The 105,559-nt window shown below is 40.3% G+C and overlaps 2 protein-coding genes across 6 annotated transcripts; both read right to left on the bottom strand.

Moving 5' to 3' along the window:
* Positions 1 to 9,424: 9,424 nt before the first annotated feature.
* fermt2 (FERM domain containing kindlin 2) lies at positions 9,425 to 58,858 on the bottom strand. Of its 4 annotated transcripts, XM_058090356.2 has the most exons (17): positions 58,511 to 58,858; positions 57,404 to 57,561; positions 39,702 to 39,935; positions 29,674 to 29,802; positions 26,636 to 26,668; positions 24,518 to 24,743; positions 24,337 to 24,439; positions 23,685 to 23,792; positions 19,697 to 19,831; positions 19,323 to 19,372; positions 17,985 to 18,109; positions 17,812 to 17,918; positions 17,524 to 17,742; positions 14,482 to 14,502; positions 12,634 to 12,758; positions 12,418 to 12,559; positions 9,425 to 10,491 (listed from the first exon to the last, which is right to left on the bottom strand). In XM_058090356.2, the coding sequence occupies exons 2-17, from the start codon at positions 57,558 to 57,560 to the stop codon at positions 10,318 to 10,320; spliced, it is 2,088 nt and encodes a 695-aa protein (XP_057946339.1). In that variant the 5' UTR covers position 57,561; positions 58,511 to 58,858; the 3' UTR covers positions 9,425 to 10,317. The 4 variants fall into 4 exon arrangements, with proteins under 4 accessions (XP_057946339.1, XP_057946341.1, XP_057946343.1 ...); XM_058090358.2 differs by lacking the exon at positions 14,482 to 14,502; XM_058090360.2 differs by lacking the exon at positions 26,636 to 26,668.
* Positions 58,859 to 64,350: 5,492 nt separating this feature from the next.
* ddhd1a (DDHD domain containing 1a) lies at positions 64,351 to 85,149 on the bottom strand. 2 transcript variants are annotated; one of them, XM_058090959.2, is made up of 14 exons: positions 84,024 to 85,149; positions 80,103 to 80,279; positions 78,154 to 78,255; positions 74,773 to 74,901; positions 74,548 to 74,695; positions 70,424 to 70,533; positions 70,219 to 70,325; positions 69,884 to 70,146; positions 69,108 to 69,183; positions 68,846 to 68,995; positions 67,846 to 67,910; positions 67,593 to 67,765; positions 66,232 to 66,429; positions 64,351 to 66,142 (listed from the first exon to the last, which is right to left on the bottom strand). In XM_058090959.2, the coding sequence occupies exons 1-14, from the start codon at positions 84,772 to 84,774 to the stop codon at positions 65,949 to 65,951; spliced, it is 2,643 nt and encodes an 880-aa protein (XP_057946942.2). In that variant the 5' UTR covers positions 84,775 to 85,149; the 3' UTR covers positions 64,351 to 65,948. The 2 variants fall into 2 exon arrangements, with proteins under 2 accessions (XP_057946942.2, XP_057946943.2); XM_058090960.2 differs by lacking the exon at positions 78,154 to 78,255.
* Between the last annotated feature and the right edge of the window lie 20,410 nt (positions 85,150 to 105,559).

The raw sequence follows: 105,559 nt of genomic DNA, 5'->3' as shown, positions 1-105,559 counted from the left end.
TTGTAGAATCTGGTCAAGAACATTACTTATTCAGCTTTGAAAAATATCCCGTGTGACTGACAATTAATACAATTCATTGAATCTATTTTTAAAAGAATAGATGGACTACCATCATTAAGTGAATAGTGCAACGAACAACCCTCAAGGTGGCTGTAAAAATGAAAGCTTAGGGTGCTTTGGACACCATGATGCTACCTGAAAAGGTTTCTCAACTCATAACAGCCACATTTATGAGAAAATACAGCTCTCAGAAGGCTCATAAACTCAGGCCAGAAAATAATTGGACTCCCACAGGCCCCTCCCTTTTTGATCGTTTCAGCTGCCACAGAGCTAGCGGCATGATGAAGGATGTCACCAGCGCCCGTTGTCCTTTTACCGCTGCCTTCTTGTCTTTGCTGCTGCTATTGTAGGCTGTATTTTCTTGTTGCGTATCTGTGTGGGTTAGGCCGTTCATGTTAAATGTCCTGCATGTGATATTGGGCTTACAAGACAATGTGTGGCGGTCATAAAGCCACACCGCTCCCGGAGCCTATAATGGTGCCAAACATAATATTTTATGATTTAATTACGCAGTCACTAACCTTCAATAACTTTGACACAGAAGGTTTCCCACCCAATACTCGGTTGAACAGGAACCAGCTCATTTGCCAAGGTCGCCATGAAAGGGGTCGTTACGCTTCTTCGAATCCCTGAACAATTGCCAGCATCTCCCAACTAAGAGTATGGGAGATGTCTGTGTTTATTCCCACTGCTTGCTTTGGTCAACACTATTGCTATAGCGCTGTGTGAGTGGCTACAACTGTGTGTGTCTTTGTGTCTGTCCTGCTGGCTGTATTTGGCCGCTCATCGAAGCCCTTTGCAAAATAATGAAATCATTTCTTGTTAGTTTTGGCGTCCCTTGTTAGCTTTTGGATAGACACCACTGCCTCTGCTGAGGTTGTTGATCACATGCTTTATAAAGAAACAACACTTCTGTTTTGGGTAACAAAGTGCTAGCATGCTACAGAACAGGATTGCCCTAGCCAAATGAGTTTTACCTGGATCTGTGTTAGTACCACAGGGATTTGGTCATTGTCAGTACATAGTTCAGTTCGGTTGCGAATACTTCATATTTTCACAGACCATTTGAAATTCAACTGAAGATTGGTTTCTCTGTTAGTGCGGTATGTTTGCTCAGATATGGGGTTTCGGCTGAGTGGTGGTCTCGGAACCGTCGCTGTGCTAGGTGTGCCTTAGAGGTGACATAATTGCAGGAAGTACAAATGGCGAAAACGCTGACTTGTCGAGCACATTTTGGGTTTTGCATTTGTGTGGTTAGCATGTCGTCAAACATGACCAACAGTGAAATTTGTACAAGATCTCCAATGAAGTGCATCTATTTAAAGGCAATTAAAAGGTGCTTGAATTTTTGGAGCAAAGCATCTGAATAACTACTTTGTCCGACTGAATCCCACCTACCAAATTGTCTGGTTCAGATGACAGGGATGGCAATCCTGTCAAAACACACTCCTAAGTTTAGCTTTAATCAGTGACAAATGGTAATGGTAATGGTAATGGTTTCATGTCATTTGAACATGCATCAGATTACAATTGAGTGCATCACATAATCAGTTCACAGTTCTACATGTCCAAAAGGAGTAGGAAGAAGCAAAGCTTATTAAATCCTACCCCTCCATCTGGTACTTTTACAATCAGTAACTGTTACATTTGTTCACTTCCTGCTTTCCATAATACAGTTTAAGTTTTTTTTTTTTTTTTAATAATGTACCTCGTACCAAAGTACGAGGTGATATGAGCATCCAATGCCATAATGTGTACCATAGTAAGTGTCAATATAGTGATATATATATCACATCATGACTGGTTCAAGACTCTTCATCCTTGTATTTAGCAAACATCAACTGCTTGTATTGTTTCTTGAATTGGCTCATCGTTGTGCATTGTTTGAGGTCCTTACTCAATCCATTCCATAGTTTGATTCCACATACTGAAATGCTATGGCTAGCATAACGTAGTCCTAGCATAGAAGTGTTTCAAATGTACTTCTTCCCTGAGATCATATTTCTCCTCTCTTGTAGAGAAGTATTGGATGACATTTTTCAGTAATTGGTTATTTTTAGCCTTATGCATTATTTTAGCTGTTTGAAGATGAACTATATCAGCATTTGTGATTTTAGAAATAAGGAGTTAGTATGTTATCTGTAGGCGGCATTATGAATTATCCTTACTGACCTTTTTTGCAGTACATTTAGCGAGTGAAGATTGCTTTTATAGTTATTAGCCCATATTTCCATGTCACATTCTCATTCATTTGTGTCATTCTAGTCAGCTCTCCTCAAATGTTACAATCTACTCGAGTAACCAGCAATCAGTAACTGTTACATTTGTTCACTTCCTGCTTTCCATAATACAGTTTAAGTTTTTTTTTTTTAAATAATGCACCTTGTACCGAAGTAGGAGGTGATATGAGCATCCAATGACATAATGGGTACCATAGTAAGTGTCAATATAGTGATATATATAGCACATCATGACTGGTTCAAGACTCTTCATCCTTGTATTTAGCAAACATCAACTGCTTGTATTGTTTCTTGAATTGGCTCATCGTTGTGCATTGTTTGAGGTCCTTTCTCAATCCATTCCATAGTTTGATTCCACATACTGAAATGCTACAGCTTTACTTTCCAATTGTTAATGAATCCATGTGGGGCAAACACACGCAGCTGGCAAGACTTAATAATCAAGTATGAATAATCCCTGTTTCCATTCCTTGAAGCTTCCATGGACTCAAGTTACAATTTGTCTGGCTAGCTTTTGAATCCACACTACAGCAAGCTGCTCAGCCATCTGCTTCAGCATGTGGAAACAGTTCCCTGGAAAAAAAAAAAAAACCTCCTCAGGGACCAGGATGTTATGCTTACTTCGAGAAGATCTACTTTGATTTAAACAAGCTTGGTAAACGTGGATGCGGCGGGGAGTGTTTTTTATTGCTGCGAGGTCCACGGGGAAAGAGACAGCAACAAGAAGGTTGTGGAAACAGCGGAAAGGCAGAAGTGAAACCTCCTACATGAGTAAACCTGCTATGTGTATAATGAGTCACTTTTTCCTAGCGGGGTGAACCGGCACGGGCTGAAGGGCTGCACACGTAGGGGGGGTTAAGAGGCCACTGGCTGTTTCCTGACAGTGACTTTGGGAATTCAGGCAGCTGGGTCTCAGGAGGGAAAACGCTGACTGGTGATTTACGCTGATGAAAGAGGTGCTATGCTCCGCCGAGTCCAGGTTCGTACGGACGCCGCCAGGCTCAATAAGAGGCCGCGGAGTGATTGGCCGACAGCAGACATTTTTGTTGCTCATTTCAGGTTGGGCTGTGATGCAGGAACTGAAACAGGGATGGGGTTTTTATGACGTAACGGGCGAGTAGCCAAAGACACCTCGTGGTCACCGACACATGATTCTATGGCGGAGACCACCTGTTGTCTCCGAAATTACTTTCAACCTTAAAAATGATGATTGATGCAAATGCATAAAAAAATGCATAAGACGCTCTCCAAGGTGTAGTGGTTAGCGTTCTGGACTTTGGAGTAGACGCCTCGGGTTCCAGTCTACACTAGTAATCACTAGTAGCATCATCGGTATTCGTCAGGAAGGGCATCCGGAATATATAGGGATCAGGAGGCGGGTCAAAAATATCGCCTGTGGCGACTAGCTGAAAGAAACAAACAAGATAGGAAATCAATGAGGCAATAAGCTTGCAGTTTAATATCATTCTAAGGGTAAATGATTTACCCTTAGATGCACAAGTGACTGGACCCTACACTCTTCCATAAGTGACCCATACTAGAATCAATGCGGTTTTATGCCAATTTTGCCATTTTGGTTAGGAATAATCACTTGGATGATTCATTCATTTATTCATTTTCTACCGCTTTTTCCTCATGAAAAAGGTGCTGGAGTGGGGGGTGCTGGAGCCTATCCCAGCTGTCTTCGGGCGAGAGGCGGGGTACACCCCGGACTGGTCGCCAGCCAATCACAGGGCACATATAGACAAACAACCATTCACACTCACATTCATACCTATGGACAATTTGGAGTCGCCAATTTTTTGAATTTTTGGTTTTTGGAATGTGGGAGGAAACCGGAGTACCCGGAGAAAACCCACGCATGTACGGGGAGAACATGCAAACTCCACACAGAGATGGCAGAGGGTGGAATTGAACCCTGGTCTCCTAGCTGTGAGGTCTGCGCGCTAACCACTAGACCGCCGTGCAACCAAGAAATGTTATTCATTCATTCATTTTCTACCGCTTATCCTCACAAGGGTCCCGGGGGTGCTGGAGCCTATCCCAGCTGTCTTCAGGTCTCCTAGCTGTGAGGTCTGCGTGCTAACCACTAGACCACCGTGCCGCCCGGTTAATTAATTAATTTAGTTAATTTATTCCTGATAGCCAAAGTTGATAAGAATCAAAGGTTCCTATTGTATTCCATAGAAAATGCATGCGGGTCATTTTTGACCCACTTGAGACCCACTTTTGACCAAAAAAAATTTTGTTTTTGGGGTAGTAACATAAAAACAAAAAAATCTTAAAATGTATAAAAGGTAAGCTAAAAATATGAATAGCATGATATCAAAAACATGTATTTGAGGAACACCTGGAATATGAAATTAAAAAAAAAAATCATTACAAAGATGTTTCAAGAAAACAAACTGACCGGGTCATTTTTAACCTTAACTTATGCATCTAAGGGTTCTGAAAAGAGCTGTAGACTTCTGAATGATAGTGATGGATTTTCAACTAAAATAGTTGAAAACACCAAGGCCGATGCGCATACGAAATACAGTCAGAGGTCGGCAAATCAAGCACCAACTACAAACTACATATTTTTTGCTAAAATAGATCATAAAATAAAAAAACTTTGTGTTTACTGTTCACGGGTTGCTACGTGTTTTTACACTGAAAAGTCAGCATAAGTACTAAGTAGGATACTGACTATGAATGAAAACTGCCAGACCCCAACACTAAGAGCACCTTGGTTGTTATGGTGATTGGGACACATCGCTCATGTCGGTGAACACGGGTCCGTACGGGGGGGGGGGCGGAATTTAGGACATTTTCATTTTTTTTGACATAGTCAGAAAATGATAGTAGTAAGTAAATTGAAGAGCGAGAGTAGCATGTCATGAAATCCAATATGTGTCCATAATATCAGTATATTGTATAATGTATTGTGACAATGGACACAGACCCATATTAAGCCAAGCTTAATTGGACAATTGGACGTAGCTTAGCTTCTCATAATAGCTTCTCAGTTGTTTTCAAATTGGACTTCAGGAACCACTTAGTGGATGATATGTTGCATATCTGCAGAATAATATCCTTCGGTAAACTTCTCCAAAGATAATCAGGAAGTTTGTTGACACAACATGTTTGTGTGATGAAGGACCCACTGAAGAACTTCTGGGGTTGAGAGGTTAATTGCCCGACTTTCCTATCACTTGGCAGTCCCAAAGGAGGCTGCTATCAGAGGCCTACCTGGCACTCTGTAGTCTCCCTTGGCTCCGTCTCTGTTTTTCCTCCTCCCTAAATCCTGGAAAACATAAACACCCTCTCAGCCTGTGGAGATCCACATGGACCTTCGGGAAGTGCGAGGTCCTTGTGGTGAGCCGGGTAAAGAAGACTGTGTGTACCAGCAGCGACTACTGCTGTTGTTGTTGTTGTTGTCCACCAGATAGCGCCCATCGTCACGATCAGTCAGTTTATAAACGGGGATCAATCGGAATGTCTACTATTGCTGATTATCATCAGCAGGAAATATTCCAATATGAACTGATATCTCGGTTTTATGCCAATATTGGTTATAATGGGGAAATGCAAAATACTAACAAAACCAACCAGTTTTACTCCACCTTCCAGATTCCCAGATACAGAGCAGAGATTCTGTTGCTAAATGAATAATACCGATACAGTACTTCCTGTTCCTGTTGGTTCCTGTCAAGGACCAAGATCTGCTCAGGCCCCTTCCATGTTTTTGACCTTTGAATGGTCCAGTGGGTGTAGCTTTTATATGCTAATTTTGGAACAGTAATAATCGTCTCCACTCCTAATTTGACATGACAACAAGAGTACAATCCGTTCCGTTTCATTTTAAATTCACGTCAAACGTTACATTAAGAAAAATATCATGGCAGACGTTGAAAAAGATGATCCATGTGTTTCTCTTGGGTCAGTGCTTGTCTAAAGGTCTCTGTATTTTCTTAAAAGGGATCATCCATTACCCGTGTGACCTTTCATTCTCCCCTGGAACACAAAAAAAGTCTTTTGCTCCTTTCTGCGCTGATGTCCTTTTGGAGTTTTGATCTGTGGCTTTTTTTTCTTGGCGGGTCAGAAGGAAAATATTTCCTAATGGATGCTAAGAAAGTGACTTGAAAAGAGATTAAAAGCAGATATCATCCGTCCATCACATGCTTTCCATCAATCACCGCTAACATTGTAACGACTCTGAATTTTGTCTAGGTAAAAATAACTTTCATATTTAATAGTAAACATCCAATCCAATTTAGGATGCTCTGTCATTTTACTTTTTTTTCATAATAGAAGATGATTTGAAGTTGCAATAACAGGATAGTTTCTACCACCTCATCTTTAAGCTCCCAAAAGTCACAAACATGGCACATTTATGCACAGAAAATGAATTAGCGAAAAACAAATCCGCCTCAAAGTCATAAGAAAGGTACATTTTTTGTTATCTCTTTGGTATCTCTTTACACGTACCGCATGTGACATTCCACATACATGGTGGACAAAAAAAAAACTTCTGCCATCATTTGATTTTTCAGGAAATTTTGTTAGTTAAACCAAAGCTAAATTTTTGTTGGCCAATTTTTCGGCAGGAAGTTTTTTCCTCAAGTGAGATATCAGAAAATCAGTTCAGATTGCCTCAATTATCAATTATTATTATACAATGGCACCTGGTTGTCTGCAAGCCGTCCATGCCATCATGTTCTTATGACTAAAAATGGTCCGTTGGGCAGACATCGACATAAAATGCGACACCCTAAAGCAGGGGTCTCAAACTCAATTTACTTGGGGGCCACTGGAGCTAGGGTCTGGGTAAGACTGGGCTGCATCAGGTTTTTCAAAAAAAAAAAAAAAAACGCATTTATTAAAAACAAAAAAATGAATAAACTTTGCTTTGGTTTCGATTTTCTACAAGAAAAGCTCTGATAAAACATTCCACTGTTCTCAAATATCTTACTTTTTATTTTTCTGCACAAAATAAGATGAAAAATAAATAAAAAAATCAAGAATAAAGAAAATCAATAAATCAGTAATAAATAAATATACAGCAAATAATAAAAACTTGAGAAATCACATATAGTTGGTGGGTAGACAAATGATTTTTTTCAGATTAAAATGAACAAAGCATTATTAGAGCCCTGTAGACATGACAAAACACGACTATAGTCACATTTATACTCTTTTTATTTACAACATATTGCGCAACTGCAGGGTCTTGAGACACATGCTAACTCGCAAACTAGAGAGCTAGCGACCTAAACGGTAGCCTTCAAGTTATTTCCTTTAAACTTAAATAGCCAAAAACTTACCACTTCCACACTTTAACATGAACATTAATCAAACGTAATAATTTTTTCTGGGTACATGATACCATACAGCATCCATATCAAACTTGCGCGGGCCGCACTAACATTAAACTTTCATAACAAGGCGGGGGCCTCAAACTAGTGTCCTGCGGGCCACATTTGGCCCGCGGGCCGCGTGTTTGAAACCCCTGGCCTAAAGGGTCATTTCCATGAAGAATGGGTTTGTTTATGTTGACGCGTGTTTTTAATAACTTCATCATTATCGCTAAGCGGTGTGAAACAGCAAAAGCAACATAAGGACTGCCAATAGTTACACTGCAATAAAACGTCCTGTTCAGTGCAGAGGAAGCTTCTAAATAAAAATATGGTTCTATTAACACATGGCTCTATTCTACACATTTTTAGTTTCTATTGTGGTTAAAATGAAATTACCACAGTTGTGTTACATGAAACGTTTTTAAATTCCCCCCACCCCTTCAACTTTATCTCATACCCAAATAGGAAGTACAAATAATTCCTATTTCAGTGAAAATAATCTGCAGGTATAGTAGTCATGGTGACCGGATCACTTTCATAGACCTGACATTAAAGTGTGTAGAATGGTGGAGGAACCAAGAGTCTTTGACCAAAAAAAAACCTGCAAAAAGACAAGAGTGTCTCTTTGTCCGCGCAGGGAGGTGTTTAATTGGTGTTGGGACACCAGTTACAGGGAATCAGAAGAGAGGAGGGACAGCCTTTACTGCAGGGGTCTCAAACACGCGGCCCGCGGGCCAAATGTGGCCCGCAGGACACTAGTTTGAGGCCCCCGCCTTGATATGAAAGTTTAATGTTAGTGCGGCCTGCGCAAGTTTGATATGGATGCTGTATGGTATCATGTACCCAGAAAAAATTATTACGTTTGATTAATGTTCATGTTAAAGGTTAAATAACTGTTAATAGTTATCCTCCCTATCCATGTGGAAGTGGTAAGTTTTTGGCTATTTAAGTTTAAAGGAAATAACTTGATGATTACCGTTTAGTTCGCTAGCTCTCTAGTTTGCGAGTTAGCATGTGTCTCAAGACCCTGCAGTTGCGCAATATGTTGTAAACAAAAAGAGTATAAATGTGACTATAGTCGTGTTTTGTCATGTCTACAGGGCTCTAATAATGCTTTGTTCATTTTAATCTGAAAAAAATAATTTGTCTACCCACCAACTATATGTGGTTTCTTAAGTTTTTATTATTTGCCGTTTTATTATTATTATATTTATTTATTACTGGTTGATTTTCTTTATTCTTGATTTATTTATTTATTTTTCATCTTATTTTGTGCAGAAAAATAAAAATTAAGATATTTGAGAACAGTGGAATGTTTTATCAGAGCTTTTAATGTAGAAAATCGGAACCAAAGCACTGAAAAAGTTTGTATATTTTTCAGTTTTTAATAAATGTTTTTTTTAGCTCCAGTGGCCCCTAAGTAAATTGAGTTTGAGACCCCTGCTTTAGTGGAAGGGCGGTGAAGTCGACACGCTACAGCGCATTGCCCTCTGGTGGACAAACGTAGGTAGTGCAGACAATTAAAAAAAATGACAATGTCCAAAAATTTAAATACAAATTACTTTTATTTTTTTAAAATAAATGCATTTTTTTACAGTCCAAAACAAAAACGAACAACAGGACATGCACTGTCAACCCTGACACAAGGAGCAGGCAAATAAAAACAAAAAATACAGAGGGGAAAAATGTAAAAAATAAAAAATAAAGTTTTTTTTTTTTTTTTACATTTCTGTCTCGGTTTTGTTTTTGCTGATCTGGACTTCGGAGTCTTCATGTTTGTGAGTGTCTCCATATCTAAATAATAATAACAATAATAATAATAATAATAATAAAACACTTCAGATGTGACAAGCTGACAAAAAGGTGACATTTGTTAAAAAGGCAAATAAATGGCAGGAGAAAGGCAAAAGTTTGAAGCCGATATCGTATATATATCTAACACTCTCCATCTATCTTCAACATGATGATTTCCCCTTCAATTCTGATAGGATGACCCAAAAAAAAAAAAGTATTTACCTGCTACACAAAAAAGGCAGAGAAAGACTGTACAATTCTATAAAACCTGTGTTTTTACATTAGTTACAAAAAATAATACTTCATTTCCTGCTCCTTCATACTGTGGGAAAAAGCTTGCATAATTCATTCTCTCGTGGCCTTTTGCTGGTGTGTAATAATAATAATAATAACAACAATAATAATAATACTATGTGGTGTGAGAGGCAGGTTGGCAACAAACTAAGAGATAATATGAGATTATTTACTTTTTAACCAATGATGGCGTGCATGCAAAGAGGTGCAAATTCAAAATGTCCTCTGAAATACGCTTTAACGTCAAATAAAAGCATAAAAAAAGTAGTAAGCCTTCATCCTGCTTTGTCAGATATTCGAAAGCTGAACGTACCCGGAATTGCCGAAGGCCGCTGAGGTCATGTGATGGAAGTTTGTCCTCCCGATAAAACATCAGAAGAAGAAGCCGGCTCATCATCAAGGCTACACAGTCCAAGTGCTTAGAAGATGGCTAAAATGGAGCACGGGAGGGTTTAGTGTTTAGTGACCTCGTGAGCCAACTAAATGGGGCAAAAGCTGCGAGTGGACTTTAAAATGAAAACACAGAGTAGACCTATTACAAAAAAAAAAAAAAGGCCACGCCCACCACCGCCGCCGCCGCCGCCACTCGATCACACCCAGCCGCTGGTCAGCTTATAGAACATCTCCTCGTCTAGAGTCTCGTTCTGGTCCTTGGCCCTCGTGGAGAGGAAGATGTAGCCTCCGATGAACTCGTGCACCACTTTGCAGTCCACCTCGGCACAGATGAACGACAAGCTGGGCTCGTCCGCAAACTCCACCGTCACCTAAAGACGTACAAACCAGCATTGGGGGCTTTAAAGGAGCGGCTCATGTTGGGAACTTTCATCACTGTGATACAACTCTGTAATACTGACTCGGGGGATTATTTTATTATTATTTTGTTATTTTTCTAAGGACCAGCAGGAGCGCTTTTCCACTTTATGTTACTGTGAGAAAAATACGAAAACCACACCCGCATTCACTTCTCCATATCAGAAGACATTTTATCCAAGAGGAAACTGAGGGGAAAATAGTTGCAACAAAGTCACAGCAACCAGGTAAGCTTATGCTAGCCCAAGGGATCAGTCAGAAGGAGCCATGCCGCTTTCCCGGATTTACTTCCAAGGAGAGATTGTATCCAAGAGGTGACTGAGGGCCGCAAGAAAATAGATGCAACAAAGGCACGGCAGCAAAGTAAGCTCTCGTGTGGGATCATCGGAAGGCTAATAAGGGTCTCCGGTATTTACTTCTAAGGAGACATTTTATCTGAGAGGAGACTACGGGCTGCAAGAAAAAGGTAAGCTTATGTTAGCATGTGGTATAAGTCAGAAGGCTACATGCTAACAGAAGTGAACGCGGGTCTCCGGTATTTACTTCTAAGGAGACATTTTATCTAAGAGACTACGGGCTGCAACAAAAACGTAAGCTTATGTTAGCATGCGGTATAAGTCAGAAGGCTACATGCCAACAGAGGTGAACGTGGGTCTCCTGTATTTACTTCTAAGGAGACATTTTATCTGAGAAGAGACTACAGGCTGCAACCAAAAGGTAAGCTTATGTTAGCATGTAGTATAAGTCAGAAGGCTACATGCCAACAGAGGTGAACGCGGGTCTCCTGTATTTACTTCTAAGGAGACATTTTATGTGAGAGGAGACTACGGGCTGCAACAAAAAGGAAGGCTTATGTTAGCATGTGGTATAAGTCAGAAGGCTACACGCCAACAGCGGCTAATAAGGGCCTCCAGTATTTACTTCTAAGGAGACATTTTATCCGAGAAGAGACTACGGGCTGCAACTAAAAGGTAAGCTTATGTTGGCACGTGGTATAAGTCAGAAGACTACATGTCAACAGAGGTGAACGCGGGTCTCCGGTATTTACTTCGAAGGAGACATTTTATCTGAGAAGAGACTACGGGCTGCAACAAAAAGGTAAGCTTATGTTAGCATGTGGTATAAGTCAGAAGGCTACATGCCAACAGAAGTATACGCGGGTCTCCTGTATTTACTTCTAAGGAGACATTTTATCTGAGAGGAGACTACGGGCTGCAACAAAAAGGTAAGCTTATGTTAGCATGTGGTATAAGTCAGAAGGTTACACGCCAACAGCGGCTAATAAGGGTCTCCGGTATTTACTTCTAAGAAGACATTTTATCTGAGAGGAGACTACGGGCTGCAACAAAAAGGTAAGCTTATGTTAGCATGTGGTATAGGTCAGAAGGCTACATGCCAACAGAGGTATACGCGGGTCTCCGGTATTTACTTCTAAGGATACATTTTTATCCAGGAGGACACTGCGGGCAGCGAGATGACAGTGTGGCACTGCAACATGCTAAGTTCATGTTAGCATGTGCCTTTGTTCTCACCATTTCTTGCCGCATATGTCACCAGTGAGCAAGCAGAACTCAATTGCTTTAGCAATCTGGAACCCAGACTGACAAGGTACTAGAACTAGTATCTCATAGTACCTGGTTTTGGTCCCAATCGACCATTTTCTCCTTGGTATTATAGGTTGAATTCCAAAAGGACGCTACAGTATTTTACCCCACAGTCTTGGCTGCTTGGCTCCATTTTCATGCTGCCCTCAGTCTCCTCTTGTTTGAAATAATAGTAAATAGAGGAGTCCTTTGTCGTTAGCATGTGTGGTTATGGAGCTTCTTCATGGTTGTTTTGAAGAGACAATGGGTACAAGCAATGGTTCACTCCGGTCCTACCATCTTGATCTCCCAGTTGACGTTCCACTGCTTCATGTTGCTGAAGCGCCAGGTCTTGATGGCGTCTCCGGTGCTGGCGTCCATGCGGATGAGACGGTTGTAGGTGATGCCGATCAGCTCCTCACGCTTCCCACCCTGGAACCTGAAGATGTGAAAGTTAGCATTGTGGGACATCGTCATGAAAAAGGCAAGGTAGCGGACAGCGAGTCCTCGTACTTGGCCAGGAAGTGAGTGATTCCAAACTCGGGCAAGGACTGCCACGCCTGGATGAAGCGCATCTTGGCCTCAATGAGACTCATCTGGGCCACGTTCTGGTGGGCTTCAAGGATCCGGGCTGATATCTGAAACCAACACACAAAGTGGCAGCCTTGAAGTGCTTTATTTTTGACACCATTTCCACCACCAAGATGACGAGCTGTCACAAGACGGATATGACGGTGGAGACCTTCATGGACCAAAGAACTCCAACTCCAACCCATGCTATAGGGCGTGCATACAACATCTTCATACAACTCAATCATGAGGCAGCCATGGATCCTTCCAGACTGAAGATACTGTTTCTTTGTTATTTCTTCCAACTTTCCGTTCCTCAGCGGTCAGCTAAAAGCCAAATCCATATGGAAGAAGACATCGTGGCACAATTAAGTGGATGACCTCATGCGTGAAAGATGTGGTTTAAAATGGGTGATGGATTCTAGCTAGTCAGCACACTACAAAGCTAACATGTTACATGCGTTAAAATAAATACAGTAGAACCTCCACAGTGACGACCGCTAATTTTCAAGTTTTCGCCATTGGAAGCCAATCATTTAGTAAAAACTTTAATTTAACTGTACAAGTACGATTTTTATATTCCTAGCAAAAACAATGACTAAATAAAACTAAAGTAAAATTACTCGTCATTTACCATGTGAGGTAGCTGAGCACATTCATTCATTCATTCATTTTCTACCGCTTTTCCTCACGAGGGTCGCGGGGATGCTGGAGCCTATCCCAGCTGTCTTTGGGCGAGAGGCTGGGTACACCCTGGACTGGTCGCCAGCCAATCACAGGGCACATATAGACAAACAACCATTCACACTCACATTCATACCTATGGACAATTTGGAGTCACCAATTAACCTAGCATGTTTTTGGAATGTGGGAGGAAACCGGAGTACCCACGCATGCACAGGGAGAACATGCAAACTCCACACAGAGATACCCGAGGGTGGAATTGAACCCTGGTCTCCTAGCTGTGAGGTCTGCGCGCTAACCACTAAACCGCCGTGCCGCCACAAGTTTTACATTCCTAGCAAAAACAATGACTAAATAAAACTAAAGTAAAATTACTCATCATTTACCATGTGAGGTAGCTGAGCACATTCATTCATTCATTTTCTACCGCTTTTCCTCACGAGGGTCGCGGGGATGCTGGAGCCTATCCCAGCTGTCTTTGGGCGAGAGGCGGGGTACACCCTGGACTGGTGGCCAGCCAATCACAGGGCACATATAGACAAACAACCATTCACACTCACATTCATACCTATGGACAATTTGGAGTGGCTAATTAACCTAGCATGTTTTTGGAATGTGGGAGGAAACCGGAGTACCCGGAGAAAACCCACGCATGCACAGGGAGAACATGCAAACTCCACACAGAGATGGCCGAGGGTGGAATTGAACCCTGGTCTCCTAGCTGTGAGGTCTGAGCACTAACCACTAGACCGCCGTGTAGCTGAGCACATGCTTTTTAAAATCATTCTATGATATTTCATTGTTGTATTACACAGCCACATCCTGTTCTATGGTTATCATCACATGTTAAAATCCTTTCGATTTAGCAGTTTGACTTTGAACTACAAACTGGCGCCCATCTACGGAGGTTCCACTGCCAAGTTAGAATGACCGTTCCCGACTAATTCACCGCTACATTTTACGTAAGATCCCCATGACCACATGTTAGCGACCAAAACTACCAACAGTGAAACTATCTACTGTTTAAAAAAAAAAACAAAAGTAGGAACCTGCATGGTCAGTTTATCAAACATGCACCCGGTGGACACACACTGGTGTAAAACTTACCAAATCCCTGATAAAGCCTTGCTGGAAACGGGGACACAGAGGGGAAAAAGGGGAAGAGGATAACAAATAGGTTGGATACAGGAAATAAAACGGATATCAAGAAGGGATGTAGTAGAAAGAGTGTGGTGTGACTTCATGTATGATGAATGGGCTTTACGGATATTTATTGACCAAAATTAACTCTTTCAATCACAGTCGTTTTCGACTTTTTTACAGATTTGTCTGTTATTTAGTCAGCAGCAGTAGAACTTAGGTACATTTCAGGAAAATATCAAACTACAGTGACTATATGCGTTACATTAACGCCCAGTTTGGACTTTTAGGAAAAATAATCAGACTGCACTTCCGGAATAACAAACAAAAAACAGACTGTGTACATATATTTATACTGTTATTCTGTATTTTTCATTCTTTTTTAATAGATGTGTCTGCACCTACTACACCAAAACAAATTCCTAGTATGTGTTTGATCATACCTGGCAATAAACCTTTTCTGATTTCTGACAGTAACTCTTTCTGCCTCCCGTGCAATAAACACATTGCACATAACACATAAACACATAAAAAATGTATAAATACGTCTTTGGTAATGAATGAGTTAAAGAAACACACACAGTCAATTACAGAATATTTACAGAATGATTGTTTTTTTATAGCGTTTATGTTTTCTTTCTTGTTCTCACCAATAATAACAATGCACGCCGCCCATGTAATTCCTTATATATCCACAAGAGGGCGACATATACCCAGCAGCGAGCAGGCACACCGCATTGTGACCACAGACAAGCAATTGTTCTAAACTACACGCCCAGGAAGTTTGTTGTTGTGCTTTTTATGATTAGCATTTGGTTTCTCTTTGGTAAAATGTGCACTCTATGACCCTGAGAATTCCTACCAGTGTGTCCACTGGGAATCTCTCTTTGGTAACAGGAAGTCTTTTGGGGGAGAGGGAGAGAGACGGGGGTCAATGCTGACATTGCTTTTCCCAGAGTCGTTTTCCCGCGCAGCATTCCTAGCCCGTTTCCTGCACACGACTTGAGCGACTGCATAACGAGTATAGCACTTTTTGTCATGATATTTTACACACGTACATACAGTGTACAGTATATTTGACTTTCCAACTTTCTCGCTGTTCCTCACCGCAATATGTAGTCAGCTGTTATAAGACACTGAGTCATTGTGTGAGTCATGGTACATCCGCCTAAACCCCCTCTACCACGCTCCACTTTTATACTAATACTTAAATGAAACCAGATTCAGCACTACGAGGATGCAACCCCCCCTTTGCAAACTAACACAGCGACGTGTACTCAGCTGTTCCAATACACACATACACACACACACACACACACACAGAGCTGATGCTTGCATACAAATCTACCGCCAATGTAATTTCCTGTTTTTTTCATTCATATTTACAAAAAAAGATTTTCTTTGCAGTAGCATAGATATTAATAAATCATCACTGCGCCATGGTAAAATATGTGCCTTTTCTGTGCCTAAAAAATAAAAAAAATTAAAATAAAAATAAAAAAAAGGCAGATTTCAGCATTTTTTACATATTTTGGGCCTAAGTACTGTACAGAAATGGGAATTAGGAAGGAACTCTCTAGATCAGGGGTCTCAAACACGCGGCCCACGGCCCACAGGACACTAGTTTGAGGCCCCCGCCTTGATATGAAAGTTTAATGTTAGTGCGGCCCGCGCAAGTTTGATATGGATGCTGTATGGTATCATGTACCCAGAAAAAATTATTACGTTTGATTCATGTTCATGTTAAAGGTTAAATAACTGTTAATAGTTATCCTCCCTATCTGTGTGGAAGTGGTAAGTTTTTGGCTTTTTTAAGTTTAAAGGAAATAACTTGGAGGCTACCGTTTAGGTCGCTAGCTCTCTAGTTTGCGAGTTAGCATGTGTCTCAAGACCCTGCAGTTGCGCAATATGTTGTAAATAAAAAGAGTATAAATGTGACTATAGTCGTGTTTTGTCATGTCTACAGGGCTCTAATAATGCTTTGTTCATTTTAATCTGAAAAAATAATTTGTCTACCCACCAACTATATGTGGTTTCTTAAGTTTTTATTATTTGCCCTTTTATTATTATTATATTTATTTATTACTGATTGATTTTATTTATTGTTGATTTGTATATTTATTAATCATCTTATTTTGTGCAGAAAAATAAGAATTAAGATATTTGAGAACAGTGGAATGTTTTATCAGAGCTTTTCTTGTAGAAAATCGGAACCAAAGCACTGAAAAAGCTTGTATATTTTTCTGTTTTTAATAAATGTGGCCCAGTCTCACCCAGACCCTAGCTCCAGTGGCCCCCAAGTAAATAGAGTTTGAGACCCCTGCTCTAGATGCTAATATCTACGGTCTTATTACTCCGTCTCTAACATGTTAATTATATTGGTGAAGAAAAAAAAGAGAAATAAAAACCTTATTTAGAAGATCAGAAACAGGTTTTCTATGCTCAAACTTAAATATTGGGTTCATAAATAAGGAATCCTTTGCGGAAATTCATGAAAAAACATCGACCACAATAAATGCAGCTGTCATGTTAAAACACATGAACTCCTGTAATATATGCTATGTACATTAAAGACCACATTTTATGATCTATGTTTGGTTTTGATTTTGATTTACCCACATCCCTGTGGGTGTATTGTATTAAAAAAAAAATTAATTAAAAAAACCACTGGCTTTGATGAAACACATCCATCTGGTTAGCAACTTTGCAAGACTACTTAGCAGTATAAAAAAGTGGCCAAGTACATTGAAGAAGAACTCGTTGCTCCTAGTGTTTTCTAAAAATCTGGCCTGCAGGACATTGTGGATGATGGGTGATGTGCAGTAAAGAAGAGTGAAAAGACAACGCTGATGCCAGGAGGCGTCCATCTGGGAAGCATCAGGCACTGATCTGTGCTACGCCCCCGGCTGGAGTCAAACAAGTAAACAAGAAGCTCTCACAGAAGAGCCGCGAGGCAGACAGCACCCTTCTTGTGTCGCTAAGAGAGCACACGCTAGTCACTGCTGGTACCTGCTTGTTCTTGTACTTCTTCAAATAGCGTGGGGACACCAGGCACTCCGGGTTGATGTCCGTGGTGATGGGCTCGATGAACTGAGGGTCGGGATTCATGTGCTGCATTTTCAGGAAGGAGAGGATGTTCTGCACCTCCAGGTTGTAAGAACTGTCCGCCATGGTCTTCCCCTTGGAGGCCAAGCGACACGCGGCCATCCAGTGGGCGTACTGCTTCTCCTGGAAGTGAAAGACCAGGTTTCCAACCCAAATCCACTAGCTAAATCTTTCTCCGCCATGACGCCTTACCGTGTCGCACCGCAACCAGATCTCATTCATGCCGTCGGCCACGGGGATTAGCAGCTTGATGTTGAATTTCTGACCCGATATGTTCACATCCGGGGTCACCTCGCAGCCTACAGGGGGAGGTCAAACGTTACACAGAGGATCCATGCAGCGTTCGTGTACAATAAATCGCCTACCTCTGAGATTCATCTGGTGAGCGGGTGTGCCGTGCGCCTCCTCTTTACTCTTGTAGCAGGATATGGTGATGTCTTTAAATGTGCACCAATACTGCTTATAGCCCTTCAGGGTTAGCTTCTTGGGCCTGGAAACACATCATGTACGTATATGACACACACTGGATAGGGTTTCATTCTTAGCCTGGATTTATGCTACTGGTCCCTATTCGTCTTCAGTATCTATTTATTCAGATTAGGTGTGTTAACAGAATTATTATTCTGTTTATATTGCTGACACACACACACTCAAACAATGCACAACGATGAGCCAATTCAAGAAACAATACAAGCAGTTGATGTTTGCTAAATACAAGGATGAAGAGTCTTGAACCAGTCATGATGTGCTGTATATATCACTATATTGACACTTACTATGGTACCCATTATGGCATTGGATGCTCATATCACCTCGTACCAAAGTACGAGGTGATATGGGCATTTAAAAAAAATATTTTTTTAATTAAAAACACATTAAGAAAAACCTTAAACTGTATTATTGAAAGCAGGAAGTGAACAAATGTAACAGTTACTGATTGTAAAAGTACCAGATGGAGGGGTAGGATTTAATATGCTTTGCTTCTTCCTACTCCTTTTGGACATGTGGAACTGTGAACTGATTATGTGATGCACTCAATTGTAATCTGATGCATGTTCAAATGACATGAAACCATTATCATTACCATTACCATTTGTCACTGATGAAAGCTAAACTTAGGAGTGTGTTTTGACAGGATTGCCATCCCTGTCATCTGAACCAGACAATTTGGTAGGTGGGATTCAGTCGGACAAAGTAGTTATTCAGATGCTTTGCTCCAAAAATTCAAGCAAAACAAAACTGAGAGACATTACTGTCTTTTCTTACTGGTCAGATGTAGGCTACCTTTTAATTGCCTGATGCACTTCATTGGACATATTGTACCATTACATTGGCTGGTCCAATTGTTCTCCCAGAGAGATGATGATTCTGATGCAAGTACATCCCATTCAAGGCCACATGTGAGCATCCAATGGGGTTAACTGTACTCATATAGTATATATCCAGCCTTAACGATCCTGCGTATCGGTTAGTAATGGCATACCGACAAAAGAGGAAATGCCTTTTCATATCAACCCCAACAATCTTACGAGACTCCTTCATTTTAACGGTCCCGACTTCAAAGTCAAACCCAACGCCTTTGGCAAACAAGCCGGAGCAGGCCACTGTTGTTTTGTCAAGTCATTTCAGGCTATTTCCTGCTTCCTTCACTCACTCACACACACTTGGTAAATGTTTGGTGAATGAACACATGGTGGACTCACTTGAAGACTTTGACGTAGTCCGCTAGCTCGGGAATAGACGTGATGTCACCCTGCGAGGAAGGAAAAGGAAAATCCCACCGTTGTGGTTAGAGCCAAAGCCTAGTAAATCCCAACAACTAAAAAGTGAAACACAGTGAAACAATGACCTCATGATCGGACCCCATGATCCACCACAGAATGGTTTCAGCTGGGAGAATGTGATTTACAGTGGAACCCCCACAGAGGAACACAAAGTCTTATGTGACAATGGTTGGCTTTTATACTATAATTGATAAAGTGAAACAACGTCGATATCAACTAGTCTATCGCTTAGTGTTAACACTTGGTTGATGGTTCATTCCACTTTGTTGGTTCCATTGTTGGTGTGCTCCTACCAGCGTGTTGGACGTCTTCCCTCCCTCCAACGTGATCTCCAGGTCCGATAGGGCGGCGTCTACCTCGTCAACCTCCTTCTCGCTGTTGTTCATGTGGTTGTCGGATGACATGATGGACAGCTTGTTGATGTGGTACTAAGGGAAGAGGAGGAGGACAACCTTAATGCAAGTAAGCTTTTTACTGGGAAGGAGTAAGAAAAGATACAAAGATTGTGTTATAAGTCAAGCGAGAGGGCAATAATTGTGGTTTGCATTAAAAACATGAGTCATAACAACACGCTGACAAAGGGGATTCCTAATGCCTGCTTCTTAAAACATCAGCATGTACAAATTCTGACCCATTTGACACAAAGAGTCGTAGTGGCATACTGCATGGTTTTGCATATGTTTTACTGATTTTTTTTCAGTCTATTCAGGCTTTTGAGTTTATTCCAGACAGAGGGACATAACTCCAGCTAGGGAGTTCATCTAGACCAGGGGTCTCAAACACGCAGCCCGCGGGCCAAATGTGGCCCGCAGGACACTAGTTTGAGGCCCCCGCCTTGATATGAAAGTTTAATGTTAGTGCAGCCCGCGCAAGTTTGATATGGATGCTGTATGGTATCATGTACCCAGAAAAAATTATTACGTTTGATTAATGTTCATGTTAAAGGTTAAATAACTGGTAATAGTTATCCTCGCTATCCGTGTGGAAGTGGTAAGTGTTTGGCTATTTAAGTTTAAAGGAAATAACTTGAAGGCTACCGTTTAGGTCACCAGCTCTCTAGTTTGCGAGTTAGCATGTGTCTCAAGACCCTGCAGTTGCGCAATATGTTGTAAATAAAAAGAGTATAAATGTGACTATAGTCTTGTTTTGTCATGTCTACAGGGCTCTAATAATGCTTTAATTTTAATCTGAAAAACATAATTTGTCTACCCACCAACTACGTATATGTGGTTTCTTAAGTTTTTATTATATGCCGTTTTATTATTATTATTATTATATTTATTTATTACTGATTTTCTTTATTTTTGATTTGTTTATTTATTTTTCATCTTATTTTGTGCAGAAAAATAAAAATTAAGATATTTGAGAACAGTGCAATGTTTTATCAGAGCTTTTATTGTAGAAAATCGGAACCAAAGCACTGAAAAAGTTTGTATATTTTTCTGTTTTTAATAAATGCGTTTTTTGGGGTTTTTTTTTTTGGAAAACCTGATGCGGCCCATCCTTGCCCAGACCCTAGCTCCACTGGCCCCCAGGTAAATTGAGTTTGAGACCCCTGATCTAGACTTTGTTTTTGGAGAGTGTTGTCTTGCTGTTGTCTTCATGAGTCAACACCCTAGTGTTGGGATTGAAATAATTTTCTGACACCTGATCATGTCAGTGTGCCGCCCAGGTGATGACATGCCAACAGTAGCAGGTGACAAAGTGAATGTGGATGATCTGGGCTCTTTATTTAGACTCTTGTATCCACTCAGCCTTCAGTCAGACTCATGAAACCTTAGCCAATAGCATGAGCTCATGATGCCCCCACCCATACCCCCATGAAAAAATAGTATCTGCTTAAGCGCTAACAGAAAGCAAAGCAGTCTAAACACACTCAACTTGGATTCTCTCGGTGGTGCGGAGTAACGGGAAACCGGTTAATTATAACAGCTTAGCTAAAGCGTAGAAACACCTCGACGCCTGAGCGGGCAGATCATGTCTGTCCCGCTGAGGGTGTGTGTGGTCCGGGGCCAAAGCACAGCATCCCGTGGCCCTAAGATGCTCTATAATTAACCCTTGGGGCGAGGACAGGGTGGCGTCCTCAGGTCCCGGCACCCGCAGTTTACGAGGGCCCGAAATAGTGAGGGCACCACCCCAGTACGAAGAAGGGGCAATCTGTATGTCATTCCCACTATACCTCATAATAATGAATTAATTGATTGACTGATTGATTGATTTGTAAATGCAGTGCTGTACTTGATGGCATGATTTTAACCATGGGAAGCTTCATTGAGCATCATCCTATTCAATACAACACAGCACTGAAAGTTCAGAACATAAATCACACCTAAATGCGGGATCATCGCGTCCTTGTTAGGGATCGACCGATATGGTTTTTTTGGGGTCAATGCCGATACCAATTTTTTCCCCATCACCCTTTGCTTGGGTTGATATTTGTGGCCGATACTGCTTTTGATCCCTCAATTCACATGAAAAAATTACCATGATAAATATTACAGGTCTCATGTTTAAACAAATATTTATTGAAATGTAAACACTGAACGGAATGGCATTATCAGCATTAAAAGGAATAAATATTCAACCATGTGCAAAACATTTCTGTCGTAGTTTAAATGTATCTAGCATCGATGTGATGACTGCTCCTCCACAACATGACGCGCACCCCCCCCCCCCCCCCCACCTCGCCTCCACACACAAAAACACATCACACTGACACAATTTAGTACGATATATAAAACATTAAACATTAAAGTTCGTGTTGTGCACGATAAAGACCTCTCATAAGCAGACACTATATGTGTGTGCGTGCTCGGAGAGAGCGCACACACAACACGACACGCATGTAAAGTTGCATAGTTGTTCATTCTTGTTCTGCTCAACTAGTGAGAGTGCTTTTATTTGTCTGTTGCGTTGGTATGTGATGTTTTTGGGCTTTCTTGTTGTCGTCACACCATGACTTAAACTGTTATGCCTAGCGATCACCCAGTGAAATGTGATGGGCTTAGTAAAGTGTTAAAAGCAAGCTAACTCTATTACTTGTGAAATCGCGCCCTTGTTGTGATTCAACAGTGGGGGCGGGGTACCGCGACTACGTGTGTTGCGGGGTCCTCTGCCGCCTGATGCCTGACTTTAAATCATGCAGTGGAAAAATACATCGGCGAACCCACGCACATATCGGCTGATACGATACAAGAGGAAAAAACGCAAATATCGATCGGTCAATCCTTAGTCCTCGTAAACGTGCATCACCATGGAGAATTCCGAACACGTAGTCATTAGCAATCTGTGGCTGTCCAAATTTATAAGTGACGGGCCACCACAAGTGAATGTATGGGAAACAGTGGTAAGTGGTAAGTTTTTGGCTATTTAAGTTTAAGGAAATAACTTGAAGGCTACCGTTTAGGTCGCTAGCTCTCTAGTTTGCGAGTTAGCATGTGTCTCAAGACCCTGCAGTTGCGCAATATGTTGTAAATAAAAAAGTATAAATGTGACTATAGTCGTGTTTTGTCATGTCTACAGGGCTCTAATAATGCTTTAATTTTAATCTGAAAAAAATAATTTGTCTACCCACCAACTATATGTGGTTTCTTAAGTTTTTTTTATTTGCCGTTTTATTATTATTGTTATTATATTTATTTATTATTGATTGATTTTCTTTATTCTTGATTTGTTTATTTATTTTTCATCTTATTTTGTGCAGAAAAATAAAAATTAAGATATTTGTGGAATGTTTTATCAGAGCGTGTGTTGCGGGGTCCTCTGCCTGTCCTTACGTGTGTTGCGGGGTCCTCTGCCGCCTGATGCCTGACTTTAAATCAAGCTGTGGAAAAATACATCAACGAACCCACTCGCGTATCGGCCGATGCCGATACAAGGGGAAAAAAAAAAAAAATATCGGCTCGATATATCGGCTGGCCGATGTATCGGTCGATCCTTAGTCCTCGTAAACATGCATCACCATGGAGAATTCCGAACACGTAGCATTAGCAATCTGTGGCTGTCCAAATTTATAAGTGACTGGCCACCACAAGTGAATGTATGGGAAACGCTGGTGTCAATTAGCCTGTTAAGTAACGTCAACAACCACGACAGTGTGTGATTCTTCCACAACGTGCAGCAGCCAAGCAGCAATACACATGCCGCGTTAAAACTGGCGACTCTCAATTTAGGAGTGTGCGGTCCGGAGGCCGATGTACGCAATCCCCCGATGGAAGACTTATGTCTCAACATTTTTAAATGCTGAAGAAGACACCGTCACATTCAGAGGCAAATCTTTACCTGCAAGGCAGCAAACATCATCATTTCCTCCTCCGTACACTCAATCTCCTCCAGCAAGATGGCCCACTTGGCTTGTTCGTAGAGCTGGTTCACCCGGATGGCATCATACTGGAATGGATTGAGAACAGTATGACCAAGGGGGAAACCGGCAGGGCAAAAACACCATTATACAGTACAACCAATTCAAATGAATGCCCTGGAAGTATTTTTAGAAAAAATGCCTCTAAAGTTGCACATAAGGCATTGATGAGTCATTCTAAGTGTGTGTTTTGCTTTTTCTTTGAATTTTTGGGTAGCCTCAAAAGATTCCTATTTAAAGTCACTATGAATGTCATCACTTATTATTGAACTCAAGCTTGATGCTTTTGTTTTGTTTAAACTGTGGTTAACTTTTTACATTTGTAGGACTTGTTTAAAACATTGCCTGTACAGTTGGCTTTATATGGGACACATTTATTCTAAATCTAAACAAATCTCAGAGGTTCCACTGTACTAAAAAATACTGTACACAGGTGATATACACTGCTTTCTTATAGATATCCTATCAATATTGGCAAAAAAATCTATAGCAAAATTTTTATCGATAATATTGGGCTGATATGATCGGACATCCCCAATACTACATAGTGTCAAAAACGCCTGTGATAATTACCTTTGGATTGAGGTCAAAGAAACTGTGGTATTTAAACCTTAGCAGCAACACCTCATTCTCCTTCACATCCTGCTCCATCAGAGACCTGGAGGAGTCCAACCACCTGCACACATGGAGAACATATTCCTTTCAAACCAACAGACTTACAGTCACCATAACACTAAGCTGTACGAACTCTCACCCTTGGTTGATCTTGGCTTTGTCCAGCAAGGACTGTGGCTTGTAGAGTTTGACCAGGATGTCCGGTGAGGAGATGGGCTGGCTGACGGCGAGGATGCCGGGATTGCCCTCCGAAAGCGGGCTGTCCCCAAACCAGGCGGACGTGGGCGACAGCGGGCTGCCGTCCCTGGAGTCGTACGTGGGCGTCATTGTCTTGCTGTACAATCCCGGGCTGGAATAGATGCTTCCTGTAGGCGCAAAGTCATCAGTTAGGCCAGGAAGAGCGGCTTAAGGACGAAGCTATTTGAAGCATCCAGGTGATCACACTTAATAGCAGCATGTGATGAACCAGCCCACACATTGCAGATGAGTGACCTCCTGGAGGAGCTGATGTGGACCAGCATGCAAGCAGATGATGCACAAGATAATCAGGGATACCCGTTTACTCAAGTTCAAACCTACAGGAATGCACTGCACACAGGAAATGTCAAATATTTGCAATCCCCTCCATCCCGTTCTCCTTTTGTGGGCCCAAGGTCAAAAAAGCGACAACAGTTAAATCCCATCTCAAACCAGGAAGTGGACTTGGTTTGTGAGGGCGCAACAACAGGGGTCATGAGAACAGGGGGTGCAAGATCCATCCTTCTTTCTGGGAGGAAAGGAGGTGTTATTCATGTGCTCCTTGCCGGATTTTCTCTAATGCTGGGTTCAGCGGGTCAGGAAGAGACCTCCCAGTCTCCCATGAGGGGTCTCTTGAGGAATCCAAAATATCTCAACAGAGTAGCGTACAAGCTGGCAACACAACTCCTCCATCCTGTTTACAGACTTGCTGATATGAGGGAAAAGTCACAGAGAATGCTAACATGCAGCAAACTCCCACACATCCGTGGACGGCTTCTAGACCACCAAGACCGGATATAAACTTCTACAATACTTATAGCAGAGGTCTCAAACCTGCCTTTGTGGACCCTAACATTAACGTTTAGTGTACATGTGCCCTGCACACCCTGAGGAGATGATGAGAGGCACTTTAGCTTGCGTAACAGAAGCGACCCTTTAATTGGGCAAGCAATAGCTTCCAGACTCCCAGCATGCTTTGCAGCACACGTTGCATGTTAAATTGTATGAAGGTTAGAGTGTTATTTCTTATATGACACCGTAGTCAGACGATTTTTCAAAATGTGATTCTGGACTGAATACTTCTAAAAAGTCATCTAAAAATAGTGAGAAAATAGTGAGAGCTACTATAGGGGTGTCCAAAGTGCAGCCTGGGTCCCATTTGCAGCCCATGGCTGTTTTTTTTATTGACCTGCAGTTTTTAATATATCTAAAACGGTGAAAAGGGAAAAAACTCAAAGTCAAAATATTAACAGAAAAAAGTGTAAAAAGTAGAAAAAGTCATGATTACAAGAAGAATACCAAGAAGGAAGTTGAAATAGTTGGATAATTCAATTTTGTTTTTTTTTTTTAAACAAAACAGGTGTAATTTAATGAGAATAAAATGAGGGAAAATAGTCATTCTAATGAGGATAAACTTGTATATTATGAGGGAAAATAATGTAATTTTAGTAGTACAGAGTTGAAATAAGAAAATAAGAAAAAAAAATAAGAAATAAGAAAAATGTTATTTTACAAAAACCTGTAAAACAGAACAAAAACTTTTGTTTTTAGAATATTAGGGTGGGGTGAAAAGATATACTATAGGAATATTATTATATCAACACAAATTTACATTATAGGAAAGCAGAAATATTTGGAAAATGGGGGAAAAGAACGAATTTTTTTTTTTTTTAAACCTACATCACAAAGCTGAGGTGCGTTTTTTTTCTTGAAATATACAATATATGTTGCTTTAAAAAATATCAAATTGGCCCTTGCTTCCTTTCATTTTTCAGTGTGGCCTTCTCTGGAAAAAAAGTTTGGACACCCCTGAGCGACCATTACTATTACTGTAATCTTTTATCATGTGAGTTGTATTTGCCTTGGTATAGCCAGACGATACGCAGCTGGCCTTCCCTCAAATGGTTACGGATGTCAGGTGACCTCAACAAACCAGCAGTGGGGGTGGGGGAGGGGGGGCAATGGTGAAGAAGCATTGCAGAAGAAGACAAAAAAAAAAGAATAGTAGGGGAAAGCTTACCTTTGACAGGTCCGATGTGTATGATCTCAGAGGCTAGGGTGAAAAGAGAAAGGAAGGGAAAAGAGAAGGAAAGTAGAGGGATGGGAACAGACAATCAATGGGATTATTGGGGAGACTTTTTTTAAAGGATGGAAGGAGGTGAAAGGAAAACAAGTATGAGAAGATCTTCGTCATTTTAAGGTGTTGGCATGGGAAGTCCACCCACTGAAGAGTCAAAACAGGCGAGGTGTCGGACAACTTGACCCAGCCATGCCGTTTAAAGTGACAGTCCCAAGTGTCTGACAAAATATATGAGCACAGCAATGCATTCTCAGGCTGCTTTTTTTAATGTTCTTGGCGCTTGTGTATGTGAGGTTTTCTAAAAATGAGACAGAGATAGAGGGTGAGGTTTTGGGTAACCTCCTTGTGGAAACAATTGGTCATATACTTATTATATGATCTCAGCCTAGCCACATACCAGCCACATTATTTGTGTCACTATCTGTATTGTGCATAATATGTATGTATGTCTGTCTGTATGTACCACCATATTAAATCTTTTCAAGCATAAAGTTCTTTGGAATGAATTTTATTGGGAAACCCTATACAAGAGCTGTCATTGATTCCACCAGCGTAAATGCTACAGTATATTTTTAACAGTACAATGGTAATGGTAATGGTTTTATTTCATTTGAACATGCACCAGATTACAATTGAGTGCATCCCATAATCAGTTCACAGTTCCACATGTCCAAAAGGAGTAGGAAGAAGCAAAGCTTATTAAATCCTACCCCTCCATCTGGTACTTTTACAATCACTAACTGTTACATTTGTTCACTTCCTGCTTTCCATAATACAGTTTAAGGTTTTTTTGTTTTTTTTATAATGTACCTTTTACCAAAGTACGAGGTGATATGAGCATCCAATGACATAATGGGTACCATAGTAAGTGTCAATATAGTGATATATATAGCACATCATGACTGGTTCAAGACTCTTCATCCTTGTATTTAGCAAACATCAACTGCTTGTATTGTTTCTTGAATTGGCTCATCGTTGTGCATTGTTTGAGGTCCTTACTCAATCCATTCCATAGTTTGATTCCACATACTGAAATGCTATGGCTAGCATAACGTAGCCCTAGCATAGAAGTGTTTCAAATGTAGTTCTCTTGTAGAGAAGTATTGGATGACATTTTTTGGTAATTGGTTTGGTAATTTGGTAACTGACCTTTTTTGCAGTACATTTAGCGAGTGACGATTGATAGTTATTACCCCGTATTTCCATATTTCATATGTAAGATATGGTAGAACCAGTGTGTGTTTGGATAGTCGAAATATAACAAAATCATGTCTGAATATAACAAACTAAATATTCAATAAGACGACAAAATGAACCCATTTAACTACTGCAAATGTTCTGATTAATTCAATACAGAGTTGATGATGCTGTTAATGCTAGCTGAGCAGTTACCGCTATTACAACATTGGTTCTGTTGGCGCTCTGTTATGCAATATACTAAAAATGAGCCATGTGGTCAAAAAGAGCTTTGTTTTGCTTTCCACTACTATAAAAAAAAGTCAATTAAACTGTTTAATAACGCATACACCCCATACATGGCATTAAAAGCTGTGGCTATAGGCAACCTCTTGATGTAGTTTTTTTTATTTTTTTTATTAAGGCCCAAGATGGCAGTACCTGCATTTGAAGTGTCATGAGTAGTATTAGTCTACCTATACGTGCGCTATTCATCTGTTGATGTGAAACTCACTGTAAATGCTAGCTCAGCAGTTTGCTCCTTCCCGCTATAACAACACTGGTTCTGTTGCTGCTGTGTTGTGAGATATACCTGTATAAAATGTACAATGTGGTCAAAAAGAGCTACGCTTTCCTTTACACTTTCTGATGCACTCAGTTTTATTGGAGTTAAAAAAAAAAACTTAATTATTTATTAGAAATGACTGTTAGAATCAAATAATAATAGTTGTAATAAAAAAACTAACGTATCCCTGTTGTCTTTGCGGTTTAGGTAAATAAACGTCTCTGTTGTAATTACAGCATATTATATTCCAGTAGTTTGGTGTCTAAAGACGACTAAAATGATGTGAGCTATGTGACGTTGATTAATTTCAACGCGACATGGTGATGGAAACAGGAGGTCAGAACAATCAGAGAGTGATTCTAGCAACTCTAGCAACAGCTAAAAAGGAAATGCCCATCCCTGTGATATACAGTATGCCCTACATTAGAGTAAGAAGGGAATAGTTGGAGTTGGCTGGTGTTGTGATTGCATCGCTTCCTCTCCTCGGGGAGGCCTTGTGATTCTAATCAGGAGATCCAAGCAAAAAAGGCCAGGCCCCTTGCACACATGGGACGGAATAACGCCTAGCAATTTGGCCATGCAGTACACTCTCCAGCTATAGCATGTGATCTGATAGGGGATTCTGCACATTCTTGCTGTAAGCGGTCCTTGGCACCATTAAAGAGTGTGAGGGAAAAAATAACATGTCTATATATCCATCACAGAAAGGCACCCGACCGTTTGGGTGTTGGTGCCGTTAAATCGTGTTTTTTGGAGGTGATTGCACATGAAATACATGATCTTTTGCTATGTTGATGGAGGGAAAGTTTGCCATCCCGCTGTTGTTGTGCATGCTAACTGTGAAAGCAATGCAGCCTGTTGTCTTCTGCTCCTCCCTGCCCACTTGGTCGTAACTCAGCACTCGCTGGCTGAAGGAAAGGAAGAGGTGGGGGTTGCGCGGCCTGGTTAAAATGGCAGCGTGACCAACTATGTGTGGAATCCCAACCATCCTTCATGCTCCCTGCCAAGGAATTGAGAGCCAGGTCTGCAGAGGCCACACAGGGCTTCAGGCTAACAACCAGAATTGTGGTTCTCTGGTTGCAAGGTGTATCTTAGCGGTTTTCGAAGACAAGTTCAAAATTTGACACATAGAATGAACACTGGGAACCATCACAAGCTCCGCTGTGAGCAAATTGTATTAGTTTTTTGATTAAAATGCACCAATATTTCCCTTAACCAGTTTTTCATGGTGCCTTACCTGATCCAGGGGTTAGCAATGGACCCTCTAGCTCCAGATCGGCTTCTTCTGCCTCCTCTAACTTTTTTTTCTTCTTTTTAGGATCACGTGGCTTGCGGAGTAGAGATAACTCCTCTGGGTGGCGGATATCTGGAACGAGAAAGGGAGTCACAAATGTCATTGGTTGTCAATACTTGAAATGGACGTCATTTCAGGACCATAAAGCGCACTGATAGGTAAGCAATACCCATTAAATTTAAAAAGGCCTTACAAGAAAGATTTTAACTTTGAATTACATAAATGCTTTTTCCTACAGACCGTCAAAGAGTGCAGGGAACACAGCTAGTTAAACAGTAGCCTGTTAGAAAAGTCATTCACCACCATCTTCATCCTCCTCCTGAAAACTACAACCACTCAAGTTGTCATCTTCAGCACCGCAATTGTTTGTATTTGTATTGTTTGTATTTTTTATATTCTGCATAACCCACACACACACCCTATAAAACCGCAGAACTTTTCAAGCTCACTGAAAATCAGCATCTGAAATTAACTCAACTTTGGGAGGCAAAGGGGCGACTACTAATAAAATGTCTTAAAGGTTGGCATGTCTATGAGTGTCTTTATTCATGCTTGAACTATTCTGGTGCCAGCAACTCGGACAGTGGTTTGTACAAATGTACAAATATGATCAGGAATGGTAATACCCAATACCCCAGTACCCAATGGTAGAACCCAAGTAGGGTTATGACACAAAATTATTAAGAACCACTCGACAATAACGATGTACCGATGGCCCGGGGCAAGTTAAAACAAAGTTGGGGCAAGTAAATCCAATCAGTGATATTCCCGTCGGGCAAGTGCACTTTGGCATGCCATACTGCCAAGAGTTTTTTTTTTAAAGCGGTTCTTGTTGGGTGTTGGTAAAATTCCGGCGTAATTCCGGTGGTAATTTGCAAACCAATCCTTGCAAATCTTGAAATGGACCAATCAGAATCGTTTACTTAGACCGCGGTCTGCAGTCCACAGTCCGCGTTTTACCCACACCCGTTCTTGTTCGCGATTAAACAATCAGCGAAAAAAAAATCAGTGAATCTATCATGGCGTCCCTGCCAACATGGTCTAATTCTTCAACAACTTGTGAAGGAAAACAACAAAAAGTGATGAACCAGTGCCTCCTAAACAAGTATTTTATTAGCGGCAGCAAATCAAATGATGGCACAGGTGAGTGGATCACATTGCTGTGACAATTTGAAGTGGTCACAATGAAACACCAGCGATTAGATCCAATACCAAGTGCTGATTTTGCACAAGCTACAAAATCTAGCGCTTCCATTTCTCTGTGGATTTTTCTCACCTTTGCTTCACAAATTATTGTTTGACCATTGAGCATTTTTTTCTGGATTAAAAACACTTTACTAGTACACAAATGTGTCTATTCAATAATGTTTCATTGTGGTGCACAACTTATAAAAGGCAAAGTGCCTGGAAGTCTCTTGACAATCCAGATTTCCATGCAACGTCATGATGTATGTAGGAAAACAACCACAAGAAATGATAATCATTTCATCTTTATTTGAGATTCTCATGTGATGCCACAAAAATTAGATATCATTATGGCAGTCATTTCATTTTACATGGGGCAAGTTCGGGCAAGTAGTTCTCACCTTAAGGATTCCCCATGGGCAAGTCATTTTTGTTTTTAATGTAGAGCCCTGTATAGACTATTTTCTAACAAAATAAGCACAATGCTTCAGAAGAATATCACACAAAATGTTTGGAATTATTAATTATGTTGAAGAAGTAACCAACTTTCTAGTGAAACTAGGTGCTGAAAAGAAAGCTTATCTCGATTAGGAATGGAATAGTAAATGTTACAAAAGTTGGGCATTACCAAGGCCCTGGACTTTGTTTCTGTTTTGTAGGAATCTGTGCAAAGTCTACTGTGTTACATTAAATATGGACTCACTTTTGGTAACATTAGCACGTGTCTTCAAAACATTCAGCTGGGAATCATATTAAAATTGTAGAGTAGAAATGTAAGAAAAGAATGTTAATGTACATACAATAGTGACAATGAGCGTAAATAAGGTAAGAAATGCAGACAGCTGTGCACATGAGCAGTGGAAAAAAAAAACCTAAATCCCCTTTCTCGGGCAATCCACAAATCTTGCTTCAAGTTGTAATCCTCAACTGAGACAGGCCAGACACAACCTCAACCCCCCCTCCAGTCCTCTAACACACACACACACACACACACACACACACACACACACACACACACACACACACACACACAAGTGCTATTAGGTTGCTGCTGAACAGTAGAACTTTAAACATATCATAACTGTGTGTGTGTGTGTGTATTTGAAGAAGAGTCATGTTCACAATGTGATATAATGACTAAAACAGAGTAGCTTCTTTTTTTCCACTCTGCAGCAGCGATGGTGATAGTGAGGGTGAAGGTGGGGGGGTCTTTGGATGTGTTAGGACCAGAGTCCATGTGGCAAATTGGGAAGCACATCTGGATGCTCACATGGATTTAATTCTACTTGAATTAAGACCCAAACTGACATTTGAGAATCACGCAAATGACTTTGTTCCCTTCATTTACTATTATGATAATGTGATTGAAGAAGTTGCTTAAGGAAGCATGAGCAGAGAGAGAACATCTTAGTTAGTAGGAAGGCTTGTTTGCTTTGTGTAACTAAAGCAAAAGCATTCCAGGAGTATTAAAATCTACCAGATGGGAGCTCGCTCACTCTCACTCTCACTCTCGCTCCCTCCTTCCATTCTGGCTTCGCTGTAGCGTTAAAGCACAATCCCTGTGCCCTTATACAGCCATGTCAGTTGCAGGCGTGCTGCCGAGCTTCTGTCCCACCGAGCTAGGGGTCCAAAACACACACACACACACATTTGCACAGACTATGTGCGTGTAAGCCACGTGGCATTTATGAATTTACTATTAAGGAATAATTGTCATACACTCTTATTTTCCTTTATCGCAAATCAGAGGGTCCTGAAGTTGTTTTTGTGGAAAAACATAACTCATGACAAAATAGCATATTGCCACATTGTGTCTTTGGGAACATTGACATCAAGAATGAGTTTCAGTGAAGGCAAAAGTAATCTTTAAATGTTTATTTATCCCTTTTAATCATAATTTATAGACATTTAAAACTATAAAAACGTGTTTGTTGACATTTTTGAGAGTGGAGGGCTGAAGGCATCGTCTATGGTTGACTTCCACTTCCGGTTTGGCATTTCGGTAGCAAGCTAGCTTCTTTAGTAGCTAATGCATTTTTCTGATAGAAATGAATTTAGAACAGTGGAGGACTCGTGCAGTGTATTGGTAGCATGACAAGTGTTGTTTTGTATGCAAATGTACGGAAACTTTGGTGTCAATTTTCTGTATTAATTGAAAAACACCCTAACCGGGGCAGACCCTAACCGAGGTTCCACTGTGATAGTCATGTCATGATATTGGGTAGGAAAAATCTATCTACAGGTACAGTTTGTCAAATCCTACTTTGAGTCGTTCTTACGTCTAGGTGTGCACAAACTACAGTTAATTATAAATTTTAAAAATAGATCATAATGTTATCGGTTATATTAGTTGTCGATCTTGAGAAGCAAGAAGTGATCCGTATCAGTGTTGTATAAATATCCTACAGAATCGGGCATCCAGAGTTTTTAGTTTTTAAAGGGGACCTATTAAGCTCATTTTTCAGCCCTTTGTATTGACTTGTAGACTATAGGGCAGCTACACACGACAACCAGCACAGAAAGTGTTCTACTTCTTCCAGAATCTGCAAATATTCAGCTGAATTTCTTTGGATTTTGTGCTTCCTGCAAAACCGATGTGTTTTAATTTCACTCATGGCCTGCCTCCAGGCACGCCCACTCTGCTGTCATTGGTTACACTGCCAAGTGCATAGAAACACATCCGGTTTGTGCCGCTAACTGTTGCTGATAATAAACGGCGATTTTGTCCACTGCCAAGTGCATATAAAGACTTCCGGTTTCTGCACCCAACTTTATAGGAGTTGATAAACAGCGATTTATCTTTTAAAAATATCCGGTTTTAACATACAGCCATATGCATTGGATCCCGAATCCAATCCGGAAGGGGAGACTGCACAGTCCGAAGTTTCTCAAAAAAAGAGGTTACTTCAAGACGTCTCTCAATGGTAGGTAGCGTTAGCATTTTAGCGGTTTTCCCCAACATGGAATGTGTTTTGCGGGACAACCATCCATTTTCCATTTTCCTCCGCTTATCCATGTCCGGGTCGCGAAGGCAGCAGTCCTAGTAGGGAAGCCCAGACTTCCCGCTCCCCGGCCACCTCCTCCAGCTCCACCAGGAGGACACTAAGGCTGGTATCTGGGGCGGTTAAAACGGTCCTCAGTGGCAAAGCTCCGGGGGTAAACGAGTTCCGCCCAGAATTCCTCAAGGCTCTGGATGTTGAGGGACTGTCTTGGCTGGCACGTCTCTTCAACATTGCGTGGAAGTCAGAAACAGTACCTTTGGATTGACAGACTGGGGTGGTGGTCCCCCTTTTCAAGAAGGGTGACCGGAGGGTGTGTTTTAACGATAGCGGGACAACCAGTGTGTAAAAAACTGGGTTAGTGCTATTATTATTATACAAGCGCTTTGTTACTTACTACTTAGACTTCCGAGTCTTCCACACAACCAAGTCATGTTGGAAAGGCGTAAGGCTTCAGCAAGTTTATCAGCTAGTCCAGATGCATAGCGGCCCATGTTCACAAAACAGTCAAGTGTGAAATGCAGTTAACCGATTAAAACCCATTTCTTTAGCTGGTAGGGGATCAGGACCTCCAACCACTACTGCCTGGTGGTGGCGTTTTTGGAAATTTTAAACAAATGTGGTGCTAGCATTGTTAGCAAGTAAACAGCAGAGCAGAGCTTGGGGGAGGGCAGAGAGTTTATATATATACGGAAGTCTGCCCTTCTATGATGTCGCAAAGGAACGGTTTTACCACCAGCGTTTTGAACCATCCCAAACTTCTTTTAGGGCTCAGTGCCAAATGCACAAACCTCATTATCTGAAACTTTGACATTGTTTAATACGAGAATACATTTATAAGTATTTATAGGGAAAACGGGTCCTCTTTAACATCAATAGGGGTTACCTCCTTTTTCTGACAACAAGTTTTCATTCACATCTTCACTAACACTGTTGAAACGATGCCTTTAGAAAGGCCATGGTGCATTTTGTGTTCAGAATAATAAAAATCAGCAGTCCACCTAAGGGGAAAAGTCACATATTCTATCGATGTCTGACAATAAATTGTATAATCTAGGAAAACTCAGACTGACAAACAAAATACCAACAAAACCACAATATACCTGGCACAGGATCGATACAGATCATAACAGGCACATTCATTGCTGTCAAACTTGGTCAAGAATTTGAATTATATGCTCAGAATCTTTCACGATCTGGTGAGAAAAAGTTTGCCACATACTTGGAGCCTGAGTGTAGCTTACAAAAAAAAATGTGGTCCATTAGCAGAAGTGACACCTGAATAAGACTCAACCATCCATCCAGGAGTCTTGCGGGAGTAAGCAGAGCTGAGGGCTTGACTGAGAGCCAACAAAGCAGTGCTGGAAGATGATGTGCTCCTTGGAAGACATGGTTCAATGCAGCACACAACAATGGCGTAGACTGTCACATTCTGAATTCACAAAGAAATAGCAGACAGACAGACCCTAAACGGACTAAAAAGAGGGGTGAGTTCTTCTGATGATATTTTCCTTATGTGCCTCACAGGTACTCACATCTGTTTTGTGGAGGATGGGTCAAAAGCCACAAGAAACAAGAGAGTTATAAAATAAAAGTCCTATCATCCTGATAGAAATCCTCCAAAACATAAGGGTATCACCACGTTGACAAGTGGCGATAAAAAAAATCCCTCCAAGGAAAAAACCTCAAACATCCACAGAATGTCCTTAAAATGTTATTGAAAGAAGTATTGAAACCCCCGCATCAAGAAAGAAGTGAAAAGGATGAGCAAAAAGGCTGATAATGCTTGTTAAAACTGCACTCGAGAAAGAAAAAGCACATTGTTATGACAACAGTAGTCTGCCAAGACATCACTTGGCAGACCGTAAATGTGCTAAACCACCGAAGCAATGAAACACTTGATTGCAATATTCTTTACCTAACATCCAAAGCAAACATTGTATGATTCTAGTTACAATGTCTGGAGAAATACATTATGCATCAAAAGTTGTACCAAAACACTTGCAATGGAGTCAACAGCTATCACCGCCTACTAGTTAACACACTAGTGGTTATACTGCTGATATCATGGTAATGGTTCATTTCATTTGAACATGCATCAGATTACAATTGAGTGCATCCCATAATCAGTTCACAGTTCCACATGTCCAAAAGGAGTAGGAAGAAGCAAAGCTTATTAAATCCTACCCCTCCATCTGGTACTTTTACAATCAGTAACTGTTACATTTGTTCACTTCCTGCTTTCCATAATACAGGTTTTTTAATAAAGGTTTTTACAATTTATTATTATTATTATTTTTTAAATGCACCTCATACCAAAGTACGAGGTGATATGACCATACAATGCCATAATGTGTACCATAGTAAGTGGTAGTGATATATATAGCACATCATGACTGGTTCAAGACTCTTCATCCTTGTATTTAGCAAACATCAACTGCTTGTATTGTTTCTTGAATTGGCTCATCGTTGTGCATTGTTTGAGGTCCTTACTCAATCCATTCCATAGTTTGATTCCACATACTCAAATGCTATGGCTAGCATACCGTAGTCCTAGCATAGAAGTGTTTCAAATGTAGTTCTCTTGTAGAGAAGTATTGGATGACATTTTTGGTAATTGGTTGTTTTTAGCCTTATGCATTATTTTAGCTGTTTGAAGATGAACTATATCAGCAAGTTGAAGTATTTGTGATTTTAGAAATAAGGAGTTAGTATGTTCTCTGTAGGCGGCATTATGAATTATCCTTACTGACCTTTTTTGCAGTACATTTAGCGAGTGACGATTGCTTTTATAGTTATTAGCCCATATTTCCACACAATAAGTAAGATACGGTAGAACCAGAGAGCAATAAAAAGTGTGGAGTGATTTCTGATTGAGAACAAATTTTGCTTTGTTCGATACTGAAATATTTTTGGCCACCTTATGTTGTATATTTGTAATATGAGGTTTCCAGCTCATATTTTCATCTATTGTGATCCCCAGAAATTTATTTTCGTTCACCCTCGTTCAACATTAACTCTAAACATGTGCTTGAGCATTCTATTTACAAAATGATTAATGTTACATGTCTACAATAAATGTAGTTGCTGTTTAGTGTTCTCATGAGTAGTACAAGAGTCTACTCATGACAGCCTCTTCCTTTAAGAAAGCTACAGTGCTTTCGACCATCTCCCAGGGTGTGTTAGCGGCACTTAGACTAAACTCTGATGTCAAGTACGGGGCCACAACACAACGGTGCTGCAGGCTCCAAATGCACAAGTTTGGGACCCCTGCATTAGCGGTACATTCCTTCGACTTGTCAGACCTCTTTGACACAGTGATTGTGCAAAACACAGCGCCGACAGTTGGGCAACGTTGACACCATGGAGTATGATGCACAATTTCTTATGTAGTCCTTCACATTTCCAAAGAAATGCGACCTGTTAATATGAACACGAAGCGTCTGGAGTGTGAGGCGCATACGCATTTCCGTGCGTTTACAGGAGTAGTTGCTGCAGTGTGTGCGCTAATGACGATACCATTGATTTTGCCAGGTTTTAAACATCCAAGGCCAGGTCCCAGCATTACAAAGTACCCTTAAACATACATGACATCCTGCCTCTGATTCTACCTCAGAATACATTAAATAGGAGCACCTTCTTCCATTTCAAAAGCAACGCAGACTAAAGGCAGCTTTTATAGGCAATGCAAAAGAGGCTTTTAGCCTTCACACAGCGAAGTTGTTGCATGAGGTGTTTAAGTAGAGCAACCTGACTCTTGTTGACTCTTAAGTGTTGGAGTGGGGGGGAGGAAAAGTCTCCTTTTGTGGCACTTTTGGGCTCCCAGGTCTAGTCATGTGTTAGTCACTTGTGAAGACTACATTTCGTGTGGTCGCTTACTCGCAGGAAGAGGTAAACAACCTCCTGCTGGCAAAGGGTTAAGTATTGAGCCGGGGGGTGGGGGGGGGGCGTTGTGGAGTGACTGAAGTCAGTCCAGGACGTCTAGAGAGGAGAAGCTGACGTCTGAATGACTCTTAATGGACAAATGGGTGAGGACACAATTGTAATTAGTGACGGATCTGTGGTTTATGTGGAGAGCTGTATTGTTGAAAGTCATGTTAAACCAAACATTACGGTTATAGTATGGAGAATTTAAATTCCAAAGATGGCTTCATCTGGTGATAATGTCTTGCTACTCATGGGCCACTTCCTAATGCAGCATGGAATGTAAAGCTACCAAATGTAAAAAGGTCAAACCAGGGGTGGAACTGAGCAATTTCACACATTAAAGCATAGCGAGTAACAGGCTGTGATGAACATGGGAGCTCTTCTAAAACTGGGAGTGTTTCTTCCATATTCCTACTCTCATGAATGGAAGTCCTGTTAAAAGACGTTGGCTGGTGATAACAATAATGTAGCTATAATATAAAAAAAAGCTGGAAGTGACGTTAGGTTTGGTTTATATTGTAGAAAAGGAGTTTGGTGCCAACTGAAAAAAAAAAAAAGGCACACTCACCCCTGAATTTGGCACTGAACCAATAACACACAGCCAAATCTCACAACAACTTGGTATGCAACAAGTCTGCCAAAAGAAATTTGTCTGAAATTTCCAAGCTAAAATAGAGGTATTCCTGAAACAAGTAGACACATTCCCAATCGGGGCGGCCCCAGCTAAAGCTACAGGCTTGTTTCTCCGTCCTTGCCAGTGCCTTCCGTAAAACAACCCCTCTGGATAGACGCAAAAATGTCTCTTTTCATGCCATCAGAAAATAATATGCTCCAGTCCTGCCAATTTGCCAAATTGACTGCTACCTGGAGAGGTCAGTAAAAATAGAAAGGCTGCCACATGATCCTGCCTGGTGAACCTGGCCCAATGACATGGACACAACAGGTGTGTCGTGACCCTGAATGATGGACAGATTTATAAGGGGGAAAAGCCCACTGGAGACAGTGACTTGAGGCCAAAGAAAAGTGGGCGTTAGCAGGTTAAGGGTATGTGAACTTTGACTCAGAGGCGTCAGAAGGGATAGCAGTGCTCAGGATGACGGATATCAATAGAATCTGTGCCCATGACCCTTGGAAGTGCTGCTGATTTTGATCATTCCGAACACAAAATGCAGCCATGGCCTTTCTAATGCAATTGCTCCTCCCACCAGTTACTAATGCAAACTCTGCGTAGATTAAATAATCAGAACAACTCCCGAGTAAACCGCAAATTCAAAGCCCATGCTATGCTTTCTGATGCACAAACGTGCAACATAGATGTCATATAATTAATGCAATCCTTCCTCCCAATAGTAGCCACTATTACCTAACATAAATAACCACAAAAAACCCACAATAAACTACAAATTCAAGTCAAACAGTATGATTGGCCATGCACCAGGACAAGCATGTAACATAGATGTTGTATGATGTCATATTAGCAATAATAATAATAATAATAATAATAATAATAATAATACACCTCCCTGCACAATAGTGAGTAAACTGAAAATAAACCACAAATCAGGAAGCATTGCCATGCAGGTCAGTCCACCTTGATAGAAGGTCTCCACTCTATGGTGTGTTTTTTGTATGATTTCTACTCGCTTGTTTTAAATCGGAGCCAAACTGATAATTTGTGTTGACTAAACATGAGAGCAAGACGAGATGGAGCCCCGGTTCCAAGGACGTGACTCCTGAGAAAACAGTGCACTACCAGTTGGAGGCGCCGAGTAAGGATGTTGGGTAAACATCACGGATTGCCAAGAAATTAAAAAAAGGAGAAGGATCTAAGAAGAGGGATTCTACCATGATTCCACTTACTGAACGTCTTGCAGATGTCGGAGACGGCCTTGAAGACGCGGTCGGAGAAGTTGACCTTGACCTTCATGTGCTTCATGTTAGGCAGCTGGAGGCGCAGGAGCTTGTGCTGCGGTGTGAAGAGGAGGCGGGCGTCGGCTTGGATGCCGTACTTGTCCAGTGTCCAGTGGGTTTTCAGCAGCCATGTCTTCTTCTTCTCCCACCACAGAGCATGGTCCGACCAGTCCTTCTTTACATCTGGAGATAAGAACATGATATTAGAATGCAAACATAGCAATCACAGCAGGAGTAATTCCTTTAAAGTAAGGTTGGGTGATATTTTTTTATATATCTGTGTACCGGTATATATTCTTCCAATAATAAGAAAATGACTTATAAACGTAAACAAGCCGAGTGGATGACTGTGCGCCACGGCGGCTATATAAGATTCTCATCGTGAGAAGGAACGTTTCTGTGGATGTAATCCTGGCACAAAATTATTATAAACACAAAATAATCCCCTCCTGACCTAAACAGGTTGAAATAGTGATAAACGGCGGCAAAAGTTGGCTGAATCTCCTCTTACAGAGCGTGAATAGAAGCTAGCAGGGGTTAGCTTGGTTTGCAAACATGTTTGGTTGTGCAATTGGTCCTTTAATACAGTGGCAGATGACGACGTGCAGGTTGTGAGTAAAAATAATATGAGAAGCAAATTTATTTCTGAACCCACCCCTTTTTAGGATAAGTACATGTTCTCCACGCACACAGAACACACTTTCGCAAAATAAGAACGCTGTTTGCCCCGTGTATGTGTACACAAAACAAGAGTGACTCCAAGAAACAATACAAGCAGTTGATGTTTGCTAAATACAAGGATGAAGAGTCTTGAACCAGTCATGATGTGCTATATATATCACTATATTGACACTTACTATGGTACCCATTATGTCATTGGATGGTCATATCACCTCCTACTTCGGTACGAGGTGCATTATTAAAAAAAAAAACTAACAAAAAAAAACCTTAAACGGTATTATTGCTCTCTGGTTCTACCATATCTTACTTATTGTCTGGAAATATGGGCTAATAACTATAAAAGCAATCTTCACTCACTAAATGTACTGCAAAAAAGGTCAGTAAGGATAATTCATAATGCCGCCTACACAGAACATATTTACTCCTTATTTCTAAAATCACAAATACTTAAACTTGCTGATATAGTTAATTTTCAAACAGCTAAAATAATGCATAAGGCTAAAAACAACCGAAAAATGTCATGCAATACTTCGACAAGATAGGAGAAATATGATCTCAGGGAAGAAGTACATTTGAAACACTTCTATGCTAGGACTACGTTATGCTAGCTAAATACAAGGATGAAGAGTCTTGAACCAGTCATGATATGCTATATATGTATATCACTATATTGACACTTACTATGGTACCCATTACGAGGTGCATTATTAAAAATAAAATAAAAAAAACCCTAAACTGTATGATGGAAAGCAGGAAGTGAACAAATGTAACAGTTACTGATTGTAAAAGTACCAGATGGAGGGTGCACTCAATTGTAATCTGATGCATGTTCAAATGAAATAAAACCATTACCATTACAAGACTCAGCCAAATAAACATTTTATATGATTTTATATTGTTATACTGTGATACATCCCAAAAATATGGTGATATATGCAAAGGTCTACAGTCCACAGACATCAGGGTGCAAAATGTCAACCAAATGTGTGTCCCCCCAGGGCAGAAGATCACATGTGGGGGTCTTCTGAAGAATATTTGTAAAGTCAAAGTGTCAGGGAGGAGAACAGTGGGTATGTGTCAGCTTGTGCGACACAGAGGGGCTATCGGGTTCATACCTGCCTCTTTGTTGCAAAGTCACACTCTGATCCCTGGAAAGCAGAGACAAGCCACCCAAAACCCCACATTGCTTCCAGGCTGTAATGACAGCATAGCGCTGTTCTCATTGTATGAGTACCTCTGGGATTTGGAGGCAACTCAAAGCAGCTGTTTGGCCAATCACCTCACTCTGGTTTCGATACCAGCAGCACGATGCGCTAAAGTTCTGTTTCAGATGTCAACCAAGGCTTTGAGTTTTAATGTACTTTGCTTCTAGTTGTGATGCCATTACTCCAGCTTTTTTTTTTTTGTTTAATGGCAGAGTGGTGTCTCATTTCCTCCACCCACGTCTTCTTTTAGACACTGTCCAGCCGATCCCTGCAGGTTTTTCTCCTCGCTCACTGAGTCACTGCTCAGACTCAGACATCAGTTTATTAAATCATCCTTTAATCAGTTTGTGTGCGATACTGTAGCTGCACCAGCAAGTGTGCTTTAAGGGCTCTTGAAGGTAAAATGTGTTGCAACGGCAGAAGGAATCAAAAGCAAAACAAACTTACAACAGGAAGACTTACTGTATTAGTGAGTGAAACAGAAGTAACAAATGAAAAACTTAACAGTAATTATATGGGCAATCAAGCAGACTACTTCATACCTACTAAAAGTTTTGCGCAATTTTTGGTCCGCAAGAGAGTTGACCGTCTTCAGAGGGGAAACAAACTCATTCAACAGGAATATATGTCTGAAAGCACCCTTCAATGTTTTCTTGCATCTCATAACGGTCCCACTTATTGCAATATCATCCAGGAAGCACCCAAAGACCCTGACGTATTTAAATGCAGTGTTCCATGGAGCTCAAGCCCAATGAGAATCAGACAGATGAGTTCATTGTCATTCAAGGCTGAACACATCGGATGAAATGTGGCACTGCATCTACGTGACTGCAGGAAAAGAACAAATGGGAAACCTCACTGCACAGCACTGCATGTTGTTTTCCACGGTAAATAGCAACGACTGACTCACTGCTCGTTCTGAAAGGAAAATATGACAGAGTCCTCTTGGAAGTGACTCAATGGCGATCTCTTTGGTGCCATGGTAACCTAAATCCTTACAAAAAAGGGGGCATCCATATGAACTGTTGACACCCTCCTTGAGATCCCATCTAAAGGATGAATGAAAAGGGATTAGAGCTTGGTGAACCGACAGATTGTTCTGCTCAGGATCAGGAAACAAGACCGCTGTGATGCCAGGCCGAGGAAGAGATTACACCGGTGATTAGGACTGGCAAGAAAGTTCAACAAGAGTGTGGCCACCAACCTTTCAATGTGGATGTCATTGCGGGGGCCCCCTTGCGCCTGTGTCAACTGCATTGATGGGGATCTTGGCGCGGGGGGAGGGGGGGCTTATTTGTGAAGCTGTTGGTTCCACACAGTTTACGGCGCAAACACTTGGTAGCAGAGTGAAAACATTCCAAAGCTTTCTTTTAAGGGGCCTTGTGTGCATTACTCTAGCGGCATGGGGTCTAACTGTCATCGCCACTTCCTGATTCCTCAGCTGTGCACATCTCCAGCTTGCGAGGTAGCATCGGAGAAACAGCTTTTGTAGCACGACTATAACTGGTGGTCAGAAGGAAAACATTTTTTTTTTTTCTTGAACAACTATGTGATTTCTGGCATCTGAGCATGCACTCAGTCCTTACCACAGACCAAATTCTATAGAAATGTTCTCATAGTAAGTATAGTAAGTCTACGTAAACCACAATGCTGACTGTGGAGACATGGCTGCACATCTCACTTATCCTTTATGTCAGGGGTCTCAAACCAACTGGAGCTAGGGTCTGGGCGAGACTTGGCCGCATCAGGTTTTCCAAAAAAAAAAAAAAAACGCATTTATTAAAAACAGAAAAATGAATAAACTTTGCTTTGGTTTCGATTTTCTACAATAAAAGCTCTGATAAAACATTCCACTGTTCTCAAATATCTAAATTTTTATTTTTCTGCACAAAATAAGATGAAAAATAAATAAACAAATCAAGAATAAAGAAAATCAATCAGTAATAAATTAATATAATAATAATAAAACGGCAAATAATAAAAACTTAAGAAACCACATATAGTTGGTGGGTAGACAAATTATTTTTTTCAGATTAAAATGAACAAAGCATTATTAGAGCCCTGTAGACATGACAAAACACGACTATAGTCACATTTATACTTTTTTTTATTTACAACATATTGCGCAACTGCAGGGTCTTGAGACACATGCTAACTCGCAAACTAGAGAGCTAGCGACCTAAACGGTAGCCTTCAAGTTATTTCCTTTAAACTTAAATAGCCAAAAACTTACCACTTCCACATGGATAGGGAGGATAACTATTAACAGTTATTTAACCTTTAACATGAACATTAATCAAACGTAATAATTTTTTCTGGGTACATGATACCATACAGCATCCATATCAAACTTGCGCAGGCCGCACTAACATTAACTAGTGTCCTGCGGGCCACATTTGGCCTGCGGGCCGCATGCTTGAGACCCCTGCTTTATGTGCTCACTTCTGACTGGTCCCCTAACCCCCCAAAAAGCTAACTGGACAAAACCTTCTTACCTCCTACGTTCCCATCAAGCCTTACTGGACAGGCTCTTTCGACAACGAGTAGGTAACTTAATCCACACAAAATGGGAGGGAGAGCGGGCATATCCCGGCTAAAAATACAGCCTGCCAAGCCTGACGTAATGCGGCAGCCTAAGTAATTGGGTGCATTAAATGTGGGCCCGCAATCCCATCGTGATGAGAGAGTGTGTGTGTGTGTGTACAAGGAGGACCTAGTACAAGACGAGAGAAGGGGAAGCAGAATGGCAAGGCGTTGCTTTATGACCTCTGCAGGACGTGAAAGATGATACAAAGATTGAATGCGCAAGCACTTGCTAAAGAGCTTGGTGTTCTTATTCATCCATTAACTACATTAGGTGTGTGTTTGTGTGGGTGTGCACACGCTTTAACAAGCTAAATTAATCCATAAATTCTGGTAAAGCGATTTATTTTTATTCAACACCATCACCATTGTTGCTGCTCTCAACCAGGATTGCTTCTTCTGCTTTGTACAGCGACCTCACTCAGATGCACCGATTATTAAAACGATATGGATTGATTTAGGTGTCCCATTACCAGCCCCTTTGGTTCCGCTTTGCATTCTATCCAAGTCAGAGTGTCTATGGCGTTTACGTTGAAAGATGCTGATGTTTGTGGAAGCTTGGGGGAGGGGACAAGAGGATGGACTGCTGGAAGGGGCACAGGCAATGAAGAATATATTGGAAAGGACAAAGAGAAAAAGAGAAATGAGGACGACCGGACAGAAGGGGATCAATAAGAGGAGTCATTAGGAAAATGAATGCTTTTTCTTTGGCTTTTTCCACCCCCAACACTCATTCCAAACAAAGCAGCCTCTGTAATATTTGACCATAGCCATACAGGCAGAGTGTTCGATGCAGCCACTGCACAGATGTACCTAATGTTGTGGCCTGTCGATCGACTACTGTTACCGCTGTCCGTGTACCTCCAACAACAAAATTATTATATTGTAAGTATTACACCTGTTTTATGATGACTTCATGGAAGAAGACAAAAATACATTTCAAGGAAAATAGTGCCAGTCCAGTGTGCACCCCACCTCTTGCCCAGCTGGGATAGGCTCCAGCATACCCTCACGACCCTAGTGAGGATAAGCGGCAGAAAAAATGGATGGACGGGTGGCTGGGAAATAGCACTTATGCTTATGCAAGCCTGCATACAAGCCTACGTACATTATGAAACAATTTTACCGAAAACATTAAATACAAACCGCAGGCGAGCTGAAGAAAACCTAATAAAATGGTGGCAGTGTGAGCAACCCAACACAAGCCGTTTTTAAATTTTGCAATTGCACAATTGCATCATGTGAGGCAGTCACTGTGTGTGGCTGGCCAATCACAATGCATGAAAAGTGAATACATAATGAGCATTTTCTTTAAACATGAATACAGATAATGATGAAATGTACTCGTTCCAAACTCGTATCCGGCATCCAGCTCGTCACTAGTAATTGGTTCCAGACTCCAGCGCAATAAGTGAATTTCCCCAAAGTAGGATTCAACATAAAATGGAATATGTTATGGCATGGAAAACCTGTTTACAATGTTCAACACGGTTTATCATTATTCGAGCCTTCTAGACATGAAATAAGACCCATATAGTCACCTTTACATTTGTATGTAATGATAAGATCTTGTGGCCTCCAATCATTATGACATTTTTTGTTTTTGCCTCTGTCTATCATAGCAGTGGGTTCGATTTTCAGCCAGGGTTGCATCAGGAAGGGCATCCGGTCAAAAGTATTAATGTGATGACAATGTGGTGACCCCTGACAGGGGAAAGCCGAAAGTGAAACAAACTCAGTGTAATCGCTATTTCATTGACAGTCACCTGAGTCCCGAAGCAAAACACAGGCCTCGTGACATCGACAGATAAGACTAGACAAAAGTTTCCAGCAACTTAGTGCTTGCACACACAAACAAACACGCACAATATAATATTTACATTCTTTTTTTTTTTTTTTAAAGATCCAGTGGCTTTGGAGGGTGGCGAAGCATAAGAGCCAAGTTCAAACTTTCAGCATTTTGAGCTGATAAAACCTTGACAATGGGTGTGGTTTCTATGGTGACTTTAGCTTGACGCGACAGGGGTAGTTGTGCGAGACTGGAGGCTTGTTTTCATACACAACACAGACACTCATATCTGCAGGTTTGTCGGCTTAATTGAGGCATAGAGTTCGTAACAAGGAACCAGCATAACACGGCAGTGTTGGGCCACATTGAAAACCTAATGTCAACAGCCTTTAGGTCTCCACTGCAAGATAGAATCAACACCAGATCATCAACATGGATACAGCAGCTCAGGTGAAGACAGTATCTGTGTTTCACAAATGCAAACACACAACAGGATAAGCGTGGCTGATGGAAGTGATACAAAAGCTGGGCTGAAAGCAGTGAAACTGGTTGTGAGTTATATTTTTTATTCCAGAACCAATACCATTAAAGCCAAAGTGATCTCCGTTCATGGCCTGCACCATGTATAACTAACTATAGGGTGCCAGAAAATGCTGCTTCCATAGGCAATAGAACCAGAAATGATAAAAGCAAGTTAATTAGGCTTGTGATGTGTGTCAGTAAGATCTCAGAAGGTCATGGTTAGAGTAGAAAGTGCCTAGGGACATTATGTTAATTAGCCATTGATTATATTGTTACTAGTGGCTCCCCATGGACGTAAGTCAGTCAGTCTAAAGTGACTACACGCATACCCCTTTTCTACTGCAGTAAACTGGTGCAGATTTAGTTCAGAACTGGAGCTGACCCAATGTTGGTCGTCAACAGGCTCTACACCAGATTCACTTTCAATTGTCCAGGGGAGGCGTGTCATTACATCACAGAGGTTAGGAAATGACATAAGGAAAAGCAGCGTGGGTCATGCAATTTAAATAATGTTTATTTTGTCAAACGTCTGGATGAAAAGCAATGACATTATTCATCTTTCGTCAGATTTTGACAAATAAAAGAAATACTTACAGCTATATTTATGTTATAGGATGAATGCTATGTCAGACTACAGTGTTTGTTCTTGAATGTTACCATAAAGTAGTGACTTCAGTGATTTCTATAGTTGGATTTTTTGTAGTTTGTATACAGTACAATCACACTTGGCTCTCATATTTACCAAAAATGGGTAAAAGAAGTTGAATCGGAGGTAACAGGTGGGTATTTACTTGGGGTAACACCTCCCTCACTTCATTATGCGATTCAATGGTTTAGGACTCAGCCCAGCAAGCTTTTGGAGCCTGATTTGAACCAAAAACTACGGCACCGGCTCAGCACCCCTGTGGAAACATAACAATGCAAAACCAAAGCGCTGAAAACCTATTCTGAACCAGCTCCAAAGCAGTCACAGTGGAAAAGGTGTAACACAATCCAGTAACAGTTGAATACAAGGCCTGTGCCTAAAACATTTGATTCCAAGCTCTCAGTGCTCGACAATAAGTGCCTCCAAATGAAAACTTTACAGCGAGTGCAACCATGACAGCGTCGATGCATTAGCCGCCAGATGGCTATTACAGTAAACTTTAGAGACGGATTGTTTGTGTCCATTTGTGTCATCATCCAAACAGGGCAAAGCAGTGGTAGTGCTTCCATCCACCCCGACACAGCTTTATACAATTAAGGACCCTGTGGAATTGATAACATTACCAAGAAACCCCGTGGACTCAGATCAATGGAGGAGAGATGCAATATTAATCTCTGCTATCCATCAGTGCATCCTGCCAGATGGTCCCCCAGGGGGGTTGCGACTGGGACATCCCACTGATGGTTCATAAGATGCATGTCCCTGCTTACAGACATACAGACGTCCCTCACTCTATCCTGGTTTTTCAAAAAAGAATTAATAAAGGATTGCTGTTTTGTTTTGACCATTATTGGCCTATTAGTAAAAAATAAATATTGAAACACAAGTCATATGTAGCTGCACAGTGACCTAGTGGTTAGCATGTTGACCACATAGTCAGGAGATTGGAATTGAATAATAGGAGCGTAAAAGTGATTATAGGGGTGTTATTTCATGTCTACAGGGCTCAAATAATGGTAAAAAAATGTATTTAGAAAGACAGGTTTTCTATGCTACAGCTATGAAAATATCCAGTTTATTAATACTGAATCCTACTGTGTGGAAATTCAATTATCGTTGTCGGGTCTGGAACCAATTAACCTCAATAAACATGGGACAACTATACTAGTGTAGTTTACCTCATTCTTGAAATCCAGAATTTGTTTAGGGGGAAAATTGTAACTGTATGCCTTGTGGTTTTGTTTAAACAAACAAATCCTTTTCATATAGGAAGTGGAAAAATATGGAAATCAATTAATTTTCAGTAATAGACATGGGGAAGAAGAAGGATTAAATATAATCTCTAAACTCTGCTTCTTCCTGCTCCTTTTCAGACATGTTAAATTGGGCCATGGTGACCATGGTGTTTTTTCATGTACCTTGTTACACATGTGTGAAAAAAATAAACATGCCATCCCTCATTTATCATGGTTAATTGGTTCGAGCCCCAACCACAAAAGGCGAATGTCCATTGCTTAAATGGACATTGTGCATCGTGTAAGTGGTGGTATAGTATGAGGAAGTCTAAATGGTGTGAAAAGCAGGTAACCAAAGATAAAGATAATCGAGGTATTCAAATTATCCGAATAATCAATAAACGGTAGCAATCAACCGAGCTAACGAGTTAGACATTTTATTTATTCCAAACTTAAGAATAGGCAAGAATAACGATGTTCAGACTGCAATGTGGTGAGGGATGACCGTAATTAGAGCATTAGTAGTTTCAATTTGTATTCACTGCAGGGAGTCATCGTGAAACGATATGCACTGTGTACATTCCGTGAGAAAAAACTTACTGAAGCTTATTAAATCACAGTCCGGTGAAAGGTTACGCCTTGGGCATTCTTATTGTGTACAATAAGAAAGAAATGAATGAAGTTTAACAATAAACATCATATCAGTTTACTGCATTGCGACTCAGGTGTGCAAGAACAATGTGGGGCTCTAAAATGTCCTTATACGAGATCTCTTTCATCACCAAACCCTAAAACGCCAAAGGAAAGGACAGCACAAGAGGCAGAGATTCTATGCGGAATATGTAAGATCACAGAAAAATAACTTTGAATCAACTGGAGTTGTTCATAGTCAGCATTTGAGCAGAGAACGGCAGAATCACTGACTGCAGCATCCTTGCAATTGGAACAGGAAAGCGCTGGACTGGGCAGGACCGCTATTTAGGCTAACTACTTCCTGTCACGCAGATGAGGGAGCAGGATGATCCCCGGGACACTTTTCAATTCATAAAGCCAGCAAGCAGGACGGAAACGAGGGAAACTGGACTGTGGTTTTAGTGATGTAAAGTGGTTCATGCTAGGTTTGAAAGGCTTCAGACTTGGCTTTCAAATAAAGCAATTAAAACTGCAAGACAAGAGCAGGATTTGCCAAAGTGTAGAAGGGAGAAGGTGTGTATAAAAAGCCCAGAGGAAGCTTGGCATCCTGTGCTAAATTACATCTGTTTCCTTACACAACCTGCACTCACATTGTCCAAAAAAGAAAAGAAAAATCACCATCTTGGCGTTGTTGAAGGGACACACAATTCAAGAGTTGACTCTTGAATCTACAGAATGCAGAAATGTCTCTCTACGCGAGTCCTGAAAAGGAAGACTAAAAGGGCGTGTGGATGGACAAAATAAACAGTTCCAGCCCCTGAGAAGGATCTGACCTGGAGTAGCTTGCAAGTATGTTGCCTTTTCGGGCAGTCAGAACCTGATTCAAGAGCTACTTTCTGTTTTTAGGTCCCTGACACAGTGGACCAAATGTTTTCACACGTGGGTGTCGATGCATACCTCTCATATGACCAAAAGTGTTCATGACCAAATCAGAAAGGTTTAAAAGCCCCCTTGGTACCTCTGGTAACAACCGCATGAACAGTCAGTCACACAAGGGCATTTGTGGTTCTATTTATGGAGCCTGTACCACAGCCTAGGTATCATACCAATATGGAATTTAAAAATCAAGATAGGCGATGCGGACACAAAACATTGCTACACGACCGCCTACCACTACATCCAAAATAGGCTTCCCATTGGCCAGGAAAACAAATGAAAACATTGTAATACTATGCGTGCCGTTGCACACAACGCTACAGGCATCAACGAGACTACAGTGCTATGTTCCACCACTTACGAAGGTTATGCTTTGGGAGGTCTAATAACATGTTATCCAAGGGGAGAGAGTCCAAGCATTCAAACTCCACAAAATATTTAATACCAGAGAAGGTGGAAAAAGAGAAAGGATGATCTAGTAATGGAGGGAGGATCGACTCCAAGGATAGGGTGGGGGCGGGTGAAGCAGGCAGCGGAGAATGCAGCAGTGACGGCAACGACAAGCAAACGACATGCCAGACCCTGGAAGTCATTTCCTGCTCCATGCAAAGACTTTTATGGAATTCTAGTAGCGTGAATCACGTCACAAACGGGACACAAAATAAGCACAGTGTGCCGTCCTCTCTCTGACCCCTCCCCATTGTTACTACGTCTCCCACTACATCGCCCACCCGATGCAAGACTGGGGTTGCAGCTAATATACACACAGCTGATATGACCAAGGGCAGTTCCAGTAGCAGAAGTAGATTTATTTACATAATGCTAGCATGCCATATAATTCAGCTGAGTATAGCAAACTACAAAATGCATGGTGGTAGTCATGAAAGCTGCAACAATGAATCGATGATTAATTGATTATGCAATTAATCGCCAACTATTTTGGTGTTCTTTCTTTTAATTTCAGCTTCTCAAATGACATTTTCTTTTGTTATCCATGAAAGCAGTACTACCATCTTCGTGCTTTCGCTAAAACAGGATTCACACACATCAGCTTTGAATTTGGAAAACAGTGATTGAAATATTTGCCTCTGCGGACCAAACCACAAGCTGCTCGTGTTTGTGGGCACATATAGACGAACTATTATTTACACTTGAATTCATACCTATGGAAAACTTGGAGTAGTCAATTAACCTAACATGCATTTATTTGGAATACCTCGAGAAAACCCATAGAAAACATGCAAACTCCACATACAGACGCCAGGCAGAGAATCAAACCCAGGTCTCCACTGTAACTACAGTAGCAATAAATGGCCACTCCACTCCAAGTAAGTTACTACCATAAATCCAATAAGGCTCCTGTTCACAAATGTTGTTTGTGCAATATTTGCTATTTGTTTCCCCGCCCAATGGCAGCGTTTACAGGCAGAGGCAGCACTTTCGGAAAACAATACCGAAGAACGGGCCAAATGATAGAAAGTGATGAAGAGATGAAAGCATTGCGAGGACTAGAGGGTAGTCAATCAACTGGCTTTAAATAAGCCTCTACTCAAGGGTTCACGGGTGGTGTGTGGGGGGCGGGTGGAGGGAAGCAGCGTTGATCAATAGCTAAGTGCCTTCCTGGCATTTGTCTATTTAATCCATTATCGAAGGCCATCTGAGTCTGCCATGGTGAGGCTCTATCGGAAGATTTGAATGACAGACGCAGGGGATGCAGCCATGTAATCACCGGGCGCACGTGCAAGCACACGTGCGTGAATAGTACAAACGCAAAAGACAGCTGATATTGTCAACACATCCGCTTGTGGCGATTGTGAACATGTACAGTCCAACACATGGGGCAATATTCAAACACGGTGTCATGTCTGATGGTTTAAAATGTTGTGTGATGCGATGATGTTTAAAAATAAAATACATGATGCCAGAAATCTGGTATCCATGTCACACATCCTACATATTCATAGTACAAGTATTCTAAGTGACAGATGATAAGCGACAATTCAGATCACATGCGAGATACAGGCTGTCAGTCGGAAGGAATGAGCGAACAGACATCATCAATGGAGGCAAATGATGGTAAGGACACTAACATGATCCAAGAGGGCAGCAAGAAAGTGGGGTGCTGCAACAAAGTGGAGACTGTGGAGTAGAATACTGCAACATACAGAGCTGAGAATGATAGCGTGTGTGTTTATTTGCAATGGTAATGGTTTAATTTCATTTGAACATGCATCAGATTACAATTGAGTGCATCCCATAATCAGTTCCCAGTTCCACATGTCCAAAAGGAGTAGGAAGAAGCAAAGCTTATTAAATCCTACCCCTCCATCTGGTACTTTTACAATCACTAACTGTTACATTTGTTCACTTCCTGTTTTCCATAATACAGTTTAAGGTTGTTGTTTTGTTTTTTTTTATAATATACCTCATACCGAAGTAGGAGGTGATATGAGCATCCAATGCCATAATGGGTACCATAGTAAGTGTCAATATAGTGATATATATAGCACATCATGACTGGTTCAAGACTCTTCATCCTTGTATTTAGCAAACATCAACTGCTTGTATTGTTTCTTGAATTGGCTCATCGTTGTGCATTGTTTGAGGTCCTTACTCAATCCATTCCATAGTTTGATTCCACATACTGAAATGCTATGGCTAGCATAACGTAGTCCTAGCATAGAAGTGTTTCAAATGTAGTCTTGTAGAGAAGTATTGGATGACATTTTTAGCTAATTGGTTGTTTTTAGCCTTATACATTATTGTAGCTGTTTGAAGATTAACTACATAAGCAAGTTTAAGTATTTGTGATTTTAGAAATAAGGAGTTAGTATGTTCTCTGTAGGCGGCATTATGAATTATCCTTACTGACCTTTTTTGCAGTACATTTAGCGAGTGAAGATTGCTTTTATATTCTAGTCAGCTCTCCTCAAATGTTACAATCTGCTCGAGTAACCAGCAGTGGATTGCATCATCAATCTCGGGATGCTTAGAATACTCTTAGTACCTGGTTTTACTAATGAAAATGCATAAAAAGCAAGTAGACATGAGTAGAGACAGCAGATATATGGTATTAAACCAAGGTTAAAGGCTATTGTAAACCAATACATTTTGTGAACTAATACTAGTACTAGAACGTTCTAATCAAAACCTGAAAAAATAAGTCCAGAGTCTTTGATGCTTTACTATTTTTTTAACCCTGTGTGGTAAGCATTAGCCGGCAGGAGGTGACCACGAGGGGGGTAAAGCCATGTTGTGGACAGGTTAATGATTAAAATGCAAAATGACCTGTGGCCCGAGGGCAGCAGGGAGGTGGCAGTGACATAAAACGAGCCCACATTCTTTGACAAGAGACACAATGGGACACTTTCACCAGTGCAATTTAATACCACTGCCACCTTTGCCAAGTCAGGCCATGACAGGCTTGTGACATTATGACAATTTGCATCTGATGCTTACTCTAGTCCGAATCAGTCGCAGGGTTCTATGAATTCTGTAGAACAAAGTCGCAGAAATGACCAATAAAAACTGAATTTACTGTTAAACGCAAAACCTCGCAGAAATTGACATAATGCGAATGAAATAATGCCATTGTGAGGAAAAAGGTTGTGGAGATTTATTTCCCCAGTGGAATCAGTTCACAAACACTAACCCTGCCCTCCCCGAAGTAAACGTGTCAAACACCCCCCCCGTAACACCGGCGAAAGTTGTCAAGAAAACTGTGAAAGTCGCCTCGTACGGAGTGTCAGTGGTAGTCGACTGGGTTAGCTTAGTTTTGCTTAGTTTTCTTCTTTTGTTGTTTTGTCTTATGTAAGATTCTGTGATTATAAGTGTGGAAAAAAAAAACAAACAAACAAAAAAAAAAACTTATTGAATTGGTAACTGCTATGGCGTGGAGAAGGGGTAGGATTTAATAAGCTTTGCTTCTTCCTGCTCCTTTTCAGACATGTGTAGTAATGAGGTGTTGTGTGTATGCATGTATGTGTATGTGTATATATGTATATATGTATGTATGTATATATTTGTGTATGTATATATATATATATATATATATATATATATATATAAATAGATATTGTAAGTGCATATGTGAGAAAGAATAATGTAACATAGTATTCATGTCTGAAATAAATTAAGAAGACAAAGACAGAGCATGCTATTACTGCTGTGCTGTGTTGGGTCACACGGGAGGCACATTTATTCTTGCATACGGCTCATTTTAACCGTCACCAAACATTCACAACTTTGCATTTGGAATTGTGACTCAGTGATCAGTGACCGTGTCTTACTGAACTACAAAAACAGGTTAAGAATTTTATAGCAATGTGTGCAGAGGCTGGCATCCTCCTATTAAAAAAGCTGGCGAAGCTACATCTGTTTCTGAAATACTTGCCAAAATTGTTGAATGATGTATTGCATAAATAAATGAAAGGCTTTGTGTATCTAATTGGACATTTATTCACCAACCAAAAATCAATGCAAAAGGTAAATAATTGAAAATGTAAATTGGAATTTGGGCCAGAGAGTAGCAAACAAATCCAAGCGAACCACATTGTGTCACAACAAAAACCATGTGAGATACTATATCTTATTTTACTGTTCAGGAGCAGGCCTAAGAATGCAAACAGTAAGATGAAGGTTTCATCTATGGCAGGGGTCTCAAACTCAATTAACCTGGGCGCCACCGGAGCTAGGTTCTGGGTGAAGCCGGGCCGCATCAGGTTTTCCAAAAAAACCCAAAATGCATTTATTAAAAAAAAAATCAATAAAAAAAAAACTATCTTCAATGCTTTTGCTTCTGCTATACCCTACACTTTTTGAGTACTTTGGTTCCGGTTTTCCACACCAAAATATCTGATAAAACATTCCACTGTTCTCAAATATCTTAATATTTTTTTTCTATACACAAAATAAGATAATAAAAAAAAATAAATTAAGAATAAAGACAATAAATAAATCAATCAGTAATAAATAAGTAAAATAATAAAACAGCAAATAAGAAAAATGTTAGACACCACATACAGTTGGTAGAGAAATAATTTTTTTCAGATTCAAATGTACAGTATTAACAGTTATTTAACCTTTAACATGAACATTAATGAAACTTAATAATTTGACCCAATTAGCAAGTTAGCATCGTACTCAGTTCCATCTGGGAGCAGCGTGGTAACTTTAACAACATGTTTGATGAGATGCTTTATCTTGACGTGTATTTTCCCTTTTATTCCAAATCATTTCCTGCATTTATTTGTACCCAGCGTCATAAGCCTTTAGCTTCATTGCTAATCCAAAGCAAAACAGGGCGGGGTAACAGGGTAGGGTAACAGTATGGGCGGGGCAAAATCATGTTAATTGTGTCCGGTGTGCACACAGCTTTAAGCTGTCATTTCAACATTAAACTTTGGTATCAAGGTGGGGGCCTCAAACTAGCGTCTCGCAGGCCGCGAGTTTGAGACCCCTGATCTATGGGCTACTGCACCCACATATATGCTACGGGTAATGCCACAACTTCATGTTTAACAGTAGTTGCCAGTCACCATTATGCAGTTTGTTTGCTAGCTGAGTCGGAAGCACTCAGTCTTTCAGTCACAAATGAAAGCTTGAGACCTGAACCGAGTGCTTGGATGCTAAGAAACCTGGAGGGGTCCATCTTTCTACACAAGCTAAAGTCCTTCACTGGATAAGGATGTGTCTTGAGAGGAGCGCTGAATGCAACATTGCACTTGTCGAGCCCAGATGCTCCACAGCAATAGAAAAGAACACAGCAAACAAAGGCCTCAATTATGAGGTGCTCGAACAGGAGAGCTAAAAACGGGAACTGTTTCAGAGCGCTGCAGGAATGTCGAGCATCCGAGCAGCCATCGACACACGACGCACTGTCACTCCACTCCACACCCACCCAAAAGCAAAAAAAATAGATCTTTTCTCTGTGGCCCTCGTGAAACAAGGCAGTGTTCAAGTGGCTGAAACAGAGGACTCTTATGCAGGGTTGTAGGCCAAATTTGTCAGGTTGCAGAACAGTGAATGTGGTTCTTTTCTTAGTGCACAGATCTTAGTGAACCATTCTGCCCATCATCCACAATCCTCATTTGAGACATTAACCTTTGCCAAAACACACCGACTAGCTCCTAGCCGGCTAGCCATTAGCTTCACGACATTTTCGCCCGCAGCATGTCAGTATTTCTGGTTATCATGACTGTATCTGTACATGGTTCTAGCATGTACGTATATAAAACCATAAAACAGGGGCCCTAAACTAAGGCGGACACGGTCCGCTTCCACATGTGAGCTGGCCCCCTCACCAATACGCTACCAGAGATACGCGTATCCATCCACCACGCATAATTATTTCTTACAAATTTACATTTAATCCACCTTTTCCCCTGTCAATATAGTGATATATATAGCACATCATGACTGGTTCAAGACTCTTCATCCTTGTATTTAGCAAACATCAACTGCTTGTATTGTTTCTTGAATTGGCTCATTGTTGTGCATTGTTTGAGGTCCTTACTCAATCCATTCCATAGTTTGATTCCACATACTGAAATGCTATGGCTAGCATAACGTAGTCTTAGCATAGAAGTGTTTCAAATTCAGTTCTTCCCTGAGATCAGCAAGTATATCAGCAAGTTGAAGTATTTGTGATTTTAGAAATAAGGAGTTAGTATGTTCTCTGTAGGCGGCATTATGAATTATCCTTACTGACCTTTTTTGCAGTACATTTAGCGAGTGAAGATTGCTTTTATAGTTATTACCCCATATTTCCACGTCTCATTCTCATTCATTTGTGTCATTCTAGTCAGCTCTCCTCAAATGTTACAATCTGCTCGACCATTGAGTAACCAGCAGTGGATTGCATCATCAATCTCGGGATGCTTAGAATACTAAGAGTACCTGGTTTTTACTAATGAAAATGCATAAAAAGCAAGAGTAGAGACAGCAGATATATGGCATTAAACCAAGGTTAAAGGCTATTGTAAACCAATACATTTTGTGAACTAATGCTAGTACTAGAACGTTCTAACTAAGGCCCAGGGGCCGGACACGGTCCACTTCCACATGTGAGCCGGCCCCCTCACCAATACGCTACCAGAGATACGCGTAATTATTTCTTAAAAATTGACATTTAATCCACCTTTTCCCCCCCCCACATATTCATTTTTTACATTTAAGAGAAATAAAATGCCCTTTCCCACACAGAAACCTCAAAAATCACATCACAGCCGTACCACTAAAACAGTCAGTGCCTTTTCCACAGGAAAAATGTTTCTGCACACAACTGTGACTTGCTCTTTCTGGAGAGGTCTCGGCATACTCTTTCCTCTGTGACCAACTCTACAGCCGGGTCAAGTTCTTCCCTGGATTCCAATTCTGACGCAGAAAAAAAAAAGCCAGCTTTTACAGTCATGCGTGCTCACCTAGTTTCTCCACGAGCTTGAGCATGACACCGCCTATGTGGATCTCCCCGGTGACCCTGAGCGACACGTCCCTGTGTAGATCGGTGACGTGCATCTTCAGCTCCCACGTCCCGTCGGCGTAGCAGCCGTCGGGCATCCGTATCCCATCCAGCGCCATCCTGTGAAAAAAAACACACATGCCGGCTCTAATGACTGATCACTACAGTGCATCTTGGTTACCATCTAAATCAGTCCTGTTACACAGATGATCCTTGAACCCTGTATAAAACAGCAGAGTTCCTGTCATATAGCAGATCTTTGACTAGCATTTTGGCCGTAGTTCTTGTCATAGAGTCTGAAATTTGCACCCCAATAAAATATGGCACTGCGACCCATTCTGGGTCTGGAATTCCAGCTTGTGGAACCCGACAACACCAGACCTACATTGTACCAGACATCCATATACATGAGATGAAAGTATACTAGACACACTAGCAATAGCTCCCCAGTATGGATATTTAGTTACTTTAGTTTATGAAAGCTGTCATTAATCAGACAGCACAGTATTAGCATAACACGTCACCCATATACAGTATATTCTCAATGTTAAGTTGGTACTAACAAAACTAACAACAAAAATTACAAAACAACAAAAATGGAACAATATGAGGAATACGGCGAAAAAGAAAAAAGGAAAATCGTATTAAATGTGTCAAGCTGTCACTTTGTATGTTGAGACTGCCCGGAGGGAACCGGAGTCGGCGGGCTTCACTTGACAAAAACATGGCCGAAAAAGGGGTGTCGTGTCTCGGGTAAAAAAAAACAAGCTCGGTGGGGACATTTAGGGCTGTGTTACCTGCAGAGGTCTACTTTCACCTGTTGGAAAATAACGGTCTCTCACACATAGAGAGTGGGAGAGACACACAAACCAGACAGGCTCATTATGTAAGCACAGTTCTTGCCCCTCATGCGTACTCCTTTTAAAGTAAAAAATTCGAAGTATGTTCTTAAAAGCAAACAAAACGGCTTTAAAAAGACTGTAAAAGTTCTGTGCTAGCTGCTAAGAGAGCAGCACAGCTAGCACTTTATTTAAAGTGTTTTCTTTAACAAATAAACGCGAACACTCACCTTCACAAACGACACCAAAAGATCCACTTAAACTTTCGACGACACGAATAAAAGCAAAAATCTTCTTTATATCATGTAGGAAACTGTTTATTTTGAAGGTGTGGTGTAAAAAAAAAGAGAGCAACTCGCCGAAGAAGTGGAGTATCCCAAGCAGTTTTGCAGCAGGCTTCGTCTTAATGGAGTCCAGCCGTCCCCTCTTCCTCCCTCCCTCCCTCTTCCTCGCTCCCCCTCTCTCTTTCCAGCACAGAATCACGTCACTGCTCCAATCCCATTTTCCCTTTCCGACAGGAGGCAGCTTCCCAAGCCATGGTCGCCTACTGGTGGTCACCCTTCGTGTATCACACCTCGTGTATGTGAACGTAAACATGCCAATAAAGTTCCATTCAAACTACACTTTAACAGGTGTTTCAAGTCCATGTGATTGTATCGTAAGCAGTGCAATAAAGTTCCATTCAAACTGCACTAGAACAGATACAGTGGTTGCCCCATTCCGAATGTGATAATAACAGTAATACAAATTTGGCTTTAGTTTTTTATTTTATTTGTATTCAGGAATGAATGATGACTAATACAAAATAAAATTATTTGATAAAAATTGGACTTTTTTATTTTATGTTTAACAACTAATGAATGATAGTGAATAAAACTGTTTAAAAAGTCACATTTATTTTTTTATCATGAGAAGTAGAACACAAGTTTCACTTCTCACAACAATTACGGTGCATTCAAGGATGGCCCAACAAAGTGCGAAATCTCAAAATAAAATTATTTGATAATTATTTAATTATTTCATGATAAAATTTGACTTTTTCATTTTATGTTTAGCAACTAATGAATGATAATGAATAAAACACAGTTAAAAAAGTCACATTTATTTTTTTATCATGAGAAGTAGAACACAAGTTTTACTTCTCACAGCAATTACGGTGCATTCAAGGATGGCCCAACAAATCTCAAAACTTGACAGAAACAAATGTGGGCTTTGTTTTAACAGTGGTACATGCATGATGTACATTTGACCTGTATTATCAGTTCTTTATGAATTATTACCAATTTAGGGTGAATGATATGATTTCTGATTTTTTAAATCTGGCTATTTTCAGCGCCTATTAGCAGTGGTACATGTATGCAAGTACATTTCATCTGCATTATTGTATTTATTATTTGTTTGTTTATTAATTACATATTATTTTTCATATTTCTAAATTAATACAGATTTTGTGTGAATGATGAATAATAACCTATTTTCTGAGAGAAAACTATACATTTTTGACCAAAAATCAGCAAATTTGTGGCTGTTCACTGTATTACATCTATGTGATTGTAAACGGTACAATAAAGTTACACTTCAAAATACACAATAACAGGTGTATCACATCTTAACTACATTATTACAGTAATTGTAAGTGGTAAGATCAATCAAAATATCGAAAAGTCAGTATCAACGTGTGATGAAAATAATATTTTTCAGTTCTTTTAAAAGTATTTTTACAAATATCAGTCTTGTCGAAGTATCGTCTAATTTGCATAACTGGCTATGATACACCTGGATGCATTTTTTATGGAATCTGTGCGAGACAATAGTGAGAAAAAAAGATGAAAAGTAAATATGTTTACAAATACAATTGAAGTTTTTTTGTGTTCTTTTTGATGGTATTGTCTACCATCAAAAGCATGAGGGAGTTGCTACTCCCTCATGCTACGTCTTCTTATTCTCTGTCAGACCTGGTGCATAAGAAGCAGAGTTACGATGACATCTACCATCACGAGTTGGAATCACAAGCTCCTTTGATAGAAAGTCCTATTATAATGGGTTTATATACTGTGTATATAAGTGCAGGGTCTCAACTTGCACCGTATTTCATCATTTGTATTAAATCTTTATATGAAGTGAGTACAACTGCTGGCAAGTACACACCGAGAGCTTACATCGTCCACCCACCGCCATGAATCATCAAGCCTTTCTGGCATCATGAACATCTCCAAAGCGGAATATCTCTGTCTGGCTGGGCCTTTTTGGCACTGCAGTCAGCATCAAAGCGATTTATGAGCAGCCCTGAACCCCCCCGCCCCCCTACCGCCACTACCCCAACATCTTCCTCGGTGTCTGGCTGCTGCCTTGTTGCCTTTTATAGGCCGTGTTTTAATTGCAGCGTAAACATTTGACTCAGCCAGATGTGAAGCTGAGTCGAGTGGGAGTGACGGGGAGCAGACCTGGAGGAGTCCGATGCAGAATAAAAGTCTCCATTGACTCGAGTCAACAATGTAGCAGAAGGGGGCAGTAAATGGAAACAGGAGAGAGGACATGCTTTCAACAGATTGGGGTAGCAGCAGCCCTTTTTTCTTGTTATTAACTATAGTTGACTGACCTCTCCTGGCCACATAGAGAACAGCAGGGTGTCATGAATTCTTTATGAGTTGGCCTCCTCTGAGAGCCTGCTGGCCCTTGCAGATGTTAGTAGACTACATTCAAAGTCACGATTACAAGGAGGCCCATTCATGATCTATAATTCTGCTTTGTTGCTCACATCAGGGATGGGTGGTGGGGGGGGGGGGGGGGGTGGGGGTGGAGAATTTACAATCTCATATATCAGAATTGAGCACAAATGGATCCTTTGTCCTCAAAAGTCAGGCTGGAAGTGAGCAAAGAATCCATCCTACGCATATGCATAAGCATTCATTCTTACATACAGCAGTATTTGGAGAAAAGTATTTTTCAGGTTTGGATTGTTTTCGAGTAAAATCGTCCACATGTGCTTGAAGAGCAGAAGCTGAGCTTGATTTTGACCAGTTTAACAAGAATATGTCATTTATCATTCACAAATTGCAGTGGCGCCTTGGTTAACATTCATTCATTCATTTTCTACCGCTTATCCTCACGAGGGTCGCGGAGGTGTTGGAGCCTATCCCAGTTGTCTTCGGGCGAGAGGCGGGATACACCCTGGACTAGTCGCCAACCAATCACAGGGCACATATAGACAAACAACCATTCACACTCACACACACAGTAGCCAATTAACCTATCATGTTTTTGGAATGTGGGAGGAAACCGGAGTACCCGGAAAAAAAACCCATGCATGCACGGGGAGAACATGCAAACTCCACACAGAGATGGCCGAGGGTGGGATTGAACTCTGGTCTCCTTGGTTAACATAATTAATCCATTCCAGAAGGTCTGACTCCATCCAAAATGTACTCTAACCAAAGCAAATTTTCTTCCAGACACCCAAAAATGTTAACATAAAACACATTTTACAGACCATATATATATATATATATATATACATACATACATACACACACATATATATGTACATATATATAGTATATATACATACATATATGTATATATATATATATAGTATATATACATACGTACATATATGTATGTATATATATATATATATACATATACATATATATATATATATATATATATATATATACATATACATATATATATATATATATATATATATAGTTTGACATGCAGAGAATGATGCAAAAATAAGTAGAAATGACAAATAAATGGACAACTGAACATTTAACATCACTTTGTACCCCAGGAGATGTGCATGCATGTACCAGTATACTGTGTACTTGTATACTGTGTACTCTAAAGTGTACTCTTTAAGCCTTGTTTTGCTGCAGTGCATCGTCTCTCTTTTGTGCAGCGAAGGTATTTTGTTTTATCTCCAGAAAGTTGATAAGTTGATATAAAAGACATAAATCACTATGCATTGCGCAATCACATGCAAGTATCACAAGATATTGTCTTTGGAGCGTGATCCAATAGCAGTGTAAACAAACAGTATGGTATTTTGGATGCTAAACACGTCGGGCAAATATCTCGGATGTTAACCAAAAACCACGCTAACCAGGGTGGACGTTAACCAAGATACAACTGAATTAAAAAAAGTAATATTTATTTTAATTTAAGCCACATATGCACCAAGCTTGTGTGGCTGAAATTGGTGAAAGTATTTCTTTCTTATCGTCTGCTAACTAAATTAATGAGCCAGTTTCTTGCTCCATGAGTATGAAAATGTACAATTATTTTTACCACTATAAGGATAAAAATGAGAAAATGCAAGGGTTTAATTGATAGTTTAAAAAAAATCCCAAATATTTAAATTTTCTTATTGAATAGTCTTTGTAAATGTTATTTTCACATTATATTTTTTCCCAAAAATAATTTTTTCAAACATTATGACATTGAAAGAATAATGTTTTTCTTTACTGTTTCAACTATATACTAATAAAATTGTATTATTTTTCCTCATATTGTAATTTTATTTTCCTCTTCAGAATTTGACTTTTTCCTTCTTATTTTCACTTTAATCTCGTAAAATTACAACTTTTTCCATTTGTGCTGTTTTTTCAATTTTCTTCTTGAGATTTCTTGTAATTATACTTTCATACAAACATAGTTTTCTCATAATATTAAGACTTTCACAAAAACGTCTTTATTCTATAATGTTTAAACTTTATGCTACAAAAACATTACTTGTTTTCTCTTTGATGTTATTCTTGTAAAAAAAATTTTTTGCATTTTCTAAGTTTCTTGTTGAAATTATACTTTAGAACAGGTGTGGGCAAACTACGACCCAGGGGCCACATCCGGTCCGCCAAGTGTTTGGATAAGGCCCGCCCGTTCTTTCCAAAGTATTTCATTTAAACTTAACATACAACCTGGCAACATGGCTTGAGCCAACCTTTTGATGGTTTAAGTAGCTGTTTTATCAATTTCGCTATTTGATGTGGTCTGCTGTTTACAAAGTGCTCCTGAAAAAAGGGCCACAAGCACATATTAGCAGATTGCGTGACACTTTTACGGATACAATAATTACAGGTGGACTGTTACGTGTAAAATATATAATCTGCCCCCCCCCCCCCATCAATTTTGTTAAATTTTGACCCCTTGAGTCAAAAAGTTTGCCCACGCCTGCTTTTGAATGTGCCGCGGATCAAAAAAAAAAAAAAAAAAAACAGCCCCCAGGCTGCACTTTGGACACCGCTGCTTTAAATGTATGCAAATGAGATTTGCAGAGTCGTCCAAAACAAGGAAAGCATTTAATGAAAGTAAATAAATACAGTAAGAGTGCTTTGGATGGAAGTTAGGGTCCATTACAGGCAAGTAGACACTTGAATGCACACCTCATTCACCTGATTGGGTCATGTTTAAGAAGGGAACCTACAAAAGTGCCTTTAATAAGAAAAATATACTATCTTCCTTTAAAAAAAAAAAAAGTCAAATGCAGCTGTGCTTTTGATTTTGAACTGCCTCCATTTAAATTGTGCAAATGTAAAGAAAACAAATGGGGAGAAGAAACAATGACGAGGTGCCACTCCCTTTCCTTTCCTTTCATTTCATTTCTTGGATCTCTTTCCATCTTTTGAGCTTGTCTGGAAGGCTTCTGTGGGTTTCAGTCAATAGGACACATTACAAAGACATACAGTAAGTGACTTTTGACACCAATAAACAACAATGAAGTCTGTTCACGGACGCATCAGCCCTTGATTGCGCGAAAGAGAAAGCAGCACTGTAAAGAAGCAGCTCTTGCAGATCATGCCGATCAAATAAAAAAAGTAGGATCTGCACAGTGTCATTTCTAATCTCCATGCATTGCTAGTGTGACAGAATGGATTTCATTTACACAAATATGGCGTATGTTGGCACTGGTTTCTTTTTCCACATACAAATAGCATCATTACACCCATGCATGGGTTTGTGAAAGGACACTACTACGAATATAGGCCATTGGTATAATACTAATTGGAATTCCTGAAGGAAAATCAATGATTAAATGCTGAAACCAATCACAGGGGAAATGACATATCCAAATATTAAGGATAGGGCATAAATCTAGAAATTGAAAGTGTTTTATTGCATAAGGAGGTTGATGCTAAATAGTTGGGCTGTCCTGATCCAATATTGATATCGGTGTAATATCAGCAAAAAATCGGCCTGCATCATAAATGTTAGATATCACCATTCCACACTCCGCTCTGGCACTTCTATTCAGCAGAATGTGATGATCACATGATCACTCCTTTTCCGACATTTCACACTCCAAAATTACTTGAATTACCAAATGTTGAGTGGCACTTTTTTGCCATGGTTTGGCTGATCAAAAATCTTAAAATGGGGTGGTATTTTTTCAGGGGGTGACACGAAGTGGTCGCAATAATTCAAGTTTAGGTAGGTACAGAAATTGAATAATACAGAGCATTTTTTACTGAATACTTTTTAATACCCCTCAACTATAATTGCAACTATAATTAAATATAACATATGATACCTGTGTGGATTGAGAAGTGGGGTATATTACTAATTATGTCTGACCCACTAAATACACAATCAGTCTATTTTAATTCATTTGTGAATACCAAAATGAAGTTTTGGAGTTGAATATATGGCTATTTGATACATTTGCATACTTAAAAGAAAACTTTGGAAATGGCTAGATATACATTTTTAAATGACTGTCTTATGTGCTATTTTTGTTTTCATCATTGTATTTGTAAAAACAAAAGTACCTTTAGTCGTACCAGGCATTAAAGTGAACAAATAAACCGAGTATAATTATTGCCCCCCCCCACCCTCCGAGAGTCTTCTTCTCTTGTGTATGTTAGGGTGCCATGACACAAAATAGCTGACTCCATTATTAATACTGGTCAATGTAACCTAAACTCCAGTAAGACACATTTTTGACTGATGCAGCTTATGGTTTGGAAAATATGGTACGCAAAATTTGTGCCGATAAAGTAACATATTGATATCACTAAAGCTGCGATATCGGTATCTGAAGTGGAAAAACCTGTATCAGGACACCCCGACTAAATAGTGGCCTTTGCTCCAGTCGACGTTGGTTACACTTCAACAGGTAACTGCAGAACCTGCCAAGTGGCATCTGTAAAGCTGACGCTTAAATACTGAACAAAACAAAAGAGGGATGTGGGAGTTTTTCTGCTATGGTGTATATCATTTGCTAACTGGCCATGCTGAAACGTGTTCTTCTGAACTTTAGGCTGCAATCTCTTCTAATGTCTGATGCATAGGGAGATTCCTCATACAGTACTTAAAATGCCCTAATGTTTAAATCACAATGTTTGGCTGGTTTGAAAAGGCAAATAAAACCTAAACTAAACTAAACAAAAAAAAACAAAACATGGTCTCATGGCGGAGCAACAGGCAGCAGTGTCATGAAGGCTCCAGACTCTCTGGTGAATGGACTAGTAGTCATACTAGCTATGGTTGCTGTCGTTTAAAGGTTCTTAGTTTAGGTGAGATACTGCACTGAACTACACAACTTTAAATTAACAAAAACTGGAATGAAACTACAAGGTCATGATTCCCAAATGTTCATAGAGTTGGATCATAGGAAAAATATCTGCATAAAAAATAACATTTTCTAAATCTTCTCAAAAATGGTTTTCAGTCAGGCTCTGGGATATCGTCTTCTTCTTCTGGGTCAGAGGGCGTCTTCGTCTGCCCGTATATGAAGGTCAACAGGAAAAGCGCTATGTCATGTGAGCACCAGTAGCCCGTGTGCGAGGTCACGGCGGACCAGTAACGACTTTCCACCAGACCTTCCCGGAGCTCAAAGTCGACACGGCGTTCAAGATCCACTGAGGACAGAGACATTGCTGCGTTATGTAATCGTGACGTATTCTCAACGGGAAAGCCTTTAAAAGACCCAACTGTGTGGAGGACTCACGTGATGTGTCAGTGGTGGGCGAGGTGGGCCGGGCCATGGTGGAGAGGCCATATGCCGATTGGCTCTCCGTTCGCTTCTGCTCCTCATCTTCAGGGTTAGTCCCGCCCTCCAGCGATATGGAGACGGAGGGTTGGCTGTTGGAGCGGGAGAAACGAGAGAAGAGGATGCCGCCGATGCCCTTCCCGATACTCGCCGCACCTACAGCAAGACAGACAGATCAAGAAAAAACATGTTAATAAGGGAAGGAGCTTTGGTACTAGGATTGGGCAAAAAGTTTACGTAGATTCTTCCAATGACAAAAAAAAAATATATATATATATATATATTATATATATTTTTTATATAAAAATATATATACATTTATATAAAATGTATATAAATATACGACTAAACGACGACGTTCATATAAAAATTATATAAAATTTATTTTTATAAAATATATATATTTTAATTTTTATAAAAAAATTATATATAAATTTATACAACATTTATATAAATATACGACTAAACGACAATTGTTATGTAAAATGTATATAAAATTAATTAAATTTATAAAATAAATATATATATATATTTTTTTTTAGCATTAGCACATTGGTAACTACACACCAGGACAGATGGTTAACACATCAGCAAAACATATATACATATATGTATTACAGTGATCGCTTACAGCATAGTTGGTGTAATGATGTGCTCTTTTACATGTTTAAAAATACTGTAAGAATGCCGTTTTTATATTTTGTAATATAGAAATAACGTCTAATCACATCGAATGGTATCGCTTGTAGACAGTATTGAATCTTTCTGTTTTTAAAAGACATTTTTGAAACACTTAAATACGTTAAAAAGCCACAGTATTTCATTGAGTAAGGATTGAGGGTCGAGTAAGGATCTCAAACAATACACTACAATGAGCCAATTCAAGTTATTCAAATAAAACCAGTACCATTACAATAAAAAGAAAATAACATTTTAACACATGCATCCAGATGCGTATCGAATCGTTTACCACAAAGAAATTTACATCCTACTTGTTACAGATGAAAACTTCTATCTGCAATTAATTCAGATTACATATGACTTAAATATGGACTAAATGTAATCGTGAGCTGGGATAGGCTCCAGCACCGTCGCGACCCTCATGAAGATCAGTGGTAGTAAATGAATGAATATTATCGACCCCTCCCCAACAAGTAGCTGGTCTTATTTTATCTTCAGAGCAAATCTCAAGAAATACTACAAATAGTACATGTACTACAAAATGCATAGTGAACTGCCTTGTATGTGGATATAATCATAATAAAAAATAGCGTGATTAAAGTGAGATGATGATGAGACTCTCAATACTGTCTTCTTACCCAATATGCTGGCCTTGCCTAAACTGGTGATGGACTCTCCGTAGTGTCTGCGTGGCAGGACAGGAGAAGTGCTTGGGCTGGGGATGCTCTCTGTGTCAGATGTGGGCTCTTTAACAAGGTTTAGGAAAGTGAGTCGCATCTCATCGTAAGGGGTAGGGTTGGTGGCGCTGCACCTGATGGAGCACACATGCAAGACGTTTATTGGTATCTATGACTCACCACATGTTACTACAATGTAGTCAGTGAGTTTTACCAGTGTATTTGGACAGGTGCAATATTGTTGTAATGCTTGAGGATGAGGGGTTCCAGTCTATAGGCCTGGAAAAAGAGCAACAATCATTTAGAGCAGGCGTCTCAAACTCAATTTACCTGGGGGCCACCGGAGCTAGGTTCTGGGTGAAGCCGGGCCGCATCAGGTTTTCAAAAAAAACCCAAAACGCATTTATTAAAAACTGGAAAAAAAAAAATCAATAAAAAAAAAAATATCTTCAATGCTTTTGCTTCTGCTATACCCTACACTTTTTCAGTACTTTGTTTCCGGTTTTCCCACACCAAAATATCTGATAAAACATTCCACTGTTCTCAAATATCTTAATTTTTATTTTTCTATACACAAAATAAGATAAAAAAATAAATAAACAAATTAAGAATAAAAACAATAAATAAATCAATCAGTAATAAATAAGTAAAATAATAATAAAACAGCAAATAAGAAAAACGTAAGAAACCACATACAGTTGGTAGAGAAATAATTTTTTTCATATTCAAATGTACAGTATTAACAGTTATTTAACCTTTAACATGAACATTAATGAAACTTAATAATTGGACCCAATTAGCAAGTTAGCATCGTACTCAGTTCCATCTGGGAGCAGCGTGGTAACTTTAACAACATGTTTGATGAGATGCTTTATCTTGACGTGTATTTTCCCTTTTATTCCAAATCATTTCCTGCATTTATTTGTACCCAGCGTCATAAGCCTTTAGCTTCATTGCTAATCCAAAGCAAAACAGGGCGGGGTAGCAGGGTAGGGTAACAGTATGGGCGGGGCAAAATCATGTTAATTGTGTCCGGTGTGCACACAGCTTTAAGCTGTCATTTCAACATTAAACTTTGGTATCAAGGTGGGGGCCTCAAACTAGCGTATCGCGGGCCGCATTTGGCCCGTGGGCCGCGAGTTTGAGACCCCTGATTTAGCGCATACAGTAGGTGCAGAATGAAATCCATATGAAGGAAATCAATGCTGACTAACCACAGGATCTGTAGGATGGAAGACGTTGAAGAGCCTGCTGCAGATGGAAGTGGGAAGGATGTGGTCCTGGTGGCAGCTGGTACCAGGCCGGATTCCTCTCAGCGCCAAAAAGACCGCAAGAGGGGAACCCATGCAGAAGAAGTTCTCTACCTAAAATATGGAAAAAGAGAATTAAAACTCATTAAAATGTACTGTACTGTCACTCAGTAGAGACTGAGAATAAACGTAGAAGAATGTAAAAGTAATTTTTTGTAGTACACACCTTAAATTTGAGTGCTGGAGGTGCTGACGGTTTAGAGGCTTCCAGTGCTAACAGCTGATTTTCCAGCTCACGTAATCTGTCACAAGCAGAAAGGGACATAAACACACACAAAACACCACAACAGAACAGACAAACCGGGCTTTTGTGGCTCTTGAGTATTGTATTCATCTCATTCCAGTGGAGACTGCCATTACACAGACTGGACAGATGGTGGTGCAAGTGAGCTGCTCCTACAGGCAACCGTGTGTGGTGCTGATGTAATACAGCTTCTTGCTAATGCAATAACATAACCTGCCACATGACTCAGCATTAAAAAGGCCACAATGTAATTGCGAAGATTCATATTTGATTACTGCATTTCCTCAAATAGTAGATGTGGGTGTGCCTAAACTGTAGAGTATCATTTATTAGACGGAATGTGTTTAGTTGTTTAAAATGTTTATAAAATCCTAACTAAGCTGATCGTTTGATTATCCTGTTGACCTGATCACAAATTAACACAGAATTATTACATTTAAATAGTAATTTGTACACATGTACTGTATATTAGTTAACCCTCATTGTAAAAATAGATTAGTACAATATACCATTCATATTTTACAGTGTTACTCTGGCAAATAAATGGACTAAACAAATGAAGCACCACTACATTAATATGAAATGTAATCATGTTGAATCAAAATTATAATTTAAAAAATAAATGACAATAAAATGAAATCATTCCAAATATAAATTGTGCTCTCGTAATTGAAATATAGAAAGACAAGAAGTCGTACCTATTTCTAGTGTAGCGCAGTTGCTCTAGGAGATGTCTCTCCTCGTAGGACATCCACTGCAGGTCCAGCTCCTCCTCCACGGCGTGGTGCTCCTGCAGGCAGAAGCGTACTGGGTCCCAGCCGGTCATGATGTCATAGGTAATGACGCAGCCAAGAGAGTGGGACACGATGGAGACTTTGCCTCCCCTGTCCTCGAACTCGGGGTTGCGGGAGCAGAAGAGAGAGTAGAGTCTGTTCAGCTCTTGTGTTAGTCCCTTGGTGATCTAGATGGAGAGAAGATGAGTGAGATGTTTGTACAAAAACAAAAACAGAAACGTATTTGTTAGCACCCTCACCTCATCTCGGTAAAGCGGGCTGTTGTAATACATGATGTCCATGGCACTGCTGTTGAGAAGATCTCTCAGGCCTCTCAGTTTGTCTGGTGTGATGGAGTCTACAGTATCTACACATGGAGAAAAAGTAAAAGTAGATGGCTTAGGCTATCCTGCTACAAAGGGACTGTCACCAATAAATGTCTGCATAAAAGGGAACATCTCAAACCTCCATCCAGGGCCAGTTTGGAACGCCACTCGACGGGCAGAAACTCCACATGCTCATGGTTGTGCTCTGAAAAGTGCTTCTCCTCCATCTTCCTGACACCCTCCCTCAACCTGAACAACAGCAGTGGGTATTCAGTTTGCAAGGTACACACACGGACCCTTTGGCTGCACTTTGGACACCCCTGCCTTTATAGCTCTTTGTTAGGGCTGACAGTGTGAGATGACGTCAATTCATGCAAGCAACAACAACTCTCATTGACCATTTAGATTGATAGCTTCCTTTGTGCATCCTTGTCCATCTCATCAGTTATAGTTTTAATTTATTTGCTCAGTGATTCTTTCTCTTCCTCGCGGGTGGTGTGCACCATTGTCTTCCAAATAGTGCCTTGATATAATACTGTAGAACCTTAGTATCATTGCATAACGCTCTATTTTCTTCCATAGGTTTTTAAAGGCAGCATTATCTTCCAATAGTGCCTTGATATAATACTGTAGAACCTTAGCATCATTGCATAACGCTCTACTTTCTTCCAAATTTTTTTTAAGGCAGCATTATCTTCCAATAGTGCCTTGATATAATACTGTAGTACCTTAGTATCATTGCATAACGCTCTACGTTCTTCCATAGGTTTTTTAAGGCAGCATTATCTTCCAATAGTGCCTTGATATAATACTGTAGAACCTTAGTATCATTGCATAACGCTCTATTTTCTTCCATAGGTTTTTAAAGGCAGCATTATCTTCCAATAGTGCCTTGATATAATACTGTAGAACCTTAGCATCATTGCATAACGCTCTACTTTCTTCCAAATTTTTTTTAAGGCAGCATTATCCTCCAATAGTGCCTTGATATAAGACTGTAGTACCTTAGTATCATTGCATAACGCTCTACGTTCTTCCATAGGTTTTTTAAGGCAGCATTATCTTCCAATAGTGCCTTGATATAATACTGTAGAACCTTAGTATCATTGCATAACGCTCTATTTTCTTCCATAGGTTTTTAAAGGCAGCATTATCTTGCAATAGTGCCTAGATAGCATCCTGTAGAACCTCAATATCATTGCATAACGCTCTACTTTCTTCCATAGGTTTTTTTAAGGCAGCATTATCTTCCAATAGTGCCTTGATATAATACTGTAGAACCTTAGCATCATTGCATAATGCTCTACTTTCTTCCATAGGTTTTAAGGCAGCATTATCTTCCAATAGTGCCTTGATATAATACTGTAGAACCTTAGCATCATTGCATAACGCTCTACGTTCTTCCATAGGTTTTTTAAGGCAGCATTATCTTCCAATAGTGCCTTGATATAATACTGTAGAACCTTAGCATCATTGCATAACACTCTACTTTCTTCCAAATTTTTTTAAGGCAGCATTATCTTCCAATAGTGCCTTGATATAAGACTGTAGAACCTTAGTATCATTGCATAACGCTCTACGTTCTTCCATAGGTTTTTTTAAGGCAGCATTATCTTCCAATAGTGCCTTGATATAATACTGTAGAACCTTAGTATCATTGCATAACGCTCTACGTTCTTCCATAGGTTTTTTTAAGGCAGAATTATCTTCCAATAGTGCCTTGATATAATACTGTAGAACCTTAGTATCATTGCATAACACTCTATTTTCTTCCATAGGTTTTTAAAGGCAGCATTATCTTGCAATAGTGCCTAGATAGCATCCTGTAGAACCTCAATATCATTGCATAACGCTCTACTTTCTTCCATAGGTTTTTTAAGGCAGCATTATCTTCCAATAGTGCCTTGATATAATACTGTAGAACCTTAGCATCATTGCATAATGCTCTACTTTCTTCCATAGGTTTTTTTAAGGCAGCATTATCTTCCAATAGTGCCTTGATATAATACTGTAGAACCTTAGCATCATTGCATAACGCTCTACTTTCTTCCATAGGTTTTTTTAAGGCAGCATTATCTTCCAATAGTGCCTTGATATAATACTGTAGAACCTTAGCATCATTGCATAATGCTCTACTTTCTTCCAAATTTTTTTTAAGGCAGCATTATCTTCCAATAGTGCCTTGATATAAGACTGTAGAACCTTAGTATCATTGCATAACGCTCTACGTTCTTCCATAGGTTTTTTAAGGCAGCATTATCTTCCAATAGTGCCTTGATATAATACTGTAGAACCTTAGTATCATTGCATAACGCTCTACGTTCTTCCATAGGTTTTTTTTAAGGCAGAATTATCTTCCAATAGTGCCTTGATATAATACTGTAGAACCTTAGTATCATTGCATAACACTCTATTTTCTTCAATAGGTTTTTAAAGGCAGCATTATCTTGCAATAGTGCCTAGATTGCATCCTGTAGAACCTCAATATCATTGCATAACGCTCTACGTTCTTCCATAGGTTTTTTTAAGGCAGCATTATCTTCCGATAGTGCCTTGATATAATACTGTAGAACCTTAGCATCATTGCATAACGCTCTACTTTCTTCCATAGTTTTTTTAAGGCAGCATTATCTTCCAATAGTGCCTTGATAACATCCAGTCGAACATTCATTTCATTGCATTATGCCCCATTTTCTTGCTCTCTGTGCATGGGACAAATATTGTACATCATCATGAACATCACACTACCACACACAAACACATAAACAACTATGTATTGTAGTATGCCTCCCATACACAATCACTGTACATCAGACTGCCACACACAAACACACACACACACACACACACACACACACACACACACAACTATGTAGTGGGTGTATGCATGCAGAGTATGAAAAATACGTAGATGTTAGCAGGTCTGCTTATCTTGTAAAGACAACAGTGTTTGATCATGAATAGTTCTTAGCAGACAAGTGACATTCTTGACATATGTGAACCTTAAACAGACTTAAAACTGTACTCTCAGAGCTAGACGTAACACCAAATACAAAACACTGGAGGTAGTCCAGAAGAAGAGGTGGCTAGACGTGCCACGCTGATGTTTCCTCTTGGCTGGGCGGGTGTTTGTAGGTCGTAATCCCTAGGTAGCTAGCGAAGCTTAAGGCGCTCTGCAGCTTGACTTGGTCTACTTTACCTGCTTAGCCACCCTAAGCCGCTGTTAATGGCCTGACCCTAACTTTTTGACACAGACACACATGGCTCCTCTCGTCTGAATTCTCTGCCAACACTGTTGTGGAACGTTCATGAAGAGGAAAAGTGGGCGGCCTGCCGCAAAAAGATTTTGCGCTATCATTTTATATTTGGCACTATCTGTTCACTCTCACATTATAATAATGTGACTGAATGTATTGTCTTTAAAACGGTTATCAGTCTTGATTGGACACACTCTCCTTTGCAAGCAACAACCGAGGAGGGAAACAAAACATAAACCATGTGTCACTATGATAAGCCCCCACCTGCAAAAACAAATGGCTGGAACATATAATTTATCATATCATATTCTCTAACAGGTTTTGTAGGCCTGTCACAATAAGAAACTTAGCTGGACAATATTTGTCTTTTAAATTATTGCAGATAAACAATATTTTTGTTATTTTGAGACCATTTTTCCATTCATGTAATGCTAATATATGGCATAGTGATGCAAGTACATTGTATCAAAAGGAACAAACTTTAATTTCTCCAAATTATTCAATATTGTAATTATGGAATGTCTAGAGCTTTTAAAATCAAATGAATTAAACATGCAGAAAACTGATATTAAACAATAGTTCCCGATAGTGTATTGATGAGGAGAAAAACAAAATGTAATGCGTATTATGGACACTATTGAATATTTCTGATTTGAGTCAGTGTCACTTTCTTTATTGTCTGAATATTGATTTAAAAAAAAGAAAAAAATGTGTCAATGCAGATGTCAGCTCACCTGCATAGTTACCTTTTTGATTCACTTTTAGCAACATGGTGGGTGGACTACGCTGCGTAGGTTTAATGAGGTGGAACATTTAGTCAAAGTACATGTTTTGGATGCAGCAAAATGTGTTTGGTACACAATGAGGTGTTATACTTCAGGAATCCAGAAAGTTGGAACGTTAAGTTCCATCGTTGTATAAAATGTATTCAATTGTCTACGACAGACTCCTTCATGTCACAAAATGATGTGCAAACTCCTACTAAATGTAAACTCTCAAAACTTACATTCCAGTATTTTTGATAATGCGCCCCTGGTCCATCTTCTGTCCGATGCCATGGACCACGAAGACAATGTGTGTCGTCTGAGGGGGTCTGTCCTCTGGAGAGGCCTCCTCAACGTAACCTCTATGAAGCCGAGTTCCGCTACTGGAGGCTAGAAGAACGGAGAATTTTAAATTATTTTTCAAGCTTTTCAAGAAGTAAAGACATCCTCATCCTCTTCCCCCAGACCTTTGGAGAAACCAAGTTTCTGTGTCACAGTGCGAGCGATTTTGGAGGTGGTAGCGTCACTGTAGAGGTAGACTTCATCCACGCTGTGCCAGTCCACATGCGTCCGAGTCAGCTTCAGGCTGTGGATGGCTGCAGGATTGGGAGGAAAGCAAGAGTGAGAAAACATAATGCATTGACAAAGAGTCAGGAAAAAAAACACAAGAGAAGTTGTGAGAGAATACAGGCAACATCAGAGTTATTTAAGATGGACAGGTTAACACAAAACAGTACTTGTTTTGAAAAAGGTTAAAGCTCTTGCTTGTTGTCCTGCTTACGAGTTAACTAATATTTATGTGCAATGCAGTGACAAGAACAAAGCGCTGTAACTGTGCCTGCACTATACAGATATTACGATCATTTGGGATCATTATCCAGATGAGATTGATGGAAGACTTGGTTCAATGTGCAGTTATGGCTCTTTTGTACAGCTCTGAACCGATCTGAGGATTTAATGCTTTCAGAACAGACGACAGGACTTGGGGAAATGCTGATGACTTGCAGAAAATGCCAAAGTCTTAGCAATACTACCTTTTCATAACCTTTTCACCAGCAGAAGAAATAACAACAATCATAAACACCACTCTTGAGGAAATGGATTACCCTTCAGCAGCTTCCTTTTTCACTATAAATCATGCATTCATAAAGCAAGACATACCATTGAGATACAAGACACAATGCAGCCCTGCAGCATTGGAAACCAGGAGGAAGTGCCAATGAAAAATATACAGTGGGGCAAAAAAGTATTTAGTCAGCCACCAATTGTGCAAGTTCTCCCACTTAAAAAGATGAGAGAGGCCTGTAATTTTCATCATAGGTACGCTTCAACTATGAGAGACAAAATGAGAAAAAAAAATCCAGATAATCACATTGTTTGATTTTTAAAGAATTTATTTGCAAATCATGGTGGAAAATAAGTATTTGGTCACCTACAAACAAGCAAGATTTGTGGCTCTCACAGACCTGTAAGTTCTTCTTTAAGAAGCTCCTCTGTCCTCCACTCGTTACCTGTATTGATGGCACCTGTTTGAACTGGTTATCAGTATAAAAGACACCTGTCCACAACCTCAGACAGTCACACTCCAAACTCCACTATGGCCAAGACCAAAGAGCTGTCAAAGGACATCAGAAACAAAATTGTAGACCTGCACCAGGCTGGGAAGACTGAATCTGCAATAGTTAAGCAGCTTGGTGTGAAGAAATCAACTGTGGGAGCAATTGTGAGAAAATGGAAGACCTACAAGACCACCGATAATGTCCCTCGATCTGGGGCTCCATGCAAGATCTCACCCCGTGGGGTCAAAATGATAACAAGAACGGTGAGCAAAAATCCCAGAACCACACGGGGGGACCTAGTGAAAGACCTGCAGAGAGCTGGGACCATATTAACGAAGGCTACCATAAGTAACACACTCCGCCGCCAGGGACTCAAATCCTGCAGTGCCAGACGTGTCCCCCTGCTGAAGCCAGTACATGTCCAAGCCCGTCTGAAGTTTGCTAGAGAGCATTTGGATGATCCAGAAGAGGATTGGGAGAATGTAATATGGTCAGATGAAACCAAAATAGAACTTTTTGGTATCAACTCAACTCGTCGTGTTTGGAGGAGAAAGAATGCTGAGTTGCATCCAAACAACACCACACCTACTGTGAAGCATGGGGGTGGAAACATCATGCTCTGGGGCTGTTTTTCTGCAAAGGGACCAGGACAACTGATCCGTGTAAATGGGAGAATGAATGGGGCCATGTATCGTGAGATTCTGAATGAAAACCTTCTTCCATCAGCAAGGGCACTGAAGATGAAACGTGGCTGGGTCTTTCAGCATGACAACGATCCCAAACACACCGCCCGGGCAACGAAGGAGTGGCTTCATAAGAAGCATTTCAAGGTCCTGGAGTGGCCTAGCCAGTCTCCAGATCTCAACCCCATAGAAAATCTTTGGAGGGAGTTGAAAATCCGTGTTGCCCAGCGACAGCCCCTAAACATCACTGCTCTAGAGGCGATCTGCATGGAGGAATGGGCCAAAATACCTACAACAGTGTGTGAAAATCTTGTGAAGAGTTACAGAAAACGTTTGATCTCTGTCATTGCCAACAAAGGGTATATCACAAAGTATTGAGATGAACTTTTGTTTTTGACCAAATACTTATTTTCCACCATGATTTGCAAATAAATTCTTTAAAAATCAAACAATATGATTATCTGGATTTTTTTTTTCTCATTTTGTCTCTCATAGTTGAAGCGTACCTATGATGAAAATTACAGGCCTCTCTCATCTTTTTAAGTGGGAGAACTTGCACAATTGGTGGCTGACTAAATACTTTTTTGCCCCACTGTATGCAAGTTCCTTGGTCAGATGTCAATTGGAGGCATACAAGTAACTTCACGGTTTCACACTGAAAGGCAATGCATTGTGGAAGGAGTGTTGAAGGGGTGGCAATCAACCATGAACCATTAAAGTCCATCTGTTTAAAAAAAACTATTAGCGCTTGGTTATCGTCTTTGAAGATTCACCAACACATGCAACACAAGGGAGGAAGGTATCTGTTGACTGATATGAATCAAAGGAGGTCTGTCTGTACAACTAATAATCACATTCTCCGAGCACGATGAAGCCAAATGCAGCATTGGTCACACTGCAGGACAATGAATCAGAGGACATGCTAACAAGGACGTCTCTTTGCTTGGATTGTAGCCCACGGTCACAATGATCGGCTACAGAGACGGGGGATGAAAGCTGTGAGAAAGAGTCTACTAGATGTCTACTGATCTCACTTGCTTTCAAACAGGTCTGCACAGAATTCATAGTCTTTTCTTAGTCTGGGATGAACCCTAAGTACTAGGGTTATACAAGTACTCTGAAGAGTATCTCTATTGACCCAGAGACCTCGCTATTCAGCATATTTAATGAGGGTCAATACGTCCAGAAGCAGGCCACTGATGAATTTCCGAGACGGCATAATGGCCCATCTATTCAGATATTCTTTTGTGTTCGATGGCAACCAAGAGCTTTGTTCATGCTGACGTGCATCATTAATACTGCAAGGGATGTCACTTTAGACTTAAGCCAGGAAAAGAGAGACACTGGTTCCTCAATGAGCAGCAAAAGAACAGCAATAGCACCAAAGTCTAGATCACAGCACAAAAGGGGGAGGTTCTAGCAACTAAGCCCAGTTAAAGCAACAGCTGATAACTGAGCCTAGTTCTAGCACTAAGTCATTTTTAAAGGTCTGAATCCTTAAAAGAAAGGGAAATCTAGTCCCACAGAGACCAAGGATCTACAGGTAGATAAGAGAGGATAAAAGCTAGCGGGTTCAAGTAAAGAGAAAACTCGTCTTTTACAGTACCTTGGCAGCGTTTGCGCTTGTGACATGTTGCTTTAGCACTCGTCTGATATCCACTCCATTTGAACAGAAAGGGGAGGTAGAAAGGGGGCAGGTGGGAGAGAACTAACAACCAAGAAAAAGTGAGTAATGGGCCATACAGGCTACCCCGGTCATCACTCTTCAACGGGCACATCTGTCAAGTAGCGGCGCTTTGAGATTGATGTGCCAAGGTCCAAACCCTTGAGCGCCCACGTGCATCTCATGAGTACTGAGATGTTGCTCATTGCCAAGTCGACAGTCTGACGTGCAGCACTACTTGACACGTGCCTATGATGACAGGGGTAGTGACTCTTATGTACAGACTTCTATAAGGTTCATTCTTCTCATAGCATTTAGTTTAACACCATTCTTCACATTGTTTCAGTAAGCGTTTAGGAGGGACACAAATGAAAACAGTTATATAGTATGTAAATGAGCACAGCTACACATTCCTCATTAACGTTGTACCTGTATTTACTGATACTTTCAACATCAGCTAAATTGTAATGAGGCACATAAAGATATCTGGACGTGACATTTAAAAAGGCCAGTCAATTTGTTAGCCAAATTAGCAGACTTCAAATATCAAACGTGACTAGATGATGGCGTCCATGCGAAAACACTGACCACTAGATTTGTAAATGTCAGCAGTGTCTCCCTCAGCTAAAAAGTAGGAGGGGAAAAAAGCCCGACAGGGAGTAGACCTGCTGAGTGCACAGGAAGTTATTTCACCGTACAAGGCATCAGAGGAGTCCATTTAGCTTTAAAGGCTGTAAGGGCTTTATGTGTATGACAAGGGTATGCAATGGGAAGAACCGCAAACGAAGGCTAATAACTGTGTTTTATATCGTCATTGATGACCACAGTTTCACCATGGAACAGATTATTTCTATTGTCATTAGTTCCCATGGGGAAAAATGTTTTGAAATCGGAACGTGTAGCAGACAGTGCTCCACCTTAGAGGAGATCCCACTGGGATACATGCTAGTTAGTATGGCTCTCCTAATATATACACACACAAACAAAGATAACTGCTAGTGAATTTGTTGTCACAAAAATGAAAAGCACAAGGGTTTACTACGTATCCTGGATATATTATGTGATCATGCCTGAATCGATTGCTTCTGCATCCACCATTTCTAAAGGAGAATGAAGAGAAGATAGTAAGAAGTGATGAATGCGCGACACTGCAGCGCTGCCACATCCAATCTCCGGGCTTTATGATTCAATTTATCATCCGTAACACACCCTCGTGCTTGAGAATACTGAATCACTTCAAGGACTGGTTAATATTAATGCATATTTAAAACATAAAATTTGTGCTTGCATTTCACATGCTTGGAGATGGAGATAATCAAACTATGATCACTATGTTGTGTGTGGGTGTTTACAGGCGGGTGAGCATTCTGTGTGCGTGTGTGTATGTAATCTGACGCTTGCAGAACAGGAGTGGCAATATGAGCACAAATACTGCCCTAATGTAATACATTTGTAAAATTAAGCTACTTTCTACATTAAACACTTCCAACTTATAGAAATTTAGTAGTGCAGTACTATTTTGTTTATTCTGGCCTTGGGAGCATAATGCAATCTCTTTCAGTTGTATGTCTTTTCACACGCACACATTTTTTTTTGTTTGAAATCCTTTTCTTAGCAACTATCCTTCACACTCCCACACAGGCAGCCTTGGAGGAGAGTGTTAAATCAAAGACACTCTTTCTTATTGGCCATCAAGGGGCGGCCCTTTAAGGGACGTGCCTCAATGTATGCCTGGCACCTGCTTCTCACTGTGGCAATGGCGAAACGAAACCTGCATGCTCAAGAATGAATGGAAGCACCTGTTGCTTTCAATCCTAGTGTATCGACACAAAAGGGTTTGTACTTCTCTAAAACAGGCACACACTTCCTTATTGTTCAAGCAATAAGCTCACCATCTTTGCTGTCGACGGTACGGACGACCAAATCGGTCTCGAAGGTGTCTTGTGTCTGCTGCCCGCGGAAGTGGCTCAGGTGCTCGCGTTCGATGAGGTCACTCTCGTCCTCTTCCAAAGGAAGCCAGGTGCCATCGATGAACCACTGGCCTCTCATCACTGGTATGCGGTCTTGCGCTGTTAAGGCAAAATGACAAAAACGGGGTTAAATGAGTTGATTTAACATGCCACATGTGGACTTCAGGGTATATAATTTCCTATACAAGTGGCCTCCGCTCTAATGGACACCGTCCCCTGTTTAAACAGTGTGTGTCCTCTACTGGAATAGGCAACACCACAGCTCAAATAGTGCCAATTACATTGCCATGCACTAGGGTAAATGTTGTTACCGCCGCACATAACGCCTGCAGAACTGACCTGGAATCTGTAAAGCTGATGAAATTAACAGAAAGACCATTCGGGGGTAAAACTGCTTAACATTACTACACAACCATTACAAAGAACTAGTGTTATACTATGTGTTTGTAATGTACAATTATATAATAAAGATTACATTAATTAATTTTTTTTTATTATGTTATAAAAATGGGCGGCACGGCGGTAAAGTGGTTAGCGCACAGACCTCACAGCCAGGAGACCATGGTTCAATTCCACCCTCGGCCATCTCTGTGTGGAGTTTGCATGTTCTCCCCGTGCATGCGTGGGTTTTCTCCGGGTACTCCGGTTTCCTCCCACATTCCAAAAACATGCTAGGTTAATTGGCCACTCTAAATTGTCCATAGGTATGAATGTGAGTGTGAATGGTTGTTTGTCTATATGTGCCCTGTGATTGGCTGGCGACCAGTCCAGGGTGTACCCAGCCTCTCGCCCGAAGACAGCTGGGATAGGCTCCAGCACCCCCCGCGACCCTCGTGAGGAAAAAGCGGTAGAAAATGAATGAATGAATGAATGAATATTATAAAAATGCTTTTGCCTAGATTTCTTCAACTGCCAAAGGGGAAATGTTCTGAACTCCTGTTTCCATACCAGTGTTGTACTGAGTAGAATAATGTTGCCTGGACGAGTTGTGCATGATGTGGATGTTAGCCAATAGATGATGTCATCAGAGCTGACAAATTTAAATGATTTCTTTTACATACGTATATAGGCCACAGGTACCCATATTGTTAAATGGAATATTTACACAGGAAGACACACATTAAACCCTGCAATCCTAACGATGACCTGTGTCTCCAGGGTCACTCGCTAGCTCCAATTAGACATTTTTTAAGGTTATCAACAAATGTTTCTTGTATCATGTCACATTTGAACCAATAAATGGTACTCAAATGTAGGGTACCTGTGTGAGTCATAGAAATGGACTACTTTAATGCTCAGGAATCACAGGTCACCACAGCACATACAAACCCTACTCATGGCATCAAAAGAATTACACCCAACAACGCAATACGGGGATAAAAACAGACACAATACCAACATGTAATACAGAATAATAACAGCTTTTACATTTACAAACACTGTACAGCAAAGCACACTGGGAAACAGGAAGTGTTCCTGACGCTACATTAAAAAATAAAACACAGTTATTTTTATTAATAAAGCACAGTTATGTACTGTTAACAACTATAAGGGGTCGTATTTGAGCTGAATCACATCTGAGTGGCAGCGTAAAATGTTGCTAATTGTCCTTCCACACGTCCTCCACTTGGCTCAGGAACCGCTGCCCGCGACATGCAGGCCCTGCCCGGAAACTCGCACCCCCTGCCCCCTGCAATGCAGCGAGTGACGCGATCTGCAAGCACGTGCCGCCCGGCACTGTACATTCACTTCGCCGGTCAAACGCCCCAGCAAGCGCCAACGTCTGGGACGAATGCCCCACAGCACATCCACACTGAAACTGTGGCATTCGGCTGACGTACTATAAATTTTGTGCTTTAATTCATATTAGCGTTTGAATACATAGCTCGTCCGTGCCTCCATGTAAGAGGCTAAATAGCTGACAGGAGGCTCACTCTTTCCAATCATATGACTATAAAACCAATGGACGCAAACACAAGGTGAACCCTGCTTGTGCAAGACAAGGAAATGGAGCAGGCACACGTACATGTCGCACATGTCTATTAATCAAAATGATCAACCTCTTTTTTTTTATCGCTCGATTAATCGTTTCTTCAATTTTCGTGACAGGCCTACCAATTACCTTGTGTTTTAGTGATAAGATAATCACAACTTTGACTTTCCAAAACAGTCATCTCGTTGCGTGATTCAACAGCACCTCTGCTGGTGGTGGCCAAGTAGTGTACTCCATTGTGGCTCAGTTGCTTCAAAACAGGATGAATCTGATCGATTTCACACAATCAACCAGATTCAGAACAGTCAAGTTATCAAATTATCCATTACTACTATGTCTATCTGTACCGCTGATAGACTGGTACTCTCTGCAGTTGAGTAACTAAATCTCTCCAGCTACAACAGCAGTAAATACGGTATGCGGCTGATTGCAATTCTAAGTTGAAGTCAGACAAATCCAGGAGGGCCAAGTCTCGGTGGATTATGGAGCGAGGCCAGCTGTGAGTACTTTTACAGATTAATTAGTGGGTTACTGTGATTAATGAGCAGGGTATTATTAATGCATGTACACATTATTTCAACACGTATTTTCATCTCAGTCATATTTTTGAGGCAGGAGAGCTTATTTGGACAAAGCCACAAACATGCTTGCGTTGACAGTAACAACACAGCAGGCTACAGGCAGGCGGCATCACTGCACCGACAGATGCAGGAGTAGTGCTTGTTAAGGTGGTTCATTATGGTTAGATTAGATAACTGTGTGTATCCAACTGCTCATTCACTTAACAGAACAATGAGATTTTGTACACATCTCATGTCTGTCGGTAAACTTCTGAATGGACACTGGAAGGCAAATATGTGAAAAAAAATGCCTCAAACATAAAACTTGCAGTGAACCTTGTGAGGTGTTTTTTTAATATTTATGTGATGCCACCACAAAAGGCTACCAGCTCTGAGGTATAGAAAAAGTATGATGAAATGGAACAAGAACGAGGAAATTAGCACTAAAATAGTAATACATAATTGGTTGACTTCTTTTTTTTTTAATTGAAATGGAGAACTTGAAGGTTACAATATTCTTGCCATTTAAAAAAATATTTAAATGTGGGGGTCAAATTTTACAGTGATAATAATTCATGTTGTTTCACTTTGTATCTGTCCCGACACTCAATTCCCCTAGGTAACACACAAAGAGTAATCTTAAATGTTTCTTTCAATCTGTCTTTCTTTTGTTATGGCTACTATATTGGGTAATAGGAGTGCAAAGGTGACTAGAGGGCTGTTATTTCATGTATAGAGGACTCAAATGATGTTAAAAACTGTATTTATAAAGGTGATAAACAGGGTTCTCTGTGCTCTAACTGCAAATTCATATCTAAGGAATTATATTTTATGGAAATTCACTGATCGTGGTTGTGTCTGGAACCAGTTAACAACGATAAATGAGGGATCACTATTATAACACAAAGGTGATGACCTTCTATGTCAATGGACATGGAATTAAATTGCCAAAATTGTGATGTTTTGGAGCCTTTATAAGGCCTACTATGCAGCTTTAAACAAATGTGTACACTTTCTACATACATCACTGGACATGGAAAAGTCTAGAAAGCGCCACAATGTTTTTGGTACTTCATAAGGCCTACTTGCTGTAGATTTTAACTACTACTGTTTGTATTTTAACAGAAGTCAGTTAACACTTTCTATGTCACAAGACATGTTAAAGGATCAGAATAGCACAAAGTGTTGATTTGTTGCACCTATAAGGTATACTACCTCACTGGGCATGTAAAGGGAGCAAAGAAATATACTTTATGAGGCATAACAGCTCAAATTTTGGGGGATACTTACGCATCCAGTAAACAGGGTAGCATTCCCGCTCTCTGACATCCACCTCATAAAGTCCTCCCCGCACACAAACAGGCTCCACGTTGATGTCAGTGCTGTCAGAGTCCCTCTGGTCCATGCTGTTGGTGGATGTCTCCAAAGAGACGCTACTGGTCCTCGTCTCCACCGGTGATACTCCATTCTCTTCCACCGGGGCATCACCGCTATCCGACTCCTGGGTGCTCGCTGCACCGGGGTTCAGCTCCCAGTATTTCCGAAACATTAGCTCAATGTTAAGAGAGTCATGTCCCACAAAGGGTTTCCATGTTTTCTTGTCCTCCTTGTAGAACCACCGCACTTCCTCCGGACCGAGCTCCACCACCACGTCGCTGAAGTGGTGCTTGGAGCTGTTCGACCGAGACCGCTTCCTCCTGTCGAACAGTGGGCCCACCACCGCCGCGTCGCCTTCGCCGCACTCCACGGTGTCACCACCACCGCCACCGCCACCGCTGTCGATGTAGGATGCTGGGGGGAAGTCCAGCAGGATCCCGTCCTCGTTGAGTTCCAGTTCCAGGTGGGGTGCTTCCAATCCGGGTTGGACCGACGACACCCCGGGCTGCACGGCATCGTCCATGGGGCTCATGTCGTGACAGTACTCGCAGCCACTCAAGTCCCACTTTATGTTGTTGTTGTCAGCCGTTGTCACCCCCACTTGGGGGCAGTTATTAGCATCTCTGTGTAAAGTCTGGCTAAACGTGGAGCTAATGTTGCTCATATCTGTTGGCGCCCTACCCTCCGCGCCTGTTAGCTTTAACCATTAAAAGGGTGCCACAATACGCCATTATATTCTCTAATTGATACACGGTTGTCCCATTAAGTGTTCTAGAAAAGTCTAGCAGCTAGCTAGCAGCTAGCTAGCTAGCTTCCCAATGCTAACCAAGCCGGTAGAAGTCCAAGGCTAGCCGGACAACACATTCGCACCCCTTTTTGAAACTCCAACGCCATTACCCTTCATGAACACTTTTTAAAAGTCGTTTATACTAAATATGTCGTAAATTGTGTTACTCTTAAGTATCCTTGAGGAGTTTCTTCAGATAAATCCAGTACTTCCATAGCGACACAGGCAGCTCGAGAGAAGTGGATACGAGTGCACGCGAGCCGTGAGCTTGTGACAGCTGACGTTGACACGCTCGTGCCGCGATAGCGCGCACGTAGAAGGCACACGCCTGAAGGCATCATTTATCCGGTAGGTAGCGACAAACGCCCATTAATTGTAAACAAAATGCACTAGTACAGCACTGGTACTCCATCCATTAATACATTTTCCAATAAGTTCCAGTTAGTATCATTTCTCAAGTCACAAGCTATAGTGCAGTATATGTTTTGTAGGAGCTATTTATTAGTGTGTTCCTAGGTTTCTAATATCTGTTGATTTATTTTTTGTTGTTTTGTTTGGATTACTTGATAATATTTTCTTGTTAGTTATTTATTTGTTTATCTATCATATTTTGTTGGGGTTAATTAGTAGTTAATTTGTGGGTTTATTTCATTGGGTAACACCCCGGGCACTTGCAATATATTTGGGTAGGCAGTGCTCACAGGACCAGCATGAACCGAGGTGGGCCTATGGTTTTTGTACCAGTGCAAGAGAGGCAACAGGAAAAGGCCCTTGTTCCTTTTTTGTTTGTTTGCTTGCTTGGTAATAAAAGGAAATAAGAAGAAACGGAACAAGATTGTTTGGACAATGACTCTTTTGCCTGCGTAAAACAAAACCTGTGGTGCAACAGTGGCCTTTTGATTATAGTGTAAGTTACGTTTATTTTAAGGACAAATAGCCACTACATGTTTTTTATAGTATATAAAAAAAACATTTCAACATCCATCCAAGCTTTTCAAGCATGAACTGCCACGTTTCTCTCAAAACTCTGACTTCGTCCATTGTCTTGGCAGTGGAAACAGCAATTTCAATGGCATTGTTCAAAGTTCCGGATTGTACCTTTTAACTTCGATTCAAAATGACTGAACAACAACAAACCATTCCCTGCACACAAGGTTCAAAGGGCTGGCTGCATTAGCATGCCAGGAAGTGATAAATCCTTTTTAAGTAGAAAATGAATGAATGAATGAATGAAAGTAGTTGCTGTGTAAAATTCAGTGGAATTTTGCTTGTTTTTTCTCCCAATAAGGGTCACTGGCAAGTTTTTTCAGCAGCTCCAGTGAGAAAGAATGTAGTTTTTCCTCTTCATGTATGCACAGGCCAGTAATGACTAAATGTATTTTTCTCTTGTGTGGGTATGGTTTTTGGGGCCCTGTCTTTGGTGATCTATTGACAAAAAAGTGTAAAAATACAATGATAAAATGTTTGGAAATTTTCGTTTGGGAAAAGTACTATGGGAGGGTAGGGAACAGGGGGAGGAGATGCTAGAAGAGGTTTGCCCTGGAAAGGAGAGGAATGAAGAATAGCTGCAGCAAGACGTATATGTGTATATGTGTATATGTGTATGAGTATATGTGTGTGAATGAGAGGGACCCTAGTGGAAGAGTGAGGTTACAGGGAGAAGAGATACAGAAGGTGGATAATTTTAAGTACTTGGGGTCAACAGTCCAGAACAATGGAGGTTGTGAAAAGGAGGTGAAGAAGCATGTGCAGGCAGGATGGAACGGGTGGAGAAAAATGTCAGGCGTGATGTTTGATAGAAGAGTTTCAGCTAAAATGAAAGGAAAAGGTATACAAAACTGTAGTGAGACCAGCCATGTTGTTTGGTATAGAGACAGGAAGCAGAACTGGAGGTAGCAGAGATGAGGATGCCAAGGTTCTAATTAAGAGTGACCAGGATGGATAGGATCTGGAAGGAGTACATCAGAGGGACATGACATGTTAGAGGCCTTGGTTGGGACATGTCCAGAGGAGAGATAGTGAATATATTGGTAGAAGGATGCTGCCAGGTAGGAGGCGTAGAGGAAGACCAAAGAGGAGGTTTATGGATGTAGTGAAGGAGGACATGAGGGTAGTTGGTGTGAGAGAGACAGGGTTGGATGGAGGAGATTGATTTGCTGTGGCGACCCCTGAACTGTTGAATTTTAAAATGAACGTATTATTATTTCCAAACATCTGTGTAAAAATCAAAGGATGCAAATTTGATACTGTTATGTACTTAACATGCCCGAATGATCCTAGGAGCAATGTTGTATGGCAAACATTGCTCTCGAGGCAAACAGGTCCTATAGGTGAGGGGCAAGACCAAGAGTGATTCGGAAAAACCTTAAGAGGAGAGAATGCACCTCACCCGTACGTGGGATACCGGGCCCTCATCCTGGAGCCCACAAAAACCTAGTGGTCGGGCCTTCACCAGTGGGGAGGACCGGGATGCGGAGCATGCATTTCTATTGGCAAGATCCATGCCAAGCTCTTAAAAATAAAATGCGCTTCTTCCATCATGTTGCCGTTTTTTCAGCTTAAAGCTGCACCAAACATGATCTCTTTTATTGTGGAACTGTACCCCACCTATTTATGCCTCTGGTGCAAAAATCATAAAAGACATATAAATATATATTTGGGAGTGAGCAGTCGAGTTGAAAAATAGCATATAAATAAATTTTGGTAGCGAATGAGTTAATTAAAAATAAAAAAATATATATATTTTTTAAATAAATAAAATATATATAGCATATAAATACATTTTGGTAGCGAATGAGTTAATTAAAAAATGTTTAATTAACTAATTTGCTACCAAAACTTATTTATATGCTATATATTTTTTTTGTACTTAACATAACACAAATATATATATATATATATATATATTTTTTTTTTTTTAATTTAACTCATTGGCTACCAAAATTTATTTATATGCTATATATATTTTTATTTTTTTATTTATTTTTTATTTTTATTTTTATTTTTATTTTTATTTTTATTTTTATTTTTATTTTTATTTTTATTTTTATTTTTATTTTTATTTTTATTTTTATTTTTTTTATTTTTGATTATATACATATATATATTTATTATTGTTTTTATTAACTCATTCACTACCAAAATTTATTTCTATGCTATTTTTCAACTCGACTGCTCACTCCCAAATATATATTTATATGTCTTTTATGATTTTTGCACCAGAGGCATAAATAGGTGGGATACAGTTCCACAATAGAAGAGATCATGTTTGGTGCAGCTTTAAGCTGAAAGAAATAGCATATAAATAAATTTTGGTAGCGAATGAGTTAATTAAAATAAATAAATAAATAAATATATATATATATATAATAAATATATAATATAAATTATATATATATATATATATATTTTTTTTAAATTGTATATATAATACTATACCCCGGTTTACACATTCATCCACCAGATGGTAGCAAATACCTTTTTTTAAAAAAAAGAATGGCACTGAACTGGTTTTGAGTAACTATCATAACAATATGCAGTTAATAATATCCCCAAGTTCAATTATCACTAATGCTATTTACTCATGAACAAAATATACATATAATATATATGTAAATATACAACCAAATAGCAACAGAATGACTGCGTCTTTAGCCACAAGTTTCTACTCCCATTTCTTGCAAAGGTTACACAAATACATATATGTGCATGTGTGTTTCCATGTGCAGGTGATCCAGTGGGGGGGGCCATGATGCGGTGGTTTGTGTTTAAGGTTGAGGGGGTGGGCTGAGGGGGGGGGGGGGTTATAGTGGAGAGAGGCCCAGGCAGCTGTCTTTGGAATAAACAGACATTACCCTGCTGTGTTCTAATTTACTGCAGAGTAGGAATTAAACTTTAGACGCGGCACCGCCCCCCCCTCCCCCCTCCGCAGTCATCGACCACCACTTGCACAATACACATCACTAACCCCCTGCGTCCTGAATGACTTCTTTTAGTCTCAAAGTGTATCTCTGAGTGAGTATAATCCTCATTGTATTAATAACTGATGCTTTATGTGCGTGCATATGTGCCCTGTGATTGGCTGGCCACCAGTCCAGGGTGTACCCCGCCTCTCGCCCAAAGACAGCTGGGATAGGCTCCAGCATACCCACGACCTTAGTGAGGATAAGCGGCTTGGAAATCCCAGGAATTCATCATAAATGACTCAGTGTCTTTGAACACAACTCTTCATGATATGTAATAACATGATTTAAATGCGGGGCTTCTATTAAAGGGCTTCAGGTTAGACTAATCAATTTTCAGGCATCTTTTTATCTTGGGTTAAATTTTCAGTTCTAACAACCCCGTCCTGTCATACATCATTTTGTTCCTTTATCTTTTTATTGATAAAATACAGTAAAATTGGGCATATTTCACATATAATTATAAATGGCCAAAGACAGGATGGCCGCGACTTTTATAAGCTGAACAAAAAAAGAATGGATGGATTAATCATGATTAATTAATTTGACAACTGTGATTAATTAGATAAAAAAATGTAATTATTTGAAAGCCCTAGTTTTTATACATACAAATCCTGACTAGAGCAATGTCCAAACATTTTCCAGCGTATAGTGAAAAATGAAAGGGGGCAAGGGACATTTTAAACAATTTTAAAAATGTTTAAAAACATTGAATTTAAAAAATAATTATTATTTAAATAATAAATATGCTAAGAAGTTATATTTCAAGAAAAAAAAGTAGGTGAAAAGGTGTATTATTAGTATGAACTTCAGTCTTCTTCCCGATTTTTGCTATTTTTTAAATTTTCCGTATATCTCATCCATCCTTTCTGAATTTGTTTTCTCATAATTTCATGACTTAATTGCTGTAATATTTTGACTTTATTCTCGTAACAAGGGTAAGGGAGTCTTAAAGAACCAAATTATAGAATGAGAACCAGATTGTTTATTCCTGACAACATACCTAATACAGACGTCCGGGCTTATCTGCAGTCCCTGTATGCCTACAAGTAAGCGGGTCTTATTACAGCGTAGCTGCAAAAAAAAAAAAACACCCTTCCTTTCCCTGCCCGGCCTTTTATACACTCGAGGCTGGAGTCCTGAGGCTGGAGTCCTGGACCAATCAGCTTTTGCCATTGCCCTTGCTTGAACCGCTTTCATGGTGTTTCTCCTTTTGTTTGTTCGCTGGGGCATCAAGGCATGGAACATTCTGCTTTTCCTTCCACCTTCCACCTGTTCAGTTGTCACGTTAGTCCCTTTTTTGTGTATAAGTATCTTTTCTTTGTATTTATGAGACTATGTGTTTGCTTTTATCTTTAGCTAGCAAAATTGACCAAATACTTTCACATTTTCCCCAACCTAATTTTCTAAAAATCACAGTTTTAATCTTTGTTTTGTTTGTTGGTTTGTTGGTTTTAGGCTACGTTGAACGTGACAAATGACACAAGGCACAGTAATACACATTATTTGTAACATTTAGACAGGAACAGGAAGTTCCACTTTGAGTCACTTTTCCCAAGTATGCATTTTCCACCTGCAAAATGATACACAGTTTTGATGTGTTTTTAGTTGCCTCATGTAAACAGTCCCTACAGCAGGTTCCTCCCCTGTCTACTGTAATGTTTTGCAAGCAGCAGACCCGCCACCTGCATGATTGGACGACAAACAAACTCCACATTTTCCTTCCAGTAAGTGACCCACCAATAGATATTTATAACCAGCTGGTCACCTCTAACCCCCCTCCTCTCCTCTCCTCCTGTCCTGTCCTGTCCTGTTCTTATAGGCCTAGCAAGGCTGGAAGACCCCCCCTTTAAAGACCAGTTTTGTCACTTCTTGGCTTTGTTCTTAAACAAAGGAGAACTTGCCCTTCATCTGCCCGTAATTGGGCCTTGGACTCTTGGAATGTGCTTGATGTCTCCGCTCGGGAACACTACTGTTGCTCCAGTAGACACAGGACACTAGGAATCCTTGCTTTTGCTCAAAAAGCCCTCAAAATTGTGTTCAAATTTAGTTCAAAAACCAATTTGGTGGCTTTAGGAACTTAATATGTATGTAATCTTACATGAAAAAAAGTCATAAAAAAAGTCAAGAATTTTTTTTCAGGGTGTCCAAACTGCGGCCAAGGTGTCATTTGTGGCTCATGGTGCTTTTTTTTTTTTTTTTTTAGCCCTTAGCACGTTCCAAAAAAATCTATATAATGGACAAATTAATATTGCTAAATAAAAGATAATATACCAAAAGCAAAAATGAACAAAAGTGGTATTTTTAAAAATTGGCCTTCAGCACATTTGAAAAAATACATACATCAAAAAAATATATAAATTATATATATATAAAAAAACAAGACAACTAAGTAAAACGGGCGGCATGGCGGTCTAGTGGTTACCGCACAGACCTCACAGCTAGGAGACCAGGGTTCAATTCCACCCTCGGCCATCTCTGTGTGGAGTTTGTATGTTCTCCCCGTGCATGCGTGGGTTTTCTCCGGGTACTCCGGTTTCCTCCCACATTCCAAAAACATGCTAGGTTAATTGGCCACTCCAAATTGTCCATAGGTATGAATGTGAGTGTGAATGGTTGTTTGTCTATATGTGCCCTGTGATTGGCTGGCCACCAGTCCAGGGTGTACCCCGCCTCTCGCCCGGAGACAGCTGGGATAGGCTCCAGCACCCCCCACGACCCTTGTGAGGAAAAAGTGGTAGAAAATGAATGAATGAATGAACTAAATAAAACTGCAAAAATGGGTAAGAAACAGTAATCCTTATGTGAAACATGCACACATACCTTTTCTGTGCACTTTAGCACCAGAAAACAAGTTAATATGAGCTAGCTAGCAGCGGCCGTCATGGGAAATACCTATTTTGACACTAAAGCCCTCACAATTGCGCAATACCACAGCAGTGAAATTGCCAACGAAATGTCGTTGCCTGGCACCCGTATAATAATAAATAATAAATTACAAGCTCACCGATGTCTGGAACACAGCTAGTCCCATAAAAATGTGTAGTGACCACATTTCCACGACCGATGATTCATTCATTTATTATCAACTTCTATACCGGAAAAATAAGAATAAGAATACGTTTCTGCAGTAGTCCGGATGTCTTCGGGAACACTTGGGAGTGTGATCAGTCACAGCGGAGTGGGCCCGTTTTGGAAATCCAAGGAAATAAAGCTTGAATAGGTGCAGATTCTGGAAGATCCGGAAAGCTTTCTGCACGGGTTATTGTGTGTAGCTGGCCAATAGGAGTCCACAACTCAATACAAAGGGCCTTTAAAAAACAGAAGACCCCGCAAAAACTGCAATATGCATGCCAGGCCAGTGGTTGGCGATATAACTTTGTGAATAAACAGAGAAGACGCATGTGCACCAATGTCTCTAATGCTGTTGTTTTCAAAAACCTCCAAAGGCACAAGTTGTGTCTTATGTTTTCTGCACAAATGTACCTGTATACAATGAGTGAACATGCTGTAATACACATGCCGGGCCAATAGATGGCAATGCAGCTTTCTAAAGCAAACACTACAGTGCACTACAAGTACAAACAGTTTTGTGACTGTCCTCATTTTCTTCACTTTTCTCTCAAAAATCCCATGAAGTATTCACTTCCAGACAATCTTGTAGCCAAATTGTGGTTCCGCTTCTATGGTGGGACGCTTTGCGCACGTTTCAAAGCACGATGATTACGTAGACGAGGGGTCTCAACCACATGGCCCGCGGGACACTAGTTTGAGGCCCCCTTGATATGAAAGTTTAATGTTAGTGCGGCCCGCGCAAGTTTGATATGGATGCTGTATGGTATCATGTACCCAGAAAAAATTATTACATTTGATTAATGTTCATGTTAAAGGTTAAATAACTGTTAATAGTTATCCTCCCTATCCGTGTGGAAGTGGGCTATTTAAGTTTAAAGGAAAAAACTTGAAGGCTACCGTTAGCTCTCTAGTTTGCGAGTTAGCATGTGTCTCAAGACCCTGCAGTTGCGCAATATGTTGTAAATAAAAAGAGTATAAATGTGACTATAGTCGTGTTTTGTCATGTCTACAGGGCTCTAATAATGCTTTGTTCATTTTAATCTGAAAAAAATAATTTGTCTACCCACCAACTATATGTGGTTTCTTAAGTTTTTATTATTTGCCGTTTTGTTATTATTATTATATTTATTTATTACTGATTGATTGATTTTCTTTATTCTTAATTTTTCATCTTATTTTGTGCAGAAAAATAAAAATTAAGATATTTGAGAACAGTGGAATGTTTTATCAGAGCTTTTATTGTAGAAAATCAGAACCAAAGCACTGAAAAAGTTTGTATATTTTTCCGTTTTTAATAAATGCGTTTTTTTTTTTTTGGAAAACCTGATGCGGCCCAGCCTTGCCCAGACCCTAGCCCCAGTGGCCTCCAGGTAAATTGAGTCTGAGACCCCTGACGTAGACTATGGGCAGATGTCTTGTTTGCTGCATTGTTACCGAAAGGAAGCAATTCCCAGAGAAAGAAAATACTTTCAAACAGTAGTTGGCAGCCTACCAATGAGAAAAAGCCTCTAATTGTTTTCATTAATGGCAAATAATGGTAAAGTGCTTACTGGCTATTCTGGGAACCATTAGGGTGTTATGTTCAAGACGTCTGGGAAATCTCAGTCGATTAGCTTGGGAATTTGTAACAATCAAGTGAAATTTTGGATGACTTTTACTTTGTAACATGTGTGGACTTTTTTTTTTTGGATGTGTGTGTTCAAGCAACCTTGCCCCGCCCCCACCTCCAAGCCCTTTGGTTTTGGTTATGACTCATTTACTCCTGAATCCTTCACCTTTCACCCCCCTCTCCTTCTTGTCACTGGATAAGTAAATACATGATGTAATGTGTGTTTTTCGACACCCCCCCCCTCACAAAAAAAGGGCCACCTCCACCCATCACCCATATTGCAGATGGCCTAGGTGGGGGGGCCGGGTGCAGGAGCCACCCTACAACCTCCGTCTGGCTTGATGTGCCTCCATCTATCCCTGCAGTCGTAGTGTAGGTGGGCGGGGTTGGGGTGGGGGGTGGGGGGGCACTCGTCTCCACTTCCCTCCCCGGGTTGTCTGGTACTCAGGTGCCAGCGCGGCCGGTTGTCAGGTCCTGTTCGCCCCGTTAACGACCTCCTCCAGGGCTTGGAGACCCATTGTCATTCAGGAGTCCCGCATCAGACCCTCCCACCCTGCCCACCAGACCGGAGCCTGGTCGAGGGTGGGTTGTTTGTGTTTTAGAATTAGGAGTGGGCAGATTGATCATAATATCGATGAATTCGATACCAAGGATGGGATAGCATCGATACTAGCGTGATGACGTCAATATTTTTCTGTTGTTTTGTATGTTTATTTTGTAACATTGATACATTGTTGATATTACCGTATTTTCCGGACTATAAGTCGCACTTTTTTCATAGGTTGGCTGTTCCTGCGACTTATACCCCAAAGTGACTTATAAATGAAAAAAACTGTTTATTAATTTTTTTTTTTTTAAGAAAAAACTCTTTATTTACATAAACACTGGACGCCTTTTCTGTTCATGTTTATTTTTTGTGTAGCTGAATAAGCATTGTGTTAGCATATCTTACATCTATTCAACCTGTTCGCAAAAAAAACGACTTATACTTCAGTGCGACTTATGTATATTTTTTTCTACCTATTTATGCATTTTTGGCCTTGTGCGACTTATACTCCGGAGCGACTTATAGTCCAGAAAATACGATATATGATGTTATATTGTTTCCAAAGTCAGGGCAAGGATTCAAACAAGAGTAGCTTTTGCTTTTGTTTAGATATTTTGCTGTGTTGAATTTGGTCTCACAATTATATGTAATAAAAGGGAATCGATTTTTTGATTTTTTGATATTGCTTCATTGTTATGGTATTTCTAGTATATTGGCGACAGTACATTCACGAAAACTCACCAAAATTTGAAAAAAATTTGATATTTCAGTGTTCCCGAACACAAACAACCAAAACTCCTCTGGTAGCGCCCATTTGAAATTGTGAAAAAATTAGCCCGTGCCACCAGTTTCATACAACATCACTAAATTTGGTGGCGACGTCTCAAGAAACCGTGTTCTAAAACTAAAAGGAAATTGGCAGTTTCCATAACGGAAATCGGTCGTTATGGTATTTCTAGTATATTGGCGACAGTACATTCACAAAAACTCACCAAAATTTGAAAAAGATTTGATATTTCAGTGTTCCCGAACACGAACAACCAAAAATCCCCTGGTACCGCCCATTTGAAATTGTGAAAAAATTAGCCTGTGCCACCAGTTTCACACAACATCACCAAATTTGGTGGCGACGTCTCAAGAACCTGTGTTGTAAAACTAACAGGAAATTGGCCGTTATGGTATTTCTCGTATATTGGCGACAGTACATTCACGAAAACTCCGAAATTTGAAAAAGATTTGATATTTCAGTGTTCCCGAACACGAACAACCAAAACTCCCCTGGTAGCGCCCATTTGAAATTGTGAAAAAATTAGCCCGTGCCACCAGTTTCATACAACATCACTAAATTTGGTGGCGACGTTTCAAGAAACCGTGTTCTAAAACTAAAAGGAAATTGGCAGCTTCCATAATGGAAATCGGTCGTTATGGTATTTCTAGTATATTGGCGACAGTACATTCACAAAAACTCACCAAAATTTGAAAAAAATGTGACATTTCAGTGTTCCCGAACACGACCAACCAAAACTCCCCTGGTAGCGGCCATTTGAAATTGTGAAAAAATTAGCCTGTGCCACCAGTTTCACACAACATCACCAAATTTGGTGGCGCCGTCTCAAGAACCTGTGTTGTAAAACTAACAGGAAATTGGCCGTTATGGTATTTCTCGTATATTGGCGACAGTACATTCACGAAAACTCACCAAAATAAAAAAAAAGTGATATTTCAGTGTTCCCCAACACGAACAACCAAAACTCCGCTGGTAGCGCCCATTTGAAATCATGAAAAAATTAGCCGGTGCCACCAGTTTCACAACATCACCAAATTTGGTGGCAACATCTCAAGAACCCGTGTTGTAAAACTAACAGGAAATTGGCAGTTTTGGTTTCCAGTGGAAATTTTGGCCCAAAACTGGGACCATTCATTCATTCATTCATTCATTTTCTACCGCTTTTTCCTCACGAGGGTCGCGGGGGGTGCTGGAGCCTATCCTAGCTGTCTTTGGGCGAGAGGCGGGGTACATCCTGGACTGGTGGCCAGCCAATCACAGGGCACATATAGACAAACAACCATTCACACTCACATTCATACCTATGGACAATTTGGAGTGGCCAATTAACCTAGCATGTTTTTGGAATGTGGGAGGAAACCGGAGTACCCGGAGAAAACCCACGCATGCACGGGGAGAACATGCAAACTCCACACAGAGATGGCCGAGGGTGGAATTGAAATTGGGTCTCCTAGCTGTGAGGCCTGCGCGCTAACCACTCGACCGCTATGCAGTCCCCAGTTAAAATTTTTACTCTGATATTCATGTATTCATCCTCAATTTTTGATTTATCCGTTTTATTCAATATCTATAAAGTTTATTTCTAATAATTTATTCATATTTTAACTACATTTTAATCATGTTGTGTCCTTATTTTTCAGTTTTTATTTCTCCCTTTTCCTTAACACTGCACAAGGTTTATCATATTATTTTAACTATTTGCTTCTTGATATCCTTAAAACCTTCCTATCTTTTCACACAGGAAGTGAACAAAAATTAGGGTAAGATTAAATAAGATCTGCTTCTTCCTACTTCTTATCAGACATAAGAGTCCCACATCAGACCCTCCCACCCTGATCGAGGGTGGGTTGTTTGTGTTTTAGAATTAGGAGTGGGCATATTGATCATGATATCGATGAATTTGATACCCGGAGAAAACCCATGCATGCACGGGGAGAACATGCAAACTCCACACAGAGATGGCCGAGGGTGCAATTGAACCCTGGTCTCCTCGCTGTGAGGTCTGCGTGCTAACCACTTGACCGCCGTGGGAGATGGGAGCTGTTATATCTAAATGGGTTTTAGACTGTTCCATAAGATGTGGCATTTTTACCATACATCAAAAATTTCCCCCTAGACTCTGAACAATAATAACGCAGATCTTCATAATTAATTAATATAATGAAGACGGCAGCATGGCGGTCTATTAGTTAGCGCGCAGACCTCACAGCTAGGAGACCAGGGTTCAATTCCACCCTCGCCATGTCTGTGTGGAGTTTGCATGTTCTCCCCGTGCATGTGTGGGTTTTCTCCGGGTACTCCGGTTTCCTCCCACATTCCAAAAACATGCTAGGTTAATTGGCCACTCCAAATTGTCCATAGGTATGAATGTGAGTGTGAATGGTTGTTTGTCTATATGTGCCCAAAGACAGCTGGGATAGGCTCCAGCACCCTCGCGACCCTCGTGAGGAAAAAGCCGTAGAAAATGAATGAATGAATGAATGAATATAATGAAGAAAAAACACCTTGACCTTTTCTACATCGGTCACTTCCTTAATTCTCACCTCCCAGTTCACGTGCCCTTCAAGAGCCTGTTCAATGCTGCTTACAGCATTAATCAAAGACAAAGTCAGTTCTCATCAAAATCAATTTCTCACAGGTGACTACAGTGATGAGCTCCTTTGGGCAAGTCATATACTAGTCGAGCCCAGAGCGAAGTGAAACATGTGACATTGCTGGTAAACGTTAAACGACAATTGGTTCAGGTCCAAAGCAGCATGAAAGATGACTTGTGGCTGACGTTGCACGCTTTAATGAGCGTCACACTCACTTTCGCCTTAAAAGTAAACGAAAGCAGGCAGTTGTGGAGTGCTAAGTGCCACGTAGATTAATGAGGTGTGTCTTTCCACTCGTTCACACCACCCGTCTTCTCTTATCCCTCTGTTTGTGTGTGTGTGAAGGGACGGGGACGGGGACGGGGGGGGGTTGTCCGAATGGGCTAACATGCTCAAGTAAACAAGCAGTGCAGACAGCAGGCTGATGTTCCTCTCACTTTTAGCTCGATACACATCAAACCAGAGGCCCGTGTTAGCCTGTTTAGACAAACACCTCATTCCATCAACACAATCACACTTCAGTTGACGATGAATTCAACGATTTTTGAAGACTTAATGGAACTGAATAAAACGCTATTGTGAGGCTGTAATGGCAGCTAAGTTTACTAGGTAACAGTTGACAAAAAGTGTTGAAATAGTTGTACCCCAATGACAGCATTGTAAGCTAGCTCTAATTGATTAATTTTCTTGTTCTATAATGCACAGATAAGAAAAAAGAAATAATGACGGGCAAAATTCCCCCTTTTTGTTCAGAAGTGGTTTTAATCATTTTAGCCCATTGTCTTTCTTATGGTGAAGTCCTAAACCAGGGGTCTCAAACATGCGGCCCGTGGGCCAAATGTGGCCCGCAAGACACTAGTTTGAGGTCCCCGCCTTGATATGAAAGTTTAATGTTAGTGCGCCCTGTTAATGGTTAATAGTTAATAGTTATCCTCCCTATCCGTGTGGAAGTGGTAAGTTTTTGGCTATTTAAGTTTAAAGGAAATAACTTGAAGGCTACCGTTTAGGTCGCTAGCGCTCTAGTTTGCGAGTTAGCATGTGTCTCAAGACCCTGCAGTTGCGCAATATGTTGTAAATAAAAAGAGTATAAATGTGACTATAGTCGTGTTTTGTCATGTCTACAGGGCTCTAATAATGCTTTGTTCATTTTAATCTGAAAAAAATAATTTGTCTACCCACCAACTATATGTGGTTTCTTAAGTTTTTATTATTCGCCATTTTATTATTATTATTATATTTATTTATTACTGATTGATGTTCTTTATTCTTGATTTGTTTATTTATTTTTCATCTTATTTTGTGTAGAAAAATAAAAATTAAGATATTTGAGAACAGTGGAATGTTTTATCAGAGCTTTTATTGTAGAAAATCCAAACCAAAGCACTGAAAAAGTTTGTATATTTTTCTGTTTTTAATAAATTTAATTAATTTTTTTTGAAAACCTGATGGGGCCCAGCCTTGCCCAGACCCTAGTTCCAGTGGCCCCTAGGTAAATTGAGTTTGAGACCCCTGTCCTAAACACTGACCTTAACTGAGGCCTGTAGTTCTTTGGATGTTGTTGTGGGGTCTTTTATGACCTCTTGGATGTTATTTTGGTTGACCAATCCTGGGAAGGTTTTCACCATTTGTGGACAAAGGCTCTCACTGTGGTTTGCTGGAGTCCCGAAGCTTTAGAAATGGCCAGCAGTTGTCGCCGCTGTTTGGAACTCGCCCTGACAGAATCAGACAAGGTCTGAGGAGGTCCTGCCACGGACAGCCTCGCTTTGGCTGATGATGATCCCAAGACAACTCTCCTGATGTCACTACATCTATGAACTGGACAATTAGGAACTATACTGTATATACTTATACTTATTGTATATACTATGGAAGTATAGGAAGTAATGTACAATAAACAGTTGCAAACAGGTTTTCAATGCTGTTCCCTAAAAATATTGCATTTATAAATATGCAATTCTTTTTCTCATAAAATAATTCATCATAGTCGGGTCTGCAACCAATTAACTGCAATTAACGAGAGATTACGCTATTAGCCTCACCTACTTATTAAACGCATAGGAAAGTCTAAAATGTGTAAATATTCCCCATGAATGAACGATAATGTAAAATGAACAGATGAACTAAGAGTCACAGCAACTATGGTGTGTTCAAGGACAGTCAAACAAAGTGCAAAATCTCAACGCTTGATGAAAAAACATTATCAGTGAAGCTTAAAGACATAAATATGTCAAATTTGTGGGCTTTAAAAAAACAAAACAAAACACTGGTATGTATGCTGTACATTTGATATGTATAACCTGGGGTGAATGATATGTGTTTCTTGCAAAAAAGGGGCCCTTTTTGACTATAAATCTGGGAATTTTGGGGCCCTGAATCCCAAATGCATGGGGATAAACTGTATTCCCATAATGTAAATTGGCCTTGTTTCAGATTTATTCGCATGTTGTGAATGTAAGACGTCGTGGGGTTGCCCATCTGGAAGGGGATGTATCACACCCGACGTGTGAACCGAATTTTTCTAGTTGTCAAAACAACTCTTGTCCATTTTCTTTCATCTTCTCCTTTTCCTTCCTTTCTTTTATAGGACAGGCACTGAGAGATGGGACCGCAAGTCCCCTCGCTAATCCTTAATGGACGTCAGATGTGTATGAAGTGTGAGTGATGAGTGTGTTGCCGCTCAGTGATAAGCAAGTACGGATGAACACAAACACGCCTGAGTTGCATTACGTGGCTTTTTAAAACCCGTTTTTGTCTTCCTGGGTGAGATTTTGCTCGTGATTTTAGTGTTTTAGCCCTTTTCACACAGCCTGTAAGAGATGATGCTGTTCCGTATAACAGCACGCAATGTGGGAAGACGTCAACCGCACAGTCCTGATCAAAATTTCAAGATCAGTTGAAAAATTGCAAGGACTAACCTTTCGCACTGTTGGATCTTAAATGAAGCTTCAAAATTCAAAAAGAAAAAATGGTTGGAGGAAGCAATATGTTTTGCGAACAAGCATTAAAGTGACTGTGGGTTTAAGTTTAAGACCACAGCCTTTAAAGCAGGGGTCTCAAACTCAATTTACTTGGGGGCTACTGGAGCTAGGGTCTGGGTGAGACTGGGCCGCATCAGGTTTTCCAAAAAATAAAAAACAAAAAAAAATTTAAAACTGCTTTGGTTCCAATTTTCTACAATAAAAGCTCTGATAAAACATTCCACTGTTCTCAAATATCTTACATTTTATTTTTCTTCACAAAATAAGATGAAAAATAAATAAACAAATCAAGAATAAAGGAAATCAATCAATCAGTAATAAATAAATAAATATAATAATAATAATAAAACGGCAAATAATAAAAACTTAAGAAACCACGTATAGTTGATGAGTAGACAAATTATTTATTTCAGATTAAAATGAACAAAGCATTATTAGAGCCCCAAAACACGACTATAGTCACATTTATACTCTTTTTATTTACAACATATTGCGCAACTGCAGGGTCTTGAGACACATGCTAACTCGCAAACTAGAGAGCTAGCGACCTAAACGGTAGCCTTCAAGTTATTTCCTTTAAACTTAAATAGCCAAAAACTTACCACTTCCACACGGATAGGGAGGATAACTATTAACAGTTATTTAACCTTTAACATGAACATTAATCAAACGTAATAATTTTTTCTGGGTACATGATACCATACAGCATCCATATCAAACTTGCGTGGGCCGCACTAACATTAAACTTTCATATCAAGGCGGGGGCCTCAAACTCGTGTCCTGCGGGCCACATTTGGCCCGCGGGCCACGTGTTTGAGACCACTGCTTTAAAGCCAGAATCTTGGTAAAACTGTGTCATTCATTCATTCTCTATCGCTTATCCTGACTTGGGTCACGGGGGGTGCTGGAGCCTATCCCAGCTGTACACCTTGGACTGATTGCCAGCCAATCACAGGGCACATATAGACAAACAACCATTCACACTCACATTCATACCTATGGACAATTTGGAGTGGCCAATTAACCTAGCATGTTTTTGGAATGTGGGAGGAAACCGGAGTACCCGGAGAAAACCCACGCATGCACGGGGAGAACATGCAAACTCCAATCGAACTCGGGTCTCCCAGCTGTGTGACCTGCGCGCTAACCACTAGGCTGTTCGAGACTGTTATTTTCTGTCAGATGTTCACACTGTCGTGATCTCTTCTTGGCAAAAACATAACAACGTTCTCTCTTTGAAGGTCTAATTGTTGAGCTGCATAAGCAAGGCCTCTTACAGCCAGCCATTGCTGCTGAGGCTGGACGCGGTAAGACAGTCATTGGAAACTTCTTCAAACATCGTAAGGGTTATGGAACACAAAGGTCAAGTGGAAGGCCCCAAGAAATGTCACAAGCCCTAAGTCGGAGGATTCGATTGGCTATCCAGTTGTTACTGATGCCAACCATCAGACCGCATGTGCGACAGGAGGGTTTTCTGAGAGCAAAAGAGATCTTCAAAGGTCTGTTTGGAATTGGCACAAGAGCAAAATATGGGGTATTGAAAGGTAGAAAAATCTTGTATTCTCTGAAAGAAAATGTAACTTCTATGCAACATTGCATGCCAAGGAGATCCCACCTGAGAAGTTTTCCACATGGCAGCTTCAGGTTGTGCAGGGGCGTCAAACGACTAAAGGCTATGGTAATGGTAATGGTAATGGTAATGGTTTTGTTTCATTTGAACATGCATCAGATTACAATTGAGTGCATCCCATAATCAGTTCACAGTTCCACATGTCCAAAAGGAGTAGGAAGAAGCAAAGCTTATTAAATCCTACCCCTCCATCTGGTACTTTTACAATCAGTAACTGTTACATTTGTTCACTTCCTGCTTTCCATTTTTTTGTTTTTAATGATGTACCTCGTACCGAAGTAGGAGGTGATATGAGCATCCAATGCCATAATGGGTACCATAGTAAGTGTCAATATAGTGATATATATAGCACATCATGACTGGTTCAAGACTCTTCATCCTTGTATTTAGCAAACATCAACTGCTTGTATTGTTTCTTGAATTGGCTCATCGTTGTGCATTGTTTGAGGTCCTTACTCAATCCATTCCATAGTTTGATTCCACATACTGAAATGCTATGGCTAGCATAACGTAGTCCTAGCATAGAAGTGTTTCAAATGTACTTCTTCCTTGAGATCATATTTCTCCTCTCTTGTAGAGAAGTATTGGATGACATTTTTAGCTAATTGGTTGTTTTTAGCCTTATGCATTATTTTAGCTGTTTGAAGATGAACTATATGAGCAAGTTTATATCACCTCATACTTCGGTACAAGGTGCATTATTAAAAAAAAAACACAAAAAAAAACCTTAAACTGTATTATGGAAAGCAGGAAGTGAACAAATGTAACAGTTAGTGATTGTAAAAGTACCAGATGGAGGGGTAGGATTTAATAAGCTTTGCTTCTTCCTACTCCTTTTGAACATGTGGAACTGTGAACTGATTATGGGATGCACTCAATTGTAATCTGATGCATGTTCAAATGAAATAAAACCATTACCAAGTTTAAGTATTTGTGATTTTAGAAATAAGGAGTCATGTCCAATAAGGCTATGTGGAGATGTTGCAGATGTTGTTTCACAATGAATGACGAAGGAACCATGCAACTTGTAAAGTTCTTCATTGGACCAAAAATAACACAAAACCTCACAGTTTAAATGAACGTTGAACGATTAACTTTAACAATAATCCTAGCCAAACACTAAACATAACCCAAAATCTAACGGTAACACTAACATTAACCCTAAACCTTACCCAACATTAACCTCAATCCTAACCAATATCCCTCATCCCTTACCTCGATCCTCACCCTCCCAAATATGTTGGACCCGGTATCGGGATCAAACACGCTTTTAGGTTTCATCCATGCATCCAACCATCTACACATCAAAAAGTGCAAAATGAATCCGAAACAAAGCAGTTAGCTTTTCAGGAGCAGGATGGGGTCTCATTATATCATTCTCCAAACCGGGGGGCCCCTAAGTCTGTCCCTTCAGCGCCTGTTCTGGTTGACCCTTTTTAAGTTACATCTGGCCTAATGAGCCCATTATCTGCCACTGATCCGCAAAGACCCCCCACCCCCCTCACTTTCACCAACACTTTCCCCTCTTTATCTTGTAGACAACATCCCGTTTCCTCCATCCGACATGTTCAGAAGCACCCCCCCCCCCTCCCTTAAACCTGTCACACACTGAGCTGAGCGACCTCCTTCCCATTTGAAAAAAAACCCCCAAAAACTCCCATCTCTCCTTTTGAGGCGATGCGTTTTATGTCAGCGCTGGGAACGACTTTGGTCTGGTTTTAACGGCCTCACACCTGCGTACGTTCTTGCTCCTCTTCATCACACATGACAGGACGCCTTAACGGTCTTCAGGAGGACTTGCTTAGGGAGATTTGTGAGGACACCTTCAGAAGCTTCATGTCGACAAGATGCAGTACTTGACTTGTGGGAATTTGGAAAAAAAAACAAAAAAACTTATGTGTTCGGTTGCGTTACATGTGCTCCACCATGTGTTTTTGCATTTGGGATATTGTGTGTCATATTGCAGGTGTTAGGCGTAGGTGTAAAAATATTACGCAAAGGTCAAAGAAGCTACATATTTTTTTTACATTAAATTGGAGAGGCATCAAACACTTACATGGGAAACTAGAGTGCTGTCTCTTGCTGTCCTTACATTTTTCTTTCACTGATGACTTGGCATTGTCCCAATGTTTTTTCCTCGTCACCTCATGTGGCGGAGTTCATAGGGCTCAAGCCTAAGTGCCCCAGGACAAAAATGGCGTAAGGTAGTCCTGCCCACTTGACTGTTTAAGTCAGGGGCCTCAAACATGCGGCCCACGGGCCAAATGTGGCCCGCAGGGCACTGGTTTGAGGCCCCCGCCTTGATATGAAAGTTTAATGTTTGATACAGATGCTGTATGGTATCATGTACCCAGAAAAAAATATTACGTTTGATTAATGTTCATGTTAAAGGTTAAATAACTGTTAATAGTTATCCTCCCTATCTGTGTGGAAGTGGTAAGTTTTTGGCTATTTAAGTTTAAAGGAAATAACTTGAAGGCTACCGTTTAGGTCGCTAGCTCTCTAGTTTGCGAGTTAGCATGTGTCGCAAGACCCTGCAGTTGCACAATATGTTGTAAATAAAAAGAGTATAAATGTGACTATAGTCGTGTTATGTCATGTCTACAGGGCTCTAATAATGCTTTGTTCATTTTAATCTGAAAAAAATAATTTGTCTACCCACCAACTATATGTGGTTTCTTAAGTTTTTATTATTTGCCGTTTTATTATTATTATTATTATATTTATTTATTTATTACGGATTGATTGATTTTCTTTATTCTTGATTTGTTTATTTATTTTCAATCTTATTTTGTGTCTAAAAATAAAAAGTAAGATATTTGAGAACAGTGGAATGAAAATTTTTTGTTTTTAATAAATGCGTTTTTTTTTTTTTTTTGGAAAACCTGATGCGGCCCAGTCTCACCCAGACCCAAGCTCCAGTGGCCCCCAAGTAAATTGAGTTTGAGACCCCTGGTTTAAGTGGTCACAACTAGAGAACAGGAACAGACAGACATGGATAAGTAAATGTTTGGTTTTTGAAAAGCTTCACGTGCAAACATTTTGAGCTGAAACACATAATTTACATGACAAGGGCATACCGCAAATAACTGCTTGACTTTATCCTTTACTTTTAATGTTCTACTACTGTGTATTATATTTGTGTTGAGTTATGGGAGTTACGTGTGTTTGCTGGTCACAGAAGTATCATAACTGTTTTTGGCTTTCAATTGCTTCAAAAACCTTGGTTAGTGTCATTAATCCTTGCAGAAGGTCTGATTCAAACCAGAGCAGACTCTAACCAAGGTAAGTTTTTCCATAGGAAATAATGTAAACCCAATTAATCCGTTCCAGACAAAAATGTTAAACACAAAACGGATTTCATAGATATTATTAATTATAGTTTTATTCATTCATTCATTCATTTTCTACATGCACGGGGAGAACATGCAAACTCCACACAGAGATGGCCGAGGGTGGAATTGAACCCTGGTCTCCTAG

The sequence above is a fragment of the Doryrhamphus excisus genome, linkage group LG14, assembly GCF_037039965.1.
Source record: "Doryrhamphus excisus strain RoL-2023G ecotype Guam linkage group LG14, RoL_Dexc_Guam_v1.1, whole genome shotgun sequence".
In the NCBI taxonomy this organism is placed as follows: Eukaryota; Metazoa; Chordata; class Actinopteri; order Syngnathiformes; family Syngnathidae; genus Doryrhamphus; species Doryrhamphus excisus.
The sequence above is the reverse complement of the archived record's forward strand: the minus strand, read 5'-3'. Positions and strand labels throughout refer to the sequence as shown.

Excerpts from the sequence above, each read along its gene's own strand:
- fermt2 (XM_058090356.2), bottom strand. The coding sequence starts at position 57,560 with ATGGCGCTGGATGGGATACGGATGCCCGACGGCTGCTACGCCGACGGG. Across the intron at positions 26,669-29,673 it reads ATTGCTAACCCCTGGATCAG|CCTCTGAGATCATACACATC; the intron begins GTAAGGCACCAT and ends TTTTCACCCTAG. Across the intron at positions 17,919-17,984 it reads TCACCAGATGAATCTCAGAG|GCTGCGAGGTGACCCCGGAT; the intron begins GTAGGCGATTTA and ends CTCCCCCTGTAG.
- ddhd1a (XM_058090959.2), bottom strand. The coding sequence starts at position 84,774 with ATGAGCAACATTAGCTCCACGTTTAGCCAGACTTTACACAGAGATGCT. Across the intron at positions 78,256-80,102 it reads TACCGTCGACAGCAAAGATG|TTCTCTCCCACCTGCCCCCT; the intron begins GTGAGCTTATTG and ends CTTGGTTGTTAG. Across the intron at positions 69,184-69,883 it reads CTGCGCTACACTAGAAATAG|ATTACGTGAGCTGGAAAATC; the intron begins GTACGACTTCTT and ends TGCTTGTGACAG.